The 144179-nt window shown below is 33.7% G+C and overlaps 1 long non-coding RNA gene across 4 annotated transcripts; it reads left to right on the top strand.

Moving 5' to 3' along the window:
* The first annotated feature begins 76254 nt into the window (after window positions 1–76254).
* Window positions 76255–129204, top strand: LOC149535260 (uncharacterized). 4 transcript variants are annotated; one of them, XR_016357108.1, is made up of 5 exons: window positions 76255–76837; window positions 76931–77001; window positions 124595–124701; window positions 124999–125113; window positions 128893–129204. It is a non-coding gene; the product is annotated as an uncharacterized LOC149535260 (long non-coding RNA). The 4 variants fall into 4 exon arrangements; XR_016357107.1 differs by lacking the exon at window positions 128893–129204 and adding an exon at window positions 125443–126022; XR_016357110.1 differs by lacking the exon at window positions 128893–129204 and adding an exon at window positions 125443–125894 and having other exon boundaries at window positions 124999–125060.
* The last annotated feature ends 14975 nt before the right edge of the window (window positions 129205–144179 follow it).

Genomic DNA, 144179 nt, shown 5'->3' with positions numbered 1-144179 from the left:
GTTAAATCGTGGGTCCACAAATTTATCCATGCGATGCTACAACAAACACCAGTTGTAGCATCAGGAAACCCTTCCTTAGAGTTCTAAGATCTTACAATAAAAGAACTTATTGTAAGATTAGAGACCATTATCCATTCGCCATCTTACTACCCTTGGTCCCACAAATGTTGACTCTAAACACACCTAGTACATGTATATTGGCTCGATTTCAATAGGAAACTGACATGCTTGCATTCATGAATTCCATGATCCTACAACAACAGTGTGTCACGCCATTGTAATATACCATTATCCATCATACAATCACACAACAATGCCTTTGTTGTAATGTCTTAACTCTTTTAATTTCATTCCTAGATCATGCAATATGGCTCATAAAATCGTCAAGCCCCATCCATCTTCTTTACGACCTGATGATAAAAGCTTTATCATAGGTTCATGACCCCCTTTGTCTTCTACCTCCAATGACACGAGAAAACACTAATTGTAAGATCAGAAAAGACCATTTCATAGGTAAAACACAATGCGACATGATCTTACGATATGGTGGTCACCACGGGATCGAGAAAGAAAGGAAACTTTGCTATGATGACACAATACAAGGACTATTGTGAGATCGCGAAAGACCATAGCACATGCCCATGATAATACGCCAATCCCTTTGTTGTAAGATTAGAAAAGATCAAAGAAAAAGGTATTTTAAAATATGAAACCCGCTCTTACATATGGCCTAGGGTTAGGGAAAGATGACGATTACAAAATTCACTAGGGTTTTCTAAAAATGAAAAGATGATCCCAACCCTACTGAAACAAATTTGAAAATTCCACCACAAAAACGTAAAAATTTTCCATTCTCAAAAAGGAGCTATCAGCATGCATCATTAGAGAAAGGTTAAAACAATCTATATATTTGCTTATGTTTTCATGAGAACAGATTGGGAAAAGAATTCAATCATGTTCCTATTTTTTCTATGCAATCTCCACACCACCATAATGTCCTTTGGAAGTCAACTTCTAGAATTTCCATAATGCACATACCATATTTTACAAGAGCTAAGTATTTTTATACACTTGGTGAGTTTTCTTTATTTAGAGAAAGGTTGAAATAATTAAGTTATTTTTTCATGTTTTGATGCGTAGTTGTAGGAGTGTTCTTAACTAGTGCTCTTAATTTGGTAACTACCACAATGAAGGAAACACAATGTCACATGGACTCAAGTTCCATCTAATTGATGAAGAACTCATATCCTATCACCTCATGAAAAAGGTTTTAGGTGACATTTTCATGGGAAGGAAATTTTAAAAAGTTGAAGTGGACTTTAACAAGTGTGAACCATAAGACCTTCCTAGCATATTAAATTCCCTCTTTATTTTATCACTATCTATATCCCACACACCCATTTTATCCCTAATTATTATATGTGCATACTTACTTGACCACAACTCTAATGGTCAATATGATATTAAAAACACTTCTAAAATATCCCATCTCCTAAAGCATTTCATTAATATGATGAAATTAGTTAGTGTTGAAAGTGGGTTCGACTAAAAAAAATAGTTTTCAAACAAGTGACCTATCAAAATTCTCTAAAGAATCTCCTTGAAGCATTTCCAATCAAAATTTATCACTGATTGATTGTTTACAACTCCTTTTTCACCTTTTTTGCAAACTATTAACTTTGTGTTGAGAGGCCTCAAAATAGGCTTTAAAACTGATAAAATCACCTGACCAAGCCCTAAAATTTAGCATACATATTCTCTAAAATATACTCTTTCAATCTATGAAATCTTGTTTCATAACAACATTCAGGTCAAAAGATATTGACCTCTAAAGTTACCTCTCAGGTATACACCCTACAAACAACTTGTCACAAAAAGAAAGTTGCATTTGGAATCAACTTCAAAATCTAGTCAAACGGTCACTTGGAGAAATGAAATCTAGGGCATTTGTTCCTTCCTATATGGAGAGTATGAATCTATATTTTGGGCTCATGAAAACTAATAGGGCACATTTGGAAAGCATGCAAAGTTGACAACTAAAATATGTAGAACTCGATAACTAGTAAAACAAAGGTTTTTGTAAATGGAATGACTTTACTAAAGTGTGCAAATGGATTCGTCAAGGCTTGAGAATTGTCATATTTGGATAATTTTTAGTATAGAACATAAAGGTGAAATTAGGTTAGGCTCATCTATCATGGATTTTGATGCAGGAGCATCTTGGACTTGCTTGCAATCCTGCATGATTGGAGGTGTTTTGGCTAAGTGTTGTGGACTTGGTCATCACATGGTGGTGCTCGATCACTAAAGGTTCTATTTATGGTTGAGGAGCTTGATCATTGAAGGGGATCAATCGTTGAAGGAGCTTAGTAGATACAATTTTCTTGATACATGTTATGCTCAATAGGTGTTGGTTGTTTGGCTTGTATTGGGTTGCTTGAAATTCACTGGAGTGCTCAACATGTGTTGATTTCTTGGCATATATTGGGAGCTCATCAATGCTTGTGGTTTTATTGATGCTCAACTTGGTCTATCTGATAGTTGGCTTGGTCTTGGTTCCTATAGGTGTCAAGTTTTCTATGAGCCAACTTTGGGTATTTAAGTTGTATGTGAGCTAACTTTGGGTATTTAATTTGTTTTGTAATCGACTTGTAGCTCAACATATATTTAATGTATGGGGTTTAATTTAATTTTTAATGAACTGGGATGACTTGTGCCTTAATTAGGTATAGGTAGGAGGTTTTGTGGAGTCTTTAAATGATTAAGTCATCCAGCTTGGAGAAGAGGATGCAAACTTTGAAGGGCTAGTAGTTGTGGCTTGAGAACCACATAATATATAGCTTGGTGGACCTAAGGGTACAAGTGTAGATTCTTCTAATTGTTCTTATCCAGTGGTGGATTTGGACTAGCTAGGATTGGTATTGTAAGTTGGATATTGTTTGATCTTGTAGAATTATTTTGTAATTGTTTTTGTATTTGGCCCAAATTCAAAAAGCCTTATTTGGCCCTAATTTGGGAAGCCTTACAATCAGGCATATTGCATGTAACCAATTATTTATGAATAAAGAGTTGTGATTTGGTATCAAATCTTGCATTATTGTTACATTTTTGTTCTGTTTCCGCTGTGTAATTATTTGTTGGGGGCTTGGAAATATCCTCTAGGAATTCTCCTACCTTGTATTGCAATAGATTAAAATTTATAACATCTCGAACAGAGCTACCAATCAATTTGTGAAACTAATCTGCATCAACATGTTAAAAATTGCAAACAGAGTCATGTTTGAAAACTAGTCAAATTGAATTTTCATAGGCTCAAATATGAAACATAACATGTTTTTGACCCCTAAAATGTAGTGGTTTTAAGGAATTCCCTCATTTGGGTCAATTGGGTAAAAGTTATAATTAGTCAAACAGGGCTTCCCAAAATTCTAAACAAAATGCATAATTATGACATATATGAACAACCAACTTTGAGGAACTCAAAACCCTATAAAAACTTATCAAATGACTAAAAATATGAAACATAGGTTCTATATTATGCATACTAAACATTCCCAAAGTGACGAGTCATGAATTTTAACTAGGTGCAAGAAATTCAATTGCAAAGTAGACTTTTGGACACTGTTTGACACTTAGGCAAACATGCAGATTTGACAAGTGCTCAAAACAACACGTCACCAAATGACTCAAAACTTCAAACTAATGATCTGAGGTGTATGAATATTCTAAATGAAATACAATTATCACATGGAACACATCATATGAATCAAAATGGTAACCCAACACATAGGCATAAAAAACATATATAGGGGTACTTTTAGCTAAGTTGTTCAATTATGGTACTCCAAATCCTCTTGCAATTTTGAGTCCCAATAGATAATAACACATGGAATATATCACAATACAATAATTCATGACTTTATTTACCAACAACCCTCTAAAATTAATTAATTTATTAATTTATTTATTTATTTAATCAAATAAATAATTCATTAATAAGTTCAAACCATACATTAAGTCCTACAAAGATTCAATAGAAGCGGGAGAAAGAAGACAAATAAAGTAAAATAAATCCACTTGAGATGCACCACTAAAACCCTCTCCACTTTCATAAATATCCATGCAAGAAAAAGAAAGCACACAATAATAAATCCCTCTCTCAACCCTTTAAATTATCACATATAAATCTCTCTCCAAAAAGGAAAGAAACTTATAAATCCTTAAAAATAAACTACTCACAAACTCTCCCTCACATATCATTAAATTTTCTCCATTAAAATATTCATAAAAAATACAACCAATATATCTTCTACCTTTCATCCCTCCTCCCACTTCATATTTACATTTTAAATCACATATATATGTTCTTGAATATCTTTCATACCCCTTTAGGTAAAAGCTACCACCCTTTAAAATAAAAATAATTCCAAAATCTAGTATTTCTTTAGTTTATGTAATTAACTACTATTTTGCAAGTTGTTTAGGCATATTAGGGATAAATTTAGGCTATTTTATGGGTATGTAATGAATAAATGGTCCAAAAATTATGTAAATACCCTCTCTTGGTGCTTCATAACCCATTTTTTATGCCTATCATTGTATTTATATTTTGGTCTCATATTCTTCCACATGGATAAGACCTATTACCTTTTGCTCTTGAATGTGTGTTATTACTCCTCTTATAAATACTTTTGATTTTTATTTTATCCCTTTTAATTAATTTTATTTGTTTATTAATAAATTTCTCTTTATATCTAAGTGTATTAATAAATCACTCACAAACAATTTATAACATACATAAATACTTAAATACACTATCTATGTAACCATGTATATTTATATAGGTATATATGTGTGCACCCATATATGCTTATATAGAAATACCAAACAAATATCATAGACAATTTATATGAAAATACAATATCCAGATCATGAACACATAATTCTAAACTCTAGAATCCACCAATCAAACCATAAAAACAAATGATAAAAACATAATCCCTAGACTAGGTGATTGACTTCCTATTAGATTTCTAAGGATATAAGGATTCCTATATGGATCATGGTTCCATCTCCTTTAACAACAACTAGTTGAATGATTTTGAGGCATGCTTAAACCTATATAGCTAGGTGGACTAAATGCCTAGTACCAACACACACCTACATCACCAACTGACAAGAAACTATACATATATATAAGCAATAATAGATGAGGAAGGAGGAGTGTGACATCGTGTAGATCTCCCAAAGAAGTGACTATGACTACCTCCTCTTATCTAGAAGACACACCAAGTAGAGTAAACACATACATATTAAGGCATCATGGGTTAGTTGGATTATCTTAAGAATAAATAATAATCAAAACATTATAAATAAGGTATCGAAAGCACAATTAATGAACATATAAAGTACCATATACCCAATCTTCTAAAGACATTATATAGAACATGATCAAGTGTCTAAAGCAAAGAAATATCTAATGTCATAAGCATAAAAAGATGTATATGATAAGTATAAACATATTATAGCATAATAACCTAGTCGATTACCAGTTTTTGAGTGAATAGGTACCATTCTTTTATGTTAAGAATGTATGATATTTGTTGGAGACTTACAATTAGAACAATTTTTGTTTTGTCATTGATGTTAAATCTATTAATGAGAAATATTACTACCTAATATAAATGTCATATCTATTTGATTGATGAAGAGGATTTGAGAAATTACTCATAACAATAGCACCTAGAGGAAAGGTTTGGTTATGAAAAGGAAGCTACAGTAGATATTTTATTAAATAGACTTTAATAAAGAAAAGTGATTGTTTATGTCAAGAAAATTAAGCCAAGTCGAGCAATAGAGTAAACAGCAAAGGAATGTTGAGTGATGCTAGTGTTAACCGAGCCACAGTTAGTGTCGATAAAATCTAGTGTTGATTGAGCATCAATATCAACGGAGCAAGATAGTCAATGTCAAGCCAAGAAGATTTAAAGTGCCCAAGTATTAAGTGATGATTTAGCATCAGAACTTAGTGATTTCTGAGTAATACTATTGAAGATGAATTCGATGAAATTATGATTCCCAACCAACTCAATTGATTTCTTGGGAGATGTAAACCATGTTGAAGATAAGTTCGATGAGTTGGATCATTAAATTCAAGGCAAGGATTAGGTAAAGACCTAACATATGGATTCTAGCAAAGTTTCTAGAATAATATCAAGAAGATGGACAAATATAGTGAATTGTGTTGAGCCTAATTGTAAACCCTAAGATCTACGGTGATTGTGGAAAATGGTAAGGAAAGAATTGGCTATTTAAGGAGGTACAGAGCCAAAAAATAATTGAGGAGTCCAAGTATATGTGAGGAGCACATACAGATAGAGGTGGATAAAAAATGCACAAGTGTGTGAGTGAATGCAAAGCTAAAAGAAAACACTTGAAGAGATGGTGTTGATAGTGATAAGTGAAATTTGAGCAAGAAGGCTTAAGTGTTTGTTAGTGAGCATATTGTCTTCCAAGAAAATACGTACAAATTAACTCTAAATGCCCAGATAAGAAGACTGAATATGCACTAACAATTGGGTCACTTCGCTACTAAAAAGCATAAGTGCCCTCTAAATTTATCTGGGTATAGCTCCCTATGTACGATATACAATGAATTCATAGAAATGTAAATACAAATGCTTTTAACCCGAAAGCACAAAAGGTATACAAAAATCTATCTGTAAACACAACATAGATGTGGAAAGACTAAGTAACTGAAAGGAAATGAACAAAAAATGACACAAAGTTCATTTTCCTGAATGTTGCATTATGAAGAGAATGAAAACAAAGAACTTATCTTCCATTCTCGTGAGAAAATGAAGAATTAGAGCTTCAAAGATATCTTGAAATCAAAATGTATTCAGGAAACCACAACATTTAAATGCATTTAGAGAAAACTGAAAGTTATACAAAGATCACAATTAGTGGGAAGAAAATTGTCCAAATCCCAAGTTTTGATGTATAGTTATCTTCCAAATCTCCCTTCTCTAAAGCGTAAAAGATAAAAAAGATCTTATTACACATTGCATCAAAAATCACAATCTAAAGGAAACATAAATCCCTCCCCTACATTACATTTAAAATTAAAAATTCTCCTCTTTTCTAACACACAGTTCAGAAAAATGAATAAAAGCTCTGGTCTTCTACAGCCCCAAAGTCTTCTTTCTCATAAAAGAAGAAGAACTAAAAAAATTGATAAACTCTTCCCTCCTGTTGTATCACACAATTTCTACCTGAGAAAAGAAAAGTGGAGCCCCTTCTTTGCTCATTCCTCTCCCATAAAATGTCATGGGCAACTACCTATTCAATTTTATAACTAAATCTTGAGGTCATTTATCTTATGTTTATCTATCCTTTGTTCTTTGTGACGTTTCCCTTCTTTGTGGCTTTACTTTATTATAACATTGCTCCCCAAATTAAAATATCTCAATACAACTTTATAATAAAATAAGAAATTAGTCATAATTATGTGCAAATTGGTTGCACCCAAGGAATGCACTCTATTTTTTAAAGAATCAATAAATACCATCAATTTTTGTCCACAATCTTTGATAAATGGATGGTCTGATTATTCTCGTAGAATTGAGAATTGCCAAATTGTGTGAAAACCAAACCATATAATAATATATTTTTATCTTACATATTCCTGTGAGCCCATACATTTACTTGTAGTTGGGTTCTTTTACTTTCTTCATCTTCTTATCTAAACGAGATGAAGCTCGGGTCTACTTGTTGGAGTGGGAATCTAAAAAGTCAATCCTCACATATTGATGGAGAGATTTTTTTTGAATCTAATTTGTGTTTACATTTAGAATCTAATAATCTACATGGGAAAAACCTAACATCAAGCTCCTCTATATTTCATGGGTCAGGATATTATCATATAAACCCGCATGATCTCATCAAGTTGTTCAACTTGTGATTTCTTAGATTCAATTACTGCTGAGCATTCTATCAAACATTTTGTATATCTTTTTCCATACATTTTTCACATATCAAATAGTAAGTTGCGGGTAATACATCTGCATCCTTTCTTGATAACATTCACGATCCTTTTGTACGAGTAAGAACATAGAACTCATCTCTTCCGCACACTAATGCAAAGTCAAAAAGATGGTGGGCTCTGGGTTTATTACCACTGCATTCTTCATCCTTCCATCATGACCAAACTTGAGCTTGGATTGCATTCTTCTCTTTCAAGTCTACCGCTAAAGGTGTTGGGGGTCGAGTTTCTTTTAATTGATTGAAATTTTGTTGCACAGTTTATGGTCACTCTCCATGCATCTTGCACATATCACCCCAATCAAAAGTATAATGAGATATCTGGTTTTACTTCATTAACAAGGCCAATGAGTGAGTTTGCATGCAATTTTTGCCTTAAATATTAGAATGTGACCTAATTTTTCAGTTTGAGCATGCATAGGTTTTGAAGTCTTCAAGTCTTTATCCATAATCACAATGTTTTCTATCAACGGGCGTAACATGCAAATAAAATTACATGTGAAGGAGGCTTCTATCGGTTTGGATTTGCTATTGATCTCTTGTCAGGTCAATACTTAATCGAGCTCGATATCGTGTGTTGTCGAAACATGTCTATCTTCTTCCACTTAGGTGTACACATTTGATTGAGATTGGATGCACATCATTTTAATGTAAGAGGGGTTCAAAAAATTTCAAGCCCGTTGTTTGACTTAGAGTGTCGACCCCATCTTGATATTGCATGCCACGAATTAAATGTGGAAAAGTTTGGGTTTGATACATTATATCAAACCATGGCAGACACTCTATTGTTATCGCCAATCATCTTATATATTCTAAGCCTGAGCTTTGCTAGTAACATCCATGATTTGTTATGAGGCCACTGTGCATCTTTGCACTTGCATTTTAATTATAGTCAAACCCATCATTTATCCCAAGGAATCAGGCATTGATTGCTCAAAACAAAGATCTCATCTGTTTAGAATTATATGCATGACCACATTGAACCAATTCTCTAAATTGATCAGTATTGGATTGAACGTTTATCTTGTGTCTTCTAAATTACCAAGATCCTGATATCATCATGTCACCTAGATATTTTTTGTAGTTGGTTCCTTTTAGATTTGTTCCATTGTGCAAGGTAGATGAGTTTAAGTTCCTAGCAAAAACCCCAAATGTGCATATCTAACTCAGTTTCATATTACAAGGGTTATATGACTTGTAATGGTAATCATGTATTCAAGGTAAATCTTGACCCCAACTCTCAATCCAAACTCTAAACCATTACTTCTACATTTAATCTTGAACCTCTAAATTTGTGAATCTTGAATTCTGAACTTGAATTTGTAGGCTTGAGAACTAATTGAACCACTAACTTGGAACAAGGAAGTCTCAAGGCCAAAATATGAATCACTGAACCTGAGGTTCTCACCATTGCCTTGCACATTCTAGGCATCAACTCCTGAACATACCTATTGTGTCACATCGAACCACTAATTTTACTTGAGATGCAAAATGAACCTTTGAAACTGTTGGACTAACAGAATCTGAACATGAATTATGAACCGAATTTGAATTCGGGTATTAAACTGAACATGGGTTTTGAACTATATTAAATCTGCTTTTCAAACCACTTTGAACCATTGAACCACTTCGAACTGCATTGAACCACTTTGAATTGCATTGAACTACTTTGAACCTTAGTTCAAAGTGGTTTGAAACCATAAATTGAAAATTTTAAAAACTGTGTCTATGTTGGGTACCAATAGGGGCTCTAATTGTGAGACTATTTTTTATGCAAAAATAGAGAACTCCAACAATCTCTATTAAAAGACAAGTGCCTTATCCATTGGGCAAATATAGTCACCAAGAAAAGAAAACTAGGAGCTTCTTGTAGAGAGGGCAGAGGGGAACAGGGAAAAGCCAACTAGAAAAACACCTAAACTACCAACAAGCACGATGCTTGTACATTATTCAAACTAACACTACACACACCCAAAACATATTTACAAAATGTATAAAAAGGTAGGAATAAAACCTACCACAAGAAACAGGAGAAACAAAAAGAATCACATGAATCCATTTACTAGATAGGAGAAGTAGGAGCCTTTCTGCATCAGCAATCCATGCCTTGATAGAACAACTCCAAACCACTACCTTTTGGTGATCTCTTCAATGCTGAAATCGAAGCTCATAGTATGCAAAATTTTGGCAATCCAACATTCTATCCCAAATAGCCAAAGCTTATCATAACATTCTTCATCTTTAGGTGGCCTTTCTACATCATTTTCCAAATAAAGAAAGGTTTCAAATTGGGAAGAACGATATTCAAAAAATTCTTCATTAGCCTCCCAACTATTGCTTACAATAACCCACTTATTATCATAACCATGAGAATCATGTTTCACATCATCAAATAGAGAGAATTCATATAACATGGGATCAAATTTATCAAAATAGATTTCTTCAACTCTATCAAGGATCAAGGCATCATCAAATATGTAAAACATTTGATCTTTCTTTTCTCTCAATGCATCTTTAGATTTTGCAATATTATCTTGAATAGAATCACACCCCAAAGAATGAAATGAATCACCAAAAAAACTCTCTTAGCATATTTTTTTTGTATCCATACGTTGACTATTTGAAGAGAAATCTTCTTTCCCAGGAGATGATAGAAATTTGCATATGATGTTTTCTTCTTCTTTGTACGTGAGAGTATCACCTGATGTTTCAACGGAGTTGCCAACTGGCTAGGAACCAACTCCAACCTTTCCTCTTTCTATCAATGTTTTAGCATTCTCTAAGGACATATTTTCATCATTTAATGGTGAATCTTGAGGCTGAAATATAGGATTTTCTCTAATAGCAGCATTCTCACAAAACCCCATTGGCAAGAAAAGTGGATTGAGTTCACTCCAGGTGACTTTATCTTCCAGATTTTTAGACTTGCCCTTTCTTCCTTTCTTGCTCCCACTAAATTTAGTTGAAGTCAGATTTACTCCACTTGAACTGCAACATGATCATCTTCTTGAAAACTACCCAACTTAGAGGTGCAGAGATCTATCTTTATTTCAACATTCTTACCGTTTTGAATGAAAGTCTCATGCTGAAACTTATCATCTTCATATTCATCCGGTGATTCTTTCTTCTGAACAATAGTGGGAGAATATTCTCTTTTCTCATCTTCTATGCATGATGAAAAAGATTTTGTTTCTTTACTTTCAACCAGGTTTGGACACATAGCTGAATCAGGCATAAAAGGATTCTCTTTATGATGACACCTTTCCTCTTCTTTTCTATCACTGCTGCTAGGATTCTCACTCTCAACCTAAGTGTTCTTGCTATCCCATGTCTGATTTTTGCGAGGCTTTAATATTTCTTGAAGTGAGAAAGCCTCTTACAACAATTTTGTTTCTAGATTCAATCCTTTGGCAGAATATTCAATCAAAACATAATCTCTTTCCAGACAAATTTTGGCATCTTTTTTAAAATCAGCATTAACAATAATATCTACTGCTACATTATTTCCAAAGTGAAAGGATTCCAAAATGGGGCCTTTTTCATCATTCATATACAAAGAAGTGAAAATTGATGACTTTACAAAAATAAGTGACACTGCATATAAATAAGAACCTGAAGACTATAGTACATTCATCTATGTGGATGATGATGCTCCCAACACTCCTAATGAATAAGAAAACGAAGTTGTGGTCTCTCAGCAGACAGGAAATGTTGCAAAACAACAAATTGTTGAGTAGCAGAGAGTGGGTGTCGATCAATAGACTAAAGATGTCGAGTCGTAGATAGGAAATGTCGACCATCAGATAGCAAATGTCAAGCATGCAGAAGCCAGACTAGAACCTAAACAAGGAAGAGAAAATGAGCTTCTGATCGATTTTCAAGATGAACCTATAGAAGAAAAAAGAAGGAAACTACATGTGTTAGAAAAATATGTGAGAAGACATCACAATCCTGATCAAATCATTGGTGATGTTGAATCAAGTGTTATGACAAGAAACATACTCAAAGATGACACATGCTTACTCTGTGAATTTGAGCCTAAAATAGTGAAATATGCTTTGGATAATGAAGATTGGATTCACACAATGAATGAGGAAATTGAATAGATTGAAAAGAATAATACTTGGACTTTGGTGCTAAGGCCTAAAGACAAAAATGTCATTCAAACAAAGTGGATTTTTAGAAGAGAAAAAAAACTCAATGAAAATGTTGAAATAACAAGAAACAAGACAAGACTGGTATGCAAGGGTTATGCTCAAGAAGAAGGACTTGATTATGGAGAAAAATTTTCTCCTATGGCAAGACTTGAAGGAGTTGGAACTTTTCTTGCATATTTAGCCTATAAGAATTTCAAGGTAAATCAAATGGATGTCAAATATGCATTTCTAAATGGTATACTAGAGGAAGAAATATATATTGATCAACCTAAAGGATTCATAGATTCAGACAAAAAGAAAATGGTATGTAAACTGAACAAAGCCCTTTATGGATTGAAGCAAGCCCAAAGAGCATGGTATGAAAGATTGTTATAATTATTTGGTGAAGATTGGTTTCGAAAGAACAAATGATAAGAGTAATCTATATTTGAAGAATGGTAAGAACAATGAAATTCTAATGTTTGAAATATTTTTTGATGATATTATATTTGAAGGAAGAGAAGTATTATGCAAATCATTTACTGATGAAGTTTGGTATTTTCATTACACAATCCAAATACATAAAGGAGATACTAAAGACATTTGGAATGGAAGATCCAAGGCTAGTGAGCACACCTATGTCAAAAAGACATAAGATATATAAGAATGATGAATCTTCTGATGTGAACCAAACCTTACATAGATCCATGATTGGAAAATTACAATATGTTGTTCAAAGCAGACCAGATATTACTTTAACAGTTGGGATAGTTGCTAGATTTTTAGAAAATCCTAAAGAGAATCACATGATGGTTGTAAAAAGGATATTAAGATATCTGAAAAGGTATAGAAGACTATGGATTGTATTACAAGAGAAGTGATAAATTTGAACTAAATGTTTTTACTGACTCAAATTAGACTAGAAATATTGATGACAAAAAAGGTATTAGTACAGGTGCATTATTTCTAGGAAAGAGATTGGTGTCATGTACAAGAAATAAATAGAATTGTATTTCCCAATCAATAGCTGGAGTCGAGTATGTGGCAGTTGCAATGAACTATTCAAACATTATGTGGATCAAGAAATTACTGAAAGGTATGAAAGAAGAGATTACAGATCCAGTGGTTATCTATTGTGATAACACAAGTGCTACTAACATTTCAAAGAGTCCAATGATGCACACTAAGACAAAGCACATTGCTATCAAGTATAATTACTTAAGGGAACTAGATCAAGATAAAGAAGTGAAGCCTGAATATGTGAACACCAAAGAACAAATTGCTAACATATTCACAAAACCCTTACCTAAAGATACTCATGAATATATTAGAGCTAAATTAGGGTTGATTCACCTAATAAAAGCTACTTAAAGTGGCAAGGTGTATTGCATCAAATGTGTTACTCAAAATATCTCACACATTAACACATACAATTCTACTTTGGGACATGCCTTAGCTAGAAATTCAAGTACAACATAATAGATCAGTTAGAGACTATAATGTCCCCTTTTTAGCATTCATAGTATGGTGTTGTTGTTAGCCTATTTCCCCATGGTCCCGTAGGCTAACCAAGACATTAAAGGGGCTTAGAGGCCATTTGGCCTAGATAGTTTCAATTGCAGGTCTTTCTAAGGGGTTTTGAGGCAACTTTGGGCATACTTACTATTTATAGTAAGTCATCTTGGATATGGTCGAACATCCAGTGGCAGCAGTATGTCAATGGTAATTGTTTAAAATTGACAAGAAGACTTGTTTATCATTGATAAGATTTTTTATGCATTGATAAAGCTATTTTATAAAGTTAAATTTAAATATTTAACTTTATTAATGCATAGACTATAGTTGTGGGAAATATTTAAATTAAAAGAGTCCCCTTTATTTTATAACACATTGGAGACATAAGTTACATAAAGGGAGTTATCTTTTATCCCACATTGAGAAAAATGAAAGATGGAGCTCTTGTGAGAACACTATAAAATAAATGGAAGAGCTTCTATTTTAGCATGCTTGGAAATATCAAAGAAATTGGGAAATTTTTTGGAGATTATGTCTCAATAGTTTGAAGGACGAAATCCCTTCAAGCTGGAAATCTTGACGCCATTGAAAGATATGTTCTTGAGATTCAACAGGGTAGCAGTTCGAAAAAGCAAATACAAAAAAGCAGCCCAAAAAAGTAGAATCGAAAAAGCAGGCCAAAAAAGCAGTCCGAAAAAGCAGTTCAAAAAGAAGATCCGAAAAAGCTGTTCGAAAAAGCAAATTGGAAAAGCAAAGCATAAGGGGCAGCATTGAAGAAAATTATTACAGCCATCTACAACCAGGTTCCTTTATTAGTATTGTTTTTTAGGGTGTTATAAGTTTCAGCTGTAAGTGTGCACTATACCAGCATTATCATTTTGTAATCCATGTAAATGCCAAAAGTCTTGGCCATATTTCATGAGCATTGTATTAGAAATTTCATTGCAAATTAAGAAGATAATAGTTGCTGGTGTCATTTAAGCAATTCAATATCATTATTTATCAGCTAGTTAGTTTGCATACCAACTGTTTGTAAAAATGCCAGTTGGTTGTAGATGTTCATTTCTCATGCTTAGATCATATATATGCACTGAATATTGTCAAAATTAGTAGCACACTCATGTTAGGCCATTGTGTAAGTCCATTTGGAGTCTTCTAGCACAAGATTCTCATTGATGCAAATTGAAAAAAGAGTTATTTAAAGCCAGCTGAAATACTATATCAGTCATACGTCCCTTGCATGTGAATTGTTTGATGAAATTCCTTGAGCTTTCATTAGCATTTTTGAGAGCTAATTTGAGGAGGACCATTACAGTGGTATCAGAGCAGTTTCCTACCAGCCTGATTGGGTTATTTCAGATTGAATTCAATTATTAGTATGGCTTTAATAGGAGACAAGGATTTGGAAGAAAGTATGCACAATGTAAAGAAGAAATTAGATTGTCCATTTCAGCAAGCAGAGGACCTTCTAAGAACTTTAGAGGATTTGGAAACTTATTTATGTAAGTTTGATCAGTCAAGACCCGATGCTATGCAAAGAGTTTTATCTCCAGCATTTGGTTCATTGGTTAAGCCCCGATTATTGAGACATCATGATGAGGTAATAAGACTTATAGCTCTCTCTTGCATTAGCAAAATCATGAGGATAATAGCTGGCCTTGATTCTTATGATGATCAGATTATGAGAGAGATACTCCATGCCATGGTAAAAAGCTTCGAAAAGTTGGACAACATTCAAGACCCTTATTTCACAAAGAGGGCAAGATTACTTGAAGTATTTGCAAGGTGTAGATTTGAAAATATTATGTTGGCAATTGGTTGTATTAGTGATATTTGCAGGATGTTTAATACATTTTGGAATATTATGGATGAGTTTCATCCTAGCAGAGTATTGGCATCAATGCACTCTATCATGTTCACAATCTTGTTTGAGGGGGAGGATGAAATTTCTAAACTTTTGGCAGAAGACTTATGGTATGTTTGGACAAAAGAGAGGAATTTGTCACGTATGGCATGTACGTGGTTAAAGAGCCTAATTGATAGGCCTAAGGATCATACCTTCCCTATGATAGGAAGAAACTTGTATGAGGAGTTTAATAGACATGTGGGTTCGATATAGGGAGACATTACCACATCTTCAGGTAATGGTTTATCTGCATCATCTTCATATGCAGAAGGGGTTACAGATGTTGTGTAGGTTGAGCCAGTTGCATCAGAAGGTAATATCACAGACACACCAGATTGCATGATTGACACAGATAGTGATTCCAGTATAGTTGGGCTGGAAGAAGTTACTGCAGTTGAGAATATTGTCATGTTTGAGGATAGTACAGTTGATCAGAAAGTGAGCATTCATGACTTTGCTGAGAAAGAGTACCAGGCACAGTTAGATGCTTTGTCACATGAGGTTGAGGCTGGTAGAACTCCGCATGATTTGTCCAACCAGATGAAGGTGAGCAAAGACAGTATTGTGACTTCATTATCTCATCATGACAGGATGCAGGATATGAAAGAGGATCACATTCGGATGATTCAGTTACAAGGTAGACATAAGGGAGTTCAAGAAAAGTCTTCTTGTGTTGACTTACAGGCGATTAGGGAAGGAATGGGAATGATGAAGTTGAGTTATTTACATCTTCTATCAGATCGTGACCATCTTCTTAGCCTTGTTGGAGACTATTCAGATGCCTTGAGGAGGAAGGAGGAGGAAGTTGACAGGCTTTCTCGTGAGCTTGAGGACACTCGAACTTCTTTGGTGAATACTCCATTGGCATTATAGGACTAGGAGAGACATGGGGATAAGCATGGCATAGAGTTGAGCTTAGTTTCATCTTGCACTCCTGATACTTAGCTTTCTGTGGCACGTAAATCATATGTGGTCGTTGATAATGTTGTGAGTTCATCTTGCATTCACATCTAGGATACAGGGACAATGTCAGACAGGTATGTGGAGTTAGTTGGTATTGGTCATATTACTTAGGTGAGGAGTTCGCTTGAGTTACCAACTGATTCTAGTTTACGGATATGGACTCGAGATTGTTATATTGGCATTTGGGATTCAGTTGACTAGAGATCTTTAACACTTTTTGGTAGCAGTGATTATTTGGGTGCTATCGTGGATTTGATTAGCAGATTGCATGGTGTTGTCTTTTCTTGTGCTAGCAGCTTGTCTGATGTTGGTATTAGTTTTTATACACCAGTGTTGTGCTTTGTTCATATATCCAATCGACCATTCTTGCTTAAATGTATTGATGATCTTTCATATTTGGCAATGTGTACAGATGAGTCCCAGGATCATATTGGCATTGATGACATCCAGGAGGATGCAGTGGGCAGTTTTGAAGACTTAGTTTCCTTGACAATTTCTTTTAGTACAAAGGAGTTGGACAGCAGTGCTATAGACTATAGACTTTGATACTCTGTATGTTGATATGAGCTTTGGAGTTTATTTGTAGGATATAGATGGTAATACTCTAGAGACCAGTAACTTTGAGGATACTCCTTTAGACAGTGCATCAAAGGAGGTTTGTAGGAGACAGTCTAGCCAGTGCCATCATGTGTCTAGTCAGTTGAGAGTTAGTGAGTGAGATATTTCTATCGCTTTCCAGCATTTCGACGCTACTCGTCAGTTGTTAGCAGTTTATGGATGGGGTTCTCCTACTAGTGATGAGAAGGGAGGTAGTTATCTTTCCTTGACAGAGATCCACTCTTTATGGGAGGCTATTAAGATTCTGAGACAGAATTATATGCAGTTGGTAGCCGACAGAGATTATCTTATGGAGTGGGGGAGTACAGCATATGATGCATTATTGGCCAAGGAAGATGAGGTGAGTGAGCTTACTCAACAGCTCGAGGTGACTTTTGAGTTTCTTTAGAGTACACAGTTGGCTTTCAATGAGTCATAGTTTCATTTAGCTAAGGTGACCATGGAGTTAGAACGACTTTAGTCTTTACCAGATTTTGTACAATCATGGACCATGGTGTCTGGTGATCCGCAGATGTCCATGGTTGAGGTTGATAGAGGTAGTGGAGATGAGGATATATCTATCCACGACACTAGTATTGGCATATTTGGTTCATTTCCACTGGAGGCAGGTTCAACTGAGTTGGGCGCTACGGCTAAGCATTGTGATATGTTTGACTTGGAGGGCACAGAGACTAGTGATGTTGTTGTTGATTCTGCACTCTTGGCTATATCATCCTCTGACTTAGCTGATGATCAGTCACAGTTGGTTGTATCACGTCTGCAGAATGAGTCTTTGACTGGGATTGGTTCTTTTTACCAGCATTATACTATAGGATATGTTCATCAGTTTGCTTTTGATCCATGTGTTGAGGAGTTGATGGCAGACAAGTTTGGTCTGGGCTCTCGTTTTTGCTATCTACCATGTAATGACTATTCACTATCAGCAGTGCATGGGTGTTATGGTTATGAGACAGTGGCCGATGATCTATAGAGTTGTGTTAATTGCAGTAGGTGTGCAGTGTGTGGATTCTCTGTATTTGGTGCAGTTTCATGCGAGAGTATTCATCGTTGTTGCATAATTGTATTATACATTCCACATAGGCTAGTGGGATGTGTTGATGGTATTTACTATGTTGGCAATTTGGGTTATCTACTTTACTTAGGTTCTGATATTTCGAGAGCTTGTTTCTCATGGGTTCTTGACTTTGGAGTTTGGGTGAGTTGTATTCGCCAATTTGATTATGGATTCCTCTTGGTTAATTTTCAGAGGTTGTTGTAGGAGCCTATGTTAACTGACAGCAGTATAGTTCATGACTACATTTGGGATCCAGGTGGATTGATTGGGTTGTTGTTCGACCATTGCTTGGGGACAAGCAATTTTGGGAAGGGCAGACTGTAATGTCCCCTTTTTAGCATTCATAGCATGATGTTGTCGTTAGCCTATTTCCCCACAATCCCATAGGCTAACTAGGACATTAAAGGGGCTTAGAGGCCATTTGGCCTAGATAGTTTCAATTGCAGGTCTTTCTGAGGGGTTTTGAGGCAACTTTGGGCATACTTACTATTTATAGTAAGTCATCTTGGATATGGTCGGACATCTAGTGGTAGCGGTATGCCGATGGTAATTGTTTAAAATTGACAAGAAGACTTGTTTATCATTGATAAGATTTGTTATGCATTGATAAAGCTATTTTATAAAGTTAAATTTAAATATTTAACTTTATTAATGCATAGACTATAGTTGTGAAAAATATTTAAATTAAAAGAGTCCCCTTTATTTTATAACACATTGGAGACATAAGTTACATAAAGGGAGTTATCTTGTATCCCACATTGAGAAAACGAAAGATGGAGCTCTTATGAGAACACTATAAAAGAAATGGAAGAGCTTCTATTTTAGCATGCTTGGAAATATCAAAAAAATTGGGAAATTTTTTGGAGATTATGTCTCAATAGTTTGAAGGAAAAAATCCCTTCAAGCTGGAAATCTTGACGCCATTGAAAGATATGGTCTTGAGATTCAATAGGGTAGCAGATAAGAAAAAGCAGCCCAAAAAAGCGAAACCAAAAAAGCAGGCTGAAAAAGTAGTCCGAAAAAGCAGTTAAAAAAGAAGATTTGAAAAAGTAGTTCGAAAAAGCAAAGCAAAAGGGGTAGCATTGAAGAAAATTATTACAGCCATCTACAACCAGGTTCCTTTATTAGTATTGTTTTTTAGGGTGTTATAAGTTTCAGTTGTAAGTGTGCATTATACCAGCATTATCATTTTGTAATCCATGTAAATGCCAAAATTCTTGGTCATATTTCATGAGCATTGTATTAGAAATTTCATTGCAAATTAAGAAGATAATAGTTGCTAGTGTCATTTAAGCAATTCAATAGCATTATTTATCAGCTAGTTAGTTTGCATACCAACTGTTTGTAAAAATGCTAGTTGGTTGTAGGTGTTCATTTCTCATGCTTAGATCATATATATGCACTGAATATTGTCAAAATTAGTAGCACACTCATGTTAGGCCATTGTGTAAGTCCATTTGGAGTCTTCTAGCACAAAATTCTCATTGATGCAAATTGAAAAAAGAGTTATTTAAAGCCAGCTGAAATACTATATCAGTCATACGTCCCTTGCATGTGAATTGTTTGATGAAATTCCTCGAGCTTTCACTAGCATTTTTTAGAGCAAATTTGAGGAGGACCATTACAAAGACAGATGATAAAAATTAGCTAGACATGCAAAATCTACATAAGTCATATGTATGAAGATATTGAAGCTAAGACAGCTTAGTGTCTTTGGCATTGTTGTTAAAAAGGGACATATAAATAGTAAAGTTAGAGTATACAATGCAAAAGATAAAATAGGAGATATAAACAGTAAAGTAAAAGAGGGAGGTATAAGTAAAAGGAGAGACATGGACAAAGAGGGAGAGTAGGAATACAGAAAAGAAACTATTACCTTAGAGGGAGAAATATTTTTGGATTGTATGGTTACTATTGAGATGTAGAGATTGTTGGAATATATAGACATTTCCATCAATGCCAAAGAGGGAGATTGTTGGAAATTTACAATTGGAACAATTGATGTTTTGTCATTGATGTCAAATCCATTGATGAGACATATTGCTACCTAATCTAAATGTAATATCTATTTGATTGATGAAGAGGATTTGAGAAATTGCTTATAACAATAGCACCTAGAGGAAAGGTCGAGTTATGAAAAGGGAGCTACAACAGACATTGGATTAGATAGACTTTGATAAGGAAAAGTGATTGATGATTTGAGAAATTTTTGATAACAATAGCACTTAGAGGAAAGGTTGAGTTATGAAAAGAGAGCTACAACAAACATTTGATTAGATAGACTTCGATAAAGAAAAGTGATTGTTTATGTCAAGAAAGTTAATCCAAGCCGAGCAATAGAGTAAATAGTAAAGGAATGTTGAGTGATGCTAGTGTCAACCGAGCCAGAGTTAGTGTTGAGAAAATCTAGTGTTGATAGAGCATCAATATCGACTGAGCAACTTAGTTGATGTTGAGTGAAGAAATTTTATAGTGCCCTAGTATTAAGTGATGATCGAGTGTCAAAACTTAGTGATTGTCGAGTTATACAGTTGAAGATAAATTCAAGGAAATTGTGATTCCTAGCCAACTCAGTTGATTTCTTGGGAGATGTAAACCATGTTGAAGATAAGTTTGATGAGTTGGATCATTAAATTCAAGGTGAGGATTAGGTAAAGACCTAAAAGATGGATTCTAAAAAAGTTTCTAGAAGAAGATCAAGAAGATGGACAGAGACAATGAATTGTTTTGAACCTTATCATAAACCTTAAGCTCTATGGTGATCGTGGAAAATGGTAAAGAAAATATTGCCTCTTTAAGGAGTTACAGAGCTAAAAAAATAATTGAGGAGTGCAAGCATATGCAAGAGGCACATATAGACAGAGGTGGATCATAAATGTATAAGTGTATTAGTGAATGTGAAGCTAAAGGAAATAATTTAGAGAGATGTTGTTGACATTGATAAGTGAAATCTAAGAAAGAAGGATTAAGTGGTGTTGAAGGGGGAAGACTGATTGCTTGAAGAGTTGCTGAGCAAATAAAGAATAGAGAAGAAAATGGAGATCTTATCAATGAATCAACACCTAAACCGAATAGAGATCTAAACTTGTAATGTGAGTTGTAATCACACAAATTGAAACCTTACTATTTTCTTTCTAATCATTGTAAATAGTTTTTGTTGAAATCCTTTTAATAGAGGTTGACCTAACAGTCATTTTGAAGGACTTAACAGTCTATGTAAATCCTTTCACAAGATGAAATTCTAAATGGAATGATCAAAGTCCTCTAACAAGGCCATTCCTAATAGGGTGAATAAATCCTTTAACAAGGTCACATTTAACAGTGTGTTTTGTAACCTTTAACCAGGTTAGCTCCTAACAGAGGTCACTTCGAAAGAGTGAAAAATTGGTGACATGTTACTAGTGGTTTTTCCCAAATTAGGTTTCCACGTAAAAATCCTAGTGTCGAAACTGTGTTGAATGTTTTATATGTTTTACATTTTATATTCAGAAAAGCATGTTATATTTGGAACAATAAATTTTGTTTACAATAGAGACTAAGAAACAGCAAGATAAGCAGAACAGTAAGAGTTTTTATGTTTAATTGTTCAAATGGTACTTAAGGACCTTGAGTAACTGATTCACCCCCCCCCCCCCCCCCCTACCAGTTATTCTAAACATTTCTAATAGATTTTATCTTCTAGTTTTACCTATACATGAATTTGTAAATTTGTGTAATCAAGGAGTACTAGAAGTAACCTTATCTCCCAAACTAGTCCAAGTGTACTTTTACTATCTTAAAAATCCTACTAATACTTGTTAAGATAAGAGGAGTATTACAAAAAGTCCTAGTGAGAATTATTCCCACACGATGATGTACTTATATAAATATTCTTTGTGAAAGGCTAAGACTATGTTAGGAGCATTACATACAACCAATACATGTAGTCACTATTAGGAGGATTTGAATCCTTGCTCAAAGATTCCAACCCTATTAGGAGTTAATTCAACCCTATTAGGATCTGATAAGAAGTCAACTAAACCCACTGTCCAAATTGCTTCAAAACTATCTTCATTTTGAAATAATTCTCATGATAACATGTCCAAGGGTGAACTGGTTGGTACATAAACATTTTTTTCCAATACAGATCCTTTGAAGTTCTCAACACATCATCAACATCATCCTCTACTGTGATCTTACCAAATTCACATCCATAATTTGTATATATTCATAATTGTTGACATTTTTGTCACCTTGTCACCCTTTATCCCATTATAGATAACTGATCAAAGACATTCTTCATGTGATAATTTCTGTAATTTTTCAGCTAGGAAAAGTTTTCTATTTTTTACATTCTCAGATACATGAAAATGTTGTGCATTTTCAAGCATTGAAGGAGCTATTTGAATGAGTGTTCTTATTGTATGAATCATTTTTTTTCATTTGAAATTCACAGGTTGAAACTGTAGTGCATTTTTTGTCCATGCAAGATCGTATGACATTTTTGAAGAGAAGTGACTCTTTGTTGCAATGTCGCGTTGGCCAAAAATTCTTGTGAATTTTTCAGCATCATAGGAGCTCCATCAAATGAGTTAACTTATCAAAGGAATACTTTTTTTCTCATTTGATGTTGCAATCTTGTAGAGGTTGTCATCTTGTGCAGGTTGTGATCTTGCATTGTAGGATTTTTTTTTTTTTTGCATGATCACGAGTCAATTTGTGCTAATAGAGTTCCATGTTGCGATGTTGCATTGTGGTGCATTTTTGTCCTACCTAATATCACAAGACCTATGAGAGGAAAGGAAAGTGAATCCATAATGTTGTATTGTGGTATATTTTATTTCTTGTGTGGCATCGCATGTCAGTTTGAAGATGAAGAAAACTTGCTACGATTGTGTAGAAATCAAAACTTTGGTGTGTTTTTGTACTTTTCACATAATGGAAAGGCTTGTCAGAGAAAAGAGAAGTCTTGTTGTAATGTTGTGCAACATCGCAAGTCTTTTGTGCAAGAATTTATTTCATGTGGCGATGGTGTGCGGGCCAAAAGTGTCATGTATTTGTGTGCCTACATTAATTTTTCTTAGTTAGTGTGATATGACCCAAGAGCTCAATTTTATTGTCAAACTTCTTTTTGGGGATCTTTCATGCAATGTAAGTGGTCTTTATTACTATGTTTCTACTTGCAAAGGGTATGGGCATGATTTTATTGATTGTAGGAGCATTTATTAGCCTATTTTCTATTACTTCATGAGCAAATTTTTGTCCTGAATCATATTTTTTCTAATTCTTTCTTAATTTTCACTTTGTAACTTAACTGCACTATAGTTGGAATTCAAAATTCACTGTTGTACCTTATTTATGCCTAATCTCTTTAAAAGGTAGCTTTGTACATATTTTCTAGGTTCTTCTTTGGTTCATTATAATAGCATTATGCTCTGCAATTGTGTTTCTTTTGCCTTATCTGAATAGAAATCTTAGTTTTACCTTATCTTGTTAGTCTATTATATTATGCCTTGTATGGATTATTTATTTTCTTATTTTCTAAGATTTGTATGTTGTGTTTAACTTGTTGATGAATGTTGTCTTCTGAACTTGTTTCCTTCTAGCATTTCATTAGCTCTAACCTTCATGCGAGTTCTAAAAGATAGATTGGAATCAATATCTGTGTATTTAGGTGCTTTATTCATGTGTAGTGTATTTATAGGAAGAGTTAGTAACCAAATATCAATCTAGTGCATCACCTTTCCCTTTCAACATTTTAATTCCAGCATCTCCTTCTCCCTTTTCCTCAAAATTTGTAGTTTAGGTGCATCCAGATTGTAAGGAAGTCGATCTTCTCCGGAGATTTAGCCTCAAAGTGAAAGTCCCACACTTTGAGGTTGTTTCCATATTACACTAGGTGACTTGAGGTTCATACCTCAAGAAAGGGTGTAGAATTTTGTGTCAATAGTTTTTGGCATGCGCAGTGGGGCATAGATTTCCACTTCATAAGTCCACTAGCTAGCTAGTTAATCTTTATTCATTGAGAATTTGGGTGTTTTCTCAGTTGTATTATCCTTTGGAGGCATTTTATCAAACACCATGGTGAAGCTAGTACAAATATAATAGTTTCAAGTAGAAATAATGCTGGTATGTGAAGATCATTTTTGATCTTTTATGATTTTCAATATTTTCTATGATTTTTGTGGCTTTTATGATTTTTCAATCATGAACTCATTTCATAGAAATGACTACTATCCCCCCTTCCTCAGCTCCCATACTATCCATACCAATCTCAGCCTCAAGTTGTTTATAGCCAATATGCTCAAAATTCTTACTGGCCTCCTACCCATGTTCCACTAGTCCCAACATCCCCTTATAAAAATATTGAAGATATGATGATAGAATTTCAAAAGAATATAGACTTGAAGTTTCATGAAGGGAGTAGGAGAATGGACATGTATTTTCATGAATAGAGTGAGCAGTTGTTGACCTGTGATAGGCAACTTCATGAGATTGAGAGGCGACAAGACTAGATAGCCATCTAGAGGAGATGGATTACAAGGCCTACCTCCAACAATAATAAGAGAAAGAGAGAGAAATGCAATAGAGTAATTTGGAGGAGAAATTTTTTAGGCAAGTTACTACAGCAAAAGAATAAGAAATTATGCTTAAGTTAGCTCATTTTCAGACCAAAGAAGTAGAGGCAGCCCCTTCTCCAAAAAAAATCATTCCTAGCTTCAAGAAGCCCCCTTTATTATAGGAGCATGTTTTTATAACTTCTCTATTCCCTATGCAAAAAAAGATAGCCCTATCATTCTTATGTATCTATTACCATTCTACTCTTTGAGGGTGGACTAGTTGTATGTATTCCTAATGGTCCCAATATACCAATTTGGGAGAGTAAAGAAAAGATAAAGCTACCATGGGAGGAGTTGCAACCTATTATTCATGAGCCTTCACCTAGGCTTGAAGAACAAAGAGGTGGATTTTGAACATAAGGAAGAGGATCCAATCCTCTTATTTGAAGAGCTTCCCTCTATTGTTGAGGAAGAAGAAGAGAGAAAGGTTGTTCCTATTCATGATGAAAAAATAATAGTTTTTGATCCTTTACAAAATAATGAGGATCTGTTGCAAGAGAAAGAAGAAGAAGAAGACCAATTATTGTAGTAGGCGATCCTCCATGATATGTAGGATGATAAAGAGAGCCCCAACAATAGCTCTATCCATGAAGAGGAATATGATAATATGCATGAGGTTTTCCCTCAACCTATGCATATTATAGTAGAATCACAAGAGGAATTTGATGAAGAGAACTTCTAAGATGAGATAGAATTGTTTTTCTCATCCTTGGACATTAGGAAATATTCTCCTTCATTAGAATATCATGAGTTGTAGTAGCAAGAAGTGGAGATTCACACCATACCAGTCTCTCCAAAGGAGGTGGCCCATGAGTAGCACGATGACAAGGTGGAGATCATTTCTTCACAAGAAGAGGAGCTACTTCCAAACTATTATTATACCATTACTATAAAGCATAATAACACGGTCAAGTTTGATTGCTTATACCTAAAATGATCAAGAGGATGTCCCGTAAGCCATCTATCTCTGCAAAAATCCACATGTTTCCCCTAAACATGCTTAGTTTTGAGCATGAGGGTTAGTTTCAAAAGGACTAGTTGTGTCTCTCTCAAGGTGACGATGTACCAATGCTAGATAGTATTTTTTTCAGCATTAAGAAGGTATTCCATGCATCAGTATGCTTGTCATGCTTGCTGATCCATTTGACTACCCACATGCATGAAAGGAACAAGAAATTAGTTAGAAAGGGCAACTACTTCAACAAGAGAGTTAATGACTTCATTTAATTTCCATTTTTGTAGATTCTTATACATAGTAGATTAGATGTTTCTAGTTTTCTAAGAAGTGCATGAGAATAGTTGTTTCCTTTTTAGAGACAGTAGATTAGATGTTTCTAGTTTTTCAAGAAGTGCACAAGAATAGTTATTTCCCTCTTGGAGACAACGTATTTTGATGTTTTTCTAGTTACAAAGTTGCATATATTTTTTTTGTGATAGAGATGTGCATCATGTTTTGATGCAAATGACTCCATGCCCAATGGATTTCTTCAAGGCCATTGAGCATATGCTTAGTAGGAAAGCATCCCCCTTGAGTCACTAGAAATGTTGAAATTTTTGTCACTCTTTATCCCATTACAGATAACCGATCACAGATATTCTCCATGGGATAATCTCTATAATTTTCAGCCAAGAAAAGTTGTGTATTTTTTGCATTCTCAAGTGCACAAAAATATTGTACATTTTTTAGCATCAAAGGAGCTAGTCATATAAGTTTCTTACTATATGAATTCCTTTTTTCTCATTCAACATTCACAGGTTGAAATTGCAGTGCATTTTTGTTTCCATGCAGGATCTTAAGACAATTTGAAGAGAAGTGACTCTTTTTATGATGTCAACCAGACCAAAACAGTTGTGCATTTTAGGGCATCATAAGATCTCCATTGAAAGAGTTGGCTTATTGAAGGAATAATTTTTTTCTCATTCAATGTTGTGATCTTGCATGGTTTATGATCTTTTGTAGGTTATGATCATGCGCAAGTTATGATCTTGCTCTCTAGGATGTTTATTTCTTCACATGATCGCAAGTCAGTTTGTGCTGATGGAATTCCAAGTTGTGATGTTGCATTGTGGTGCATTTCCATGTTGCATGACACTACAAGGCCTGTGAGAGGAAAGGAAATTCAGGCCGGAATGTTGCATTGTGGCATATTTTCTTACTTGTGTGACATCACATGTCAGGTTGAAGATGAAGAAAACTTGTTGCGAGAGTGCAAAAATCAAAACTTTTGTGTGTTTTTGTACTTTTCACATAATTGCAAGGCTTCTAAGAGGATAGAGAAGTATTGTTGGGCTGTATTTTTTTATGCTTATGCAACATCGTGAGTCTTTTGTGCAAGAAGTTGTTTCATGTGGCAATGGTATGCGAGCTGAAAATGTGGTGTGTTTACATGCCTACAGTAATTTTGCCTAGTGACTTTGATATGACCTGAGAGCTCAATATTTATTGTTGAACTTCTTTTTTGGGCTTTTTCACGAGGCATAAGTGGTTGTCCTTCCTATTTTTCCACTTGGAAAGGGTATGGGCATGATTTTATTGATTATAGGAGAATTTATTGGCCTATTTTTTGTCACTTCATGAGCATATTTTTTTGAAGAATCAATTTTTTCTTTATTTCTTGATTTGCACTCTATAACTTAACTCCAATGTAGTTGGATTTCAAACTTCACTGTTGTAGCTAAGTTATGCCTAATCTCTTTAAAAGGTATCTTTGTACATATTGTCTAGGATCTTCTCTGATTCATTGCAGTAGCATCTCTACAATTGTATCATTTTTCCTTATATGAATAGAAATCTTAATTTTACCTTATCTTGCAAGTCTAGTATATTGTGCATTTTATGCCTTGTATGGATTATTTATTTTCTTATTTTCCAAGATTTGTATGTTGTGTTTAACTTCTTGTTAAATTTTGTCTGTAAAATTGTTTCCTTCCATCATTTCACTAGTTCTAACCTTCATGCAAGTTTTGAAAGATAGATTGGAGTCAAGATCTATGTATTTAGGTGCTTTATTCATATGTAGTGTATTTATAGCTAGAGTTAGTAACCAAATTTCAATCTGGTGCATCACCTTTCCCTTTCTGCATTTTAATCTCAACATCCCCTTCTTCAGTTTACTCAAAAGTTGTAGTTTACATGCATCCTGATTATAAGGAAGCCGACCTTCTCAAGAGATTTAGCCTCAAAGAACAGGTCCCACACTTGGAGGTTGTTTCCATGTACACGAGGTCGCTTGAGGGTCATACCTCAAGCATGAGTGAAAACTTTTGTGTCAACCAAAATTATAGAATGAGACTCTCTGCAAGAAAGGAAAACATACTTCCTTCATAATAAGTCCTAAATAACCAATTGAGCCATCTTGAGGCTTCCGCAATGTAAAATAAATAATATAAGACTTCAATAAGATAATACAATCAAAATTCAACTTCCATGGAATAACCCACACATTATCCTTCAATAATCTTCAGAATCATCACTAACATATGCTACCTCAAACATTTCACCATGAACATATCTTTAACCAAAATCCAAGCTTGCTTAATGAGTTTTCACCTTGTTGAATAGATATAATTCAATTACCATTAAATTATTTCCTGCACATTGGCTTGTAACTAGTCTTCAAGAAATCTCCCATAACTCACTCAAATCTTTAGATTACTTTCTGTGAAACAAATACATCATGAAGATATATCCACAAACATGCCTCTAACCCCGCAAAACTAAGTTCCATATCCTTTGAGCATTATGACCAAAACTTCCACTGTAGCTTTGATCGTTCCAACCAAAAAACATATAGCTTGACATCAATCATAAACCAAGTCATGAATGTAACACATAAGCACTAAATCATCTCTCCAAACATGCTGATAGAATCTCATAAAGGAATACTATAAATATTAATATTAATAGCATCTCCTTTGGAATCAATGGGAACATATGATAAAAAAATATAGGCTAAAAATACCAAACAGAAATTCCTTCTCCCTTGTACATCAATCTATGCATTACTCTCCCTCATACTTCTGATCTTACACAATTTCTCTCCCCCACACAATAATGAAAGGTTTTTCATGTATTAATTTCCCTTATTGACATCAATTACTAAGGTTCCATTATGTTAATTCTCAAAGTTCAATCATCTCCAAAACAATATGAAAAGGTCCAAGTGCTAAAAGACATTGTTATACAATACATTATCAAAGAGCTCTCAATAAATCTACCCAAAGTGACTACTCCCCCAAAGGAAGCATCACCAAAAATGCAGTCTAGATGTAAGAATATGCTTTAAATATACTAGATTAATGCAATCTTGTAACAACTACTTTTTAAAAGGCTAATGAATAACCCCAAGGATACCTCTAAGATACTTAAATGTATCCTTAGTTAAAAGTTTAGTAAATATGTCTTCTATATGTTCCACTGTACTAACATATTCTAATCTAATTTCCTTCTATGCTACCTTCTCTCTCAAAAAGTAATACTTTATTATAATGTGCTTAATATTTGAATGTAACACTAGATTCTTTGGCATACTAACTATATGGGTACTATCACAATGTATGATAATAGGCTCTGGAAACCCAATACCTATATCTTTCAACATTTGTTTCTTCCAAATGATCTAATTATAGTTGTTTTTTATTGATACATACTCTTCTTTTGTTGTGGATTGTGATATGAAATCATGTTTTTCTCACTTAGCCATAAAACCAATCTTTCTCCCAAGAAAATGTTGAACTTGATGAAAGATCAACCCCACAACTCCCAAGAATCACCTACATGAAAACAACTATCACAAAAAGAAAGAAGCAAAAGCTACGGAGGCTAGAATTCCTAGATCTGTCGTTGAAAAATTCTTGATGAGGAAAAAGAGATATTTCTATTATCAAAAGTGAATCAATAAATTACAAAGAGGTCAATCCTTATAAAAGGAGATCAAAACCCTTACTGGTAACTAACCTAGCTTGCATAATAATAATTAATAAAAGAATTAATTATTATATGCCTAAAGTTGAGCTTAAGTAAACTAGAGATAATAAGTGAGTTAATAATTAAATCAAGTTGATTAAATTAATAAGAAAATACATTATTACTCTTACACCCTCCTTAAGATAAACTTAGGGAGTAGCTAAAAACCTAGAAACTACTACTAAAAGTAAATTTGGGTCCCAAAAACAAAGGCCTGATGAGGTACCCAAGAACAACCAAATCTCTGAAAAGAGGAGAAATAGAGAAAACCACATGGGAAAAACCCAACTCCAAAAAGAGATGGAAATAATGCTGAAAAGAACTAGTGAAGGAATGAAGAAGCCTCCAAACTAGGGAATGTCCTAGAAGATAGGAACAAAAGAGGTGATTATAAGAACACATTGAAGCATGAAGCTTCAAATACTGCCAACTACTGATCTAAAGAACCTCCACTATATAGAACATGACCAGGTAGAGAAGACTAAGTCTAAAGAGTTGATCAATCAAAGATGGAAGGTATCTTCATGGCCTCCAAAAATAGCAATGAAAGAATATCTATATGGTAAATAATCTATCTCACTAAAATGTGTAGGTATCCATCCACTATAATCGCCTACTACATAGGATCAAATATTGATTACATAGCTCACTCCATCAAACCAAGAAATTAATAGAACCAACATAACTCCCTATAATGCTAAGAGGTAAGGCATGAACATTTAAACTGAATGCAATATCTCCTACAGAAAGAAGAACTAGGAACATTGAGAGTGTAAAAGAAATACAAACACCTATAATGGCGCGTGTCATTGACACATCATGAGGCTAATGTCATGGAAGGAACACTCACTTGATGAAGGAAGATGGCAAATATGGCCAACATAAAAAACCCCAAGGCACTTTATAATGTAGTGTGAGTACAACAAAACACAAAGATGTGCAAGATCCTAAAATGCAATAGAGTGGCACTTTATCTTAGTGTGTTTGCAAAAAATGCATACAAATGATGTTTAAATATACCAAAAGAGACATAAGTCTTGTAGAATAGATAGTACAATTCATGATGAATTATCTGGAGCAATGAAATTGATCCCCAGACCAGAAACAACCAAGATATCCATTAGAATGCAAAAATGCAAAAGATTGAATAAAATGTGCCAAGAGTGAAATTTGGAAAAATGGGCAGCAACTAAAAAGAGCTCAAAAAGACCTTTTTAACGATATAAAGAATTCCCAAATTGAAGATCAGATGCTCAAGGTATGTCTCTCAAAGTGCAAAATAGAACTTTTAGTTTTGACTACATAAATAGGAATTCAAATAGTATCAAAAGTCAAAATAACCTACACCATCATGACTGGCTTAGAAAGAGCTTTCCATCAATATAAGATTTTTCAAAACATACTTTTGTATGCCCAAGATACGGAAAAAAAACCATCAATTGGTCTTTAGAACAAAACCAATCAAACAATGATGGGTGAATGACCATCAAATTTTGGCATTAGAAATTTTGACATCATGACCTACGATTTTTAGACCTACTATGTCAGTACTCTGGTAATGTTAACACTCCTCCACTTGTACTCCTCCTAACATCTACATTTCCTAGCCAATCTACATCAATGTATGTGCACAAGGTAAAATAATGTGATCTATCACACTATAATCCATAGGTTTGACATGCCCCTCAAATATCTGAGAATTCTCTTTGTTGTTGCTAGGTGTATCTCTTTAGGATCTTCTTGGAATATTTCCACAATCCCAAATGCATTAGCTATATTTGGTCTTGTATGTGTCAAATACTAAAATCCACCTATCATTGATCTATATATATTTTGTATTGCACTAGGAGACTCATCTTTGCTTGACAATTTGTATCATGTAACCATAAGTGTTCCAATTTTCTTAGAATTTTTGAATCCAAATCTTGTCAAAAAATCCTTAAGATATTTGGTCTATAATGTAAAAATTTCATCCTTATTATAAGTTATATTCAATACCAAAAAGTATTTCATCTCACCAATCATACTCATCTCAAGTTCATTATTCATTTCTTCTGAAAAATTCTTACTAGCTATATCAATTCCTCCAAAGTTAATATCATCAACAAATACTAAAATAATAAATAATCCTTCTAGATTTATCCTTAAGTGTGTGTTATTGTCTACATTACCTTTCTTAAATCGCAAATTTTGCAAATATTTATCCAATCTCGCATACCAAGCTCTAATTGTTTGCTTTAATCCATACAAATGTTTTCTCAATCTATAAACTATATCTTTATCTTCATTTAATGGAAAGCCATTAGAATGCAAATATCTTCCTCAATTTCTCCATCTATAAAATATGACTTGACATCTATCTAATATGCCTTGAAATTCTTGTTGGATGTACATGCCAAAAATATTCTTACAACTTCAAGTCTAGCAACAAGGGAAAATATTTCCTCAAAATCAATTCATTCTTGTTGTGAATAACCTTTGCATACCATGCTTTATTTCTTACCACTTCTCCTAGATAATTGATATTGTTTTTGAATACCCACTTAGAGTCAATGATGTTCTTGTTTTTAGATCTAGGGACTAATTTACGTGTCTTGTTCTTTTGAATATGCTCAAGTTCCTCTTTCATAGCTCTTTTCCCAAAAATCATCTTTATATGATTCATCTATAGTCTCAGGTTCAACTTGTAAAATCAAACATAAACCTTCACTTACCTTGTTCATTTTCATAAATTTATTTTTTTCACTTCAAATGATCTAATCCACATGATGATTTCTTGCTATGTACCTTGGTGTTCCTTGGTCTGTTTTGACTTTTTGTCTTGGTTCTCTAGTCTACAAAGCATTATCAGTTTCATTAAATAGTTATTTCTTTGCATTCTAATTATTGTGCCTCTAATCTATATTTTTATCCCCATTTAAATCATAATAATTTATTTTTTCTTGAATTGTTAACGTCTCAAAACTTTCACATTAGTTCTTTAAGAAATAGTTTTTAATAACTAATTAAAACATCTATATGCCTTGCTTTTGAAATGAATATATAAGGAATATGCCTTCATCACTTCTAGGATCAAAATTTCCTATATCATCCTCTCTTTTTATATAACATTTACTTATAAATATTCTTTAAAAAATCATAGTATGCGTATTTCCAAACTAGAGTTCATAGGGTGTCTAACAAGTACCTTGTGTGATTTGTACTTTGTTCAATATATATACTATGGTGTTCATTGCTTCTTTCCAATAGATATTTAATAAATTACCTTCAAGTATAATAGTTGTATCTTCCTCACCAAGTGATTTTTTCCTCCTTTCTGCTATCTCATTATGTTGTGGTGTCTTAAGAGCTGAAAGTTGTCTTATAATCTCATTGCCTTCAAAAAATATGATAAACTTGTTTGATATTAATTATCCTACTCTATCTGATCTTAAACATTTTATCTTCAATTACAACTCATTATCAACTCTACTTTTAAGTACCTTTAATTTCTTAAAGGCTTTAGAGTTTTCTATAAGAAAGGCTACTTTGCACATCATCCTTGTAAAATTGTCAATGAAAAGAATAAAGTACCTTTCACCATAGAATTCGCTTGTTCTTGTAGGACCACATAAAGTTGTGTGTACAATATCCAACTTTATTGATGTAGTAAATGTCTTTCTTGGAAAATATTCTTTATTCTATTTTTCCATCACACATTCCTCACAAACCATATTAGAGGGTTTCACAATCTTAGGTAGATCTCTTACTATATTTCTTGTACCTATCTTTTCAATGTTATCAAAGTTTATGTGACAAAAAAAATTGTTCCATAACCAAACATGCCATCTTAGTAGGATTCAATTGAAAAACAATACCTTTATTCCTTGTACCAATTCCAATCTATTTGCAATCATTTTCTTTGATTATACAAGTCTTCTCAATGAATTACAATTGATATCCTTTGTTGATAAATTAACCAACACTCAATAGATTATGTTTCAATCCATCAACAAAGTATACATCCTTAGTGTTAGTTTTCCCATCAATAGTAATAGATCATTTCCCTTTAATACAACAACGTGCATTATTTCCAACTCTAACTAGTCCTCCGTCATAACCATTAAACTCAATAAATTTATTCATGTCACCAATCACACAATGAGAGCATCCACTATCTATAATCCAATTAGACTTTTTCTTTTCTACATGTGATACTAAATCTTTCTCTCTCTTTTTGGACTCTCTTCTTTAACAATAAAAAATCTAATTAATCATCTTCATCATTAGTTTCTAAGAAATTTATCATCTTAAAATAAAATTCATCAGGAAAGAAGAAATCTTTTGTAATCTCTAATTTATAAGGTTTCTTAGGTTTTTTCTTTCTTTCTCTCTTGGGAAATTGCCATGAAAAAAAACTAAACTCTTTGCAAGTCCAACAAGCAAAGGCTTTCTTACCTTCAAGTTCTCTTTTCATAAGTAATGCAAGTTATTCATCTATGTTTCTATCTTCTTCTTTCTTAGTTGACCATTCTCTAGCATAATCTCCACTTATGCCTATACTCCTACTCAAGGTTCTCTTTTTCAACTATGAACTTGTTCTAAAAGTTATCTCTATTCTAGGAGATTCTTTTTTAATTCAATCTCTAGTTAAATTCTTGTAGCTTTCCAAACAAAGTATTCTTGTTAAAGTTAGGTGTACAATAGTAATAATATATTCCACATATATTACCTTGTTTTCATAAGTAGGTAGAAATGACTTCAACATTTTCCATAATACTTATGTTGGTAGTGGGCCAACATGCCTCAAAGGATATGTGACATGGCTTAACCACCACATGTGGTTCTATAAGACTATTAGTTGTATCATGAATTGGTAGGTTGGTCTTTTGGTGCAATGGTAACCCTGACCTTTCTAATAATTTGTATAAGAGCTCGGTTATAGGTTTTAATCTTGAAGGCCACAACAAGTGATGTTGGGAGGGGAATTGTTGGTAGTGGGACAACATCCCTAACAAGATTTGTGACATGGCTTAACCACCTCTAATGGTTCTATAAGATTATTGGTTGTATCAAGCATTGACAGGTTGATCTTTTGGTGCCATGGCAACCCTAGCCTTTCTAACAACTTCATCCTCTATAATATTTCTATTACAACTTTTGATTCCTATAGCAATATATGCTATCCTCAAAAAAATCCTATTATAAATTCATCTTCCTCCATCTCAGCACTATCAAACATATCTTTCCAATTTTGTAACTTAGTTTTATTTTTATACTGATCACCTTCAAAATTTTCTTGTAATCTAATCCAAATTTCATAAGAAATTTGTAAATTCTTTACCTCAGCAAATTTTTATTCAGGAAGTGTAGTAAATAGTGCTTCCCCTGCATACATGTTGAGCATGAATAGTTCCTTTTGTTTAGCATTGCTTATTTCCAAATATTTTTCTTCTACCACAATGTCTTAATCTCTTGCAATTAACTATGAGTCAATTCCCATGCATATAAAGTGTTGACCCCAAAATTATTGGCATGAATAAAAAGAACAAGCATTAGTGTTTTCCTTAATGGACAAATGAGAAGAAGTATTGTGTGTTTGGAAAAATGTGTGTTAATCAGTCAAAAGAAAGGAATCTAGAGTGACCAATCAAGAAGCATGGGCATATACTCTAAAATACATGGAAAGATGATAGAACTAGTTATCATCCAACCCAATTCATCAATGCAATGAGTCACATCTGATGTGATAGAAAAGGAAAAGCTAAGTGGTGAAAGAAGACATGGATGACAAGATACCATTGGTGTATAGCTAAAATGTTGGTAGTGCTAGTAGCCTAGACCCTAGGCATAGGGTTTACAGGGCTTCCATGAACAAAGTTGACTTGGAATTCAAAGTTTGAATTCAAAATCTTGCAAGATAATTATGGTCATGGGTAACTATGCCTATATGTCCAAAGAGGGATATATTCAATTAAATTGAAGAGAGTGTGTGTGGTTGCCAAAAAAATTGAATATAGAGAGAAGGTGTATCAATAAAAAGATATCATCATAGGGGGAGCTATACCAAGAGTGGTAGAGCAGAAGAAGAAAAATATTGAATCAAGAAACAAATGAAAAGGTGAAGTTAAGCTACTCACTCAATAAACAAGAAGATTAATGCATCTTTACAGGAGACAAAACATAGATCTATATCAGAAATCAGTACCACACTTAGGTTAAACATTTAGAATTTTTTTTTACCATTGCATCTATATGTAATCTCCTAGAAAGGTTGGCTTCATCAGGAAGCTTGTTGTAAAATCCTCTAACAAGGTGTCTCTTAGAAAAATATTTGCAAATCCTCTAACCAAGTAGTTATAACAAAGCTATAGTAACTCTAATAAGTTATAGGTATTCCTGACACGATGCACTTCTAGAAGAAGTGTTTGTAGCTCTTAACAAGGAATCTCTTTACATGCATTATAAGGGATAGTGGTTAGATTATCCCCACCATGGTTTTCATCCTCTCATGAGAGGTTTCTATGTACAAAATATTTGTGTCAACTTGAGGAATGTTTTCGTTTGTGAGTTAATATATTTTAATCTTATTGCATTTATCATGTTACTAGGTGTAAAGTGGGTTATAATAAGCATAGGAGGAAGAGTAAAAAGAATAATCAATTTTGTGAGTAGTATTAATTCACTCCCTGCCCCCTCTCAATAGTGGTTGGGACCAATAATTGGTATCAAAGCTCAAATCCTTGTTTCAACAAGTCTAACAACTTGAGGGAAAATCAAATAGTATCGATGCAAAGAAAGCTAGAAGAAGCCCTAGATATGATTGAGGACCTAAAAGAGAAGTTAAGAAATTCTCCAACTAAAAGAAAAAATTCGGTGCAAAAACTCAATGAAAGTCAAAGAGTCATTGAACAATAGCACAGTGGCTCTGAAGAGTCAAAAGAAGCCATCTCTACTTTAATGGCTGAAATACAATAGTTGTAGGGAACCAATTCTCATCTAAGAAAGGAGAAAAATGAACCAATAAGATAAGTTTCCAAACCTTAGGTCAAATGAAACATTTCCATCCTAACAAGAGATGAATCTATTGCATCGGCAAGGAGAGTGGTTGAATTAAAGAGTGAAGACTGTAGTCTCCTGAATGTGAAACAATTTATGGAACTGACTGAACAAGTGTAGAAGATTACTAAGGAGTTCAGAAGCACGAATAAGTGAAATGAAATTTGAGGAGATTCAATGAGAGATATGAGAATATTGATGAATAACTAAAGGCTCAAACAAGAAACAAAAGCATAGCTAGCCTTGGTTACCAAGGTGATAGCAAGATTGAAGAAGGAGAGAATTATGAAGTAAACAACCTAAATGGTAGAAAATCAAGAAGCAAGTATCCAAAAGGTAAGATTACTGGTAAACCCACTTGTACTTTTTGCGGTAAGGTAGGCCACAAATCTGGTGTATATAGGTTTAAGCAAATAACACCAATTCAACAGTGCACCTACAAATGGTACTACAATAGCTATAATCCTTATGGCCACACTACACAATAGTGTATAGCTCATTTCAATGAGAAAATAATTGATGGACATTTCTACTACTACAATAAGTATGGACACAAGGCAAAAGACTACATAACCAAAGCTCAAGACAATCAAATGTCTCCTAAGATAATAAGTCCAATTGGAGGAGACAGGTTTCCCACATTGGTCTACATGACTTGTGGAAACAAGGGACACCCAATAACTCACTGTAAGCTTTAAAAAAATACAAGGAATATCATCAAACTATGGAAAGGTACTGGAATAACCTATTATATCTGCCATAAAATTGGACATCTTGCAAGAGATTGTATATATTGTAGAATATGAGGCAATAAGTATCTAGTCAAAAAAATGAATACCATGACCATAGAGTAGCTAGAGAAAGACTTCACCACTAAGTGGAAAAAGAAGAGAAAAGAGGCTAAGAGAACACTAATTGAGGTAGAGGACTCACTGGTCACTGGTGAGACCTGAAAAACTAAGTAAGTTTACACAACTTAGATGGTTCAAAAAAAATTGAGGAAATAATATGAAACTAGATCCCTAAACAAAAATAGATAGCACTATCTTGAGGGAGGGAATGGAAACATTAGGTGTAACAGATTTGATTAAGACCAAGAAATTATAACCATTGTAAAATAACTCGGTACATTTATGGTATATGTCATTTAGCAGGCAAGGCATTTTTTACCATTGCAACCCTAAAGGTGCAATCTTTGACACAAATACAAGAATTGTGAGTCACTTATTACATTGTATTGTGAAAACATGTGTTCTTTCATATTACAAAAACCTTAAGGGATCAAGGTGAAATATTATGAAAGCACCATTTGAAGGAAGTATTTTTTGTGTAATCTACATGGACAGTAAAGAATCTTAAGTCAAGAAGAAATAGAAAAAGAGATCAATAAATTAAAAATGATTGACAGTAGGATAAATATTCATCTTAACTACCAAGGAATCATGGAAAGAGGAAGGGATGTCAAAGAAGGAACTACATTATCATCCCTGCACAATGAGGTTCTTCTCATAGAAGATGTAAGTGTGTATCTAGAAGTTGAGATACAAGAAATTGGTGACAAAGAGATAAGTGAGTTGTATGGGACATTTTTCTCAAAAGAAGCCCTAAAAGAATAACACAGGGACCTAGTAGAGTCAACACTAAATAGAGTTGTGGAAATGCCCAATTTATTCTATGGGGAATGGATAAGGTTTGATTTGTGCAGGATTTATGATCAATATATGTGGATGGACAAACCACATTGGATCACTATAGCCCTAATTGAGAGGGTAATTGGGTTCAATGCATCTATTTTTTATTTGTCCATAAAAGTTGTCTCGACAAAACAAGCGGCCTCATTTACTAGAGGAAACACAACACAAGATGGAGTGGGGTGCACCATAAGTGATATTTCAAACCCTAAGTTAAGGTTCATGGTCATGGTATTGGGCTACAAGTTATGTGACAATAATAACATTGACAATGTTCCAAGCCAAATCACCTACGAAATAGTACAGATAATCCACAATAGATTAAAGGTAGTTTTATGTGGGTATCTTCATAGGAAGATACTAAGCATTATTGGGAAAATAATAAATGATCATTAGAGTCAAAAACTAAGATACAGATCCATAGTGGTATGTATCTTCTTATATCACAAAGGAGAATTTCTTGGATCTCCAAAAATCAACTGGATTGAAGGTCAACCAGTCATGACTTAGATAGGAGAACTATACAGGGAATTGGAAGGAAAAGGAAATGTCATGCTGTAAAATTTCTTCAAAAAAATCTAGAAGGAAATGAATCAGAGAGAAATAATAGCCACAAATCTAGGGGAAAGTTGCAAGGATGAGGTATTCTTTCTGGAAAGCACAGATAAGTGTATTGTGTGCTCAGAATAGCCTACAACTTTGTGCCTAACACCTTTTAGATGTGAAGTGAAAGATGAGGAAGTCCAGCACCACATACCTCTGAGAAAAACATCACTCTACCAAGGTTTGGTACCTGTGTACAAATTAGAAATTAACTCTTACTGGAGCAGAAAGCAATGCAAAAACCTAGTCCACCAATGTTGATAAGGATTAAGGAAGCAGAAAGAGGGAAAGAATCATCTTTCAAGGAACTGGAAGTCAAATAAATTGAATCTTATGATGATGCAGTTGGAGCAGTAATTATTACTAAAGCTACTAAAGAGGAAGTGACACCAATGTCTAAGAAAGGTAAGAAAAAGTCTAAACCAATTCCTATCAATGAGGTTCTAGAGTTAACTATAAAGAATCGTGATTACACTATTCTTAAGAATAGATTTACACATATCACTAAGAAAAACAAAGAAAAAGTTGTAAATGATGTTTTATCTAGTCTAAGGATCAAGGATAGAATACCACTTGATGTTGGGATGAAATTTTTAAAAGATTTAAGCTAAGCATTAAATGATAAGTGGAATACTGGAGTAAAAGATTTTGAGAAGATGGTGGAAGACTCACTAATGAAAATGAGACCTAAGATAAATGAGTCTCACAAAAGGCACATGAGAGGAGCATATAGAGGAAAATACAATAACATAAGATATATAATCAACCTCATAACTTGTTGAAGGAGCCAAATAAAAATAACTATCAGATAAAATACGAATGTGCTAATACCATAAATAGATGCCTATCTCGAAAACAATCAACTACCATAAAGTGAAGCAAGTAAGAGAATGGATAAGCTCAAGAAAATAGGGACAATGATCTATCCAAGGGAAGAAGCAAAGAGGAAGGAATAAGAAAGGAGACAAGGAACTCCTAGTCCTTAAAGGGAGGAAGATGTATAGGAAGAATAACAAAAACTAGTCAAAGGAACCCAAAAAGAGACACTGATGCCCAAATAAATAGTGATAGAAAAGTCCACCTCTGAGGAAAAGAAAGATGACCAACCAGTAGATACACCACTATTCATAAAAATTAAACAACATACAATAAAGGAAAAATTCAAATCACTAGAAGATGTGAATCAACAGAATATTGAAGAAATAATTAAGATTCTAACCATTTTTATTGATTCATCACAAGAGGAGGAAGAAGGTGAAGGAAAGGAATCACCTATCATGGTTCAAATTCTAGATGAGGAACCCTAAAAGAAAAGTTCCTATTTATGGAAGAAGATGTAGTATCCACACCCAAGACAAGAACATAGCAAGGTGAATCACAAAAGGAAAGACAATAGATCATAACTAGACCAAAAGTGTCACAATAAAAGGTGTCTAAGACAAAACCACACATACTAGATAGTAAAAGAAAAACACCAAGCATGTTTAGAATGATGAGTGTAGAACAAGTAAGAAAGAGAAGAAGACCAACCAGATACTCAACAATATCATCACCCTCATCCTCATCGTCATATTTTATCTCAAAAGATGAACGTGAATTTTATAAAAGAGATGTTGGACCAAGAAAAGGAAAATATGAGATGGATGCACTCATCACTAAGAAGAAAGAGATAATTACAAATATGAATCTAGATGCAATCAATGAATATAGGAAGCAATCAAAAAGACAAACATAACTCAAAAAGGAGCAACAGACCAATACACTAGTAGTAACTAGGAATATCATTACGAAACTAGCCTCTGACATGCAATGTGATTTTAACATGGGTCTCATCAACCAACTCTCCACACTAGTTGACCAAGTCAAAGATGTCCAAGGAAATGTAGAAGTACTGGTTGAGAAAAAGATTGAATCCAAGAGGGTAAGAATTCTACAAGAACAAGTATCCAAGAATTACACCACTCTATAGGAAATCACCAAAAATTTAAAAGAAATTTACTAGACCACAGCCGCAATACTAAAAAATTCATTTGATTCACACATCCTATCACCAGATCTAGAATGCACACTTCAACAACCTCAACTAGAGCTACAAAATCTAAAAGAAAATTACAATGTAGTCATTGACCCTGCAGTTGACTATCTATCCAAAACATAAGGAACATTGAAACTCATACATGAGATTAAGAATAGATAGGAAACAAAACCACTCATGCTCATAGAAACACAATGAAAACTATCTCCACTAATTAGCGTCATCCCAATGCAAATAGAAAGTATAGAAGTTATTATCAATTAACTCCCTAACACAAGCATGACTGAAGTAGAGACACTTTTGGGAGAAACAAATAGAAATATTATTTCTCTCAAAGTATTGTAGACATCATGGAACACCCATCAAACTACCATCCAATGAAAATAACCAAATGTTATCAGCAACATAGAGTACCAACAAGGGGAGAATACACAAAGAGAGATTATGGAAAATATAGAAGTAGTCCCACCTTTTTCATTGATGACAAAAAGGGGAAGAATACACAAGAAGAATAAGAAAGAAAAAGAACATGAATATTAGAACATGGAAAACACAATGTACATGGGAAATATACATGTGATCGAAAGAGGAGAATAGAAGGGAATAACAAAAAAAACAACAAAAGGGGATAACATACTAGGAAAATATAAAAACAACAGGAGCACAGACTTGGCAGAAATAGACAACATGAAGTGAAATAGACACTACGAAGAAGTAGTTTAACACATCTCATCTAATTCCATCTGCTAGTACTACTCACCAGTACAAGCAAGAGAGGGGGAGGAATTCATAAAGGAAAAAGGAGGAGCATGGTGGTAAACAATTTTTTTCATCAATGCCAAAGGGGGAGATTTTTGAACCCACATGGCATAAAGAACAAGAAAAGGCATTGAGTATTTTTATTAATGACCATATGAGAAGAATTATTGTATTTTTGGAAAAATGTGTGTCAACTTATCAAAAGGAAGGATTCTAGAGTTATCAGTCAAGAAGCATGTGCATATACTCTAGCATAAATGAAAAGAGGACAAAAATAATTATCATCCAACCTAATTCATCAATATAATGAGTCACATCTGATGTGACAAAAAAAGAAATTCTAAGTGGTGCAAGAAGGTATGGATGATAGGCTACCATTAACGTACAACTAAAGTGTGATAGTGCTATTAGCCTAGACCTAGGCATAGGGCTCATGGAGCTTTCATGAACAAAGTAGACTTGGAATTTAAAATTTGAATTCAAAATAAAGCCGAATAATTATGGTCATGGATAATTGTGTGTATAAGTCAAAAGAGGGATATATTCAGTTGAATTGAAGAGAGTATTGTGGTTACCAAAAAAAACTAATATAGAGAGAAGGTGTGTCAATAGAAAGATATCATCACAAGGGGAGCTCTACCAAGAGCGGTAGAGTAGAAGAAGAAGAAAATTGAATTAGGGAAAAAATGAAAAGGTGAAGTTAAGATACTCACTCAATAAATAAGAACATTAGTGCATCTTCACATGAGACAAAACATAGATCTATATGGGAAATCAATACCACACTTAGTCAAATATTTACTATGCTTTCTTACCATTGTGTCAATTTATAATCTCTTAGTAGGGCTAGCTTCATAAGGAAGCTTACTGTAAAATCCTCTAACAAGGTGTCTCTTCGAAAGAGATTTGAAAATCCTCTAACTAGGTAGCTCTAACAAAGCTATAGTAACTCTAACAAGTTACGAGCATTCCCAATAGGATGTGCTTCCAAAAGAAGCATTTGTAGCTCTTAATAGGGCATCCCTTTACATTCATTATAAGGGCTAGTTGGTAGATTATTCTCACCATGGTTTTCATCCTCTTGTCGAGGGTTTGCACATACAAAATATCTATGTCAACTTGATGAATGCTTTCGTATGTGATTTAATCTATTTTTATCTTATTGCATTTTATCTTGTTACTCAGTTCAAGTGGGTTACAATAAGAAAAGGAGGAAGGGTAAAAAGAATAGTCAATTTTGCAAACCGTACTATTCACCCTCCCCCCCCTCTGAGTGCTGGTTGGGATAAACAAAAAGTGTGACTTTATCCTCTCCTTCCAATTGTCATAGTTCTCTCCATCAAATTTTAGACTTCCCTTTATTGAATTCTATGGATCTCCTTAACATGTTAAGCTTCATGATCAAGGACTTGATGCTCTACTACCAACTTTTGTAAAGTCCACCAACATAACTAATAGAGGAGGAGACATGTATTAGTTGTGTGCTTAAAAAAATTAAATGAACTTTATCAACTTTGAAATATATAACTAATAGATGCAAAAACCATGCATAATAGCATAGATTTATTAACTAGGGAAACCGTTGATCAGAGGGAAAACCATAGTGGGAATGATTCCCACAAGATGATGTACTAATTTAAATATTCCTTGTGAAAGGGTACTCTATTAGGAGCCAATTATAGAGAATAAGCACATGATGTCCCTATTAGGGGCAATTTAATCCCTATTAGAAGATTCCAACCTTGTTAAAAGTTACTTTAACCCTATTGGGAGCTAATAAGAAGTCAACACTTGTCCAAATTGCTTCAAACAGTCTTCACAAAATAATTCTCAAGATAACATATCCAAGGGTGAACTAACTGATACAACAATTTCTTCGACAATACAATTCCTTTAAATTTCTCAACACATCGTCAACATCATCCTCTACTTTGATCTCATCAAATTCATATCCATAGTTTCTATACATTCATAATTACACAATGAAACTCTCTACAACCAAGAAAAATATCTTTTCTTTATCCAAGTCCTAAACAACTAATTGAGTTATCCTTGAGTCTTCCCTAATCTATAATGAATGATATAGAACCTCAATAAGGTAATATATTATATGTTACAATACAATTATAATTTTCCAAAAGAATATAATCAAAAGTTGTCTTCCAATGAATAACCCACATGTTATCCTTTAATAATCTTCAATGAATCATCACTAGCATCTTCTACCTTGAGCATATCAACATGAACATGTCTTCAACTAAAATCCAAGCCTTCTCAGGTTGATTTCACCTCATTGAATAGATACAATTCAACACTAAATTGTTCCTTGTACACTGGCCTACAACCAGCCTTTAACAAATGTGCCATAACTAACTCAAACCTTAAAATTGCTTTTTGAGAACATAGATACATCATTAGGACATATCTACAAATATGCTTTTAATCTCATAGAACTAATTTTTGTATCCTTTGACCACATTGACCAAAACTTCCACTACAAATTTGACTATTCCAACCAAAAAGCATATATGTTAACATCAATGACAAACCAAATCATGAATGAAACACATAAGCACTCAATCATCTCTCCTAACATGCTAATAGAATACTCCAAAGGAATACTATCAATATTCATGATGAATGGTGGTGTTCTTAGTTGGATGAGAAAATGACAGAGTGTAGCCACATTATCAAAAACTAAGGCAAAGTACATGACATCTACTTGTATATGTCAAAAATTTATCTAGTTTAAGAGATTGTATTATGATGTTGGATATGACACAAGGAGAATTACATTTTTTTCCCTAATAGTCAAAGTGCAATACATTTGGAAAGGAATATTACTTTCCACTACTACATTTAACCCAATTTTTTTACGTTAATTTTTAATGGAGGGGTATATTTTGTGAATTGGTGTTATTTTTTGAATTTCCCCTCGACGTCATCAAACATTTGACTACTTATTTGGTGAACCATTAGAATTTTGACAATAATGGGTTGTCATTAAAAAATAGAAACCCCAAATTATTTTCACCCAAGACCACACGCAAAAGGCAGGATTCTCGTTCAAGTATGAAAATGTTAGTACCACTGAATGCTCCAAATTCACCAGAAATACTCCCTGGGTAAGGACATGTAGTACTTTAATTTTATGAAACATGATTTAAGTGATTTGAAAATGAGTTTTTTGAAACCTAATTTATATGATTTGAAAGTGAAATGTCTTAGCTTGAACTAAATTTTGTTTAAAAATGAATTTTCTTGGAATGGAAAGAAAATGTATGAAAAAACACCACCATTAGGCCCTAAGAACATTATAACCCTTGTCATATTTGAGTAGCACAATTTGTGGTACCAATCTTTTTGTGATAACTTTCTTCAACACTGAGTTGCAACACAAATGCAACTTGAAAACATAGTGCAAATGGCCTTATCAATATCCCTACAGATGCAATGACCTCTGTTAAGGACTATACTAGTATCATCATAATGATTCTCATATTGGGTAATGATTTCCAAATTCACAAGATGTAGACCACTAGTTTCCAACGATATGAATGATAAGATTTTAAGTTAGTATCAGATGTTGTTTGTTGATGCATATGATGTTCAGTTTAAGGAAGCAACAAGAACATGAAATGTAGAAAATGTTATCATTCAGGTTTGAGATTATCGGATATCCAAAAGGCTTGGAAGGATACTAAGATATGCTATATCCTAAATATGTGAGTCATTTCTCAAATAATAATAAAAATTGACTAATAATTTAATCATCATCACTGCTAAAAAACTCAATTTCCATGGAAGATGAATTGGTCCCTTAACATAGTAGCTCCCATTGTATAATACTTCTATGAGAATTTCCAATATGTCAAGTGTTTTCAACTATATATATGAGAGTTCTAACAAATAGAGAAGAATAGAAGCCTCATATATCTTTCTTCTTTTGAGAATAGCTAAGACAAAATAGAGTTCTGGATCATTTTTCAAAATTTTGTGCACAATAAACTTGTCTCTTATTAGTAGTTAGGAAAATACACAAATAGTATCCCTTAAAACGTCCTCTACCCTAGATGTTAGAAGAATTTATGTGAGCTAATCCACAATGACAACTCTTAGTAGTACAAATTCAACTTTTTTATTATTTTTAAAATCTACCCACAAATATTTTATTGTAAAGACAACTCTTTCACACTTACTGATCTCATTTGAAGTGCATACGATATAGATAACCTTCTCAAATTCAAGATCTTTTTCCAATGTCTGACAATAGTTATAATTATTTGAGTTTCTTACTTGGAAAACACTAATGTTATCCAAAAAATCTAATTTTCTTCTTGCAGAGTTTCCCAACTCCTTCACTTTAATAATATTTGAATGCCTTATAGGTTTAGAAAAATAATAATCAAAGCATCTGTCACTGGTAAACAAAAGTACTTTATTATCAATTGTCATCCAAAATCAGGTACTAAGTATTTGATCTGTTGCATGGAGTCAAGTGCTTCTGATCTACACTGATTGAACCATTGCCTAGTCACATTTTTTTATTATAGGTTAAGAAAAATTAGATGAGTTAAATTTATTCACAACAAGACTGATCTAGCAAAACAAAAGTTTTTCTACAAGGTTCCTCAATTTCTTCGATGATAAAATCAAGGGATTGCTAGTGTGAAGGAGTTCATATATTGTTTGAAAATCTAATTGGACATATTTGTGCATAGCTTTCTCCTTCGCTGATGCTCTCATAAGACTGTATTCCAAAATGAACGTTTAATTCTATGTTGTATACAAGATGTCACCTAGAAACATGTTACCTTGAGTGCTTTGGCATAAATATATAGTTTTATATGTTAGTCAAGTGCACATATCAAATTTTGATTTAACTCAAAATAAGAATCATGTCACTTCTAATCTGTGATGCTAAAGAAACTAAGGGATAAAAAGAAGTGATATTGCATACCTTTCAAACTGTCACGTGTTTGGTTATTCCTTACTGATGGGCAAGTCATAGATTCATCGATTAAGACATTTTTTGTCTTTTCCTAACAAAATAAATTTCATTAGTTTTCAAAATCATGTCCTAGTAATTAATACTCAGCTTGACCTCAAACTATGCTAAGGATAGTTTAGAAAGTACTGAACATAGTAGTGATTGCAAAATAAGAATGAACCAAAAATAAACCATTACTTTTCAGCCAAGAAAATATGATCCTTTGAAGTCTCCCATGGTACAAAAGGCTCATTGAAATGATTTAGAAGGAACACTATTTTTATTCTTCATACTTAATATTGGGATCGACAAAATGACATTATGAACAAAGATGCTACAGAAGAATGCTAATATTTAGAGGATAGTTAGCGCATGAATATATATAAATAAATATATATATATATATATATATATATATATATATATATATATATATATATATATATATATATATAGAGAGAGAGAGAGAGAGAGAGAGAGAGAGAGAGAGAGAGAGAGAGAGAGAGAGAGAGAGAGAGATTAACCCCATAGATAGATTTATGAGAATGATAAGAGACAAGGAGTTTAACATTCGTTGATCAAGGAACAAACAAGTGAAGTAGTGATAATCCAAAGTTAATGAGCATGTGATTAATACAAAGTGATAAGCATTAGAAAGAGAAGGTGGCATTCCCTCGATGCTATAGATAACATCTAAGTTCCAATGCTAAGGAATATCATATGAATCAGATTAATAAAAAGTGGTGTCAGTAATCCCCTTCATTCAGAAGTTCAATTATTTTTGCAACTCCTTAGAATCCAAAGACACCAGCATAGGTAGAGAGGAAAAAATAAACAACAGGAAGAATTCAAAATAAAAATGAACATATAGGGAACATCCAGTGAACACACCAAGGCACCATTGACAATCATATTCAATCTCACAAATAACCAAGACACATTTCACAACTAATCATAAGGACAAGTTATCATAAGATTGTATTTAGCAATCAGTCTACAATGCTCGACCATTTCCAACAATAATGGAACAGACTTAATAAGTGACAAGGGAACAAACTACCATATGGAGAAATAATTAGTTAAATTTTGAAAGTCATCCAACCCAACTCCCATTAGACAATGAACACACCCCAAAAAAATAATGATAAAATTTTAGTTAAGCTAAGTTAGTATAGAAAAGATAAATAGTCCTAATAGCAGCCTGGTCAACCTTGGCAAGAAGAATATAGTCTCCACCTTAGCATTAGAGATGAGAGCTTATTCAATAAAGGACGAAGTAGTTTAGTGCTCTTGATTCTAGTGTAATATGGTATAGTACATGCACCAGTCTTCTTTGTCTAATAGAAATGTCTCTAAAATCCTTGTCTTAGTGAGTATGAAAAAACCTTCATCATTAGTATTTTCTTCCTACCATGTATAAGCTTAATAGGAGAACCATTCAACAATTTGTACAAGGAGATTGAGATCAAAAGGGGTGAAAACTTTGTGATGTGAATATAAGAATCTAAAAAAGGATAATGGCTAATCTCAAGAAACATAAAAAATGAATTAATGAACTGTACCAACTTTACACCCGCCAACTGCATTTGCATGAAAGTTTTCAAAACATTTTCAATGACCAATTCTGTGTATATCTTGAATCATGGCATTTAACCAAACAGTTGGCAAGCAAGCTTATGGCTTTTCCTTGGGGGGGCTCTATTCAACAATATCAGGTTCCTCATATATGACTCTACATCCCACATGCTGGAAAAGATCCTAGTTTTTGGGCTCAAACCAGCCAATTTCACTTGCTCAAAAACCATTTTTAACAAGCTAGTTTTGCAAAAGAAAAACTTGTAATCAATCCTTCACATTAGATGACATTTCTTTAGGGCATTTTGTCAAACAATTTACATGCAAGTTAATGTTTGTATAGACATTCTATCAAGTAGTATTTTCACTTACTATCAGCATTCCCCTGCTCATCATTTTGTCAAATAGGTATCATGTCTTGTGTCTGGCAGAGCTACGAAGAAGTAGACAAAGGTCATGGACTTTTTCTTTCACCATTCATCTCAAGAACTTGTCTTATTCGATAGATATTAAGCTATCGTGGATTTTTATAAAACTACATTCATGTGTGATGTTCAATCAAACCAATAATGCACTTTATTTGGTTTTCATTATGAATTACATGTAGGATGCTAGCAAAGATCGTTGAATTTGTATATACCTCTGCCAAAACTTATGCTTTTTTTTAATGCAGTTGAGACACTCCAACAAGCTATATTTCTTTGAGCAATAGCATCAAGTATTTGGGTTGAATCCTATGAGATCCCACATTTCCAAGTGTTCCTCCTTCAGAAGCTATGACATCTACCATTCCCATAACCACTATCGCACTCCTATGTAGCGCAGTTGGGTTGCCTCCAAGGTGAAATGTTGCCGCATGCACTCCTATATCACCTCTTGTACCAACATGTTCAGATTTTGGAAGGAGCACGATGATTGAGTTCATGGAGATAGAGAATGTTTTCAAATGGTCAGCTCTGGTAGCCCCCAGTGGTTTTTTGGTGCCCTACTTAGTGTGGTTTTTTACATTTTGATTTGCATGGTTTACATTTTGATTGGCGTAGATAAATGTTTTGGGTTAAGGAAAATTTTAATATATTTTTACATTTATTTAATATATCAATATCTTTATTTTAAAAACTTCAATGCTTTGTTGTCAAGGAATTTCCTTAAATAGATTTATCATATTCAATATGGAAAAAAAACTCTAATGTTATTGTACAATATTGATAATTTTAAAATTAAAAAAACTTTGAAAGAGTAAACTATACTTTTATGATTTTTAACAAATAAAAATATTTAGAAATAATTTAGAGTCTCTTAATTATTTTCAAATTTTAAAAATAAATGAGGTAATTATGTAGTGAAATGTGGTAGGATTCTCTTGCTTGTTTGGTTCAAGTTTCATCATATATTTCTCTTATGCTCTAATGCCCCTCTAATTTCTTGAATCTAATATCCTCCTTGATTATCATGCCTACTTTTCTTTGATTCTTGATTAAAGGAAGAGAACCTGAAACCTAAATTATTTATTATTCATTTATTATTATTGTTAAGATTAATTATTACTATGTGTTAACTTTGATTAGATTTGAACCCAAGACCTCCCCGATGAGAGGCTTATAATTTATTGTTGCGTTGTAGGCTCTTGCCTAAAAAACCATTACAATATTGATATCAAGATTCAAGTATAAATTTTTTTGAGTCAAATTCATTAACCTATGTTTCATTAGTAGTGGTTCACAAAAATCCATCTCTTATGAGAATGAATGGAACACTTATCACATGTTTCATCTCATGAGTGAAATGAAATTAGTGTTAAGTGTTCCACATATGAGTTTTTGTGAACCACCACTCATGAAACATGGGTCAATGAAAACTAAATAGTTGAATTCTAACAACAATATATCACAATTTAAATTATTGTAGAAAGTGTCTATTTATTATCAATACAAAGTATATTCCTATTATCTTTCTCAATAGTTTAAAAAGCTCACCTTTATTTGAAACTTTTTTGGTACTCTATAGCAAATTTTAGACATTTAATGTGCTTGAAAGATTTTAAAATATCAACTTCTTTTTTTCCAGTGCATCATATGAATTAATCTATATTTTAAATAAGTATGCATGAATTTGTTTAATCCTTAAATAGTAAATATACAATTCACACTACACTTCTTTTAGAGTGAAAGAGAAATAAGATAGGAACATTTCTATTACAAACCAAATATAAGGAAATCTTGTTTTTCTTATCCTTTCCATAATATTTGAACAAGGGGTTTTATGAAGACTTGTCTTTTTCTTCATACATTTTCCATGATATTTGAACAAGGGTTTATAAAAAATAAAAAGGAAGGAATGACTTACCTAATTCATTTTACTTCTCTTTGTAATGAAAATAATCCAAAATAGTGATAACATTAGTGTCATTTGTTTGGGTGACTAATTATTAGTGATTAATTATTCAGTCATTTATTTAGTCACTTATCTTTATCTAACCTTGTGATTTTATTTGATGACTAAATTAGTCATTTATTTTGTCACTTATACTTGTAAATTGTAAAATAATGCTAGAATTGGATCACTTTTAGTCACATGACTAAAACAATTAGTCTCGTGATAAAAGTTTTAGTCACATAGTCATTTATTTGCCAAAATTCTACTAGTGGTCATTTGCCTTGAGCTAGACAAGTTTTTCAATACTCAGACCCAGCATAGGGTTTGTGTTGAGGTCCTCTTTAGGGACCTCAAAGAATCAGTGGAAATCCAGATAGGTTGTACCACCTTCACATAGAAGGTGATTTACCTAAACCTCCTGAATACCTACTATCGGTGCCAATCCACAAAACATAACATTGTGGATTGTCCATTGCTAGAATGCAATCATCCACCAATTCAGAAAGCCAAACCAACTCCGACTACTAAAAAAGATGAATGGATTACTATTGTGAAAAAAGGAAAAGCTTCCACTGCGGTTAAGGTAGGCTCTTTGCCTCAAGACAATGGTCCTCCTAACTTAAGCATGGTACCATCAGAGCCTTCAATCCCTTTTCTCCCACTTCGCCTATTTCAAACCTTGATGCTCAGGGGACAACAAGTGTTCATACCCTCGACTCTCACCCTTCATGGGTTCAAGTGCCATAAGTGGCTTCAATGATTTCATCACATTCCCTCTATTGTTCTCATAGCCCAGAAGGTTACAATGATGTATCTGATAATGGGGAGAAGATACGATGGGGTATCTCTCTTGGAGACCCCTCATTTGATGTCTCTACATTTTTACACAATAACTTCTCCTCTCTCGGGGACGAGGAAGACATGCAAGTTGTGTTACAATGAATTATCTCTCATGGAATGTGCAGGGGCTAAAAGGCCTCCTTAGAAAATATTATGTTCATGATACCAGGCATCAACTTGGTCATCTTGATGTTATGTATCTTCAAGAAGTTAAAGTTGTTGGGTTTCTTCTTAACTCAGCCTATCATGTTATTTAGCTGGATAGCACCTTATTTTCTTCTAAACACGAGGCTGGATAAGGTGGTGTTGTCATTCTTCTCTCTCCTCATTTACTTTCATCAGTTATTTCACATGGCTCTGACCCCATGCAGAGGGTTGTTTGGATTTTATTGTCTTTTTAGAATCATTCCTTTGGTATTGTTAACATCTATGCACCCAATGATGTTGTTGAGTGTTCAAACCTATGGCATTGGTTATCGGATCACTTGCCACCTCCCATTTGGGTTTTTTGTGGGGATTTCAATATGGAAGAGTTGGCTACTGATAAGGAGGGACTTCTTCCTTTTCAATGAGCAGTTAGCGAATGAGAAGCCTGGTTTTACATGCGAAACAAGTTGAGCCTTTTTAATCCCAATGCTAACTGTTGTCAGTCTAATGGGGTTCGACATACTTGGTTCAACTTTTGAGTTGGGTCTGACAGAGTGTTAAAGAGACTAGACAAGGCTATGCTTTTGGCACAGTCCTTTTTTTCTTTTTCACACAAGCATGCTTTACCTATCACCCCTTTACCATATGTGACCTTGTCAAATCATTACCCCATCCTCTTTTTTGTCACCTGGCACACAACTCAGCCTCATCCTTGCAAAACTCAATTTTTTCTCAATAATTCCTTACTATCCTAACTATCCATTGCTGCCCACATTCTTTGAGTCTGGAACCTTGAGCATAGACCCTACACCCATGTTGGGTGGATTCAATGGTGGAATAATGCCATCCTCCATACTGCGCAATTTATTTGTATTTATGGGAGATAGTTGACCATTTATTGCAGAAGATCTTATGAAGCCACTACTAAAGATATATGTACAACCTTGGAAGCTCTCACCATGAATCTATTTGATATGGATTTACAGGTTCAGCTTGCCAATCTTCAACACTAGAAATAAGTTGCAGACAATTATGATATTAGGGGAGCTCAAATCAAAGCCCATCTCCATTAGCTAGAGGTTGTTGATCAAGCTTCTAAGGAATTTTTTAATATTGTGCGGGCTCACCATTCTTTGGTAGGCATTAACGCATAAGGCAAAACCAAGAAGTTCTTTTGGACCTGGCTAGCATCCTTCAGGCTTTTGTGCATCATTATGAGAAGGTCTTCACTACATAGGGGCCCTCTATAGCCTGTGACTATGCATTACAAGCTTTCCTTGCCACTACTCCTAATAAGCTTGCTTTAGAGCAATATGCCTTTTGTGAGAAGAAGCTTATGCTTGCTAATCTCAAGGAAGTCGTCACCTCCATGGTTGATGATAAAGCCCCTAGATATGATGGTTTCCAGTGTGAATTTTACAAAGCTCTATGGGAGGACATTGGACCTAATCTACATTAGGTTTATCAAGAATCATATAATTTGCATTCCTTGGGTGGCATTATTAATAAGGGTAATATCAAAATTCATACTTAAAGTCAACGATCCTGAAGATATATACAACTAGAGGCCCATCACTTTATTGAATATCTCTTACAAGATTATTGCCAAAACTCTCTCCCTTAAAATCTAGCATCTGCTCTGTTAAGATCTAGCATTTGCTCCCTTATAGATTGTTCATTCTGAATAAATTGGCTTTATTAAATCTAGATATATTTTGGATAATATTATTTTTGCTTGGGAAGGTATAGAGTGGACTCGTTAGTCCAAACAATAGGTCTTGTTTCTTAAGATTGATTTTTCCAAAGCCTATGACTGGATTGAATAGCCTTTCATTTTGGCCATCCTTCAAGTCTTGAGGTTTGGCCCAGTCTTTCTGCAATTAGTTTAGATGCTTTTTGGTGATGCCTCTGCTTGTATTACGATAAATATTTGGTAAACTGAAGCGTTCAAACTTCACAGATTTATCTGTCAAGGTTGTACTTTAGCACCTTCTCTTTATGTTTTAGCAGCTGAAGGGTTTGGCTATCTTCTTGCCAACGCTATCTCTCAGGGTCTTATGCATGGCATCACTCTCCTAAATTCCACTTCATAGCTTGTGAATGACCATTTTGCAGATGACTCCTTTCTCACCCTTCTAGAGGATGAAAATAATATTGTCAATGCCTTACAATGCTTGGATACTTTTTACCTTGCCTCTGGGTCTGCTATTCAATGGCACAAGACCCTTTGCTATAGATAATCCTTCTTTCCAGGCCCTCAATAGTTGCAGTTTTACAAGTGGAAATAGGTTCAAAATGACAAAATATTTCAATATCTGGGCATTCCTTTTTCTTTTCAAGCTTTCCCTATGTAGTTGTGGAATATTGTCCTAGTGTGGATTGAGAAGAAATTGGACTATTGGATCATTGAACCTCTCTCTCTTGCAAGAAAATTTCAGATTTGTTCTAAAGTATTGGCTTCTACACATGTATATTACTCCTCATGTTGGGCCCCTTCCAAAGCTTCATACCTCAAGCTTGAATGTCTCTTAAGGGATTTCCTCTAGGCCTCTAATGCTGTGTATCATGACTTTCATAGAGTTGCCTCAGAATTTTTTTGTCTGCCAAAAGACTCTAGTGGTCTTGAACTACTTTTCACTCACAAACAGATTATTTCCATCTGTGCTAAGTGGGTCATTCAAGTTCTCATTGGCAATGAGGCCTAGAAAATCTTGTTGTGTCATTGCATTTCTTCAGGCTTTTCGATTAACCAGCCAACCTAAAAGGGGATTGGCTTTCAGACAATTCTTGTGACCACTAAACCAATGTAGATTCAAGGCACCTTTGTTGCTAATAGTATTTGGAAAGCCTAGGAAGCCATCAAGTCGTGGCTTCATTGGGCAAGCAATGGGTTCAGAGATGAGCTCTCTACGAACCAACAAAATTTGTGGTGTTCTCCTTTGTTTGTTGTTCAAGGTGTTCCATTGGTCAAAATTCAAGGAGCTAGCACGTTGCACTTATTTCGAAGGGGAATAAAGACACCCAAAGTTCTCTTTTCCAAGGTTACTATGAGTCTTCGCTCATGGGAGGACTTACAAGTGCAGTTCAAGCTTATCCATCTAGATTGATAGACAGTTGATCTTCTAGTTTTTGCAGTGCTTCCCCATCTATTGCACAAGCTTGGTATTCATTCATCTTGCCCATGGTGAAAAGATTAGAAGTTGTATCCTGCCACTCCTTTGACCAGTTATAAACTCAAGTTGGGCTATCAGTGATTGGTTCTCCACCTTCTGATGGTTGACACTCCCAACCAACATTGGCATTTGTAGTCCTCTCACAGGACTTGGAGTCTTAGATTTGCTACAGATTGGCAAACTATCACGGAGCCTAAAATAACTCACTTTTCCTAGTGTATTCTTTTCCAAGGGCTCCCACTGGACCCTCAGCTCTAACATATGGGTGTCTCGGACCCTAAATGTCCTTTTTGTGGCTAGTTGAAAAGTTTCCTACATATTTTTTGGTTCTACAAGCAAGCCTAGAATTATTGGCTTTGGATTCATGATTTTTTAAAGCCTTTCCACCATGAGGCCTTTTCCTGATATGTGGTTGTGCTGGGAGATTCGACTAGACTTCCTTTTAAGTACTCCCAAATATGACATGCTTTCAGAATGGAGATTATATTTACTATCTGGAAGGACCACGATACTATTTTATTCTCTCACAACTTTCTTGATATACACGTTGCTATGTACCTTAAAGCATGTATTTGTAATAATGTCATGATGTAGATTTAAGTACAAACAAATAAGGTGACACTGGAGGTAGCTCACTTGCAAGAGCTTTTATCTCATTGCGGTAATGCCCCTTGCACAACCATTCAGGTACCACTCGATACCTTATCTAGTGACCATACTCGTCCTCGTGGTCACTAGAGAGGTTGGAGTAGTTCAGCATGTCGCTCGTATACTCCTAGGTTGTAGCTTTCTCGTCGATCTTCCAACGGCAATTTCAGTGGTCACCATTGCTCGACCTCGCCTCCGTGGCGGATGGGTTTGGGCTGGTCCCTAGTGGCTCCTCCCACTGCCCTTGATGTGGGTTGGCCTTTTGCATACAGAGACACTAAATGAGATTTCCCTCACCTAGATTTAGCTATCTATCTGCTTAGGTCGGGGGGAGTGAAAGAGACAGATGATGTTGTTGTTGCCCTACTGATGTTTGAGCTCCCCCTAAGCCATTTGCCAACCCCATAAACTTTTAGGGTTCTGATGATAAAGAACCTCCCTCGAATGGCATTGCTCTTGTAGCCAGAAGACTTTATTTATTATGCTATTTTATTTTTTATGAAAAGTTGTCTTATTTAGCTATGTGTCGAATGAACTAGCGGGGTGATCTTGTATCCCTCGATCCCTTTTTTTGTGGATATGTATCTTTAATATTTAATTAATAAGAAATGTTTATTCATAAAAAAAAAGTTCTTTAAGTGTGCATGAAAGGATTAAATAATAAAAGTACTTATTATTTAATAAAGTTAGTGGCTTTTGAAATATTAGAGAACATAAACCCTAGTTAGGGTTAGGGTTCTTTATTAGGGGGTTGGTAGTTCATTTGAGAGACACATAGGTATTGGGGAGCAAAATTCAAAATTGGATAAAAAGAATTGTTGAAAGTTTAAAAGGGTTTGGGTTTGCATGAGTTCACTGATTGTCATAGATTTGTTGTGGATTTAAGGTAGGATTTGAAAACCCATTGTAGAATTTTATTGAAATATCTGTCTCTGTGTCTTCTTGAGTGCTTGCATAATGCTTATTAATTTACTATATTGATTTTTGGATAAAGAATTATGTTGTAGATTTTGAAAAGGAAAACTTATTAATCAAGAAAACGTGACTGTAGAAAAATTGTAGAAAGGTATTATGACTGTATTATTTTGAAACCATTTTTAATACAAGTAAAACTTGATTATAAAAAATTGGAAGAAAACAACAAATTGAACAGCTACGGTTCCAACTTTAAATTTTCCATTAGAACCATTTGATTATCGGTGATTTTTTAAATAAAGATAAATATTATTCTTAAATCTAAAATAATTTAATTGCAAAACTTATTGAAAAAATAAAAGATTAATTAAGAGGAAAGCATGTTATAACTAAACTTATACATGTATGTGAAAACAAATATACTAAAAATAGAAAACTAAGTATTATGGTTGCATGATTAAGACATCAAAGGAATGTGAAAATACTAATTGCATGTCTATTTTTATTTTATAAAAATATAATTTAATTTTTGAATTTATTTATTAATTTTATTTTTTCTATGATTATTTTTAAATTTTGATTTTTTCAAAAAAAATTCTTGAATTTTTTAAAATTATTTATTAATTTCAAAAATTAAATAAATATTATTCCTTTAACTATAAAGTGAATGCTAGTATCAATGATTCTTTGAGTCTAGTTAAACTCTTAGTTGCATATAAATGATTTTATATATTCATGCAAGAGAGAAGTTAATAAATAAATATTTATAATTCTATTACATTTTAAGAAAAGTTGTGGTGGAGTTCACTTTGTAATCACCTGATTAATAACTATTTGACTTTATGAGAGAAATTATAAATAATTCAATTAAATTTATAATTTTATCTGTAGTTGCATTATGCATTAAAGGAGAATTAAGTATTAATATTGGACTTAAATAGACGTCAAATTAATATTTTAGAAATGAAATTGATATGAATATTTAATCTAATAATATACATTTGTGTTATTAATTAAATCATTCATGATTTATGTTTATTTAAATTAATAACATGATAATGTTGCATGATATTTTATATGCGCAAAGAGATTTGACAATTAAATACTTATTGATTTAAACAAGTATATTAGCATAACAATTTATATTAACATGTATATTCTTACTCTATTTCTAAACACATCCTTGTGACCCAAACTAAACAAGAGAAAATGATTGAATTAAATCATATGACTGAAAATTATGTGTTTTCTTAAATATTCTATTCATAGTCTTGTGATGTTTATTTCCGTGATGATTTTCTTGGTGGATTGTTTAGTTGGGCAACTTAGGATGTGCACTAGAGGTGTATTTGAGATTTCTTTTATAATTATTTGATTAGATGTCATGATGTATTTTATGATTTAAATTGAGATTTATGAGAAATTGGGTTTTGAGAATCAATGTTATTTTTGGGTTGCCTCTTAAGGAATCAAATTTGATCAGTACTACTTTTTTGATATGAGACACAATTGCGGTTTGTGAGTTTTGAGAAGGTAGTCTATGTGCATGTTTATGGGAGTGGCTTGCAATGGAGGTTGGGGCCCAAAGTGGCTGCCAAGATAACTCGTTTTAAGTTATGTAATAAGTGATAAGATAGTAATTTAAAAAAATTAGACACACATTAAAAAGACAAGTTATAGATATTGCATCAACCATGCCTTGAGTGCTTGTATAGGCTAAAGATGGGAATGAGATGGTACCTAGTGAAATGTATGACTAGTTTGTCTCATCTTCGTGAGGGGTATCCTGGTTCAACATGTGTCATGTTGAAGGCCTGAGGTCTAGAGTGAGCAGTCCAGGGTAACTCAATGCTTGAGGGTTTGGGGTCTTGTGAGAGACCAATCCAGGGTAACTAAAGTAATTTGACCATGTGATGACACTCCCTAGTATGTAGCTCGAGTCTCCTTCATGGTTATTTTATATTTGCCTCTAGTGGTGTACTTGTTGGATATTACTTTTGACGGTGTATTTATTGTGAGTTGTTACTTATTGATGGGATGCCATTTATTGTTGACAATTGACTTTTATTGATGAATGACAACTATTTATTGGGGGTGTACTTATTATTGGATGTTCTTATTGCCAGTGATTTATTTTTATTGATGAAAGTTCTTATCTATTGATTATTGTTCTTGTACATGTGGCCTTTCACTTAAGGTGGATACCTTTCATTGACTTTATCTTGAAATGATATTGTATTGTATTTGGTATCTTGATGTTGACTTGGTGTGTGATGTTGGTATTGTAATGAGTGTCATTTTGATTTTGATTATCCCTTTTTCTCGAGTAGTTTGTGTTACCCTAAAGGTAGATTTGGCTATCAAGATTCCTTGCCTAGGTTTTTTTTATGATTTGATTATCTGTGTTTGGATCATACATTATCTCTCCTACATGATGGGAGTGAGAGGTAGTGTCTTCTTACCCTTTTTTGCCTCGCTCAGTTTGATAGATGTTGGATGTTCATGAATGCAGTTGTACCATTATCATTCATATTCTTATCTTGGAAACTTCTATTAATTTGATGTATGTATGTTATCACGTATCTTGTATTCTAATGTACTTGTATTTATTCTTGCATACCCTGCAACATGTGTAATGGATGTTATTCATTGGATGTATTTTCATTGTATTGGTTGTACTTACACATTTTCTTATAGTAGTGTTTGTCCCTAAGTTACATTTTTGCTATGATGGGTTTTCATATTTTACTTTATGAGTCTTTGGTGTATTTTCTATTAATTAAGTCTAATTAAAAAGATTTAATTAATGATTTAATTTAATGGAAAATTATTATGATATTTTACTATTTTATTTTATTTTATTAGTTGGGAAATTAATTAAATAAAAAGAATTAAAGTTGAAGATAAAAGTTATAATTTTAAATTTGGAACGTGATAATATTTATTTTATTTAATAATAATATATTTAGAGTTCATTTTTAAATAAATGCTAAATAATATTATTATCTAAGTTAATAAATATTTTATCAATTAAGTTTCAAAAATAAATTTAAAAGTGGAAAAGAAATTAATTTATTAAAATTTCATGATTGCATGATAAGTGCATGAGATTTAAAATTAATAAATTAATTTAAAAAGAGCCAAGTGAATATTAAATAAAGTAATGTGCATTATTTTAATACTTATTCACCTAGGAGTATGCACACCTCTTTTATGCACGAGTTGTCTACAACATAGGAGTTAGCGCACTAATTGAGCACATGTTGTCTACAACATTCTAGACACCTCATCGTGTTTATCTTCTTATCGTGGAAGATATGTGCTTAGTTGTCATGTTTATCTCCTAGTTCTTTCTTGACACATTCTAGATGCTTCTTAGAGGCCTTTATATACAGGATCTCCTAGTGTGTATGGGAGGCTCATAGGCTTCGACAGGCTCATAGGCTTCTACATGCTCATAGGCTTCTGTAGGCACTCCTAGTCACGTGGGGGTTTGGTTCTCAGAAGATTTGAGAAGGTTGGAGAAGGAAGGGATTTTTCTATGCATTTATGAGGAATAGTAAATTAGCATCAATTCCAGGTATGCACTCATGATTATTTCGCATATTCTATTACGCTTTCTCTCTTCTTATCTTCATTGTGTCTGCTAAATGACTGTTTGGATAATTCTAGTGATATATTGTGGAATTTTGGTATGCATGTTGATTATTTCTGTGTGCAAAGAAATCTAAGAGTAATATATAGCAAAGCTTGGATACGGCATCATACTCTTATCAACATTATAATAGAGATTGAAACAATCTATTCCAGAATAAGAGTGGCTATTTCCATACATAATATTGCAGTAATAAACAAGGATTAGATTTGAGTCAATTAAAATATTTAACAAATGCAATATGCACAACGAACAAGTAGTAGATGTGATTGATTTAATGAAGTGTGGACAATAGAGAAGGGAGCACTAATAATGGCAATTATATGAACAATGATTATCAAATAGTAATTCAGTCAACCTTCCACATGAGACGAAGGTGAGTTAGCAGGCTTAGTTAAAATGATGTAGAGAGTAGCATATAACTTCATCTAAGGAAATATATTTAAAAAATCCCATCATTAAAATATAAGAGTCCCATAAAGTGTGTAGGAGATATAAGGAAACATTAAGATTGAACAGCGAAGAGCGGATCAAAGAAAAGAATAGGAATTAGTATAGGCATCTAGGTTCTAGAAGAATCTTGATGACATTTGGATGTTAAAGATAAGGTAGCTGCAGTAGGGCACATTCATACCTGTATCTTTCATTTCTTGGGAGTACATTTTATTGGTTCTCATTAATCTATGAGAGCTACTTATCATCTATTTATTTTATTTGGTTCTAGGCATGAATCCACAAGAGCTGCTTATTATCTATTCTAAGTCAACTCTGTGTATATTTATGAGTCATCCATTTCCTACTATTATTAGCATCACTCAACAAAAAGTCTTCATGAACTAGATATTATGTTTGTGTGGTGTTTTATTTGTCTCTATCATGTTTGGGTTGTATTTATTCACCATGGTAAAGAGCTTTAAGGAGATTCGCTTATGATGTCTTGGCAAAGTATTTATTTTGTCACCGCCAATTTCTTGGAAGCGTCCTCTCTTCCTTGATGTCATCCTTCATGTTGGCAATTTATACTTATCTTGTGTCATTATATTTGTAATGACTATTGGTTGCATCTTGCAATCACCTCTTGCCATTAACGGGAGGCGTCGTCTAATGACAATTGGTATTCATCTCTTCTGTCTACACCCACTCACCTCTTAACCATTGGCGTCTATGGGTTGCTGTATTGCACCTGCAATGGGCAGTGAAGAAAGTCACACGACTTCCCAATATAGCCACACGGGCTTTGAACGTTTATTTAAGTGTATTAAAGTTTGTTTATTAAGTTGGCTTTATTTTTTATTAAATGTTTTAATAATAATTTTGGCTTATTGATATTAATATTAATAAATGTTAATTAATATATATTGAATGATTGTTTACTATATTAAATAATAATAATATGTTTAGATTAATGATAATCTAATATAAATTATTATTATTATGATCAAAAGATATAATAATAATAATATTTATTTATTATCATTAATTAAGTTATTCCGAGTTATCAAATTGTGAATTAATATGAATATTTCATACAATTATTAATTAATTTAATTAAATGAGATTTAATTAAGATTGATTAATAATGGGAGACATTGTATTAAGTTTGTAAGCTTGTCTGGTTATTGTAATAAATGGTGAGATAGTAGTCTTGTATAATCATTAATTAATTTAATTAGTTTAATTGAATTTAATTAATGATTAACATTGCTTAAAGAGGATATAGTGTTATCTTATTAAAGCGGTAATATTGAAACATCAATGACTTAATGAATGATCACCCTTAGGATATTTTGGAGAAAATTTACTAAAAGTCAAATAGGAGTAATGGTGTTTGATATTTGAATATTTGGATGGGTTTAATTTTTGGGGTAAATGAAGAATCTTATTCTTGAAACGAAAATTGAAACCTCATACTTGGCATAACCACGTGATTTCAAAAGCAAACTAAAACATGTATTTGCATCTTGATTATTTTGGGAAATTGAATGGGGTCATTTTGTATTCTATTTGAAGAAATGAATGGGTTGAACTATATGGAGTAAGATGTACCTCTTTAAATATAAAAACTCACACTGAAGTGAAAATTGGAACTGTACTGTAAATTGATATTGTGTATTCAAGGCTAAGCCCAAACATGAAACTTAAATTGTTGTATGTATATTGTTTGTGTTTTTTTTTGGGTTTTGGGGTTGACTAGATTGTTGACCAGTTATAGGATGTCTACCAGAGGCTCGGGGGTTATGAGATGTGATGGCATGTTGATGTTATTTGGTCTCAATCTTTTTAAAACCCAACCATGGTAATACAATGGCATGCTCTATGATGTGTGTGGTTTATTGACTGTTATTGCTTTCTAGTCTTCCTATGTGAAGTTGAGGTGTATGTATATGAGACACTTGACTTAACCATTTTTTAGTCATCGATCAGTTATACTTGGATTACTTTCCACTTGCCTTGATGGAACTGAAGTGTTTTTTAAAATCTTTATGATGTCATATACTGACATGTTTGACTTGACCATTTTGGAAGTCTTCGATCAATATTATTTTGGGATACTTTCTGGTTGCTCGTTGAGAATCGATGAGTATTGTGATTTACTTTGAGATATTTTCTGATTGCTCATAGAGAATTGATGTGATTATTATGATTATCTTTATGATGCTTTCCAGTAGCTTGTATAAGACTGAGGTGATGCAGTGATTTGGGATTTCATGAGCTTAGGGTAGGTTATCTATATGTAGTGTCGGGAAGTGGCTTGCAATGGGGATCAGGGCCCTGAGTAGCTACCAGGGTAACTCATTGTAGGTTGTATTAATAAGTGAAAATATTACACTAAATGGGGATTAAAATTAACCTATAAAGAGTTAATTGTATGTTCTCACCCATGCCTCAAGTGCTAGTACAGACTAGGATGGGAGTAGTGAGAACGCTTGGTTGTGACCTTACATTTCGTAGTATGCCTTATCAGTTGAAGAGGATACTAGTGGCTGCATAGGGATCAGTAGGGGGCTAGGGTCTATTGAGAGACTACCAGGGTAAGTATAGCTTGATTCGTGTGATGACACTTTCTCACTTACATAATAGATTCCTACGTGTCTTGTGTGCCTCTAAGTATAGATGTCGGTCTATGTTGGAACCTTTGAGTTAGTATACTTTTAGGATTCCTGGACTTAGAGAGTACTTGTGCTATGTGATTTGATATCATGTTTGGGACTTGAGACTATCTCTTGAGCGCGGTGGGAGTGGGCCATTTAGGTCCCACGCAGTCGGGTGGTAGTGCTTTTTCACTCTTACCTCTGAGATCTGTCCGTAGACATCATGGATGGAGCATTCTTTGTTCGCATTTACCTTCATTTTGTTCTTAGATCTTATGATGGATGTTATTTACTAACACGTTTTTTTATATTAATGATTAGCATGTGATAGATGATGTTATCTACTTTGCAGGATCATCTTATGCTTTATTCTTGCATGATAGATTTCTTTATGCATATGTTATAGCATGTTTTAGGAGTGATGTCCCTATTACGATAGTACCGATGATCTCTTTGGTGGCTTAGGATGTTATGTGCTGGGAATGGCTAGGGCCTACGATGGTCTAACGATGCTATTGACGGTTGGGAGGAACCACGCAATTAGTTAGTTGTGTTTTATGATGGTTGTTATATCTTTTATGATGGATGGATGTATCATGTATGGTGAATGGTTTCACTTACTTTATTGCACTTGTATCATGGATTAGAAGAGGATGATGTATTCTATTTTCACATATGTATATTCTTTTAAGCCTTTCATACCCTGTGACATGTACAGTGGATGATTGAGCATTATGAATTTAATTTGCCAAGAGGCATTTGGAACAAATGTATATTATTTATAGGACATTAAACTTTTTATTATTCTTTCATGTGGATGTGGTAGGTGTTAGACTTAGTATTAATTAGATTAAGTGTGACTCAACATCTTGGGATCCTTAAGGAATGTAACCTATTATGTATGCTTATGTATGCTTTTAGTTGTATGTATGTTATTGCTTATGCTACTATGTGTTTGTTATGAATGGTTTATCTTTCATGATTTAAAAAAATAATATTATTTGGAAAATTTAGTAAAACTTTAGGTTAATTCTTTTGGATCTCTTGGCAGGGCATTACACTTATAAGATAATGTATATGTTATTTCCTTATGATTCGTGAACATGTATTGAAGACTTGAACTAATCATTATAAACTTCTCAAATGTGATGCAACATGAAGGAATCTTTGAGGAATGGAAACTCGATTTGTAATTGCTTATGTGTATGTGTATATTGCTTCCACATTGTTATTGTTTAAACTTTTTTTTTTTTAAAGTTCAGAAAATATTATAACATGTTGTTAGAATATATAGTCCACCAATATAACTGAGAGGGGAGGGGTGAATCAGTTATCCAACTAATATCACAACTATCAACTTTAAACAAACTTAACCATATGAGTAATATAATAAAAAACCACAACAATATTAGACTTAGTATTAATTAGATTAAATTAGATTAATTAAATTAAATGTGACTCGACATCTTGGGATCCTTAAGGAATGTAACCTATTATGTATGCTTATGTATGCTTTTAGTTGTATGTATGTTATTGCTTCTGCTACTATGTGTTTGTTATGAATGGTTTATCTTTCATGATTTAAAAAAATAATATTATTTGGAAAATTTAGTAAAACTTTAGGTTAATTCTTTTGGATCCCTTGGCAGGGCATTACACTTATAAGATAATGTATATGTTATTTTCTTATGATTCATGAACATGTATTGAAGACTTGAACTAATCATTATAAACTTCTCAAATGTGATGCAACATGAAGGAATCTTTGAGGAATGGAAACTCGATTTGTAATTGCTTATGTGTATGTGTATATTGCTTCCACATTGTTATTGTTTAAACTTTTTTTTTTTTAAAGTTCAGAAAATATTATAACATGTTGTTAGAATATATAGTCCACCAATATAACTGAGAGGGAAGGGGTGAATCAGTTATCCAACTAATATCACAACTATCAACTTTAAACAAACTTAACCATATGAGTAAATTGATATTGTGTATTCAAGGCTAAGCCCAAACATGAAACTTAAATTGTTGTATGTATATTGTTTGTGGTTTTTTTTTGGGTTTTGGGGTTGACTAGATTGTTGACCAGTTATAGGATGTCTACCAGAGGCTCGGGGGTTATGAGATGTGATGGCATGTTGATGTTATTTGGTCTCGATCTTTTTAAAACCCAACCATGGTAATACAATGGCATGCTCTATGATGTGTGTGGTTTATTGACTGTTATTGCTTTCTAGTCTTCCTATGTGAAGCTGAGGTGTATGTATATGAGACACTTGACTTAACCATTTTTTAGTCATCGATTAGTTATACTTGGATTACTTTCCACTTGCCTTGATGGAACTGAAGTGTTTTTTAAAATCTTTATGATGTCATATACTGACATGTTTGACTTGACCATTTTGGAAGTCTTCGATCAGTATTATTTTGGGATACTTTTCGGTTGCTCGTTGAGAATCGATGAGTATTGTGATTTACTTTGAGATATTTTCTAATTGCTCATAGAGAATTGATGTGATTATTATGATTGTCTTTATGATGCTTTCCAGTAGCTTGTATAAGACTGAGGTGATGCAGTGATTTGGGATTTCATGAGCTTAGGGTAGGTTATCTATATGTAGTGTCGGGAAGTGGCTTGCAATGGGGATCAGGGCCCTGAGTAGCTGCCAGGGTAACTCATTGTAGGTTGTATTAATAAGTGAAAATATTACACTAAATGGGGATTAAAATTAACCTATAAAGAGTTAATTGTATGTTCTCACCCATGCCTCAAGTGCTAGTACAGACTAGGATGGGAGTAGTGAGAACGCTTGGTTGCGACCTTACATTTCGTAGTATGCCTTATCAGTACAAGAGGATACTAGTGGCTGCATAGGGATCAGTAGGGGGCTAGGGTCTATTGAGAGACTACCAGGGTAAGTATAGCTTGATTCGTGCGATGACACTTTCTCGCTTACATAATAGATTCCTACGTGTCTTGTGTGCCTCTAAGTATAGATGTCAGTCTATGTTGGAACCTTTGAGTTAGTATACTTTTAGGATTCCTGTACTTAGAGAGTACTTGTGCTATGTGATTTGATATCCTGTTTGGGACTTGAGACTATCTCTTGAGCGCGTTGGGAGTGGGCCATTTAGGTCCCACGCAGTCGGGTGGTAGTGCTTTTTCACTCTTACCTCTGAGATCTGTCCGTAGACATCATGGATGGAGCATTCTTTGTTCGCATTTACCTTCATTCTGTTCTTAGATCTTATGATGGATGTTATTTACTGACACGTTTCTTTATATTAATGATTAGCATGTGATAGATGATGTTATCTACTTTGTAGGATCATCTTATGCTTTATTCTTGCATGATAGATTTATTTATGCATATGTTATAGCATGTTTTAGGAGTGATGTCCCTATTACGATAGTACCGATGATCTCTTTGGTGGCTTAGGATGTTATGTGTTGGGAATGGCTAGGGCCTACGATGGTCTAACGATGCTATTGACGGTTGGGAGGAACCGCGCAATTAGTTAGTTGTGTTTTATGATGGTTGTTATATCTTTTATGATGGATGGATGTATCATGTATGGTGAATGGTTTCACTTACTTTATTGCACTTGTATCATGGATTAGAAGAGGATGATGTATTCTATTTTCACATATGTATATTCTTTTAAGCCTTTCATACCCTGTGACATGTACAGTGGATGATTGAGCATTATGAATTTAATTTGCCAAGAGGCATTTGGAACAAATGTATATTATTTATAGGACATTAAACTTTTTATTATTCTTTCATGTGGATGTGGTAGGTGTTAGACTTAGTATTAATTAGATTAAGTGTGACTCAACATCTTGGGATCCTTAAGGAATGTAACCTATTATGTATGCTTATGTATGCTTTTAGTTGTATGTATGTTATTGCTTCTGCTACTATGTGTTTGTTATGAATGGTTTATCTTTCATGATTTAAAAAAATAATATTATTTGGAAAATTTAGTAAAACTTTAGGTTAATTCTTTTGGATCCCTTGGCAGGGCATTACACTTATAAGATAATGTATATGTTATTTCCTTATGATTCGTGAACATGTATTGAAGACTTGCACTAATCATTATAAACTTCTCAAATGTGATGCAACATGAAGGAATCTTTGAGGAATGGAAACTCGATTTGTAATTGCTTATGTGTATGTGTATATTGCTTCCACATTGTTATTGTTTAAATTTTTTTTTAAAAAAAGTTCAGAAAATATTATAACATGTTGTTAGAATATATAGTCCACCAATATAACTGAGAGGGAAGGGGTGAATCAGTTATCCAACTAATATCACAACTATCAACTTTAAACAAACTTAACCATATGAGTAATATAATAAAAAACCACAACAAGATACTCATACACAATAAACACCAGATATGTTAACTAGGGAAACCTTTGATCAGAGGGAAAACCCCAGTGGGGATGGTACCCATAAGATGATCTATTGATATAAATATTCCTTGTTGGAGGATGGACCCTATTAGGAGTCTATAACAACATTCAATACATATCAGTCCATGTTAGGAGATGTTGAATCCCCGTTAACAGATTCCAACCTTGTTAGGAGTTGTGGAAGATAGCCATACCTACTTCCCAAATAACTTCAAGGACAAGACCAATGAACCTACTGTCCAAATGACCTTTGTATTATTCCTTGCAGAATAATTGAATTGAATAATACTTCCTTCCTTTGTCCTGTCAATACTCTGCTCCTTTTCACACTTCACACTTCATACAATTGATGACGACACATTACAAACAAGGAAAACATCTTTCCTTTATAACATATCTTCAAATTAATTCCTTCAGTCAGCCTTGAGGCTTTCCCTATTAATTATAATAAGATAATTAATTAATTATAATTACAATAGCCCTGTCAGCTCATAGTTTATACAAAACTTCACATGCGTGATACTAGGGCTTGCGCACTTGCTGACATCACCAACAGGTTGTTCTTTATCACTGACTAACCGCACATCTCTTCATTGCATCTCAAATGTAAGATAACAAACAAACATCAGGAATTGCTTTCCTAATACTCTATTTATGTACTGCTCTCTATAAATCAGGTACAACTTCTATACATCTTCAACTTACGTGCTATGCATTGAACCACATCATCAGGATATTGTACTGAACATGTCCATGACTGCACATCACCAGACAAGCAAAACCTTATTTGTACAACTACAATCTCTCTTTGTTACTCTATTAATCTTCATAGACTTACTTCTATGTTGACATCAATGATAAACATAGTCATGAATTCAACATGTCAATACTCTCCAATGCTTAGGATACTCCCCCAAAGTAGTATCATCAACATCCATGCTAACAATCTCCTCCTTTGGCATTGATAGAAACATAGATGAAAAAAATCTAAGTTACAAAAATATCAAAACAATACTTTGTTGTTGTTCTTCTCATCTTCTCAAATCCTCTTCATAAACCAAATTTGAAATCCTTTGGAACATTGCACTATTCTTCTTCTTCTTTAGGATTGACAATAATTGTTCACAGTAAACAACTCACGATACATATCTCCCCCATAAAGATATTTATCCTTCTTCTTTACTTGAATCTTTCTAAATCTCCCTAATAAAGTAGAGATTTCCATGCATTCTCCCCATACATACTTAGGAGATATTTTTCATGCATATTCTCTCCTAGATTGACATCAAAGGCAAAGTCCTCATTATGTCAATTTACTACTTCAAGTCTTCAACTAGCTAAAGTGTCCAAAGACACTATTCAAGATCAAATATCAAGAGTTCTCAATGACTCAGCTCATCACAAATACCCCCTATACAAATTCAGTCCAGTCTAACAATAATACTTTGTACCATTGGACTGATGCACTTACTGCATAATCTACTTGGAAGTAGGTAGGGGCATAACCCCAAGCATACCTCTGATGTACTCAAATGTATCTTTAGGTAAAGGTTTCCTAAAGATATTCGTAATCTGATCTTTAGTACTCACGTACTCTAATTTGATCTCTTTTTCTATTGACTTCTCTCTCAACACATGATACTTAATAGATATATGCACAGTCTTAGAATGCAATACATGATTCTTAGACATGCTCACCATACTTGTGTTATCACAATAAATGATAATAGGTTCTGTAAACTCAATTATGATATCCTTCAGCATTTATTTCATCCACATTACTTGATTACAATTATTTGTTACTACAACTTACTCTGCCTCATTTGAACTCTAAGAAATACAATCTTATTTCTTACTTAGCCAAGCATACCTCTTAGGTACTCAAATGTATCTTTAGGTAAAGGTTTCGTAAAAATATCTGCAATTTGATCTTTAGTACTCACATACTCTAATATGATCTCTTTCTCTATTGTTTTCTCTCTCAACACGTGATACTTAATAGATATATGCTTGGTCTTAGAATGTAATACATGATTCTTAGACATACTCACTATACTTGTGTTATCACAATAAATGATAATAGGTTCTGCAAACTCAATTATGATATCCTTCAACATTTGTTTCATCCACATTACTTGATTACAATTATTTCTTGTTGCAACATAATCTACCTCAGTTGCAATCTGAGAAATACAATCTTATTTCTTGCTTAGCCAAGAAACCAATCTTCCTCCAAAAAAAAAGCTCCACCACTAGTGCTCTTTTTGTCATCCACACTGCCTACCCAATCCACATTAGTATATGCATACAGAGTAAAATCACTTGATCTATCATACCAAATTCTTTATTGTCGTATAATGATATTCCTTAGGATCAACTTTAAATCTAGCTATATCTCAATTGCATTTGCTATTTGGTCTGGTGTGAGTCAAATATTGCAAACCTCTAATCATGGATCTATACTTCTTTTGCTTAATTTTAGGTGTCTCATCTTTGCTAGATAACTTGTGGCCAGTTACTATAGGTGTACCAACAAGATTACAACTTTCTAATCTAAATCTCTTTAACAAATCCTTCAAGTACTTAGCTTGTGAAATGAAAATTCCATCACTATTCTGCACAATCTGCAATCCTAGGAAATACTTCATTTCTCTTATCATTCACATTTCAAACTCATTCTTCATTTCTTCAGCAAGCTTATCACTTGCTTCATCATTTCCTCCAAATATGATGTCATCAAAAAATACTACCATTATCAGCAAACTATTCTCAATTTCTTTCAAATACAAGTTACTATCTGTCATACCTTTAGCAAATCCAAGCTTTGCCAAGTAGTTGTCGAACCTTGCATACGGAGTTTTAGGTACTTGCTTCAGACCATATAGAGCTTTCTTCAGTTTGCATACCATGTCTTTGTCTTCTGTCAAAGGGAAACCTTCACGCTGCTCAATATATACCTCTTCTTCAAGTTCTTCATTCAGGAAATCTAATTTAACATCCATCTAATATACCTTAAACTTCTTATTCATTGCATAAGCTAAGAAAATTCTTACTACTTCCATTTTGGCTACAGGTGCATATGTCTCCTTATAGTCTATCCTTCTTGCTATGAACACCCTTGCATACAAGTCTAGCCTTGTTCCTCACAACTTCACCTTTCTCATTCATCTTGTTTCTAAATACCCATTTGGTTCCTATCACATTCTTATTTTTAGGTCTATGAACTAACTCTCATGTTTCATTCTTCACAATCTAATCTAATTCTTCCTTCATTTTCTTGAATCTAGTGACCATCTTTACATGCTTCATTTGCACTCTTAGGTTCAATTTGAGAAATCAAACATATCTCTTCATTAACTCTATTGCTTGTCATCACACCTTTGACTTTGCTTCTAATTATCTACTCTGGAGGGTGATTCTTTGTTAGATTCTTATTAGGGGTAGGAGTTGACATGTCGACTCTTATCTCATCTCTAGGTTAGATCTTTGCTCTCCTCTTTGCTCAATAGTTAACACATCATTTTGTAGATCATTGTTAGTCTCAAAGAAAACTTCTGCATTTTGCCTAACAATTCTAAAATTATCTTCTTCTTCATCTGAATTGTAATCAACCATCTTTTCCTTAGTTCCAAACTTTTCATCAATTTTAACATTTGCGCATTCAACTACTATCTTAGTTCTATGATTAAAATATTTGTATGTCTTTCTTTTCAATGATTAGCCAAGAAACATACCTTCATCACTTCTTGGATCAAACTTGCCAACATCATCATCTCTCTTAATATAATATTTACTACCAAATATTCTGAAATACTTAACTAATGGTAAATTACCAAACCATAGTTCATAGGGTGTCTTGCTCATACCTTTTCTGATCTATACTCTGTTCATAGTGTACACTACTGTATTGACTGCTTCTCTCCAAAATGTCTTAGATACATCATTTTCAAATAACATCTCTCTTACTGCCTCTACTACTGATGTATTTCTTCTTTCTGTAATTTGATTTTGTTCAGGTGTCTTAAGTGAAGATAAAGCCTTTTGATTCCATTCTCTTAACAAAATATGTTAAACTCTCTAGAAGTGAATTCTCCTCCTCTATCTGATCTTAAACATTTTAACTTAACACTAGATTCATTCTCAACTTTATTCTTAAATATCTTAAACTTCTCAAAAGCTTCAGACTTCTCTTTAAGAAATGCTACCCACATCATTCTAGTAAAAGCATAAAAAAAATTCATGAAATACCTTTCATCGTAGAATCCTCTTGTTCTAGAGGGACCACTTAGATGCGTGTGAACAATCTCCAGCTTCTTTGTGGTGGTGAACTTCTTACTAGGAAAAGATACCTTCTTCTACTTAGCCAAAATATATTCTTTGCAAACTATATTAGTAGGCTTAATTATCTTAAGTAGATCTCTGACTACAAACATGATACTAACCTTTACAATATTATCAAAGTTTATATGACAAAATCTCCTATGTCATAACCAACTCTTATCCACTTTAGTAACCAAATAAGTAATTTCAGTGGGATTCAACCAAAATACATTACCTTTGGACCTAGTTCCGGTTCCAATCATTTTACCATCCTTATCCTCGATAGTGCAAGGCTTTTCTGTGAATTGCAATTGATACCCTTTGTCTGCCAATTGTCCAACACTCAACAAATTATGCTTCAATCCATCAACAAAATAAGCATTATCAGTGTTAGTTCTTCCATGTAAAGTAATGGATCCAATCCTTGTAATATGATAGGTTGCATTGTTATCAACTCTAACAATACCTCCATCATAGTTCCTAAATTTAACAAACTTATTCATATCACCAATCATGTGACGTGAACAACCACTATCTATTATCCAATTATATTTCTTTTCAACTTGGGAAACTAGAGCCTTTTCTTCTCTAATTTCTCTATTAAGACCATCTTCTTTAATAGCTAGAAATCTTAGCTCATCATCACTTTCACTTTGAGCTCATTCATCAGATTCTTCATCTTCATTAGCATACAAACAATTTCTATCTCTTTTAGGTTTAAACTTTCAAAAAAAATCATGAAATACTTTTCACCGTAGAATCCTCTTGTTTTAGAGGGATCACTCAGATTCGTGTGAACAATCTCCAGCTTCTATGTGGTGATGAACTTCTTACTGGGAAAAGATACCTTCTTCTACTTAGCCAAAATATATTCTTTGCAAACTATATTAGTAGGCTTAATTATCTTAAGTAGATCTCTGACTACAAACATGATACTAACCTTTACAATATTATCAAAGTTTATATGACAAAATCTCCTATGTCATAACCAACTCTTATCCACTTTAGCAACCAAATAAGTAATTTCAGTGGGATTCAACCAAAATACATTACCTTTGGACATAGTTCCAGTTCCAATCATTTTACCATCCTTATCCTTGATAGTGCAAGGCTTTTCTATGAATTGCAATTGATACCCTTTGTCTACCAATTGTCCAACACTCAACAAATTACGCTTCAATCCATCAACAAAATAAGCATTATCAGTGTTAGTTCTTCCATGTAAAGTAATGGATCCAATCCTTGTGATATGACAGGTTGCATTGTTATCAACTCTAACAATACCTCCATCATAGTTCCTTAATTTAACAAACTTATTCATATCACCAATCATGTGACGTGAACAACCACTATCTATTATCCAATTATATTTCTTTTCAACTTGGGAAACTAGAACCTTTTCTTCTCTAATTTCTCTATCAAGACCATCTTCTTTAATAGCTAGAAATCCTAGCTCATCATCACTTTCACTTTGAGCTCATTCATCAGATTCTTCATCTTCATTAGCATACAAACAATTTCTATCTCTTTTAGGCTTAAACTTTTCCTTATGTTTTTTTCTATCTTTTAGGACATTTAGATGCACAATGACCAAAAGATATTCTTACCATATTTTTCTCTTCTCATAAGAAGTGATATACCTTCCTCAATCTTCTTGTCTTCATCAGATCTAGGTCTGCTGCAACCATCAAAATCTCCATGTGTGCTTGTGCTTCTAGATAGGCTTGGCCAAACATTCAAGGCATTGAAAGTTGTCTCAACTCTTGTTAATTCTTCTAATTGCTTCAGATCTACTTCTACTGCTTCCAATCTTCCAAGCAATGTTTCCCTAGTAAACTCCTTAGTGCAGGGTATAAGTAACCGAATCATCTAAGCAACTTGCTTGAATGGTGGTGTCAAAGTTTTGAAGATCTTCCACACAACCTCATCTTCTTCCTTGGTTGAACCATGTGACTTGATTCCTGCAACGATCTCTGATATCCTACCAATACAGTTTCTTACAAATTTATCTTCCATCATCTTAGCAACATATCCAATTTTGCAATCTCACTCTCTTTGTATGTGTATCACTTTCAAAAATAGATTCTAATGCTCTCCAAATTTCATGAGACATTTGAAGTGTCTTTACCTAACTGTATTCATTTTCTTGAAGAGCTGGTAGTAGGGATTCTCCATCTCTCATGTTGGACATGAATAGATCCATCTTTACTTCAGTGCATTCTTCAATCTTATCTTCTTTTACAATCGTCTTCTGACTCTTTGTCAAGAGCGAATAACTCAAACCTATGTACAATAGAGGAGTCTTCATCTTCTCCTTCCAACTATCATAGTTTGCCCCATCAAATCTAGGACTATCCTTTCTGAAAAGATTTGCCATCGATCTCCCAAAGCAACAATATACTCATACATAATAACACTAGATATGTTAACTAGGGAAACCCTTAATTAGAGGTAAAACCCTAGTGGGGATGGTACCCACAAGATGATGTAGTAATATAAATATTACTTGTTAGAGGATGGACCTTGCTAGGAGTCTATACCAACATTCAGTACATATCAGTCCATGTCAGGAGACTTTGAATCCTTGTTAAGAGATTCCAACCTTGTTAAGAGTTGTGGAAGATGACTGGACCCACTGCCTATATAACTGTCCAAATGATCTCTGTATTATTCCTTGTCCAAATGAATCCACTGTCCAAATGATCTCCGTATTATTCCTTGTAGAATAATAGAATTAAATAGTAATTCCTTCCTCTGTCTTGTCAACCAAACCTCTGCTCCTTCTGATCTTGTAACCAGATCACAAATCTCGCATCTAATGATCCCTTGGATCACTTACTCACATTTAGTAAATACTTTGCTCCTTTTCGCACTTCACACTTCATACAATCGATCACAACACATTACAAAAAGGAAAACATCTTTCCTTTATACCATATCTTCAAAATAATTCATTGAGTCGACCTTGAGTGTTTCCGAATTAATTATAATTACAATAGCACTATTGGCTCACAGTCTATACAAAACTTCACACGTGCGATACGAGGGCTTGCGCACTTGCTAACATCATCAATATACTGTTCTCTGTCACCAGTTGACCACACATCTCTTCATTGCATCTCAGATGTAAGATAACAAACAAACATCAAGAATTACTTTCCTAATATTCAGTTTTTGTACTGCTCTCTATAAATTAGGTACAACTTTTGTACGTCTTCGACTTACGTGTTGCACATTGAACCACGTCATCAGGGCACTATACAGGACATGTCCATGATTGCGCATCACTAGACAAGCAAAACCTTGTCCGTACAACTACAATCTCTCTAGCTATTACTCTGTCAGTCTTCACAGGCTTACTGCTATGTTAACATCAATGAGAAACATAGTCATGAATGCAACATGTTAATACTATCCAATGCTTAGGATACTCCCCTAAAGTAGTATCATCAACATTCATGCTAACACATGTTAGGTTTATTTCTCTTGGGTTCTCGAGTCGGGTGTTACAATCATGACAATCTAAGATATGGGTAACACGATTTTGTAAGGAGATCTCAATAATAAAGAAGTACACTTTACTTTTCTCAGTATTAAATTACTCACGCATTTGCTTTTTTTGTATTTTTCCTTCATTGATTTAAACCAAATTTTTTTTTTGCTTACCAATTACACCTTTTTCGCTTCTGTAGTTTCACAACCACCTAGGAACACGATTATTTAAAGTTACGACAACAACATTTTTAAAATATCTTTTAATGCATTTCAATGTTACACTTTTATGGAGGGACATGCACAAAACTACAATATTACAATATGTAACTTTATTTCATCCAAAATGAATGTTGGTATGTTCTAGGCTTGTGTCTACAATGACACTTAATACACTTCTAACATGTAAAATTTCAATTATGTTTCCCAAATCTATAGACATATTCCTTGTACCTTCTTTTAGTGTAGATACTAGTAATATAAAAAACATAAAATCCAATTGTCTCAAAAACTAAATAGGAGCTCTAAACCAAACTTTTTAATTTATTGTTAGGATATTTCTTCTCTAACGTCCCCTTGCTAAACTAGGCTTTTTACTTCATTGTTTAGATATTTCTTTTTAAAGATCAATCAAAATTCCTTCCACCTATTTAAGTACCCTTAGCATGCTACACCATTAGCTTAATTTTCTAACTCATTATAAATTTTTGGCCTTCCAACAGGTCACTTCTATTGCTGGTGTAAAATTAATCGGTAGATGTCTCTCTAGGCGTACAAATATAACTGGTGTACGTGTGGGACAAATAAATGAGGCTGTATTTCTCTGGGAAATATAGTTAGATACAGAGATGGACGAAAATGGCGGCGTAACAAACGCTCCGTATAATTCATGTCGTTGGCCCTTAGTCGCTAGCTGTCTCTGAGATTTTCCTTTGTGGCAAATTCCGTTCGCATGCGCAGTCCTTACAAGTCCGAAGGCCCATAATTGCTATTTGAACATCACCACTCGCGCGGCCCCATGCCATCAAACGAAATGACAGATGAATAGTGTTTCTGTCAATTGACGACCGCACTTCCTGTTAGGGTTTCGTTTTGCAAAACACATCCCGACCTTCCTTTTTTCTCAATCCTCCTTCCTCCTGTTTTAGGGCGAGGCATTCCGGGCCAAATTTCGCCATTCGGCAACCTGCATTCCCAAGGAAGGAACTTTAAATGATTTCATGTCGAGAGATTAGCATGACTCGGTGTGCAAGCATTGCAGGTATGTTAAGGTATTCTCTGTGCTAAAGTTTGCGGATCTTATCACAAAGGGATGCTTTGGTTGTCATATTTTGATTTTAGCTTTGTATTGTAGGGCTTGGGTGAAAAGATGCACGGAAAAAGGTTCTAGTGGACGGCTCTTCAGTTAGGAAAGGAAAATGACTGGTACTTTGCTGCCCTCGCCTTCTTACGGGGCTTAAACCCCATTTTGGTCTGATTTTAACCATGCATTAATGTCAGACTTTCTGCATCTGCTACATTTGCTTGTTTCTTCTGCTTTTGTTTTGTCTTCCTCCATTCTAAACACGTCAGGTTTTGTGTTTAAATTGTGATGCTTCGGAAGCCTAAGTGACTTAGCGAATGCGCGGGAAGAAATCATTAAGTATATGTTTGATCTCACTAGAGTATGTCCGCACTACTTTACAGACGTATAGTTAACATTATTCCTCATGACCAGTGGCGTTTCTTACATTGTAGATCATTAGGCATCTTTGCTTTCATATGTTTCGGTTGTTTTCGACTCTTACATGGTTTTACAGGCTAGCTTGTTACCTGTAGCGTTTCTTTCATTACAGATCATTACGCTTGTTTCTTTCATTTTCTTTGGTTGTTGTCTACTCTTCTATTATATTATTGCCTTGCTTTTAACAGTATATAAACCACGGCTATATTTCCGAGCGTTAAATGACTTGGCTTAACTTGTTTATGGCTGAAAATCATTGGGTTGAAAAGGTTAAATGAAAGCTCCATAGTTATCCGGGCCAGTCATTATATTATTCTGCAATAGATTCTGTTCACGTTATGGGCTCTTTTGGCAAGTCAAGGGTCCGGACTATTACTCAAGAATGAACTGATGAACCTTGGCTTCTTAAAATTTTCTGCCCAGGTTATTTATTTTCAGCTATTCGAGATGAATTTTTTTTACTGAATAAAGATCCTGCTATTTTTTGTGTGGAGTCGGTCATAAAAATAATGTAGGTATAATTTTAAGAGTTCAACAATCAGGTTATTTTGTCTTAAAATAAGCCCAAGTTATTTGCACACATTTGCGACGGGATGAATTGGAACAAATACCGTAGATCTTCCTCTTTTATGAATTTATTATTCTTTTCCTCCGTAAATGTCCATGGGGCGTCTGTTCCTCCATTAATTTTACTTGTGCTATTATCAAAGTTTATCGCAGCATCGTCTTCGCTTGCCGGAGAAAATCTCAGTAAACCATATAAAACCCCTGAAAATTCTCTAGATATTTACTTACAAGCATAATGCATCCATTGAGCAATTTGAAATCTTTCGAATAATCATTTCCCTCAAATCGAAACAGAATATTTGGTTTTAGATTAAATTTCCTAGAACAGAAATTCTATCTGGGTTAACCTTTTTTTTCTTGTTCTATCTGGAGTTGAATCTTTCTTTTTCTTTTACCCTCATTATCTTATTATGGGATAGGTACCGAGAAAATAAATTATGTAGAAAAGTTAGTATTAATTGTTTTGGAAAAACTACCCTTCTATTCTTGTGCTAAAGCTTGTCTTCACAAGCGTATGCAATTGTATGGTCGGTAATGTTGACATCCGAGCTCCTGCTTTGCAAAGGATGCTTTGAAAGTAGTGGTAGCACTAAAACAATCTGCAGCTCGTACAACAGTTTTATGTTCAGTGCATTCAGCATTTTATCAACAACAATTTTGAAACTTTCTTACACCATTTATAGAGACGGTCTGCCACTCTGTACCCTTTTGTGTTTATATCAGAAATCACCCAATCTTCATCATCACACCTACTGTTGAACTTGAAATCAATCTTAATTTGCAATGGATTAGAGAAGTTCTTTTCTGGTGTACCCTCGATAATAATTCGTGAGTGGTACAATTTAGTGGAAATATGTTGAGCTCATATTGTACTTATCATTTACCGTTCCGCTATCGTCGTAAGTTCTAACTTTAGAAGTTTTTATTAGTCCCATCTATTTATCAGTCCCACCTATTTAATAGGCGGGACTAATGTTTTCGATTGTACTTGCATTAGCCCACAGTTTATAAAAACAATTCGCACAACAATTAGTAATGTTAGGGTGATCTTTAATTTAAATATTAATTTTTAAAGAAAATTTCTATTTTCAGATTGGATGTTTACAATTTTGCTGGGCTTTTTATTATTTTCTTTCTTTAGAAATTCAATAAAAATTGTTATTTCAAAGAAACTTTTAGAAAAATTGTCATTTCAAAGAAACTTCTAGATTGATACATGCTTATTGACATAACTGCAGACTCAAATATTGTAAGGAAAAATAATAATTAAAAAATTCATCGAACATTAGTGAGGAATAAAGACTAAATTATCATTAAAGCTTTCCTTATGTTCCACGCGTCCTCCTTCAAAACTCCACGAAGCTTACATTTCTTAATGATCAAAGAAGTAAAATAAAATAATATAAGTATATTTCCTTAAGAAGTATAGGTGAAAAGATTTTGGGTTTTAATTCTATTGCTTTCTTGTAAGTATTAACCGGATATATAATACCTTTATGAATAAAATATTTCAAGGTAAGACATTAATATATTTTTAAAATCTATTTATTAAAAGGAAATAAAATAATTTAATGAATGAAACAATAATGTAGCTATACATGAATTAATTTTGAAATATCTTTTGTTAAATGAATAATAAATTTTGAAGATATATTTAAATTGTAGAAATGTTAATAAAATTTAGAAAATATTACAATGGAATAAAAATCTTAGTATCATATGATGTTTTGAACTATTATAGTGTGATTTTCATAAACAAAAAAATATTAAGAAGTTTGTTGAAATGAAACCTTATTCTCAGCCTAAGTTGATGGGGCAATTTCTAGCCCCCCACCTTTTCTAGCCACTCAAATTTACACTCTAAAAGGTAGGGCTGCTATTATTTAGGAGAAGATTCTAATTGATCTTGTAGCAAATCATTTTTTGGTTTCATGGGACCATCGGCTCCATAAAAATAGATTTTGTAGATACCCACTCTTGAGTGCCAAACTTTAGTTAGTGTATTTTGTAAATGTGCTTTATTAGGTTGTATTGAATATCATTACTTTTTGGCACCTTCCCTAGATGTGGCTTCTCCTTTTGCTCATTGTGCATGTACCAACAAAGCCAATATGTAGTAGATCTATTGCTAAGATTAATGATATTTGGTTTCTTGTAAACTCGCCATGGTGCTCAATAAAATTACCAAGCCAACTCTTCTCTAAGTGGGAGAAATTCTCAATGTACCAATTAAAGGTAAACACCAGAATGCCTTGGCTTCTATTTCATTTCTTTTTCTTTTTATTGTTCCCACACAACAAATAAAAAATAATGATTAACACAAGATTATTCAATTACTTATAGACTCATAGCTCATACGTATGAAATTTGAAATCTAAATCTTGGAGAATGGCTAAGGTGCCAATTCAAACGTCCTAGAAGGTAGTCTACTGAATCAACTTATTTTTTAATCCCCTTGAACATGTAGTCTAATATCATGTAATACTACACCTAATAATATTTTCATTTCTTAGACAAAGGATAACTTATACACCAAGGCTTGTGTTGAGTCAAGTAAAATCATGTAATATATTGTTGGCTATGCTTTGAATTGTAGACATTGTTTGAGTTTGCAAAAAAAAAAAAGACTTTGTTTGTACATTACCCCATTCCACAGTCCAATTTCAATATATATATTCTTATTAATTGTGAAACATGTTTCATCTTAAATATTTGCATTCTACCCTTTCTTGCATAAGGTGGGACTAAAGCTCTCCAAAGCTCTTGTTTGTCAATTTTACATTGAATATAATATGAATATAAAATTTAGGTCTAGGAGAGTTTATTTAGGGTGTTTCTTGTAGTTATGTCATTTTAAATGTTGTGACATTCTTTTCAAGATTTGTACAAAAAGTGGACATATTGTTTAAAAAACAAATCTTATAAACAAGGTGCATTTTGCTGACATTTCTTTTTAGTTGAGAGTTTAGTCTTATGCTGCTCAAATTTGTCCAAGGCACACTGTAGCTCTCATTCTAATTACTAGAAATGCAACGACATAAAGTTGTTTCACATTTCAATAGCCCAATGCGTTTCTAAATTTTAGCATCTTCAAGGAAATTAAATTTGAGCGCATACTTAGTTGATGCATTTTTTAGTTCATTTATGGCAAATCTAACTTATAATATTTTTTTTGGCAAATAAAAAGAGACTAGATTGTATAATAGTCAGGTTTGTACATTAAAAATCTATTAGTAATGCTAATGATTATGTTGTAGATTTACATAAGTTAACTATTTGTTTTATAATTCTATTTTGTTTTTACTAGTTTTAATTAAATTTTAATATATTTAAAAAAATTAATAATATATAAGATTATTTAATAATTAAATTGTTTTGACATAATGTTATATTGTTGAAATAGTGTATGTATGCAATACATATGTTTCTTATAACCAACTTTTAATACCTTGTTTCTCGTTGTGTTGTCATTGCAGTTAGCTCTCATATCCCTTTTTGATGTCAGGGGCCTTGCACTTAGCGAGACTTGATCTCGAGTGGGCTCTTTGTGAGTCATTCAACTTCACTAATAGACCAAGAGTCACTTGACCTTTTCAATTAGGTTAGGATATTCCTTCAAAGATCAAGAGTGGGCTCTTTGTGAGTCATTCAACTTTGCTAATAGACTAGAGTCACTTGACCTTTTCAATTAGGTTAGGACATTCATTCAAAGATTAAATTTCATATTTATCTACGAGGAGGACAATTTGCCCAGACTCTTATTTGTCCAATACCTAGAAAACCTTAATAAATGGTTCTAGTTTACAATTAATTTATTCGAAATAGTTGTTGGCGCCCTTTAGTTTATGATGGTTTTATTAGGCAATGTTTTATCAAGAAAGAATAACATCTATCAACATAGAGCATGGATAATTAACTCCGACCAAGGTAGATAAATTCTATATAGTTAGGAAGAAAATGTCACCTAGAATCTTTATATCCAATGCATAAAAGGATAGGGGGATAAAAATATATAAGTATTAATTAGTAATCAAATCAACATGCCATAATATCATTAATATTTAGATTATGACATGCTTTTTTATTGTCCAATATGTCATCATTTTCTTCCATTTAAAGTGCTCCAAACTTCATCATTTACATCCTTTGATAGAGTTGCTGTTGAGATAATGGGTGTTGCACACATTGCATAATATTGTTATTTTATTATTTTATTTTATTATGTAATGTTGTGCCTAGATGGACGTGCAACATGTAAAGATTCCCATGGAATATTTTTGATGAGTTGTATTGTAACATTGTGAAAATATTTCATGTAATTATTTAATATTGGGGGAAAAGAATTAAATGCCCAATATTAAATGTGGGGTCAGTGGGTTAGGTAGCACATGGTTTTAGCACATGGTTTATGTAATACCACTTGGTGGTTTTGTGGGACTAGCTACTATATAAGCAACCACAAGGGTAGTTGTTGTAGTAAGAGTGAGTAAAAGAGTGACAAGGAGAAGACAAAAGGCAAGAGTCGAGCGGGACAAGGCTTGATAGGTTAGCCAAGGGAGCATTTGTGAAGGTTGAAAGCATGGCATGGGATGTGTGGATTCATGCTTGTTCACATAGTTTGCTCGGTTGTGGCTATGGCCATGAAGGCTTCCATGGTTGTATGGCAATGGTATTTTTGCTGAATAATACATGATGATGGATGCTTTTGGAGGCTGGGTTTTTCCCTCAATGAGGGTTTCCCAAGGTATATCTTGTGTCACATTTTGTGGGTATGTTTTCTATTCTCTTGCATGTGGATTTTAATTCCGTGTTTATTTTAGATCTATTATGGGTTATGTGGAAACGGTTATATTCTTTATTGCCAAGTTTCCTTACAAGTGGTATCAGAGCTATGGTTTTATTATTGTAACCCTAGATTGAATCCATGGGAATGCATGAGACGATAAAAGAAAGGGCAAGATATATGGATGATTTATTGCAGATCTGAGGGTTTTTTGGATTTGCTGTTATGATGGGATGTTAAAAGATTTGGGCATGGGAAATTGTTGGACAAAAAGTTTTTTTTTCGGATGTTTCATTTAAAATGAGGGTTTTGGGGGGTAGCTTGCAAAAATGACCTCCTGGGTAAAAACAGACCTCACCATTGGATCCGGGTCGACATTTCCATAAAATTTGATATATAATATGCCCTAGTTTGGCCATGTTCAGAGAAAATGAAAGAGTTTTTTGGTTTCAGCCCATGATGGCCGTCAAATTTAATCCCGTCAGAATTTTCGTCACTGAAAAAAATAAAAAATAAAAAATCGTACTGAAAATGGTAAAAAGACTGTCTTAGTAAAACGGCCATAACTTTCTCTCAGAATATCGGATTTCAGAGTTCTTACAGGCGTTGGAAAGCTAATTCAGAGAACTACAAGATGGTGTAGGTTTGGTTCTATGATTTTGAAATTTTGTTAGGTTTTCAGAGCCCTAAAGTCAGATGTTATTTATTTTGAGCACGGATTAGGGCATAACTTGGGCATACGGAGTCGGATTTTGGACTTCGAGTAGTCAACGGAAAGCTCTTGGAGAGCTCTACAAATTGGTTCAGATTTGGTGCAGGTTTGGCATGATTTATTTGTTGATATATTTATCTGAACAGTTTATAGGTATATTTTGACTATGGTAACATTGTGAGTTTATGGCATTGGAGATTTAAGTTTTGATGTCATTGTATACTCAAGTTTGGTCTCATGATGATAGGGTTATCAGTGTTTAGTTTGGATATGCATGATGACTTGTTGGATCTACAAGTTGTGCAGTATTGTAAGCGGTCTATACTTACAGGTTGCATTTATAGCTTGGTTATGGGTTGTCTTTGCCCATTGATCTTTCATTATTGATGCATATTCAGATTGGTGGCTTGGATTTGGGTTGTCTATGCCCTAAGTCACATGATTTTATCTTCATGTAGAAGGGATGAGATGTTGTTACCAGGGACAGTCATGGCAAAGGATTGTGGTTGACTATTTTATGCTGACAGGTTGGACACATTGAGAACCAGATGCTCAGTTCATGGATGTGATCATGGTGTCATGGATTTTTGGCATGACATGATTGGATAACAGGTACATCCTTGATGTTCGTTAGCTTGGATTTTTTGATTCAGTTATGGTGGTATATCTTCTTGGTTGAGGATCATGGTTATTTGGTTTCTTTTGAGGAGCTCATGATGTGCACTTTGAGTTCTTTGATGGTTTGATACCTTGGTTGGTTCTCATGGTTAGAAGATGGTTTTTTCATCATGATGTCATGGATAGCTTGGATACACGGTTTAGTGGGAGCTTGTGACAGTGATGGGGTGACAGTGCAGGATTAGTTCCTGGTTTGGTTTATATCTACTTGTTTTGGAGAAGATGGATTTTATGATGCCATAGGTGACTTGGTACCACGGTTGAGTGGGAGTTTTTGGCATTGATATATTTATTGAGTGTTTGCAGATGTTGGAGGTTTGTCTTAGATCCTGTTGCTGCAGAAGCGTCTTTGACATTTGCATGGTGCACTTGTTATCTTCATGGTGTTTGAAGATGGTTAGATCTTGAGGACTCATGGAGTTCTTAGTTATCTTCATGGTGTGTGGAGATGGTTCTTCCTAGTATGTGGAGATGGTTTTCTTCATGGTGTGTGGAGATGGTTGCATCTTGAGGACTCACAGGGTTCTTGGCAAAGGTGTGGTTTATGCTTTTATTTGGCATGTTATCCTTGGTATGAGGATGGTTTCATTATTATGTCATGGTATACTCTTGATACGCGTTTAGAGTTGTGACATGTTATGGTATGTTCATGTGGAGCATGTTATCTCTTTGATTGAGATGGTTAGATCATGTTGTCATGTTTATGTTCCTGAGCCCATGGTTGGAACTTTGACATTGATCTTGGTTTAGTTTCTTGGTATTGAGTACACTGATCATAAGCTGGATACTTCATGATATTTCTATGTTGCATTTGGAGTTGGCATGGATTGATTGGTTACAGGTGCTCATGGATACTTAGAGACGGTGGTGATGCTAATTTCTCTTGGATTAGAGAAGTATTTGTTGGGACGGTTGATGGTTTCAGCAGGAAGTCCGAAGGGCAGTCACCTGATATGGACTTAAGAGGAGATTGTTCTTAGATGAGTCTTGGTTGGAGACTTGGGTATCTTGATGAGCATTCTCATTCCCCACTCTTGGTCTACTCGGCGGTTTGCTACTTGAGAGGTATAGCTCGTTGTTTCTCTCAGTTGCATTATATTTATGCTTGTCTTTCATGGATATGGATCTTGAGCTATGGTACATGAGTTAGTTCTGGAGGGTTCATTTGAGAGATGGTTTAGCATTGGTTATCTCCATGTGCATATGTTGTTATGCTGGTTGAGTTTGGGAGATGGTTTTATATTGGGCATATTCCTTGGATTAGGAATGGTTATTTCTTGGTTTAGGAATGGTTTTATGAGTTTGATCTTCTTGTGAGAGGCTTACATTCATGATTTGTTATATGGTATGGTTTGGGTGTTGTTGAGGCTTCTTGTTGGGGTTTTGTGGAGGAGATCATACTTGCACAGTTTACATCTAGAGGTGTGTGTAGAAGGACATGATACAGGTTATGATTTGCATGGTTTCTCTGGTCTTGGTTATCTTCCTGGATGTTCAGTTTTGCTTACATTGGATTTGAGATTGGTTGGAGATTGTGATCACTGGTTTGTGCTCATGCATGTCATGTGAGAGATGACATGGTTATTTCTTTATCTCTTTCCTTTGTTGGTTGTGGTGAATTTGGGAGACCATTGGAGACTTGTTATGAGAGTTGTTCTTGCAGGATATCAGTTTATGTATTGTGGATGTCCTTGATACTACATGGATTCACTTCTTTGAGATGTTTTGAGTGGATTGGTTATAGATTTGACATTATCTTTTGCAGTGGGAGCTTCTTGGTATATATGTGGCAAGTATTGCTCTTGAGGCTTGTGATTGCAGGTTATAGATTGGATATGTTAGTGATATGAGATTCACTTGTTATACCTTCGAGGTATGGATAGTTGGATGGGTTTGGCACTTGCTGTGGGTGCTATTTCAGCTATGGATATTTTGACAACTATGGATACATGTGATTACCTTTGGATCAGGTTATTTGTGCTTGGAATTTTAGTTGGTACAGGATTTTATGATCTTCTAATGTGACAGGTTGGGTGGTTTTCTCTTTGGATGGCTTCTATGTATGTCCAGTGGCAGTGGCATAATAGGAGGTGAGATCATTCATGTTCGAGATGCTGGATACTTTGATTTTGTCGCGGGTACCAAGATGGAGCACTTGGTGTATTTTGATCCATGATGGTGGATGTGCTAGGAGGGATTGTTCCCTTGTTCATTTATGTGGCTACGGATTGACCCTATGCAATGTATACAACAAGTGGGAGATTGTTGAGATAATGGGTGTTGCACACATTGCATAATATTGTTATTTTATTATTTTATTTTATTATGTAATGTTGTGCCTAGATGGACGTGCAACATGTAAAGATTCCCATGGAATATTTTTGATGAGTTGTATTGTAACATTGTGAAAATATTTCATGTAATTATTTAATATTGGGGGAAAAGAATTAAATGCCCAATATTAAATGTGGGGTCAGTGGGTTAGGTAGCACATGGTTTTAGCACATGGTTTATGTAATACCACTTGGTGGTTTTGTGGGACTAGCTACTATATAAGCAACCACAAGGGTAGTTGTTGTAGTAAGAGTGAGTAAAAGAGTGACAAGGAGAAGACAAAAGGCAAGAGTCGAGCGGGACAAGGCTTGATAGGTTAGCCAAGGGAGCATTTGTGAAGGTTGAAAGCATGGCATGGGATGTGTGGATTCATGCTTGTTCACATAGTTTGCTCGGTTGTGGCTATGGCCATGAAGGCTTCCATGGTTGTATGGCAATGGTATTTTTGCTGAATAATACATGATGATGGATGCTTTTGGAGGCTGGGTTTTTCCCTCAATGAGGGTTTCCCAGGGTATATCTTGTGTCACATTTTGTGGGTATGTTTTCTATTCTCTTGCATGTGGATTTTAATTCCGTGTTTATTTTAGATCTATTATGGGTTATGTGGAAACGGTTATATTCTTTATTGCCAAGTTTCTTTACAGTTGCTACCTTTAATAATCATCGCCCTTTGAAAGAGTATAACCTTTCATAATTTATGCCTTTTGAAATTCTCTTATTTTCTTCTCATTCGTTTTTTTTTCCATTTATCCTTATTCAAAAGCTCCATTTTCTTTCTTTTTTCCATGTATTGTTTATTATATCTCATGCTTCTTTAAAGCACTCTCAAGCAAATGTTCTCACTTTGATATCTTATTCTTGAGCGATACAATATTTTATTTTGTGCCTTTTATCTTGTTATTGTATTTAATTAAAATTTACTTATATAGTAAATAATATTTTATTTCTCATATTTTAATGTGTCATTTATAACTATATATTAAATCCTTTATAAAAAAACAAGGCTTCACAAATTTTATAACTATATATTAAATCCTTTATAAAAAACAAGGCTTCACAAATATGAATAAGTAACATTTCTTGTAGATGCTTTAAGAATTAAAAGGCTTAATGTAGAGATGTTGTAGTGCTATCTCAAGATTCTCATCTCCAAAACTTACCTAAATAACACATTTCTTCTCAACATGTTTCCAAACTAGGTTTAGACAAGATAAATTTATTAATGTCCAACGAGAGACCACAAGGTCCAAGGGATTGAAAAGCGAACAAGATAAAAGACCGCTAGCAGCTAGGGCACCAAACGGTGCTAAGAAAAGAAAGCAAATAGGAAAAATAAGAGCAACAAGAAGTGAGGACCATAAGAATGAGGCAAGGACTAAGGGTCCTTCCTTGGAAGAAAGAAGCTAAGCATTGAAGGGTATGGACTAGGGCGAGGAGGAGCCCTAAACCATTGCTGAGAAGAGTTGGAAGGGTGTTGTTGACGAGTATAACCACTATGAGGTCTCATAGATCTGGAGTGAACGGTCATGGTGGCACTAGAAGGCCACTTTGTCCCACGTGTAGGAGATGAGGGAAAGAAGAAATTGGTGATGAGATGATAGAAGAGTTCACTGAGCATATTAATTCTTTTAAAAGATCACCCAAATTTCATATAAGAGAAACCATTTTGTCATGTATATTTAGAGAGAAAAATACATAGCTCTCATTTAATGGTATAGTTCTCCAATAATTGTGTTAATGAAAGTTTATGGGGTATTTAGATCAAGTTCATTGGTCAATGGAATTATTTGTTTCAAAATATGGAAATTACCCAAATTGATAAATGGCATATTTAGGTTTGTCTCAAATTTATTTATAGGGGTAAATTTAAAGATTTTTAGAAGTGTATGATAAACTTTTAAGTTATCCCAGTGGTTTAGACCATCCTTGCATGCCTTTTGATGATATTTGGCCATGCCACTTTCACAATGCAATAATCTACATTTTTGTGTTTTCATTGTATGTTTGAGCTTAATAATACCCATGTGGAATGAAATCAGTAATGTAGATTATTTTATTATACATGAACAAATAAAATAATCTAATAAAATGAAAAAGCATAAATAAAATATACACTATTATCCATCAAGTTTTGGGGATGAGAGCAACATGGGACAACAAGAGATGTTTTTGGTACACATGGTTATATTTGGGCCACCTTTGAAGTAATGACTATTAAAACTAGATTTTGAAAAAAAAACATTGAGAAATTTTGAACAACATAAATAACATTGAAAAGGCATTACCATAGATGTTGTAAAACTTATTAAGTTTAGAATCTTTTTTGTCAATGTAAATACATAATCAAATTATAACAAAAATGTTCGTAGGCTGAAGTTTAAACCATGAAATGAAATAAATTTATAGACAATAAATATTGAGGTAAGAAAATACATCAATATAACATTGTCCATAATCAATGGATGATAGATATGAGTCTAAATATAATTTTATTTGATGTTCTAACCTCCTTGTTGAACTATTGTTCACTCTCTAATACATTTCTTCTTCTCTTATTGTTATTGTTTTTCTTTGTCATTGCAATGTTAATGGATTTCTTTTTCTTCTTTTTCTGTACTTTGTTCTTAGATTATATTATATTATGATTTAACATGGTTTTTGGGTATCCTTGTGGGCATAACCAACCTTTTTCCCAAATTATAAATATGCTACGATTGGCCATTTAATAGTAGCCTAGGTCGTAGGAGATAATTATAAGTCCTTGGGATGACCAAGAGACTCCTAGGAGTATCTTAGTCATCCCTTTTGGTACTGCATTATGATTTAACATGGTTTTTGGGTATCCTTGTGCGCCTAACTAATCTTTTTTTCCAAATTACAAATATGCTACAATTGGCCATCTAATAGTAGCCTAGGTCGTAGGAGATAATTATAAGTCTTTGGGATGACCAAGAGACTCCTAGGAGTATCCTAGTCATCCCTTTTGTTCCCAACCCTTCTTGGAGCCTTCTTGGAGCCATCCTAGAAATGTTCTTGAGAAAGGGTATATCAAAATGTTGTCCTCGTGTCCTTGGCACTACAATAGGAATGTGTTCTTGTGGAGAATAGAATATACCATATTTTTAAAGGAGAAAAAGTAAAATATATTATTTATTTTTTATTATAGTGATTGAAGTTATAATGGGAAGGGTCAAAAGTGTATCATTAAGTAGAAAAAAAAACCTTTGATAAACGAGAACAAGAAGAAACATAGATTTATAACACAATGATGAATTACTACACTCCATGTAAGGGCACAATAATGCCAAGTGCAAAATATCAAGAGAGTAGAAGATCACTACTTTAGATTATTTAAACTTAGTACTTTAGAGAGTTTTGTTTTGATCTATAATTATAATGCTTAACAAATTAGAGACCTTTAGGTTGGGACTAGGAGGGTTCTTGAATGCAAGAGAATAATTAATTTTTTTGATTTAAGATGAAGGTCAAGAGGAGGAACAAAAATTGCACCCATATATTTGTGTTAAATTTTAGAAATCAGAGAAGATATCACAAATCTCAAATAAATTAAGAGTAGAAATACAATAGAGATTATCTTGGGAAAACCCTCCTCATCGAGGGAAACAACTAAACCCACCAAAAATAATGTCTTTATTAGATAATAATTCAAACACAATTTTTCTCTTTGAGATTATCAACTTATGGTCAGTCAACTAAGTAGTTCTTAGAGATAATATGACATACAAAATTACGAAGAATCTCATATAAAAGTCAATCATAAGCTGATCGATATACATACAACCACACATAACATTATTAAATAGATATCTACGCATTTGCCAAATGAGACAGCTACAAGTATCCATGGTTATACACATCGAAATAATGACAATAAGATATGATTTCTTAATAATGGAAACAAAACTCTTAATAGATATATCAATATGATTAAGCCCTCGAGTCAGTGTATTTCTTTGCTACAATGAATAGTCATGATGGAAGAATATAATTGACGAAGATAATGGACCATTAATTATTGACCTTTAAATTGATGACAAATTACATAATGCCAAGATGGAAACAAAACTACCAGAATAAATAAAAGACACACAATACCAGGAGTGCAGTGAGGTGATGTCATGTCATTCCATGCCATGGATACAAAATGATGATATATTATCTTTGTCAATGATCAATTAGAAAAAGGAAGGACCAAAAATCTCTCACGTAGTAATCAATTTGTTGACACTCCCTCTCATAGTATATTTTCTTCATATAAGATTGCTACCTCAACATAACAACATTCACTATAGCTATTTCTAGAGGGTTAAATAGAAAGCCAAGTCATGTAGTCATACATGAGTTACACCATGGCTATTTCGAAAGGTAGATCCACCATAGCTCCTCCTAGACGGTAGAATAAGGGATATTACCTCAAAACTTATTTTGCAAAGAAGAGTGCATTAACAAGGGATTTCACTCTGAACTTCTCTCTCTCATAGAAGAACTCATTAACAATGGATTGAACTTGAAACTTCTCTCTCTCATAGAAGTACTTATTAATCAAGGATTATACCTTGAACTTCTCCTTTTAGAGAAAAATTCATTAGCAAGGGATTGTTCCTCAAACTTCTCCCTCTCAAAGGAGAATTCATTAAAACACATAAAATATCATTTGAATTCTAATACTCCTCATTAGAGACTACCTCCCAGTTGAGACCCTCTCAATTAAGACTCCTTAGCAGGGGCAACAACTTGACAATTTGAAAATCATAATAAATTGATTGATTCCAATGTTTGACCAAGTATAGATCATATGCATTCTCCCTCTACCACACAAGCTCCCTTTGAATATTATTTTCTCCTCTTCAAAGAAATTAATTGCAATGATAACTTGTATAAGATCTTCCTCTTTAATGAATTTATGTATTGCAAATTTAGGTCGATCGCTACAAGCAACGTCCACATGTTCATTTCTATAACTTGCATCACTTTTTATGTGATTTCTCATAATCTCGTTGCTTCTCAGTTCGTCTTGCAACCAAAAGAGATTAATAATAATTCATAGAATTAACCTATCACGAAGATAAATATATATTTAAGTGCTAAGGGCACATACTATTTGTAGTGTTATAACAATAATTTATATTCAAAGGTATTGTCATTGAATATTAATCTATTTGTTATCTAATATTCCTCAAAAAGGTTCATAATATGCACCAAAATATGAACTAATATACAGTAAATTGTTTTCTCAATGTTGAACAATAATCACATACCAACATCCATATAATGATCATAACACTACATACATACTACTGCGCACAATCAATACCAACGAACACCTCCTATTAGGAATGCCTCTCGAAAACATGAACTGTCCTCATTGAATGATCTTAATTGAACCAAGAAGACTTGTACATAACTTGTGTTGGTCCAAGAATATTCACCATTAATAGAATATCTCAAGGCTTAAGAGTTTTGATTCTAGATCTTTTATTTAAACCTCGGCTCTAATACAATGTAAAATTTTTATAGAAAAAAATATAACAAGTCTCAAATGAAATAAAAGTACAAATACATAAGAGGTTATCTTGGGAAAAACCCTCCTCATCAAAGGAAATAGCACAATCCACCAAAAATAATATTTTTAGGATTATAATTCAAACATACAAAATGTTGATCATATGTTGATCAATATACACATAATTGTACAGAGTAATATCAAACAGATATCTATGTATTTGTCATATTAGACAACTACAATTATCTCTTCTTATACACAAAATTTTAGTGACAATGAAAAAAGAAAAAAAGGTCTCCAAGATGACAAAAGCACTCACTTAATGTCTCAATATGAATGAGGTCGCGAGCCAACATAATCCTTCGCTAGAATAAAGGATTATGATGGGAAGCAAAAACAATAACAATTATAGGAGAATATGACTGATGGGGATAATGGATGGGTTATCAACTTTTAACCATCAAACTAAAACACAAATAAACACGATGCCAAGATGAAAACACAATTGCTGAAATAAACACACACGCTGCCCAAAGTGTAGTGAGGTACCATGTCATATGACAACATGGATTTAAAATGATGACATTTAATCTCTATCAGTGATGAAATCACCATTTACAACTTAATTTCACATGAAATAATAAATAGAAATGTTTGCAACAAAATGGAGCAAATTATCTCTATCAAAGTCAACAAAAAAGTATCCCTATCAATGAAACTTGTCTTCTAGGAAAAGTTTATGGGCTTACCAAGAGGAGATCTTGTGAATCTCCAATACCATGTTAACATATCTACGAGCTTAAATTGCAAACCAAACCTCCATAAGAGGAACCTAACTAACTATCTCAGTACTTAGTGAGTTGGATTGATGAAAAATAGGACACAAAAGTATAGAGAACCTTGTATATAAAGAAATGATGAAATTGAGATGAATATGTGATTGGTGATAAACTTTTGCCAAACAAACATAGAAGAGTTAACAACAAACAAAAAATAAGTTATATGTAAATATGCCACCAAATAATTAACAATTTAACCTAAATGATTGCATAAAAGTATGTGGAATAAATATGTACACCAATAATATAATTTAGGTCAAAACTTACAAGTCTCCTCTAGTCGTGTAATGTCTTGTTTTTACTTTAAATTACATATTTTAAAATATATACATGATTTAAGCATAAAGTAGTTACATTAAGAGAGTTCAAATGAAAGGGTTGGATCAAATCCTTCTAGAATAAATTGTTGAGCACAAATCAAACCCCTAGTAGAGTAAACTGTCAAAATATTTATAAACCATTCACTACCTCTTTTGGCAGAGGAAATGACATTATTGAAAAATTTGAAGATGTTATTTTGAAAGTATATAGCCGTTAGTGTTTATTTTGTTAAATTATAATATATAATAATAATTAATATTGTATATCTTTAGTTCTTTTATGAATGCAACTATATTTAAAAAATTATGATCTTTAATGAAGACATTAGGGATTAAAGAATTCAAAAAATGCATTGCCATACACATGTATGTTTGAGCTTCACTAAAAAAGGAATTATTGTTTATTATACGTGCTTACAAGAAATGTGGTACGACAAAATGTGTGTATAAAATTTTGGTTAGTACCATTGACAAATTAGAAAATAAATATATATTGAATGCATTATAAGCATAAAGTGTTTGTGCCCTAGATAGTGGAGTTAATATTTTAATTTTAGTAATTTGTGGAAAGTGTGTAGTGGAACTTATGCATCATGACCATAGTGGGATTCAAAACTAAGAAATTATCAACTCATAACATTGAATAGTGTGGATAGTGTGATTATGCAACATGTCTTATCAAATCAAAATTAGAATCCACATAGAAAATGTCATGCCTTACTAGTTTTAACAAGAAATATGAGGCTCTTTTTATCTTCATGGTCTTAAGAAGGTGGAAGTAGAGAAGCAACACAATAAAAATTACTAAATAATAGAAAGTTGAATATGCAAATATGACTTTCACAACTTTTGTTGGGCAACATGCAATTATGTGAGAAGTGATGGTTCTACATACTCTATAGTAAAATTGGGTAGTTGAGGAAAAATCATATTTTTCTCAAAGAAATGACTAGGGTTATGTTAAAATTGAGGAAGTTGGCTAAGATTTCTAGATAGTAGTTCAAAACTTTGGTTGCTAAATCATGGCGGTTCTTGCACATAAATTTCTCTTTGAAAACTTTTAGGAAAATTGTTTTGTCGTTCATTTGGTAGACCTTTCAATTATTTTAAGTTGTAATATCTAAAATCTATGATAAACTTTTTGTTATTTTGTTTGATAGATTAAATATCTTCATTTATTTTATTGCATGCTAAAAGTATATAGTATTATCAACAAGTAATACAAAAATTGATTGTAAATTTAATATTCTGTTTGATCAATTTTTTTTCGTAAACTTCTAATTTCTAATTTTTATCTTTTTATGTTAATTCTTAGAATTATTATATACTTATGAATTTGGAGATTAATGACTTCTTAATTCACCTTATTTAAGATGCCTATTGGAATGATCTCCTTGGGGATTTCTTGGAGTACTCTCTTGAATATCCTTAACTTGGAGAAATAGAGAAAGGATAGAAGAGCCTTTTAATTCATTAAACAAGTTATGGATGATTTAATTTATGTTGGAATCGTTTAAGATGCCTATTGGAATGATATCCTTGGGGATTTCTTGGAGTACTCTCTTGAATATATTAGAATGTTTCCTTAACTTGGAGAAGTAGAGAAAGGATAGAATAGCCTTTTAATTCATTAAACAAGTTATGGATGATTTAATTTATGTTTGAATCGAAGGACCAAATTTAGCTAAACAAGCATGGGAAATGTTAAAAATTGCATATCAAGATATAACAAAGGTAAAACCAGCGAACTTCCAATATCTTAGAAGGGATTTTAAGGAATCTTGGAACAACAAATACAATTTCTATAAATTAATTTTGAACTCAAGTAATATATGTTTTTAATTAAGATCAACTAGTGGCTAGTTAATGTATAAAAAACCTGTAGGAAAAATTATTAGAAGTCTTCCTAGCAAATTTAATAATTAATGTTACTTGTTATTTGAATAATCTAAAGACAAATTATGATTTTCCATAGATGCTTTATTAGGATCCCTTTTGTCTCATAAACAAGGTTGAGAAAGATTATTAATATTTTATTAGAGAATGTATTCAAATTATAGATGATATTTGTCAAAGGTAGAAGAAGGAATTTAAGATTAATAGCCTAGAATAATTCTTAAATTGGGATGAGTTATTTTGAGCCTTGTTATCTTATGAATGTAATGTAGAAAAATAATAACAATATTTTACTGGAGAATGCAATTTGCAGATGACATTTGTGAAGACAAATGAAGAATTGAGGATAAGTGAACTTTTATTTTATTTTAGAGGACTTAATAGTAATCAACCATTGCAAAGGTAAGACAAATGTAATGTTGAATATTGGTATTGTGAGAAGAAGAGACACTTTGTAAGTGAATGTTGAAAGAAACAAGCAAATGATAGAAAACAAAATGCAACTTTTTTCCTAAAGTAGATAAGGGACTTTTTTCATTAAATGCTACATGACTAAAGAATTTCAAGTGAATTGTGGTTTCTATACAATTGGTGTAACAACTACATGACAAGAAATAGGGATTTGTTTAGGGCTTATCTAATAGTTTAGTCAAATAAGAATTAAAATTGGGTAATAATTATAAAGATGTAGTTATGGGTAAATACCCAATGAATATGGTACAAATCTTGGCAAGGGATTCATTATTGGTGTTTATTTTGTATTTGGTTTGAAAGAAAATTTGAGAAGTATTAGACAACTTGTACAAAAAGGTTTAAAACTAATTTGAGAGTAATGTTTGCACTCTATTTAATGTAGTAGAGTAATCGCAAGGTTTGCAATGATAAGAAATGTGATTTTTCCACTTACAATGAAGTTTCCAAGTTCTAGGAGACCTTGAAAATAAATTTAAAGCAACATGTTTGGATCAAGCATGGGTATGACATTTGAGGATAATTTTTTTTGTTAATAATAAAAAAATTAAATGGTAAAAGGAGTATTCCTAATTGAAGAGGTGGTGCATCATTTGGAAGTTGTATTTTTGGTGGAACATGTATAGAAATTTCAACAATAGATGTGATGTAGAGCATGGGGTCCTTAAAAGCTTGTGCATATAGGTTTATATTGTGCAATAGAAATATTATCTTTTGGGGTGGAATGTTTATTTTATAATTTAGGTTGATAATTTGTAAGGCATAGGTTGAGTTTCTTGAGAAAAAATTTAAAGCATTTTGAAATTTGAGAATTCAAAGCCATTCGCTGAGATAAGATAATTTATTAATGTCTAATAAAGACCAGAAGCAGGTCTAAGGCACTGAGAATACAAACAAGGATCAGAAAGGAGCCAAACCATCAAACGGTGTTTGAGTACAATAAAACAAAATGAAAACAAGAACAAGAAGAAAAGAAAGAGGGGGGCTACAAAATCGCAAAATTAGCAGTTCGTAATAGTAGAAAACTAGCGCAAAATAGATGGATAACTAGTTGTGTGCAGAGAAATGTGAGCCCTACACCAGGTAGAGGAGGTAGATTGCTGTTGATGGTGCAAGTGGTCTCTACGTGGTCTCCTCGATCTGGTGTATTTGTGGATGGGCACTGAGGCTACTTGGTTCCCCTAGGAGAGGAAACCAAGGTGAAGAAGAAAATGATAAGTGGATGGAGAGATGCAGACCTAGAGGTAGATAGCTCATGAAGAGTGAAATCTCATAGACAAAGAGCCTCTTGTAGAAAAGAGCAAGGCATCTCTAGACATCATTCCTGAAAAAGGAGGACAAGGACCAACACTCTTTGAATAAGCAATGAAACCTCCCTCTAATCTCATAGTATATGGGACAATAGAATATAAAGTGTATCTCATTCTCGATCGCATCCATGTCAAAACATTGATAAATCCTCTCAATTTTGCCGGTTTGATGCTCTGTCTAAATATGAAGCCGATGAGAGCTCGCTTTGAAAGAACCCATCTGGATGCGTAGAGCATGGGGCCATCAGTGAGAAGAGTAGTAGGGACGAATAATGATACCGTCCTAGATGTCAATAAAATGCTCCATATAGGCCATATGAGGACGAAGACCCTTCAGTGGATTGACCAAAGTCACTTGGATATACCTCCTATAGATGTCCATCTTGGTAAATCTCGTTCAACTCTGACCAAGAGGGAAAGAGATGAGCGGGAGTGTCCAACGAATATTGAAAAGGGGGAAGGTGATCAATATCAATACCAACAGTGCTGAGGAGCCTAAAAACTTGAGCATACTAGCAACGAGCACAACCAGTCGGATCTAAGGCAACAATCAAAGTTTAAGAACAATAAGCAAGGTAGGAATAACGATATATGCCATCAATAGAGTTTGCAAAACCCCTAATTTGTGAAGTAACCAAAGTAGAACAAAGATTGTGCAAAGTTTGAAGGGATGAGCACCGAATTGAGCTAAGATAATATTGGTAGGAGTAAACGAAGCACAATTGGTGGTCAGGAGGGAGGGTCCCCATAGGGTGGAACCATACCCAATGGTGGAACCATAAAGGATAGTGGGTCTAACTAGGGACTCTAAGATACTCGTAGTATCTTGGAAATGGTCTCTGAAGCACCGTTGCTCAAAGCAAGACCAGTGAATTGAGCCCTTTATTTACTCGCGACATCATGGCTGATTTGAAATTGAAACGTGGTCCCAAAAACAAAATGCCCAAATAGGTGTAGTTGGAGCTCCTCTCGATTTCGGTCCCACTGCAAAATAATCGACGATCTGAGGTTTTAAAGCTATTGAAAACAATAACTTGGGTCTTACCCAAGTTGACCACCAACTGTTGAGAAGCACAAAAGGAGGCCAAACCATCCAAAAGTTGTTGTAATCTATTAGGTGAGGAGGACAAAACACCATGTCGTCAGCAAAAAGAAGAGTGGACACCCGAACCTCGTGAAGGTAACACCCATCCTTAGGATGTGAGATGCCCCTTAGAAAAGTCTCAAGCTCATCAATGTAGATATTGAAAAGCATAGGGGAAAGAGGGCAGCGCTACTTAACACTGATACAACTCTGAATGAAGTCATACAACTCTGAATGAAGTCAGATAAGCCCTATGGTGTCTTAAGACATCCAACAACACTCTCGTAAAGTCTCATGATGGCAATGAAAAGAATCTTAGAAACTATAATATCTTCGAGTCGTTGAAAAAATGCCGCCTAGAAGACCGAATTGAAAGCTTTGTGAAAGTCAACAAAACAATAGTAAACTTTTGTAGAGTGGTGTCGAGCCTCCTCAATAATGACCCTAAGGGTGAGATAATGGTTGGTACTTTGAAAATTATCTCTAAAACCTGTCTCACCTCTAGCCTTGCATCCAAAACTGCCCAACTGTCTCCTGAGAGCGATATGTAGCACTGTGGCATAGAGTACGACAAAGGTATGCCCGAGCACTGAGAAGTGAAGTTGGACATCCATCAAACTATTCACATCTCATAGAAAAGGTGAATGTAAAGTAAAGGAGTTCCAACATTGAATGTTTCATTAAATAGAGAAGAGATTTAGTACAAGGTACACGCCTCTAGAATAGTATCATAGAAAGGAAGTATGGAAAAATAATGGAGAAGGCAAGAATGATGTCGAAAAGCAAGAATTTACCTAGTGAGTAGTGGATAGAAGTAGTTTCATACACACTTTAGATTTTTAATTGGAGTATAAAAAAGGTATAAAGACACCATCCCAAAAAAGTACGTAGGAGTAAATATCATAGTTTCTCATTTAACTTTTTTTAGCTGTGTTGTTTTTGTCTATGTGAAAAGGAGAAAAAAGTTTATTCACAAAGATAATTTGTGTATCTTTATTAGTTAATACAAATAATCTAAAGTTTACAAGTTGTTCATTCACATCACTAAGAATGTTATTATTAGTAGAGGTGTATTCAACAAAGGAGCTTAGAATGAAGGTATAAATAAAATAATTAAAGTTGTGGTAACAATGCCTCATCATCAAGAAGGAAAAGGTTAGATAAATTAAGGTGAATAATGTGTTACTTGAATAACTAAGTAGTCGCTTTGTCAGGGATTTTTTATTGCTATGCTCATGTGCTCCTTTTGTTGACCCATATGGGTGTTGTATTATGAGTCCCAATGTGGGTTCTCGATCCTTGTCCTTTCAAGTGATTAAAAACGTAGACTCTTCCATTTTTGGAAAAAGGTGACTTTGCAAGTTTGTCTTCTAACTCTTGTGCAAAGTCCTTTCTTTATAGAGAGAATCATTGTTTCTATGTTGATTCTATGTTGGGTGCTAGTTCATTCAAGATGGGTGTAATATTTCTTTTGAAAAGGGGAAATCAATGGAACTATGTTGTAGGAAGAAACTTTGTTGAGTTGGAGCTTTCTCTATTTGGTAAGTTCCTCACATTTTGGCCTTGTATTGATTAATGGAGGAAATGGTTATGTACCAATAAAAGCCTAAAGCAAGTGTTAATTTTTTTTTTACTCGTGGCCTCTTTTTTCTAACTTTGTTTATAAGGAAGACCTAATTTATGTTCTTAGCAATCATCTAAATATATTATCTCTCTATACATAGAAAATAAGCTTTGATGTCCAAAGGGATTTGGGTGCTCTTGCCCCTATATGGATTTACCTTTCGAGACTTCCTCTAGGGGTTTGGAACTTTAAAGTTTTTAGAGGCATTGTGAGTCCTTTTGTTCTCTTCTAGTGGTGAATATAGTAACTCAACAATGATCTAGATTCCTCTTTGTTAGAATTTGTGTCAGTATTATGGTTAACTCGGATAATTCTTCTTTTACCACTCTTGTTGAAGTATGGATCTTCGAAGCAATATTTGAAGTATGAGAATGCTATGATTATGGTAACCTTTGGTAATGTTTGTAGGTTCCAAAAGCCTTAAAGTGAACAACTTTAATAAATGAGGGAAAGAAAGAAATATAGAATAGAGAACAACATATGCTCCCATTAGTTGATGATGTGTTTGAATCCAAAAGATCAAGCAATAAAAGGAATATTGACAATTTTAGTGTCTCAACAAAGGGTTAATTTGGAAAATACTAGACATGATTGTGGTATTTGAGACTTGGACTATTTTAGAAGAATGTGAAATTGAAAGGATAAAGAGAGGGAAAAAAATAGAAATAATCAAGAGAAAAATAGTGAAGAGAAGACTCATGGTGTTTAATGTTTATTTGAACCCTGTGAGAAGGAGATGAACAAGATGGTTGTGGATCTTGATATGCCCAATGCTAATTGGTAGATCTCTTTGGGCTACGAACAACAAGGACACCTAGGACACCTCTTGGAGTTGATGGGTCTAGTATCTTAGATGTAATTAAGATGGGCTCGATTAGAATTTTCTTAGGGAAAAAGAAGAAAAAACTAGATGTTGGTAATGATTCAAAACAAGGAACTTTGCCACAACATGAATATAAAGAAAGGGAAGTGGCTAAGAATATAGTTAGTGGAAAGCAAAGAACCATGAGGATTTCTTTGATGGAGTGGATTGGGAAATCCAACAATGGATTGTTTTATTTAGATAATTAATCATGAAAATAAAGATTCAAAACAAGAAAGAGTGACATCGGGAATATAAAGAAAGATAAGTGGCTTAGGATGTAGCTAGTGAAAAGTAAAGAACCATGAATGGTTTCTTTGTTGCGAAAAAGAAGTAAATCTTAGCACTTAGGAGTGGATTGGACAATCCAAGAATGGATTATTTTATTTAGAAAGTTTATCATGGAGATGTTGAAATGTCATGGAATATGAGAGGCTTAAATAGCCAAATCAAATTACACATGCTTAAATGCACTATCAATGGAATGAAAGTGTGTAACATGTGAATATTTCCACTATTATTTAATTGATAAAAAAATAACATTTCCTTTCAGAATCACATGAAAGATAGTTATAACAACCAACATATCATATTCACATGAAATACAATGACAACCTCAAATTATATATTCAAAAGAAAAGAACAGATTTAATAGATTAATTAATACTTAATCCATTGAAGGAATAACTAATTGAACTACAATAACTATCTAAACATACTTTAATTAGAAAAGTGGTCACATAAAAGTAAGGTACTAGAAGAGAGAAGCATTGCCAAGGGTTGAACCTTCGAATTACAGACGCTTAATTATCTCCACATAATATCTACTAAGAAAAATCCTCCATACCCTAGCATTAGACTTAGGATACCACTGTCTTGTCATTGAGGATCATGGTGTTGAGTGTTGGCTAGGCAACCAACTAGGCCATGTATACCTTCCATCAACCTATCTGTTAACTACTAGTAACCTTGACCTCTAGTGATCATAGTAGTGAGCATGCCACAGTTAACCTACCTTGGCCAAGAATTTATGTGGGCACTATGTAACCGATCACCCACTTCTCGACTTGACAAACAAGACCTATACATTGCTCTGCCATGAGCTGGCTCAATTCAAACCATTTTTATTACTTGCTTATTAGTTATTGATTTTCTTTCTCCTATTATGTAGGGATAACTTGTGGTTCAATAATCATCAGTACATACCCTTCATCTCAACCTTGTTGGTCTTCCTTGGTGAATTCTTTAGGTGAATTACAATTTGGTTGATCTAGGCTTAAAGCTTAACAAAAGATTCATGATGTTTTGTAATTAATTCCCTAACTCTACGTGAAGGTGATGTCTCTTATCTAAGGGGCATATGGAAGATGCCCTTGTATAAGCTTTGCACTAATTGGATCTCTTTTCAAAATAAATGAAGCTCTGATAAGAAATCTAATTCTGAATATGACAAGTTCTGCAGCTCTTAAACTTATATGCACATCAAAAACATGAGTAAATAAAAGACACTCTTTTCAAAGCTAGATTCTATCTATATTTATCTATGCTTTTCTTTCCTTTCCATGCTATGAATTTAGAACCTCTAATATCAAATAGCAAGCAATAAAATCTTACAAAAAGTGTATGAGTTGGTTGGATGTTGTGATATTTGGACGATTTCCTTAGAATATGTTGGAAGTGTGAAGCAAGGGTTATGATTGTGTAACAAAGATCTTATGAGGTGCAACCCCTCAATGGGCTCAATGATGTAGGCAACTATAATAAGTTGCTAAAAATAATAGATATAACAAGCTCTGATAAGAAATCTAATTCTGAATATAACAAGTTCTTCAGCTCTTGAACTTATATGCACATCCAAAACATGAGTAAATAAAAGACACTCTTTTCAAAGCTAGATTCTATCTATATTTATCTATGCCTTTCTTTTCTTTCCATGCTATGAATTTAGAACCTCTAATATCAAATAGCAAGGAATAGAATCTTACAAAAAGTGTATGAGCTCGTTGGATGTTGTGATATCTGGACGATTTCCTTAGAATTTGTTGGAAGTGTGAAGCAAGGGTTATGATTGTGTAACATAGATCTTATGAGGTGCAAACCCTCAATTGGCTCAATGATGTAGGCGACTATAATAAGTTGCTAAAAATAATAGATCTTTGCAATGGTATGAAAGTGAGAAATGGTATAGGATGAGTTGTAGACAATGTCAGTGAGGTACAAAATAGGATGATCTTCAGATCAACCTATGACTATGCATTCGATAATGCTATTGTGATTACAATGAGTGATTGTGCATTCTATATACTATTGTGACTATAATATGTGGTTGTGATACACTAGGTGATTGTGAAAGTAATATGTGACTGAGATATGGATTGAAATTGCAGAGCTATAAATGATTGGAAATTGTTAAGGAATTTGTCATCATTGACAATAAGAACCATCGTAAATAAAACTTCTCTTAGTTGCATGCTTGGTTACAAGTTAGAAGGTAAACGATGGCAAAAAGAATTATAAAATAAGGAGCCATCTGTAACATATATGGTAATATCATATTATTATTAAATGGCCTCGAAGAAGTCTAAAGGCCTGTTGAAGATTATAACGAATATGGCCGCACATGATATAAAATAATATCGAAAACATTGACCAGGTTGGAAATAATAACTAAAACATTGACATAAGATGGAAATAATACTTTTCCTCCATATGTTTCCAATGACGGTGCTTTACTTTATTAGTATATAAGCAATTATTCTTATCTTGATTTATGCTTAGTAATTTCTTTTATTAGTTAATTATGTGTGTGTGTGTGTGTGTGTGTATTGACTCGGTTAGCTCATGGTAATCACTTGGTATACTGTTAACTTACCTAGTCCAATTTTCCCTTGACAAAGGTGATTTAGAACCCATACTTGTTAGCTCAATGGTAGGTGGTGCACTCATGTCCTTTCCTTTTGTGACAAAGCTTCTCCTCTTCATCGTGTTCTTGCAAAAGTAGTTTATCAAGGCAATCACATATCTCCAAGTTGTTTAATTAAAATTCAATAATCATATTAGTTAAACCACTTGCCCTTTGTATAACATTATAACGAAACCATTATTCCATGTTTCCATGAATTTATAATGAATAACTAACACTTTCATTTCACATGAAACCATAACGATTAACTAACTCAACCAATCAACTCAACTTTGCATGAGGACCTATATAAAGACCTCACTCATTTTAAATAGAGGATTTTATGAGATTGTTGCTATGAGCTACTAAGATAATAGAGTTTTCATTGAAGCTTGGTGAGTACTTGACATGTCTTGGTGCTTGTTTGTTCTCATAAATTCCCTCATTTAGATTAAGTGTAGTTAAAGTGTTGTGATTTCAATGGAGAAGATGCTGTTGTATTGATGAATTCATTTGGTTTATACTTTTCATATTTTAGTGATTCTAAATTATTTTGCAAAGTTAGCCTAAACCTCTTTCATGCATATGTTTAACTTTTGTCAATCATATACGGTGTTCTTTATGATGGTGGTATGAAAATGTTTGGCATAACCCTTGAAGATTGCACCAAATCACGTGTAGTTATAGTATAACTTGGCGAAGTAGAGCTTGGTAAAATGAGGAATTTATCCACCATAGCACCATCTATTGTCGTCACTTCTTTTAAGAGTAGAATAGAACATCTAAACCCTATCCTATTTCATTTCCACATCTTTTGTGAAAATCCAAAAATGAACTTCATTTCCAAAACTTTAGATGGATTCTACATCCAGGATGGCTTGAAATGAATATGAATAAACATATGTAAGGCCCCTTGTGATCATCAACAAATCACAAACATATGTTGGCAGATTATTTTTTTGATGTCACGAAAAGATTAATGTTAGTTGCGAATTTTCTTCGACCATTACAACATTTCATAAAATCGAGGTGGTTTTGTCCCTTTTGATACAGAGGGTAAATATTTTATATGGTGGTTTTTTGCCATACATTGGAAAAATAATAATAATATTATATTTGGCGATTTTTCTCGTTTGTTGGAAAATATATATATTTGATTAGGCGATTTTTCTTGTCTATTGAAAATATATATAATTTGTTGGTGAATGTGGCTAGATGATACACATGTGGAATGTCCTATTGCATTTATGGCATGGTAGAATCTGTTCGAAAAAACATTCTTTAAATTATAGACATCCTGCTCAGTGGTTGCCATAATCAAAGAAGTAGTTGGTTCCCAAAAATGGGACTGCTGTGGAAGAGGGATCGTCGAATGAAAATCCAAGCCTTGTTGTCAACCCAGATTTGTTTGTGGAGGAGGATGAGGAACAAAGAGAACTTTGTTCTTTTGTTCTCTCTGCTAATCTTGTGGATGCTAGCAAAGAGTTGGAAAAGGAGCAGGAAAAGGTAGACCTCTGAGTGATATTTGTTGAAATGGGTCGTGACCTTGCTAATTTTGAAGATCAAATTACAAATGGAGTGGAACAACAAAATTTGAACTTTGACACTTTTGAGATGTTCTGAAGGATAAAAAAAGTGTTACACAAAGAATTGTTAGTTTAGTTAGGGTTTATTTTTAAAAATATATTATCAAAAGTGTATGATTTTGAAATGTAACGGTTTGAAGCTTTGTTGCTTCCCTTTTTGAGGGAAATCACAACCGTTATTGGTATATTATATATATATGAAGATGAAATAGAAAGTATATGCAAAGAATATAATGCAAAGTAAAATTGTTTTTGTTGACATTTGATATTTCAGTGGACATGGTGTGTTGTTTTGGGCTCTAGTTATTTTACAGTAATTGTAAATTTACTTTCTAAATTTGTGTGAATCATAATTTCACTTTCTAGTAAGTAGTTACTTGTTAGTAGTAGTAGTAGACAATGCATATTACACATGCCGCATGCGAACAAGAATTGATGTATGCAGTAATGGCTTTTTGGGGAATGCTTCTAATAATATTTCATATCTCAAACATACGTGTGTAACAAGTAAAATCCATTTACAGACTATTGTTCATTGGATGATAATATATCAATGGTTGAAGGTTTATTTTGGGCCAAATATCTTGAATGAAGCCTTGACCTTGTTCAAGTCTTCAGAATGGTGACATGTTTCCATCCAGCCTGTACCACTTGCAATGGATAGTACGCCCATGTCTTGTCACTGTTAGTGGTATTACCTCTTCCATCTGCTTTAAATGCATAACAACTTTTTTGGCACAAACTTGCATTTATGTTGAAGATTTGCGAAGGTTTAATAATTTAAAGCAAATGAACTAGAAGTTGGATGGACAAAATGTAGGGAGTCGAGACCATTTCTTAGCCACTCCGCTTATTTATAGGCAATTAAGCTGTTTCTTTCGTCATTGCTCATCTGGTTTTTGGTAGTCAATAGTTTGGTAATAGGTATATAATTTTAGTGCTCGTTCAATTTTGGTTTGGTTTACTTGGTGGTAGTTTGGTAGAGTGGTAGGCCTTGCTATGTAGTTTTGATGGCAACTCCAATTCGCTTAAGTTACAAATTGGAAGAGGAACAAAAGCCCTTTTTAAGTGAAGTCCTTGATGAAAAACTTTTGTCAATTTGCAATAAGGTTGTTCCTGCTACAGCCACAGCTAGATAATAATCCACCAAAGCATGAGATAAATTTATAAGATTTTTATATTAGCACAGTCTTTATGAAATTCTCCAAAGTACAAAATGTTGTCAAAGTCAGTGTGGCAAAAAAGACCAACTCTGTAGTTTATAGTTCACTGTTCAAGGTGGAGAGAGAGAAAAAAGGGTTGGAGAAGGCAATTGAAAAGTTAAAAGTAGACCTGGCAAAGGAGAAAGTAGCAAATAGCAAGTGCAAAGAAATAGAGAAAATGATTACAAGTGCTTCCTCTCAAGGACTAAGTGCACAACCTAAGCCAGAAAATATGGAGGCTAAAAATGAAATTTCAGAAGGAACAATTGGAAGAAAGCAATAAAAAGCTATTTGATATTTAAGCAGAGAGAGAAGTAGAACTTGAGATATTGAAGGAACAATTGGAACAAAGCAATAAAATTTTTTGTGATACTCTGAACCATGTTAATATGGAAGCCGATGAAAAATTCAAAGAACTCGGGGACAAATTGCAAGAAACAAATAAAAAACTTGAGGATGAAAGAGCATCAGTAGTAGATATTTTCAAAAAGTTGCAGTCTAGTGGACATAAAATTAGTAACATAAATAACGAATTGGACAATGAGAAGGCAAAAACAAAACAGTGGGAAGGAAAAGTAGAGGAAATAAAGAAACAAAGTGAAAATCAGTTGTCACAAATGGTGCAAGAGGTACAAAAGACTAATAAAATAATCAAAACCTTCGAGAACAACTTGTTTGACTAAAATGAAAAATTAAAAAATTCAATCAAGCTAATTAAAAAAAATGTGGGGGGAAATTATGGCAAAGATCGATAGGTTGTGTGATTGGTTTGAATTGCATCAAAGTTTTCAAGCTATTTGTAAGAGTATCAAAGAGTACATTGAGAAGAATAGTGGCCTTTAAGCTCAAGAAGACTGCAATACAAATTATACACATTATCAACACACATAGTAACAGGTATTTGGCCAGCCAAGGAGTTCATGACTGTGTTAGTGCATCAGTAAAGTAATTAGCTATCATTGAAAAATGCCCGAGTATAAGGGAAGGAGAGGAATATTTGAACTCAATTGGGAGAAAAATTAATTATAAGTCTTGGTTTGCCTGCTCCTTGCTCTAGTAATCAATCAATGATAGTCATTGGCAGGGAAGCTTACCAAAAAAAAGTTGGAGGCCAAAATGATGATTGACGTAGTCATGTCTGTTGATGTGTATTTTATGACCCACCAAACAGTAGAACAAAATACCGAAATATCTTATCCTCTCTTGAATAAAGTCTTGTGTATGCTAAGATTGCTAGAAGATCATACAATGACTTCAAGGTTCCTTTAATGTCAGGTCTTGATTGTGGATAAGATCGATGGGTGATGTGATTTGCTGATGATCACAAGGGGCTCTACATGTTTATATAGATTCATTTCAAGCCATACTGGATGTGGGAGCTATCATAAGGTTTTGCAATGAATTACTTTTTGGAGTTTTCACAAAATATGCAGAAATTCAATAAGACAGGGTTCAGGAATTCTATTCTAATCCTAAGGGTAGTGATAATAACAAATAGTACTCTAGTGGACAAATTCCTCAATTTATCGAATTTCGCTTCGCCAAGTTATACTACAACTATGTGTGAATTGGTGCAATCTTCAAGGGTTATGCTAAAGATTTTCATATCACTGCATACACCATAATAAAGAACAATGTATACGAATGATAGAAGTTAAGCATATGCATGAAAGGGGTTCAGGCTAACTTTGCACGACGAGTTAGAATCACTAAAATGTCAAAAGTATGAACCAAAAGAATTCATCAATACACCATCATATTCTTCATTGTAATCACCACACATTAACTAGGCTAAACTTAATCTAATTGAAGAAATTTAAGAGAACAAGCAAGCACTAAGACACATCAAGTATTCACAAAACTCCAATGAAAACTTTATTATCTCAGTAACTCATAGCAACAATCTCATAAAAATCTCTTCTTTACAAATGAGAAATGAGGCCTTTATATAGGTCCTCAATTACAATAGGTGGCCCAGATGATCACAATAATCGATGGCCAAGATTGTGCCACATCAGCCCTAATTAGGGTTAGGGCAAAGGAAAGGAATCTACATTAATGCAACAAGGAATCCATTATTGTAGTGGGTAATAAATGCTCACTATGCATGCTCGTTTAGGAAGGAGTGGGGTGCAATAAATATCCACCATGCATGTCCATTACTCAATAAATGCTCAGTCTTCTTTGAATAAATTATTGTTGATTCCATTCTTTGAATGCCTAGAAGTTTGACTTGGGGACCTTAGTTCTTCATCAAAGATAATTGGATGCCATGAAATGATGATGAAGGCCATGTAAGCTTGAGTCTTTTCCAATTGCATCATTTTAACTAAGATCCAACTTTGATTGACTTTTTTGAAAATCTTTCTTTGAACACTCTCGTTTTCCATCTACTTGCTTGGAAATTTATCTCCCTAAAATGGATTGGAATCCCTTGTTGATGATTATGTAACTCTAGAATTTCTTCATATTGAACTTCCTTCGCCATGTTCTTGGATTTTTGGATTTGAACTTCGATCTTTGAACCTTGAATGTCTGGGACCGCGTCACTTAGTACTTTGATCTTGGTACTAGAATTTTGGATTTGAGTGTCTTTCTTGAATTTCTAGAACTAGAGCTTTCTCCTCCTTTTTCTTCAAATTCTTTCAATTCACTGTTATGCCTTTTCTTACCTTTTGAAGAATTTCTCCTTTTTTACATCATCAATCATTTTTCCACTGTTGGGTACACACTTGAAGAGGGTGAAATTCAAGATCTGGAGGAGAAATTTCCAGCACTTAATCCTTTTTCATTTTTCCATGAAGGAGAAAGTTTCCAACACTTGCCCATTTATTCTTCCATGAAGGAGGAATTGCCAACACTTAGCCAGTTTTTCTTCCATGAAGGAGAAACTTCCAACACTAGCATTTTTTCTTCCATGAAGGAGGAATTTCTAACACTACGCCATTTTTGCTTTTGCTTCTATGAAGGACAAATCTCCAACACTTGGCCATTTTTGCTTCCATGAAGGAGAAATTTCCAACACTCCGCCATTTTTGCTTCCATGATTTCTAATTCTCTTGCCTGTGGAAATTTTGAGTGGTCATGGATTTTGTCCATGATGGAAGAATTCCACAACCATTTTTCTCCAAGGCAGGATTTTTTGAGAGATCGTGGATTTTGTCCATGATGGAAGAATTTCGCAACAACCATTTTTCTTGTTATTTTCACGCCTTTCTACTTTTGGATATTTCATGGGTGATTCCAGACTTAACCATTTTTTTCTTGATTGACTATCGTCCTTGCTCATTCTTTTGGATATAGACACATGTACCCTTTTTGCTCTTTATCAACCATAACCATTTTTTTCTTGATTGACTATCGTCCTTGCTCATTCTTTTGGATATAGACACATGTACCCTTTTTGCTCTTTATCAACCATAGCTCACTTGTTGCAGAAATAGACCTGCCAAAAATAGACATTCTAAAAATAGTAAGTTGTCCCAAAGTAAAAATAAGGCCAATTTGAGAGGCAGTGAAATTTACTAAAAATAGACTTACTAAAGATAGACTTTCTAAAAATAGCAAGTTGTCCCAAAGTCAAAATAAGGCCAATTTGAGAGGCAGTGAAATTTACTAAAAATAGACTTACTAAAGATAGACTTTCTAAAAATGGTAAGTTATCCCAAAGGCAAAATAAGGTTAATCTGAGAGGCAGTGACATTTACTAAAAATAGACTTACTAAAAATAGGCTTTCTAAAAATAGTAAGTCAAGACAATCAATTCTCAAACGAGCAAACAATTTCCATTCTCAAAGCCCCACATGCACAACACTTTCCAGATTTGGCCAATTTTACCAATTCTCATTTGAAAGAGGGAACTTTAGAAGATTCAGCCAAATACTACCAAGAACTAAGCCGAAAGGACAAGACCAAGAGACAAAAGGGGGGCCCCCATTTGCAATGGGGCGATGGTGTGAAAACTCAACAACAATGTTTCCTCAGGATTCAATTCTTGAAGGCATTTTGAATTGCATCAAACCATTAGCGAATTTGAATGCACTATTGGATGTAGCATTGCTTTCAAGTAAATCTTCCAACTTTGGAAGTTTGACGAAGTTAAAGATCATCTACTATAACATAATAAATGATAAAACACCAAACGAAACAAACTTCAACATCCTAAAAAAGATGACCGAATCTTCAGTCATATCATAAGACATCCATCAGGCATCAGATTATGTGACACTCGGAAAGTGATTTTAATCATCTTTGTAGTGTTTACTTTATTGCTATTTGTAATTGTTTGATATGATTTTAAAGTTTGGACTTTATTTCTTGAACATGATTAGCGTAGCATAATTAAAATGCTATTTTGCTTACCCGGCCTATCAAATGCAAATGCAAAAAATGTTTCTGATATTGAATTTGATTATAGTATAAGACTCTTCCCATGAGGCAAAACGACTTGAAGTTGTTGTTTCTCCTTTATTTCTATATTTGTATAGAAGGGAATTCAGAGTCATTTGCTAAATGTTATAGTTGTAAATTTGGTACTTTTAACTCACGATTATGAAATTGGGCATTCAAATATAACTTTTGCAAATTGAATTCATTAAATTTTATCATTTGAATTACTTTATTTTCACAAAAACCATCAAGAATTGTTATTGTACTATAACAACGTATCATATTAGCATAATAATGCAAATAAAAAATAATAGTAATTATAAAATTTGAATAAATCTTGATTCATGAATCATGGCATCGTGTAACTTAAAATGTACTTTGTTTGACATTAGACATTTAAAAAATGATATAACTTATTATGCATGATAGATGAATGATGATTAGATTTAGATAATAATTCAGAATTGACACATCATGTAGTAACTGTTAATCTTGTCACATCATTTGATCATCGCAATCTTTTGATTCCTCGACATCAAGTTCAAACAATCCATCATGCTCCATGTTTTCTCTAATAGGCATACCTTTGTCATTTTGATAGTAACTCTTAGCTTCAACATCAATGCTATTGCTACCAGTACCACTACTTGAGTCACTGATCTCATTGTTTGAAACATTGCCCAAACCTCTACTTTGGCATTTCTTTGTCCACAATTTCAGTGCCCTTTCATAAGGTAAAGTATTGATTTCATATCTAGATGTATAGAGCCTTAGATAATTTTCCAAATTCCCATCTAGTTTATTTCTTATCTTCGATTTTAGGAACCCCAAAGCATTGAAAACTCTCTCATCCTCCAGAGACCGCAATATCATGCTCAAACATAATTCAGCAAGCTTGAAATTTTTTGATATTGAATCTCGCAACACTACACTTTGAGCTAGTTTTGTTCAAAGTTTGGTTATTGATCCTTCTTCTCTGGGGTTCCACATAAGATCATATTGTTCCATCATTGTACAGGCAAAATGACGCAACTCCTCTCTCAAATGAGATTCTTCTAAAACTCCATTTACAGTCACACCATTGATTTCTTTGCTTTTGCAAAATTGATCTATCAAAACCATTAATTTATATCGAAAATTTTTAGCATTTCTTAAAGTCTAGTAATTGGGAAACACAACACACATTGATTCAAGCAATTCGTGTTGAGGCAATCTTCCTCTAATTTCTGAGGAAAGATTATAAGAAATATCCTTCACAGAATTCATTATAGACTCAACAATTTGTTCAAACAGTTTGTAACAATTAATTTTTGTTACATGGGTTTCTTTCCTTTTCTCATGGACACGAGTCTTCCATAGTAGTGCATTGGTATCTCAACACCTTGTATTTTGGCACATAATTTCCCCTTTGCATCAAACTTTAAAAAGTTATCATTATCCAAATTTGTGATTCTCATCCACCATGAAAGTTTTTCATCCATAGAAAATGAATGTGAATTTCTATAGAGATTATCGACGGCTGTGCATGACATTTTACGCAGTGTATTATATTTTGCAATAAACATATATCTTTGTTGGACCTTCTTCATTATATTTCTCATTTCCTCTATCATGGGGAGAATGACTGCTAATGTTAAGAGTGTCTCTACACCTTTCAAGTAGATCACCATATTTTTGTTGACCACCCTAATCTTTGCGAGTTGATTACATTGTACCAAGTAACGATGGATGTTCTTACAAAACTCTTAAGAGCTGATCCATCCAAATAGATTCATTTGATATCATTATCCTTAAGCATCTTTCTCCCATTAGTTAGGCCCTGAGCAAATTGTTGAAATTCCCTGAATCGTTTAGGACTTCAACAAAAGTGCCTATAGATCTCTTTGACTAAACCTTCAACTCTATATATTTGTGGAGCGTTGTTGACAATTCCAAAAACTAGATTCATCTTGTGGACCATGTAGTGAATGCCAACAATGTAAGGTACAACAAATTCGTTTAACTTTGTGATAAGACCATTCTTGTGGCCTTGCATTATTGAAGCTCCATCTTGCTCCAACACAACAACTTTTAGGCAATTGTTATTTCCTCTATACCTCCATATTCAATTAGGGAACTCTTTACTAGTTCAAATATGTTTTCCGTCCTTGAATTATCCTTCATTTTAACAACAGTTAGTAGATTGGGTTGGTAGAAAAAATAGTGTATGGAATAGAAATGCATGCATACCCAAGAATTATTGTCTATTTCTGTCACCTCATCTAAAGACAATGCAATGAAATGTGACTCTTTAATTTTTTCTTCAATGTCTTCCTTTTCAACCTCAGCAAGAGAACTTGCCCATTCCCATCTGTTGTTTATTGACAAGTGACTCCTTGCGTAATAACAAACTTTTGCAAAGTGTAATAAACTACTCAATGATGGGCGGTTTGTCATGGCATGCCCTTTGCTTAAAATATAGAAGACAACACTTAAAAGGAAGAACTTTACCCATTTCTTGAACTTCCATTGCTTTTCCAATAAAAGATTCCATGGAGTCGTTTACATTAGTAGGCTTCCTCTGTATTTTCTATTGAAATTCTAAGATTTTTGCATTCTTAATATGTTGACATTCCTCGTTGGTTTTTCATCTTGTAACTGAGTTTTCCACTCCATCTATGATTTGCTTCTCATAAACTTTACCCATATGCTTTTCTATGGTGTCAATTTTTAGTTGCAACCTCTTTTCCTTTTTATTTATCCTTGAGCATATCATACATCTGCATTCTATTACTCGAGGCTCACCTTCTTTTAGGTTGCGTACAGGTTCAACGAATGTATACTTTGAGGCCCATTCTATTTGAAAATTCTCGATTAATATATACCAATGCCAATTTTTGTTGGAGTTTGCACCGATTTTTGCATTGTATTTCCTTTTTCCCTTCCTTGGTTGTGCACCATCACCATCTTTGGAATTACAATCTAACTCTATTATATTATTCTGGCTACTTTGGATATTGACCTACAAATCTTGGCTAATCTGGCTATTTACCTTAATATATTCTTCAAGTTCATTGTATATATCAGGTTCATCAACTTCTTCAATATGTGCCAATGGAATTGGTAGTGGTAGTGGTTTGGAATCTTGTAAATGTACTTGTGATGATGTTGCTTCCTGATTTTTTCCACCAAAATACGATGCCAATGTGCGAGTGTGCTTGGCTGGCCTTTCTTGACTTCTTTTACATGTAGGACTCTTACCCTTGTTCATGTTTGACATATCTGAAGAAATATAGGCTATCATAAAATTTTCAAGTTATTAAAAAATTGACAATCGATTATAGTCTATTACATATATTATCTAAATAGTGTTCATTGGTTGTACAACCTACACTTTAAAATATAGATGTCTTAAGTCTCCTTGGTTACTGTATTGGTCCTGGTTGATAATTGACCACAAACAATCTAACTTGTATTTACTGCTTATAAGAACTAACAAAAATTACCTTTGCCTAAAATGTAGTTGTCGCACTTGTGCCTCACCTGACAATGATCTCGACAGTATGAGAAATTGAGACTTCGCTATTGAATACTGATTGGAATTGAGACAACCTATTGATCTATGAATGTATTTATGCCACTCTATTGTGCCAAAATCCAGGAGAATATTATGACGCATACCAAATATTTGGCAAAACCCGTTTAAGAATAACTTGTATTCTGGGATTTCTAAGTTGAATATGGTTGGTGCATTATAGTGCCATGCATAATATAGATGGCGAAATTGAATTTGTGTGGACACGCATCCGTATATTTTGGGGGCAAATGTTTTTAATTTTTCGTTTGGCTATCTCGTTTCAAAACGCGATCTGATGACATAAATCCTCTGGCGATGGGCCCAAGGGTTTGTCTTATATTTAGTAAACTTGGGGCAAAACACCAACCTACATGTGTAAAAACTTTGCCAAATTGATTCCAAGGTGATTCAATAGGTGTTAGCCTCCCATAGACTTAGTATGGATGTAAACTTGAAATTTCACAATATAGGTCTAGTAGCCCTGCCAATTAGGCCTTCAACAAGCTTGCAAAATTCATAACTATTATGATTCTTAGAATCGAAGAGAATAAACCACCTTTCTAGATACCCTTTATTGAGTACTATGACATACCAAAAGGATAAGTAGGGTTACTTTAGAAGACTTGCTCTGTTTTAAAGTTTTACCAGTGAATTAGGCCTCCAAAATGATGGATTTACAAAGCAAATCTAAGCAAAACTTGCTTCCGAACTCCAAGACTCTCTACAGTCTCATAAAATGTTGAATCAAAAGATTATTCAATCAATTTGAGTCTATATACCCTGCAAGTGTAAAAACCCCAAATTATGCCTTCAAACCATAAAAAACTAGGGCTTCATCAATCTATGCCTTCCCAATACTTTCTCTAACACAATCCAACATAAAATTAGCCCCTTCTTAAGGCCAAATTGCTACTATTGTAGCATACCTAGCAAATTCAATGCAAAAACCTTTGAATCAGCATGGTAATCAACAAGAACTTATCTCCTCCTTCACAACTGCATGTTACTGGGTTAGTAGACTATGATACAAGTCTAATTAGTGTCATTCCATGAGAACCAAACCATACATTCATGGAATGACCATTCCACAATAAGAATATATCAAAAACTATTAAGCAAACTGAACTATGTTATGGCAGTCAGTAGAAATTGAATGTAAAACTGCTGGAATCCTTCAAACCAAGTGTGAAATGAAAGGTAGAAACATATAACAATGTTTTTGATTCATCCAAGATCTAATGGATTTCAAATAATGCACAAAACAAAGAATGAACTCATGAAAACTTGCAAAAATGGAAGTTTTCCTTCTTAATTCTGTGTGCAGTCCGAACAAACACTTCTATATCCATACAATTGCTTTTGTGTCGGTACAATTGGATTCTGCACAATATATAACCTTCCATATAACTTGCCTAACCACCCTTGGTCGGTGTAAGAATAATTAGAGCCTAAAACACTAGGAAAACACTTTTCCCTCCTAAATCCAACTAATTGTTGTAATTAAAAAATTTGAATTTACAACATTACAAATTTTGGGTTTTAAGAGTATTTTGACCAATCCAACCATACTAAATGGCTTAGATGATCTTATTAAACATGCCTAAAGACTAACTTATCCTATTATGATCCCTATTACATCCATATGAGCATTTAGCCCCTTTTTGGGCTTTCAGATCCTATCATGATATCTATTACATCCATATGACCATTTAGCCTCTTTTTGGGCTTTCAGGATCTAGGATTTACATATTTTGCATTTTTAATGCCATGATAAGTTTCAAGATTGCATAGTTGATTCCACCATGTTATGGATGATTCATCTTCATGCTTGGAGTCCTTTGGTTGTCCTTGTATTCTTGGAGCTACTTAGGTGCCCTTGCACCACATAAGAAGAAAAAAAGGTCAAGATTGATAAAATAGGTCAAATATTAATGCAATGCCTCTTTAAATTATTTTAAAGAACTATCAAGAGTTTAATTTGGGAAAATTATGCAAGGGCTTTTAAGAATTATATTGTCATTGTATGTTGTGGGTCATACAAGATAAATACTTGCAATCTATAGTTTACCAACCCAATAAAGGTGCAAGGCCCTGTGAAAAGATCCAAACCCAAAGACTACAAGGGACTTATGCAAAATGAATTATCTCTAGAACTTGTTTACAAAGGTCAAGCTATCTCCCTATAAGAACTAATTTCTTCATCTCCTTGCATAAAAGTTCTTCACAATTTGTGTTCGAGCTGATTGTTGATGCTACATGGCTGAAATGGTAAGGGGAGAAATTTAAAAAAGGGAGTTGGAGTGATTAAAAGGCATACATAAAGAAATCTCCAAGAAAGGTAAGAAGTTAGTGGTTGCCTCAAACTATAATGGGTATGAAAGATACCTTCTTCTTTTATTTGCTTCCACATTATAATCTTCCATGGTCTAGACCTTTTTAAATTTTGAATAGCATTAGGAAGGGGTAAGGTTAATATGTCACTTTTCCTATTTTCATATTGGAATAATTTCAAAGAAATCCTCTACTTGAAAAACCTAACCCTAAGAAGAAAGGTAAAGTTACTAATCCACATGTAAAAAAAATCCTTTAAAGTTGATAAATGTTACCTCTAGTTTTTGGGATGAAGAAGGAAAGGGACATGTTTCTTGGACGACATATTTTGACATATTTTTCAACAAAATTGGGGAAGGGGGAGGGGCATGACAAAGGGGATAAAGCATGTCATATAAACATTTTAGAACCTTAACATACTAGTTTACAACATTTCATTGTTTGAAAACATAATATGCATTCAAAATTCAAAAATCAAAACTCACTACCCATATCATATATGCATGTGATAGCAAAAAACATTTAAATAAGTTCAACATGCAAAATCAAAATGCCCAAAGGCTTGTGGTTGTTATATGTCTTCATTTTCAATGTAAAAATCAAAATACATAAAAAGCAAATGAAGCACATTATTGCTGCTATATTGATTCAGTTAACTTTGCATCAGAATTAGAGCTGTCTCAATCATATTCTTTGAGAAGAAGGGTATCCTCATCTAATTCAACCCTAACCAATATTGGTGGTGTCTTCTCCCCATCAACTTGGCCTCATCTTTAGGATTACCATCCATTTTGTATTGTTGGAGTTTGCCTATACTTTGGAACTAGCTTTTTGGCTTGCACAAAATTGGGGATAGATGACTGTCCTTGATGCAACACCCGTGGCTATACAGCCACGAAAATGCACTTCCTTTACATTGCTTTTTCTAACTTTTAAAAAAATTAACTAAGTCCTCTCTTACGTATGGAAGTGCATTTTTGTGGCTGTATAGACATTGCCTGTAACCCTTAAATTGAGCTATATGAGTTATCACCGTGGAAATGTAAAGACTACCAAATCCTAACCAAGAGAAAAGTTGGGAAGTGTACCAAAGCAATGACTCTGCTTCTCGAAATTGAAGACAATGAGGACACATGGAGGAAATGGAGACTTGCAAGGCTTGAAAAAAGGAAAGGAAAGGAAAAGAGGTTTTATAGTCCACGACACTATGTCATAGTTTTTGGGTTTACATATGGTGACAGTGATATGGGACTACCTCGTACTCTTTTTCGAGAGAGATATGAGCTCTTGAGAAAGAGGCTCAACAAACTTACAAAAAGGAACTAAAATATGTGATATACATTAGGAATATTCAAAACTTTGCAATAAATAAAATATGATTAACACAAACGATTAAGGAGTGCCAATTCGTGATCCACACTGTAGGATTTTTGATCCCCACTCAGAAGAAGATGTAAATGATATGCTAAAGAGAAATTGGTCTATGAAAGTAAATCCTAGAGAAGAATGAAAAGGATAAAACTCACCTTGAAGTTAGGAAAGGAATGATGAATTAGAGATTTGGAATTGACTATTGCAGATTTGTCGGAATTGGAAAATATTTCGGATCTTTGTCTTCTCACTGTGAAATTTGTAGGTTTTTAGAGCAAGGGTGACCAAGTCGGAAAAAGTTGACCTAATCCTAGAGACACAAAAGAAATGAAAATCTATAGAAGTTTTGTCAGTAGTTTCAAAACTCCAAAAATCAAGATTTGAGATTCTATCACTTGTTCTTGCACACAAGAGAGAAGGGAAGATTGTTGTGGAATGGGGCTTGTCTTGATCAAGCACCTGTATAGGAATTAACCTCGAAATTGAATTGAAGTTGCATAAGGATATGTAGTACACTGGAAATAAATCATCTTATACCTTAATGGTGTCATGCCTCTTTGGAGATGATCACAAGTATTGACGCAATAATTTGGACTCCACAAACATCCAATAATTAGAAATCATGAAACCAAACCACCCTTGAATGATGAATGTTGTAGTTTGCCACAATGTTGGATTGAATAAGAAAGAGAGGAAGAAAACTTGATCTACGAGTGTAGATCTCCTTTCTTCATTGCGAATCCCGACCTCCAACGGGTGAAAGAAGCTAATGGAAGGAAATGTCTTCAATACACCGTGAAGATGATGGAATGAAGACTCCAAATGTTGGGTTGCTTCCTTGTACTTGAATGCTTAATGGGATTGTACTCGAATGCTTAATGATGGATGCTTGCTTGTGCGTTTACTTCTTGAATGCTCAATATAGATTGCTTGTGGATGTGAATGGGATTGATGGATGTGAAAATGAGAAGAGGTTTCCTTTTATAGACATTTTGGTTTCAGATTTGGCAACGCCAACCTGGTTAAACATGTAGTCTAGAAATTCTTAATGACCTCTTTGTGTAAGGTTTATTTGTAGATGGAGATTATTTGTAGGAATGTCAATTGCCTATCCTTTATTAAAGTTACAAGGCTTTTAAGGTTATTTCTGTCAAAGAAACATATAGACTTTGTGTGGTATACTTATGCGCAATTTTTTTGATAGTGTTGAAATATGTGCCTGTGGAGGCTTTCAAAATTTTAATCTGGTTTTAAGCTTGGCTCTTTTCTTGCATCATTTTAATTTGGATTTGAGAAATAATTTCGAGCAACCCGTTGGTCAGTAATTTTCTGACGCAAGGTCTTAAGTAAGTCGGCCTTCAAAATAGTTATTTCGAGTGTTTCTATTATTTTAGAGGGACCTTTAAATCTGCGATCGCACAATTCGTGACTGGAAGCCATATTTTATTCGAAAGGTTTTTTTTTTAATTATTTAAAGTTAAAGGCTCCATTGATGCATGTTTTGATATGTCAGTATGGTGGAAGAGTACGAATGTTTCTGTTATGGTAGAGGTATCTTATAAGTATCTAGGAATATTAGAATTTCAAATTTTAAAAGGAGAGATTCCCAAGTCTACAAAGTAAGGGTGGATAACTTTTCCATTTTGGTGAGGTGAATGATATAAGTATCCCGTTTAAGGGTCTCCGATGGAACATTTATAAAGATTAAAGATTTGTTTCTTGTTTAGCTTTGGGATAAAGTTGTGAAGTCTACAAGGTTATATGCAGCTTTATAAGTTTTGATTTCAATCATCCTTCCATGCCCACATCCGAAATCCTGCTCAACGGATTGATGTCTCATAGGAGCATGAAATTCAACTTCAATTCTTATTAAAATTTTAAAGTAAGTTTTGATTTATTATTAATCTGGTTAACAGTTTAAGATAAAGTGATGATTTAATTCTCGTAAGCAGAACGACAATCATATGCAACCACTCTATATTTAAACATAAACTGCAAACATCCACTTAACCCTTTCATAGAAAAATACAGCACATTTACATTGCATTGAAATTTTTCGGTTGATCACACAAGAATTCCCAATCATCAAATTCTCAAACATGCATCGAATCCATTGTGGACTCGTAAGTTTTCATACAGAGTACACAAGGTTACATTACCCATTTGATTGCAAAGCCAAGAAACAGTACCCAAACAAAATTGTGTGGAGCTTTGGTGTTGGATGGGCAGAGGCGTACAAAACACAAAACACATTGTGCTGCAGCACAATAAAAATATATTATATTTCATTTACTGTGATCTCAAATGAGTACAGTGTCTTTTTATAGGCAAGCATACAATATTCTAGAGAAATCTAGTATTAGTCAAGAAGACAAAATATCTACAAACTTCTGAAAAATATTACAACCAACTCAAACTTTTAGAAAATACTGTAACCGACACACCCTAAACCTAAACCTAATAATCTAGAAGCATCAGACAATTAATAGAAATTAATATTTACAACATTTAGATCATTTAGATCAGTTAGGACTTATTTTTAGGATAATAAATTTATTGCTGGAGTGATAGCTCAATTGAGCTATTGTTCAGTGCATAGTCAGTTTATTTAAGTCTCGTTATAACCTGGCTTGAATACTACTGTTTGAGCGGTTGCTCATTTGGATCAGCCAGGCTTCGAATATGGGACCATCCATTCGCTGCTAGGAATTCTCAACTAGCTGAACTACTTACCCTCTTGGCTCACTTCTTATCTGTCTATATTTAAATTATTTATAACAAATTGTACTCCAATATTTTTAATTCTTCACACATATATAAAAGTCTCCTTTGCCAGCATTTTCTAACTTAATTACGGACCTACATTTTTTTGACAATATGATATTTATTTAAATCAAGATTGTTCTATCTTGATCTTATAAAAGACAATTCTGTTTCGCTGCAACATAGCCGACTTAATTTGGACCAATTTTTTCACTCTTTGCCTCGAATAAATTGGTTAAACAGATAACTTGTTTTTTCTAAAACTACTTACTTAAAATATTAATATCTTATACCTTTCTACTCAAACAGACTGATATACTAGTATCTTTTGATGACTGCAACAACTGATTAACTTTCAAACCAAAATATATATCTCATACATTATTACATTTCTCAGTTATACGCGGTGCACAACAAACTATAGCATACAGCAATGCTAGAATTGAGTTTGCAAAAACATAAACAAAACCTTTGACCTTTTATTTCTGATTAGGAATACATGTCACTGCGGTCCTTAATATTGCAAACCTCTGACTCAGAGGTACACAGAGAGTACGATAGGGCGACGACCCGTTCAAATTCTTTATTTGTAACCAATACAACATTCCAGCTCCAAAACATGGGCTCCCGTCAACGGAATTATTCAAACATAAATAATGAATATAACGATTGCCAGTAGTAATCAATTTTTCAAATGATAAGTATAGATATTTTTCAGATAAAGTCAAATTACTGTGATATTGCTGTCAGGATTTAATTATATAGTTTTTGAGTCAAATTTATTGATCCATGTTTCAGGAGTAACGATTTGCACGAATCTATCATGAGAATAAATTGTACACTTAGCATTCATTGGATCTAGGTGATGCTCATAGAGGTAAAGCATCGAGACTTCCTAGGAGGTCACCCATCCCAGTGTTACTCCAGCTTGAGCATGCTTAACTATGGATTTTCCTCCATGTTTAAATCCACTCTACTTACAACCCTATTTTTAAAACCTTCACTAAGTGTTGTGTCTTATGAACCATTCATTGGAAATCCCCTTAAGCTCAATATCACAATTCTTGAAATGTTATCTCGTATGTCCAGCAAACTAGCCATCAAACACGTTACTCCTGCACTCTAATCTGGTAGGTCATAGAAAATGCCACTTAGAATAGTTCGACACTATTACTGCTGAGAGCGTTGGCGTGGTGGTCAGCACCTCCTTGAAGATTTGTGCTGTGGATTCATATAATTCTTGGCATTTGTATCAGGCATTAATAGTTCGAGCTTTGGGGGCAATGGCAAATGCTACTTGTAATTGGTATCAAAGCCTTAGGGGCAGAGGTTCGAGTCTCCCTTCAGTTGGAGCTGAAGGCTCAGTCGGTACTGAGGGGGAGATTGTTGACTTGGTGGTTAGCATCTCCATGGAGATTTGTGCCATGGATTCAAGTGATTCTCGACATTTGTATCAGGCATTAATAGTTCGAACTTTTGCTGCAACGACAAATGCTACCTACATATACAATGTTGCACCAATGACTGAAGTTGAAGCTCACACCAGGTGCAAATGGTTACACCAAGGAATACGAGGCTAGTATACAAAACGATTGGGAGAAATCTTGTATATGTATGTTTAGTAGGAACCATTGTGCATAATGATATTGAGATGTTTATGCTTCTTGATAGGAAGCTAGTTCCAAGACCATAATGATATTGAGTTTGCTTATGCCTCTTGTTCTTCTATGTTTATTTGTGTGTTAATAATTTTTAGAATACAACTGACTCTTTATGTGTAAGTTTTGCTAGAGTATCATATTTATCTTGCATTACTTGCTTCGATTCTGCAACATCTTTAACTCTCTATAGGAAGTTAGTTCAAAGTGCATAATGATATTGAGTTCATCAATAGACTCTAACTTAGGTGCAATATTGGATTGAGCTTGTTGCCTTGCTTTATAAGAGTTTTTTGTGCTCATTTTACCTATTTCATTGGATCTTAAATTGCTCAAAGTTTCTTAGACTTAATCGGCCCACTCATGGAAGGATTATGATTTGATCAAGGTGTTATTAATTCTTTATCAGAAGTTTCAATCAGGGCTAATGGCCCAAAATTTCAAAGCTCATCAAATCTAGAGGTGGAGAATCTTGATGTGGGACCACTTTGAATATAGGTTCTATTATTTAATATGCTAAAAGTGATGTTAAATGAGTTGGTCCTCCCCTGCCACCCTCAGTGAAAAACCCCACAAGGATTTGCTATCTATGGAGAAAATTTGACAAATTTGTTATTGGTGCACCTAAGAAGACAACATGCAAACCAAAGTGACTTCAAAATATAAAGAGAAGTGACATGAAGAGATGGTTACCGAATTTTCACCTTGCAAGCTCAATCAAGATGGTATGCTACAGGGGGTTGCATTCAATGAGAAATATAAGTGTGCTGCTTGAAGTAAAGTGTTGTTGTAACAATGCCTTGCCTAAATTGTTTTTCTGAGCCTGCAACCAAAAATGGCTTTTTTTGTAAGGCCTCGTATGGACTCACGACCCTTTAAATTGGTGAGGAGCTAGATATTGATAATAGGAATAAACTTTTTTATTTTCAAAAAAAATTATATGGACATTTAAGGGGGTTGTTTAATTCATTTTCCAAAAAACTGTCCTATTAAAATGAAGCATATTTTTTAATAACTGAATGATTGACTTGTAAATGCCCAGATTTTAAGAGTTTTTATACATTGAATACTATTATAAAACATTAAACAAAATGATATCATCTAAATCATTTTATTTAAATGTTATCTTTAAATACCTTAGTTACCAGTTAGGGTTTGGTTCAAAATACGGGTTCAAAGAACTGGTTCGCTGGTACAACAAAATTGTGGAAAGGGTTTTGAGTTTGTTTGGGTTCGTCCGTACAAAAATGTATTATATATATATATATGAAGCCTAGAAACATAGGGTATCATAAAATCATATGATATAAATTCTACCGTGCAGAAACCTCTTTTGCTCAATCACCTAGTTGCTCACAAAATCTCCTATTTACACACCACAAATGATGTTAGAAGCCAAAATAACCTACTTACACTCACTTTTTGGACAACCGGAACTCAAAAAATATTAAATTCAGCCAAATTCGATCCAAATTCAATGAAATTCCTCCAAATTTGCTTGGGTTCAAATTTTGGGCTGCGGGTTCGAACCAGCCCAGGCAAGAACTGGATTCGAACTGGACCCAAATTTCAAACCGGTTCTAACCCAGCCAGGGTTCCTGGGCCAAAATGACAAACCCAGGTAATTAAGTGAAATACAAATTGGGGTAAGTGGCAGGTTACATAGGCAAGTTTTAGAAGGGGATTTGTTTGGTGAATTGTGGAAGATATATCAGCTGATTATGTCGGGGTATCCCGCGTTCAGATCTTGGACAACATGATTCATGGAGTTTAGTTCCTTTATGCAGATTTTCAGATATCAACGGATGCCATTTGTTTTGGTGGGGATGATGTATGTGATTCCAGATTTTGGCTTGAAGCATATATTTCCTTGTCCTTGGCATTTTTGTGGAGTTCTTGGATTCTCTCATGTAAACGAGTTCTTGCATTCTATCTCATTGCTGAAATAGAATTGTTTGTAGTTCATAGTCCCTTTTGTAATGCAGCTGTTTTGGCTTCTGAATAATATGCAGTAGTGATCCTCTTTGGTCATATCTATTGTCTTTTACAAGTTTTACTTCTCAGTTATTGTGATATTTTAGGGTCCTTTATTTAACTTTTAAATGGGACAACTTTGACTAGGTTTGGCATTTCAAAATTGATAGTACTCCACGTCGGGTTGATACTTTGATCATTCAAAGATCCACGTAGGGGCTGTTCTATTTCTTTTTTCAAGACTGATCCCTAAAACTTGGAATCTAAATTCGTTTTTTATGAAAATTTTGATTAAACTTTTATTGATGCATTCAATGAATCTAACATAAAAGATCCAAGCCTCAAGAAATAGTTAATTTATATAAATACAACATTGTGTTGAGCTGTTGTTTATCAGGCTGTTGCAATTGGACATTCAACATTGATATACTTACGAAAGATTCACAAAATACAGCATCACGTGCAATTGAAATTTCATTGAACTTCATAATACCAATTATAGACTTTTAAACGATTCAAAACTGCCTCCTGCCGACAAATTGAATTTTCTATGCAGGCGAGCCAACACTTTTGTAGCTATCCTGATGCTAGATTTGGTTAGGGTGCGGGCACAAGTGCAGACGTGGGGCAATGATCGTGGCTTGCTTTCTTCTTCAGTGAATTGTAAGTAGATTTCTTAACACTTCAATTTGTTAGATAATGGGAAGTTTTAATAAAAAATGAGTTATATCACAAACCAAGGACCAACATCATCAGGAACATTTTGATTTTATCACATTAATGTCTGAAACATCCTTCAGTTGCATAAATTTTGAATTCTTCAGAAATAGTTTTGTACATATCAGATAAGGTTGAGTACCAGGTAACATAAAATTGATTAGAATACGAGCGTTGTGTGGTATAAAAAATGCGGGGTCTTGAGGTGACAAGAATTTAGCAATAATGTTTTTCTTTATACAGGGTTTTGCAGTTGTCACAGGAATGTTGAAAGTTCTTGTATGAACCGCAAGACAACATTTACGGTACGGTAGTCCAAATCGCTGGTGGGATGGCGGCCATTAAGTCATATATTTAGGTGATCCTATTGACGGCTTTATAATTTATTTGGTCTTGATATAATGTGCGACATATATAGGTGCATAGAAGTCTCCGTCAGAATCTCTCTGCATAAATCATTACTTCTACTTACAATTGAATAAGATAGTCATGTTTTGTGTACCAGTTTGTTGTAGTTGCTAGAATGCTCTAGTTCGTCCATAAGCCACCATAAACCAAGCAAATCAAGATAATGGGAGACCAAAGGGCTATAATAACCTAAATCTTTGATTCCTAAAGGTGTCTTTTATCTTTTCACATTAGAGACAGATATATATATTCGTTACTGAAACATGATTGATATTTTAGGGAATATATTACTGCTGACATCGATAGAAAAGACTATGGAATCATGTTTCGAACAAAATGTTTCCTTAAAACTGTGAGTGCTCCAAGAAAATGCAGACTTTTGAGACTCCTAGTGCTGCTCCGACATCATTTCAATTTTCAACTCTTAAAGATGAACTGCCTTTTTTCCTTACGATTGGCGATTAGTGGACCCAACCTTTTGGGCCAAAAATTAAGAATTGTTTTTCTGATTTTCAATCAAATCTCAGGAGAGTATTCAGTAAAGCTAAACTGCCATAACGCTACATGTGGTAGTATCCTACAAGGAAAAGCAAATGATTGCAAAACGTTCGCTACGGAATCATTGCCAATTCTCTGACCTCTGCTTATTCAAGTGGATGTTCTCGTATGTGTCACATCTTGATGTCCACATTTATCGTGATAGTAATGACATTTTTATATTGTTTTTCTAATGTTCCTTTCTCTTTAAAGTTCATTGACAAATATTTCCTTCCGAACTATTAATTATTATTATTTATTAATTTAGTTAATCTTGGAAAACTGTATTTATATTCATAATTTATGAATTTTTTCTTTCCAAGTTTGGTGGGTTATATTGGTATATCAATTTTTGTTTCCAATTAAATTATAAAATTATTTATTAATTCTACATGTTAGTAAGGTTAATTTGTTCGTGATTATTTAATTGTGAATCTGTTTAATTGATAAGTAGGAGATGTTTTCCACTACAAGTTACATTGTGATATTGCTATCAGGATGCAACTTTAATTTTTGAGTCGAACTTATTGGTTGATACTTCATGAGTAGAGTTTAAAAGGTCTAGTAAGATGGAGAGACAAAGGTAGAGATGGCAAAGTAGAGCCAATTTTGAATTATTAATTTTAAAAATGCTAGGTTGTTAGCTCAATATATAGAATGGTAGCTAGAGGAATAAGGATAAGTAGGGAGAGAGGGGGATAGTGAAATGTATAAGAGAAAGATAGAAGGGAGATACATATGTAAAATAGTGATAAAGAGACAAAAAAATGGGGAGTGCAAAAAAGAGATTGTAGATAAATGGCTTAGAATCAGAGATCAAAGTGGGGAAGAGGAGAGAGGATGGGGTGATGAAGAAATAGAATGATAAATAGATAAAAAAAGGAAAGATGAATAGGAGGAGATAAATAGTTAAAATGATATAGTAAGATGGAGAGAAAAAGTTAGAGGTGATGAAGTGGAGCAAATATTAAATTATTGATTTTTAAAATGCCAGGTTGTTGGTTTCATATAATGATAGCTAGAGGATTGAGGAAAAGTAGGGCGAGAGGGGGATAGTGAGTAAAATGAACAAGAGAAATATAAAAGGGAGATATAGATGTGAAAAGATTGATAGAGATAATATTGGGGAGGGAAAAATAAGAGTATAGACAAATGGATCAGAATCAAATATCAAAGTGTGGAAGAGGATAGAGGATGAGGAGATGAAGAGATATAATGGTAAAGATTATGAGGTGATATATAGATAGATCAAAGAGAAATAGAGTATATATGTAAAGAGGCTTAAGGTAAAGAAATGCACCTTGGATTCTCATAGGTCCTCATATGAAGGTCTCACGAAGAATTTGGATAAATGAAACGTTTCAATAAAAAACAAATATAAGTTGCATAATTTTTTAATCCTCTACAAACAGTTTTGTGCATGCCAAATAAGGGTTGAGTGCCAGAAAACATAAAATTTGATTGGAGGACAAACGATGTTTGTTATAAAATATGTAGGGCCTTGGGGTGACAAGACTTTAGCAACAATGTTTTCCTTTATGTAAGGTTTTGTTGTTGTCACAAGATTGCTATGTTTTTGTACGCATGATAAGACGATATTTATGGTAGGATAGTTCGAATCGCTAGAGGCTATTTATGTGATAACAACTTTACAATTGAATAAGATGCTCACATTTTTTGTACCAATTTGTGCTAGTTGAAAGCTCTAGTTCATTTATATGGGTTAAACAAATATAAAGTATGCAATCAAGATAATGGGAGACCAAAGAGCTATCATAAATCATTGTTTTTAAAAGGTGTATTTATCTTTTTACATTAGAGAAAATAAAAATAAATCTTTACTGACACAGGTGTTAATATTTTATAGAATACATTACTGTTGACATGGATAGAAAAGAGTATGGAATTATTTTTTGAACAAAATGTTTCGTTATGACTAAGTGCTCTGAGAAAATACAAACTTTTCATGTTGCTAGTAGTGATTTGACATTATTTACGGTTGTTGACTGGTGGAGCTGACCTTTTAGGCTAAATTATGAACCATTATGCTGATTTTCAAACAAATCTCTGGAGAGTATTCAATAAACCTATCCTGCAATAACACTTTGTGGTATTATCCTACAAGGAAAAGCAATATTACTATTTTATCAAAGAAGTGTATAGCTTGAAAATTGCTATTTATGCTCATAAATAAATACCTTGGGCATGTTACTTGTGTACAATTTGTTAAGCTATGGTTAGTCTAGTACGTGTGGCCAGTTGTTTGAATATAATCTACAATTTGTATCCATCGCAAAAGTAGGGAGTGTGGAAACTTTACATGGCCCCTAAAGAGGCACTAGTTATCAAGAGTGGTACATGCATTAATTTTGATTGCAATATTGTGAGACTTGATTATAATAGTGAGGCTTGATTATAATATTGAGGCTCCTCTTTGTTTGGCCTAAAGTCAATGAGGTATTTTGCTTATAGAGAGTTAATACAAGTTTTCATTTTGATTACAAGATTGTCAAGAATATTGTATATTAATCTTAATATGGTACTTTAGACATTTTATCTTTTATTGCTTATTTTGAATTTCAAAATCAAAAGATATTATAATTACATTTAACTAAATAAAAACTAAATTTATGTAAACTTGAAAATACTTAATACTTTTATGATTAGACGTTATTTCTTAATATTATCTTTGACTATATTTAGTTTTAATTGTATCAAATAAAGTAAGGTCACCAAGGGTGCATTAGTTTTATTGTGCAAGTGTTAGGTGAGAAATACTTGCTCATTACCATGCTCAATGAGCTCAGTAAGTTGAAAATGATACTCAAAATTGTGAGCAGTTTGCCATCGTTGATTTGTGTTACTTATGAACATCTTAGCATCACACATTGCACTTGTTAAGTAATTTACCAACATGCACAACGTTGATTATATTATAAGCTACAACTGATTGTAATTGCTCCCACTTGCATTAGATGGGCTATTAGTTGTATGATCTAATTTTATAGCGCTAAAAATAGGACAAATTTGTTAAATGAAACCATGCATTAATGTGCATTATTTTGTTGTATTTTTAATTGATGTATAATGTTTCAAAGGCATATTTTAATTGAGGTAGAATGGTAATGTTTTGATTGTATTTGATCATAGATGTTAGAATTGTTAATTTTATATTTTCATTCAAACATGCAGGATATGTTGCAAAGTGTATGCAACTCGGGTGAAATGATAAGGAATGATTTTTTCGCAGCAAGTTATTGGAATCTTGCTATTAGGAGTTTAGTTGTGATTTTTGAGTAAAACTCATTGACTCATGTTTTGTGAATAGTGATTGGCATGATTGCATCTCTCATAATAATAAATCGAACACTTTACACATTGAATCTAAATGATCTAGAAACACTTAGCACTCATGATTTACATGAATACATCTCTTATGTATGAAATGGTTAATCTTTTTTTAATATTTTACTCCCTAGAATGGAGTGATAACGTTCATAAGTATCCAATGTTGTTGGTCCATTTTGTGTTGTTGGTATCAAAGTCTTTGTTAGGTCCAAGTAGCTCATTTTAATATAAGGGAAAATGACACATTTTAAAAAATATTGATATTGTGCTTTCTTGTTTGTGGATATTGATTTGTTTATTTTTCTACTTATGAAGTAGGTTTAGAGTTTTTTTGAGACCAAAAAGATGTTGAGAATGGTATTACAAGATGTGTTTGAATAAATGGTTTTAATGGTTAAAATTTGTATTCATGTCTTAAGAAACAAGATGCTTAAACATTCTGGAACCATGTACATTCAACATTTTGAGCAGTAACTATTGGTTCATAGACTAATGTTGCGCTAGAAAATTGTGTGATCTTCAAAATAGTTTGTTTTATGCATTGCTCTTCAAATACGCTTTAAGTGATCTTCATTATGGTTGTTGGATGCATATATCTTTATAAGACAATTCTAAGTGATCTTCACAAACATTGCTTTTATAGCCTTGTTCATCTAATTTGTACTTGCCATTTTCCTATTTCTTGGGTCTTTGCCACCATTTGACATAAAATAGTTTTTTACCACTTAGGGCCGGTTTGGTAGCTGGAATTAGAATGGAATTGGCATTCAGAATTCTAAAAAATTTCTAATCCATTGTTTGGGTCCACACAATCAGAATTGGAATTGGGAAAAAGTAGAATCTAGAATCCCCATTTAACCCCCAAAACAAGAATTTCAAATTGTTCAAAATACTTGTTATTTGGAATTCTTGTTTTAATTCCCATTTTAAATCCAATTTTTTGAAAATGAGGATTTCAACTAAAGTAAAATTTAATGGGGTTTGACATCCGGATGCAATTTGGGGGCACCTATTTTTGCACAAAGTTTTGAAATGTAATTTTTTAAAATGGGGGGAAAATTTTCCGTTATTACTTGCTCATATGTTTGGATTAAATAAAATAACTAGTACCACACATATCTAAATTATTTCGTCTTTCTTTTAACTTTTTCTTGAATTTTTATTTTGTAATGAAAATTGACATTTTTTGGCATGTGCGGAATTAGTATTATGAACAACATAATAATATTTCATTTGCAACATTAGTAGAGCCAATATCAAATTTAAAATAAATTTGGCAATATTAGCTTCATTCAGAGTCTCTTGAAAAGTTTTGGCTACTGCAAAATAATGATTTGTATGCAGACACCATCAAAAAGTAATCGCTTTACATTTAGCACTACTATAGATTTGAAATTTATACTCACTATTTCTAAATCTGGTTGTATCTTCTTAGGTTTGAACCAAACAGTTCTAGAATACCAAATTCAAAATATCAATTTTTTTTTTGAGTTTGAACCAAACGGTCCCAAATTAAATTCTTGAAATCGTAATCTGGATTCCAAGTTCCAAAATCCTAAATCAAAATTTCAAATGTTAATTCTCAAATTATATTCCAGCAACTAAACGAGCCCTTATAGAATTCTTCCAATGCTTTTGGGACTTCAAATCACCGATGCTCATTATTTTACTTTGTCTGCGCCTTCAAGAATTAGATACATTGTCAACCTTTTAGTGCGATAGAGGGATTAATCTCTTGAGATAGACTCAACATGCTTTTTTCTAGCACACATTCTAAGCCAAAGTGGAAATCCTTTAAATTACTTAGTGACGTGGAAGTCAACATTAGTGAAAACTATAGGAAACAATAAAATTCATGGACATCTTCATGATATGCAACTATGCTAGAGTAAATTGCCCCAGTTCATTTATTAATTGAATTAGTAAGATGCTTTTATTGATTTTTTAATCGAACTATTTAAAACAAGGGTTACGTGTAGCTCAAGTCCCTACCTATGATAAGGTAGGAGGATGTGTTGGTGGATGGCTTGTTAAGTTACAGAACATCCAGTTGTCACTTGTAGGTAATATGGTAAGAGGAATATGTGACTGTGAATATAGCTTTGGAAAGTACAGAACATCCTAGTATCACTGGTAGATGGTATCATTAACTCAAATGAAATGGAGGAATGAAATACTTCAAAGAAAATGATGGATATTGTTAATGGTCTAAGTTCAGATAGATGTGAAATTCAAGGCACATTCATGGTTGTAAGGAACAATGACATTAGTTTTGTTAAAGAAGGGAACAATATAAGTCCAAAGACATGTTCTTTTGTGCATTCAATTTTTTTTAAATATAGTTGTATGTTAAGTTAAAGGCTACTCTAATACTCATAGAAATAAAACAATGCAAATATGAAGAAAACAAAAGAAAATAAATATACAGTTCAAAAATTGATTTGATTGATCAATTGTAAAAACATCACAATTTGATTGAAGCAATAAATTGGTGTCACAAACAATTAACATTTAGGATTTGGTAAAAGAATAATATTTTAAAAATAAGGTAATTTAGAAAATTAGTTGATACCATTATTCTATCTTGTTCTAAATTAGGAAATTAGGTACATATAACTCTTGAAAATCTCTATCTCGAAATTAGATGTATTGTTGAATTATGCCATGACATCTGCCCTAGCTATTTTTTGTCTAAACTATTTCAACGTGTTATACATCTGGATGCATATGCATGCTTTTATGCTTATGGCGACATCATGTCTTTATCCTCATACCTGTTACTTATTTTCTGATGGGACCTAGATCTTGAATAAACTCAATAGATTGAACCAAATATGAGTAAACTACAAGTGCCCCTTGGGTGAATTAGTTACCCAAGGTCCTTAAGTATCATTGAACAATCAAACATTAAACATTAATTGTTTTGCTTATCTTGTTGTAGATCGGTCTCTTGAATACTAATATACCAAACTTAGCTTAATGTAAACATATAAATGTAAATCACCATAAAATATTCAACACAAGTTTGACACTAGGATTTAACGTGGAAACCCAATTTGGGAAAAATCACCAGCATTATTTAATCACTTTTTCACTCTTTTGAAGTGAGCTCTGTTAGGAGCCAACCCTATTAAATGTTACAATACACTGTTAAATTTGACTTGGTTAGAAAGAAAACAAATTAAGTCAACCTTTGATTAAAAGGATTTCAATACAAATTGTTCACAATGATTAGAAATAAAATAATAGGTTTTGATTTGTATGATTACAACTCATTTTGTAGTTTTTGATCACTGTTTGGTACATGTCTTGATTCCCAGATAAACCTTCTTTGTCAACTCTGTCTTTGATTCACTTGGAAACCCTTCAATCATGCTTTTGTTCATATCAAATTTAAGCCTTTTGCATAGATTCACTTATCAACTTCAACAACTTTGTTTTCTTGTATTGTAAATATGCACAAATTCCTTGATCTGTTCTCATCATCGCATATCTCATTTGCGCTCTTCTAATCCCTTTTTGTGCATACTCTTAAAGTTCATCTTTGTACCTCTTTAAATAGGTAATTATGGTCTTTTTCTATTTTCATGACCACTGTAGTTGTTAGGGTTTACGATTTGATTCATCAGGTTCATTGTATCTATCCAGCTTCTTTTTTAAAATCTTCTCATCATCAAATTCGATCTTAGATATAATACCCAATCCTCTCTTTGAAGAGTTTTTTTTTAGAATTTTATTTGTAGACAAAAGAAAACATAGTTGGGTAAAAGGCTATGAACCAATGAGCCCAAAAATGTAAGGGCAAAAATTACGTTTAATAGAAAATAATGCACAATGAGTATTTTAGTGGGAATGATTTATCCTTTCCATGACTCCCTAAAAATGAATTAATAGGAAAGGTAATATGAAAACATTTGTCCCCACCTTTAGGCGATAAATACTAATAAGTGATGAACACTTTAGGATTCATTTAAAACATCAAGACATATATTTTAAAAGGAATTTAGAGAGTATGAGTGATTTTTTTAAAGATTGATATTATTGCATTGTCATTGAAGTTCTAAGAATTACAAGAGAACTATTTGTGGATCTTAACATGTGTTGTGTGCTAAAGAATCTTTTCTAACAACATAGAGCCTAATAGAAGAAAGCATTGACATAATACAATTGGTAACTATTAAGGCAATTTAGAGTGCTCTTTTGTAACTTTCATGTATAATTGTTTATCATTTGAGACCTAACTCCAAGAGCTTAAAAGGATTCAATAACTTGGATAAAAACTTCTAGGCATTTGAAAATAGATTTGTTAAAATGAAAAAAGAGAATAAACTTTGAAATAAAAAATAAAGATTTAACATTAAACATTAGTTAGAGTGGTTTATAATAATTGGCTGTGTCCACTATCAAGTAGGGTAATAATTTTATTAATTAGTTAATTCTTATACATTAAATTTATGGTATGTATATACAAATATATAGTTCTTCAAATATGAAGAGATATTTATGAAATGAACAAATCTCCCACTTGAATTTCAATACATACCATTAGAAACAAAGATATGCATTACACTTATAATCATATATTTTAATCATGTTTGAGAAACTTGACAATATAAGCCTCTCCAAATCTTGCTTAAGAGTACTTCTAATAAGTTATCTCCATATAAATAAGAGTCAGTAACTCTCGTGTTAATTTGTTTTCCCTCTAAATTGAAGTTGATGAAAAAAAAAACTTTGAACTTTGAACTTTAAAGGCTTATCTCTTTAGCCCACCTTTCTAAATAAGTTGAAAAATCCTTAGTCAATTATGAACAATTTCTTGAGTTCACTTGACTTTACATTGTAATATTTTCTATAGGTTAATCTCCTACTTGTGATTAATCTCCTACTTGTGAATTCTCCTGTCATAAGTAATCTCAAAATTTAAAGTTTGAAGACACCAATGTGGCGAAAAAGAACACCAAGATGCCTTTTAAGTCCTTTGAAGTGACATTAACATTATTTCATGTGAAATAATTATAGATTGCAATTGGAAAATCCAATTCCTTTGTTTTAGCATAAAAAATTGAACCATTACCGTTGATTTGGCTCTGTTATGGATCCGACAGCTGTGATGTTCTTTTGACTTCCTTTGACCATCATATTCATCATATGGGACCTATGGCCTATCTAATAGGAGATGACTATGATGCCTCATAATCATCTTAAAATTTTCTACACTTTTGACGAATAATCCACGTGTCACCATCTTGCTTATTCACTAAGCGTGTACTTAGGGCCCACCGTTCATAATCCAAGTTCAAGAGATGTGGACCAATGAAAATGAAAATGATAGTGATGACAAGGTAGACTTTATTGAAAACATCCATACTCAAGTACTTGCCATACGACAATTATGCTTCTTCACTATTAAGGAGAGAGAAGCTTGCAAGTTAGCGAGAGCCATTCATTTTCTTTATGAAACTTTGGAGTTTGGGCCTACCCGTGGATATGTGTTCAAATCTCTCTTTTTCTCTTCATCATTAGCAAGGACCTGAGATAAACTTGGGCCATAGATTTAATGACCCCACTATGCTTGGACATACGTAAGCAAAAATATTTAATCCAAAGTTAAAACATAAGGATTAATTTGTAGACCACAAGCACAACATTGGAAGAGGTCAAAAATGACTAGGATAATGATAAAACATGACACCTTTAGGATATCTTTCATGTTACTAGGGTTTTTTCCATATTATTTGAGAAATTTTGCTTGTTATACAAACCCTAGCCAAAATGTAACCTAAAGGATTGGGTACATAATATTTTTACAATTGCTTAAAATAGGTGCAAACACCTATCAAATTAGAAATAGTTGTTACGTTACATATATTGAAGGCTAAGGTTGGAGTTAAGTGTGAACAAATCACTTCCAAGGCTTTTTTGCCCAAGACATCCAATTTATATCCAACATTGTCATTGGCTTCTTCACCTTGTCATGTAGTGTTCCCTATAAATCTTTCACATATACGTAGTCCTTTATTTATATCCAACGTCCTAAGATGGCCTTTTATGCTGAGCACTTCTTGGTTATCACTGATGGGATTATTACACGACCTAGCTACTTATCGTGGTGTTGGTGCCATGCCTTACACATGTCCCTTTGATTTTTCAAAGTTGGCTCCCATTGGTTACAAATCCAGATTGATCATCACATTGGCAGAGAGGACTAGATCTATTGCTTGTGCTCCTTGTCTAAGGTTGAGACTGAGACCCATTTCGTCTTTTGCTACATGTCCTACTACGAGATCAAAAAGAGATTCTATTGTATACTCAGAGAGTGTAGTTTCCTCAAAATTTTCTTTGCATACACAGATCATAAGTGTCTAACGCTCTATCTTAGGGAGGCAATGCAATTTCAGGACCACACTTTACATTGCTTGACCCCTAGAAGGCTTGGGATCAACTCCTCATTTCCACCTTCTTCTCCCCCTTGTCTTTGACACGAGGGGTGAAGTGGACCTCTAGTATCTCTAGTACCCCCATGGTTGGCCACTCTAGATCAATGAGACCCCATACTTGGTTTACTCTTACTCTTTAGCAAAACCACTCTCGCAACTCACAACGACGAACCAAAGTTCCTTCCTGCCCAGAAGCATCTCGTTCGATGTTTCACTTGTTTTAGTGGAGGAATGATCCTTAGCTCTTGCCTCATTGTTGGCTCCTTAGCTGCTTTGTTTCCTTTTTTTTTCTAGCTTGCTCTTTCCCAAACACCGCTTGGTGTCTTGTTGTCCACTACTTCTTTGGTTGTATGCTCTCGATCCCTTAGATGCTTGGTGGTCTTTTGCTGGAAATTAATAGATTTATCTTATCTTAATGTAAGAATTTGGTATAACTTTGATACCATGTAAAAATTTTCTTGAGGCAAGAATGCAATACCAAGATCTAGAAGCTCAAGAGATAGCACAAGAGAGACAAGATATGCTCAAATGAAAATAGATTAATTAGATAATTGGATGAATACATCATAGAAGAACCTTGTATATAAAGACAATCAAGATGATTAGGAGTCATGCAAAGAGATAAGCATACCAACTAAGCACATGTTCACAAAGAGTGGATTATCCTCCAATGTGCATGAATGTACGCACAACAATGAGAGGATAAGAATGCAAAGGTGTATCTCATAAAGAGATGTAGTAGACAACATGTGCTTAATTGGAGTGCAAACAATTGCGTTGACTACATGACAACTCATATGAATATGCAAACTCCTAGGTGTCTACATGACAATTAATAAAAATACATTATCCTAAGTAAACTTAAGTAAAGTGTAAATAGTAAATACTTATTTACACCAAAACTTATCTTATCTATCTATATCTTCCATAGTTTATAATTTTGGTCATTAATTCTTTTGATCTTTCCTTTAATTGTTATTACTTGGACACAACCTAAAATCTTTCATGTTATTGGATCGAACACCACGGTGACAATGATAGCATTTGTTATAACATAAAGGAGAAAACAAAATTCAAAATGAAAATAGATCTTTAAAACAAAACACTAAATAGTGGTTTTATGGTGGCTTACCATAAATGACAATGTCTACTCTCAAGTAGGGTAATAACTTTATAACAATGCCCTGACAAGTAGCTAGTTCGTGTAATAACCTAAAAATACTTTTTTTAATAATAACATGGCTTAAGTTATTAACTCTAATATTTGCATTAATACATTAATTCCAACATATTCTTGGTGATAATAGTAACCACACTATATGGTTACCATTTAAGAAAAATTGAGTTAAAACTAGTTCTAATGGTGGAAGATATTTAAATCCATAGTATGTATTTCAACTATTACCTCTGTCATGAGAAAATAGTCTATGAATGAACTCGAACCTTATGTAATATGACAAGTTTTATGGGCAATGAAAGTTCCCAAATGAACAGGTTGTGCAAGTGTATTAGAAAGGAGAACATAGGTTGACTTTGTATGCCTAAAATGTAAGCACACTTCTATGAGTCATTATATCAAAAATTACTCAAGAATGAGGTCTCGAATGGCGACTCATAGCTGTCTATTCATGGAGTGCAAGGGTTTGTAATGGAGGCCCTCAGTTTGACCTAGTTTGTGCCCATGCAAGTACACCATGAAACAAGAGATTCAATGATAAAAAAATATGCATGCAAATGAAAATGCAAACTAACCTAAATGATAACAATGCAAAAAATTGCAAGAAAAGAAATCTAATAACAATGCAATACTAATTTATGAAAATAAATATGACTCTAAGATAATATGCAAATGCAAGGATGAAACCTCATGATGGAAGCCATGGATGCATGCGAGAATAAGACAAGAAGATAGAAGTTCGCCACAAAAAGCTTTGATGCTCAAACTCCTTCTTCAAAAATTGCTCTCCTATAAGATGAAAGATATAAGAATCATAGAACCAAGGTAGATCATCAAGCATGAAATATTATGCCCCAAAGGTGATTTAGAAGAAAAGAAGTGGGGAAAAAGAAAATGGAAGATAGAAGTTTGAAAGATATAGAAAGAAGAAAAGAAAATGCCCCAAAATCAATCAACTGTTCAAGATAGAAATTTCAATTGAGATCATGAAAGAAGATAAGGAAATGAAGATCAAAATGTGACCACAGTTGATTAAAAGTTCACAACAAAGATGAAGGGAGAACCCTCTCAAACTCATAATGCAGCCTAAAAATGCAAACTAACATGAAGTCTAATAATGCAAGCTACATGAAAATGCAAAGGTGTACTTGCAAAAGAGCAACTGTAACATAGGATTTTTGTGTTCATCATTCATTAGAGAATGTAAAAGAACTTATTTTCATCATTGGGCCATTAGTAACTGACATCGAAAAATCACACAATCATCACTAGTCAGAAGTGCAACTATGAAGATATGAAAGTAATTTATATCGAATTGGAATGTGGAAAGATTCTAACATAAGCATCAAAGACATAAAGATCAAGATGACTTCAATGTTAGCTTACCCAATTTAATGTAGGAAAACCATGCTCGCATCAAGGCATAGATGCCAAGATGACCATAAGAACGGTTGTGCAAAAATAATCAAGGATGATGCCTCAAATCTCCTAAGTGTTTCAAGGGGACAACAAGAGACACTCTAGAGTTTCAAGACCACACCCACAAGCAAAGAACAAATAAAAACATGTCCCATGCCCCAAGTCCTCTAGCGATACATCATGGAGAGACTTATCAGACAAGGACAGTCAACAAAAATCAATAATAGTCAGCACACAAAGAAAAAATCATGACATAAGTCAAGCATTAAGTGTTGCGTTTAAAATTTAAATGTGCTAACTGATACAGAGTTCCGAGGATAAGGATAAAATGCTTGCATGAAGGGAAGATCACATGATGATACTGGGTAAGACCAAACCAATAAGTGTTGAAAAATACTCAATGTCAATGGTTGTATTGAAAAATACAATTGGGGTGGTGTTAAAAAACACTATTTGCGAGGTGTCCTAAAGACTAACACATCCAAGAGACCAAAGCTAACATAGTTATGCCCCCTAGACAAAGACCAATTCCAAACCAAGGCAACAAGGACAAGGCATGATGGAGAAAGGCTAAGTGTCGAGGACATGCGCTAAAAAATAAGGGTGCAAAGGCCTCAAGTAGCGCTCGTTTCTAGGTTTTCACCACTTGGATTTTTTTTTTTTTTTTCAGGACTTTTAATAATTTTTTTGTATTTTTTCTACCATGGCGCCTATTTCCAGGTTTTCACCAAGGCACTCTTTCTTTTTTTTCCTTTTTTTTTTTGAAATTTTTTTTGAATTTTTTTTTGTATTTTTGTAATATATGATTTTTTTTGGTGATACATCAAAGTGCCGATTGCTAGGTTGTCACCAAGATGATCATTTTTTCAGGACATTTTTCAATTTTTAGAATTTTTGCAATATATCATTTTTTTAGATTTTTGAAAGATATCATTTTTTTGAATTTTTTAAAATATATCATTTTTTGTATTTTTTTAGGATCAATAAATATGTACAAATAATATACAATGCCCCCAAACAAAAACAAGGGCCAAAATCTCAAGCATGATCACATCGTGCAGTCCCAATATTTAGCAAGGTAGAGGACATGATGGAGCAACAAGCTGATAAATATGATGGATAAGGAAGGAGTGTATGAAGCAAGTGGAAGTGATCTTCAAGGACTGACTCCTCAAGAGTACCCAAGCTAGGGAAAAATTGTCATGTAAAGAACATTTGGACAAGAAATGAAAGGCTAGTATAGGATAATTCAAGAAAGCATAATGTAAAAGTGGGAAAGATGCAATCCAAAGGAGTAGACATGTCAAGAGACTTCATAGCATCGTATTTTACTCTATTTTATTAGATCAAGACCAAAGGGGTAAATGGGAAAAGGCTAGCGAAAGACTAGAATGAATGGAGGGAAATAGATGTGAATGCTAAACATAAAAGGAATGAAAACAAGATCATCATAAGATAACTCACAAGATAGCCAAATATTTGTGTATAGGTCAACATTGTCAAGATCAAAGGGAGAAGACAAAATTAATGAAAGATGTAGAACTACGCATGATGCTTGATTGTCAGGTTTTCATCATGGTACTTATCCAAGGTGCCACAAGGGAGTGGTTTTCACCATAAGATGAATTTATTTATCTTTACTTTTGCTACCAAGGTGCATGATTACCAAGGTTTCACCAAGGCACATTTTCAAATTTTTTTTCAAATTTTTTCAATTTTTAAATTTTTTTTTTTGGGAAGAAGTCAAGCTTTTGAGAAAATGCTCCTTGAAAGTTTAAACCATGATATACAAAGGATTTGAAATGACATGCTCAAAGATGCTGATAGGGAAAAGAGTATGGAAGACAAAAATGGAGGATATGGCTTTATGGAAAGTGAGTAAGACTGGAAGATGGAAATGAAGGCAAGATCAACATCAACACACACCTTGAAGGGTGGTGAAAGGATGGAGAAAATGTGCATGAAGGAATATGTGAAGGAATATGGTGAGTGGATAGAAGAGGTTGTGATTTAGGTGCATGGAATGGAAGAATTCTTTTGGAAGAAGATGAAGTGGAATTCTTTGGAAACTTGAATGTCAACTTCAATTGTTGTTCAATATTAGATTCTCTCAAGAGAGACTTTGGAATCCATATAGCCATAGGCCTCTTTTCATTTATTTTTGATGATTTAGAGATAATATCTTCAATGATGGATTTTGGAACCCATACTTGTCTTATAATTTTTTTCTTAGATATCTCTTTTGACTTTATGCCCCCATGTCGATTAGATGAGACATGGTGGTCTACCTTTTTATATGGCTTCTTGAATTACTTCTTTTTATTGTATTGAACATTCAAGTTACTTCCAAAAGAATTGGGACTTGTGGAAGAAGAAGAATGATATGACTAGTTTAGGTGAGTGGGTGGATGAAAATGATTCAAGGATATGCATCTACGTTGATCTTGAGGAATGATAGGAGAGGGAGGGACGTAAGGACAAAAAATGGATGAAGAATTAGGAGAATTGGGAGGGGAAAGTGAAGGGACATAAGGACCCAAGATGGAAGGAAGACATGAAACATTTAGTATTGATGGGGGAGGTCCAAGGATGGATGTGGAAGATGCAAAAGGGTAATCAGTAAGTTCATCAACATCTATATGACAATCAAGGACATCAACATCTTTAGAGTGAGCATTGAGATTTTTAATAGGATCATGAACATTTTGAATAGGAGCAACTTCTTTGATAGGAGAACTTAAAGCTTGAGAAGACTTAGGAAGAGTAGAAAGTGGAAAGGAACATGGAGTGGTAGAACAAGAAGATGGATGACTTTGATCTTGACAATGATCTTTGGATAACATAAGTGTAGAGTTTCTCTCTTGATTTTCAATAGGCTCATCATTGGAAGAAACAACACTATTTTTAATAACCTTAATAGAAGTATCATCTTTGGAAGTCACAACTGTATCAAGGTCATTTGTATTGTCAATAAACTCAGCAGTGTAAGTAGTAGCTTGATCTCGTTTAGGAGAAGACTTAAGACATGGTGGAATGAATGAGAAAGGGCGTAAGGGATCAAAAGAACCATGAAATGTATCAGAGATATCATGAAAAGGATTAGATGACATAGAAGGTTCTTGATCTTGATCTTTCTTTATATTATTTTTAAAATAATTTTTAGAGTCCTCTTGACATGAAGCCACTTCTAAGGACAAGGAAGCTTGTTGGAATTGTATGGAAGACTTTGGAGGAGATGATGAAGGACTAGCTGAAGTAGGCATTATAGTGCACGAAGGCTTAGGCTTTTTAGGTTTAGCATTATTGGAAGTATTTGTAGCCAAGTGAAGGTTAGATTGAACTTCTTTAAGAGGTAGCCCTTGAGGATAACTAGAGGGAATTGCATGAAAATCATTAGGATCTTTGTTGGATGAATAATTGGTAGAAGATTTGAGAGACTCAGAATCTTTAGGGAATGTATGAATCATGGAAGAAGTAGAAGATATAAGAGAACTATCACAAGACAAAGGTTAAACATTAACATGCTCTTGCTCAAGAGTGTAATCTTTATTTTCAACATGAGGATTCTTAGAAAAGGAACTCTTATCCCATTGATGTTGTATTTCAGCACAAAAAATGCTTTCTCTTCCTCAAAAAATGCAGATTTATCATTTAGGTATTGTTCACAAAATTTATCAATATTGTTTTCAAGATTTGATTCATGTGGATTACCATCAATATCTTTCTGTGACTCATCGCCTTTAAGTATAAACATAGGACTGGAAGGACTTTTAGGATGTGTAGGAGTGTAATAGTCATCATCATCATAATCTTTGTGACTAGAGGAATTATAGATAAGTGTATCACAAGACTTTTCATGTTGTTCATTATGATCTATCTCAATAAGAGGAATAAGACTCTTGGTAGATGTAGAAGAAGAATGATATCATGAAGAAGAAGTAGGTGAAGACCTAGATGGATGATATTTAGAAGAGTCATGGTAAGACTTGGAATATAAAGAATGTGAATGATAGTTAGAAGAATCATCATAAGACTTGGAGGATGAAGAATATGTATGATATTTAGAAGAATCATGATAAGACTTGGAAGATGGAAAATATTTGGAAGAAGGATATTGTGATTTGATCTTGCACATGATCCTAGCAAAGGTGTCTGATTTATCCATTTTTTAAATCATTTTTGTTGCAACGTTAGCATCCATGTATCCATTGGAGCGACAACACTTTTAAAATTCAAGAAGGAGGTGGATTTCATCTGAGCTCAAATGAGGATCCTTAAAAAGATATCCAAGATCCATGGTTTTAGAAGAAGAAGAATCAAACATGAAAGAAGAGAAAGAATGAATAGAAGAAGGTAGAGTATATGATAATAGGAGGAAATGAATCAAGAAGACATGAAGAAAAGGAAGAATGTAAATGAGAGATTAGAAAGAAATGGAAGATGAAGAAGAAAGAAAATCAAGAGTCATTTTGTGAAATTTGATACCATTTGAGTTCATTTGAATGTTGAGCAAAATGTAATAGAACTTGTAACCAACATGAAAGAAAAAGGTTCTAGTTGATAGGATAACCCTAAGAAACGTTGGTACCAAACTAGGATAGTAAAAGCACTAACTTGTCCAAAAGAGAAATAATAAGATAAAATATTAGAATAGGTGTAAACCAACACTACCACAGAGGTGCCCACAACTTTGGGTGAATACCCTAGCGCATATGGACTAGGAGGATGATTTACCCAAATTATAAATAATTAAAATTGAATTTTGATGAAAGTGAATGGACAAGAGATTACTAAGACTCTCCAAGTGTAATATCAAAGGGTCCAAGTGTATGTCTTTCTCAACAAGGATGGTTTCTAACTCACCAACTCCAAACAAGGTCTCTTGTGAAATCAATGACTACTAATTCAAGAGGTCAAAACACAATAACCCAAGGTGCAAAAAGGCTTCTAACAATGGGGTAAGTAGCCTAATCCAAATAGGATCAACCTAGGGAGACTAGAAATAATGGGATAACAAAGTTATTTGATCGTAAAGTTTCAACTCAAGAACTCAGATTTTGTTCATTTTAAATATCCAGCTAGATATATCAATAGATTCTTTATCATGAACCAATCACATAAGATAGCAATCAGGGATTTCAAGAAAACAGTCTGCAAACAATGAGCAAGGGGTAAAGCACTCTTGCACATAAACAAGTATAGTGACTTAGTATTTCTACTCCTTAAAGATTCTACTCGTGTATGTTCTTGACAATGTTTTAGCAGGCACTTAGAACACAACAACACCTTATCAAGTTGTCTACAAGGATATACGTGGCTTTCTAAAAGGAGTCCTCGATATACGCAAGGTACGTGAGGCTCAAATCCATAGATGATAAGAATCCAAAATCACACAGCTAGGGGGAGATGGTAACCCAAATCTCCTCCTTCACTTCTCAAAGGTATAAAGTTCTTTGAGGATTAGCCAAGACTGATATCAAACTCAATTCCCAAGAGAGGTGTCTTTGGATTCACCTCCCGATATTTATACTCTGCTAGAACACAGGAGTTGAGGTCATCCCAAGGGGTGATGAAATCCCCATGCAGGCCTCCTAGAAATAAAAACTAAGTAATTCACTTTCAAAAGTATTTAGAGCACTAAAGGTGGAACACTTAACTCTTCAAGTAAATGCGAAGTGAGTCCAAAAGTGGAACATTTAACCCTTTAAGATAATGTGAAGCAAGTCCAAAAGTGGAAAATTTAACCCTTCAAGAGAATGTGAAGTGAGTCCAAAAGTGGAACATTTAACCCTTTACACAAACTCAAAGTGAGTCCAAAAGTGGAACATTTAACTCCCCACATCAACTCAAAGTGAGTCCAAAAGTGGAACATTTAACTCCTCACATCAAATTAAAGTGCGTCCACACCTTAGAAAACAAGTGAGTTCCAAAAAGCATAAAAGGGTTGCCTAGTGGAGCAATTAATGCTTCTTTCCTGTAGACCCCTCCCCCTTAATGTGGTGTTGATCTTGCAACCACGGGGCGGAAATGAGGGGCCAGTGGATTAGCGGGTCCAATAACCCAAGATAGTAATCTAGATCAATCACAAGTAATCT

The sequence above is a fragment of the Cupressus sempervirens genome, chromosome 10 (genome assembly GCF_028749045.1).
Source record: "Cupressus sempervirens isolate cs-2001-9-10 chromosome 10, ASM2874904v1, whole genome shotgun sequence".
Classification (NCBI taxonomy): domain Eukaryota; kingdom Viridiplantae; phylum Streptophyta; class Pinopsida; order Cupressales; family Cupressaceae; genus Cupressus; species Cupressus sempervirens.
The sequence above is the reverse complement of the archived record's forward strand: the minus strand, read 5'-3'. Positions and strand labels throughout refer to the sequence as shown.